We start from the raw sequence: 144179 nt of genomic DNA, 5'->3' as shown, positions 1-144179 counted from the left end.
AATTTGGTTAAAAAGTTTGTGATTTTTTTTAAGCGCAACAATAATATAAAAGTATGTAATAATGGGTATCATTTTAATCGTATTGACCCTCAGAATAAAGAACACACGTCATTTTTACCATAAATTGTACGGCGTGAAAACGAAACCTTCCAAAATTAGCAAAATTGCATTTTTCGTTTTAATTTCCCCACAAAAATAGTGTTTTTTGGTTGCGCCATACATTTTATGATATAATGAGTTATGTCATTACAAAGGACAACTGGTCGCGCAAAAAACAAGCCCTCATACTAGTCTGTGGATGAAAATATAAAAGAGTTATGATTTTTAGAAGGCGAGGAGGAAAAAATGAAAACGTAAAAATTTTATTGTCTGAGTCCTTAAGGCTAAAATGGGCTGAGTCCTTAAGGGGTTAAGGACTGAGCCCTTTTTTGCAATTCTGACCACTGTCACTTTATGCATTAAAAACTCTGGAATGCTTTTACCGATTATTGTGATTCAGAGATAGTTTTTTGTGACATATTCTACTTTAACATAGTGGTAAATTTTCGTCGTTACTTGCATCCTTTCTTGGTGAAAACCCCCAAAATTTCATGAAAATTTAGCATTTTGCTAACTTTGAAACTTTCTGCTTGTAAGGAAAATGGATATTGCAAATACATTATATATTGATTCACATATACATTATGCTACTTTATGTTGGCATCAGAAAGTTGACATGTTTTTACTTTTTTGAAGATATCAGAGGGCTTCAAAGTTCAGCATCAATTTTCAAAATTTTCACGGAAATTTTTAAATCTGAATTTTTCAGGGAATTTCTGTGAGAAATACCCCATAAATAACCCCATTATAGAAACTACACCCCTCAAAGTATTCAAAAGGACATTCAGAAAGTTTGTTAACCCTTTAGGTGTTTAACAAGAATATCAGAAAAAGTGGAGGAGAAAAATCAAAATCTGCATTTTTTTACACTAACATGTTCTTGTAGCCTCTTTTTTTCCTTTTTAAAAATGGGATTAGGTGAAAAAGCCCCCCAAAATTTGTAGCCCAATTTCTCTTGTGTATAGAAATACATCATAGATTGACAAAGTGTTCTGCGGGCTCACAACATGGCTCAAGAGGGAAAGAGCAACTGTGGGATTATTGAAAACAAATTTAGCTGTCATGGTTTTTGGTGGCCATGTTGCATTTAGGAAGCCCCCAGGGTGCCAGAACAGCAACATAACCCCCACATGGCATACTATTGTGGAAACTATACCCCTCAAAGAACGTAACAAGGCGTATAGTGAGCCTTAACACCTCAAAGGTGTTTGACGACTTTGCATTGAAGTTGGACGTGAAAATGGAAAATTTTTATTTTTAACACTAAAATGATGGGGTTACCCCAAATTCTTCTTTTTCACAAGGGGTAAAAGGAGAAAATGAACCACAAAATTTGAAGCACAATTTTTCCCGATTAAGAAAACGCCCCACATGTGGACGTTAACTGCTCTGCTGGCGCACTACAATGCTCAGAACAGAAGGAGCGCTATTGCAATTTTGGAGAGGGGATTTTGATGAAATTGAAGTCGGTGGGTCATGTGCATTTACGAACCTCCCATGGAGCCTTGTGACACCATTTTGGAAACTAGACCCCTCCAAGAACTTAACAAGGGTTACAGTGAGTACTTACACCTCACAGGTTTTTTGAACAGTGGGCCGTGAAAAGTGAAAAATTTGATTTTTAATACTGAATTGCTGGTATTAACCAAACTTTTTTTAGGTTCTGACATAAAATCTAAATAAATAAATCCCCGGAAAGTGACCACAATTGTGAAACTACAACTCTCAAGGAAGGTAACAAGGGCACAGTGAGTACTTATACCTCACAGGTTTTTTGAACAGTGGGCCGTAAATTGAAAATGTTGTTGTTTTTTTTTTTACACTAAAATGCTGGGGTTACCCAATTTGGGGTAATTGGAGAAATTGGGTTACAAATTTTGGAAGGCTTTTTTCCTGACTATGGAAACACATCCACATATAGGGTAACGCGCTGGGCGGGCGCACAACAAGGCTCAGAAGTCATAAAGGTCAGTTTGTATTTGTGGCCTATAGCATATCAGTAGCTGACGGTTACATACATTCAGAGGAAAATACAAAAATGAAAAACCCACATGTGACACCATTACAGAAAGTACCCACCCTGAGTAATGAGTATAGGGGTAAAGAGGACATTTTGAAAGCACAAGTGTTTCCTAAATTTAATTTTCCAGGAATAGATGAAGGGTAGCTTTTGAAAATTGCAATTTTCAACCTATACTCTGCTTCATCTTTCTGGGAACAACTAACATGTGACTCCGAATTGTCGCCTGGAAATACGACAGAGCTCAACAAGAATTCTTCACATTTGAGGCAGATGTTTGTTACGGACCTAACAGTTACATACATTCAGAGGAAAATACAAGAAAGGAACACCCACATGTGAGCCTATTACAAACAGTACACCCCCTAGGGAAGGTGTATAGAGTGAAGTGGAGATTTGGAACAGACGGGTGTTCCCTTCATTTATTTTCCAGGAATGGATGAAGAGTACTATGGGGGGGAAGAAAATTGCAATTTTAATACTGATATGCCAATTCCCAGAATGATGACCCAGAGTATAGCCGAAAGTAAAAAAGTATGCCCGCCCCAAACCCTATGCTCTGAATCATCACTCTGGGAATGTGATGTGTGTGGCCGTCCCTAACCTGTTCAGGTGGGGAGAAAGCGCTGCGCATTTGAGACTACTGCAAACCCCCAATGCTGTTGACCTTGTGTCCCATGATCCATTAATTTTGGGGGGGGGGGGGGGGGGGGGGGGGGGGGAGTTTTCAGGGGTATTAGGAAAGAGGTTCTGTTTTTTTATTTTTTTCGGTGACTGGTACATTTGACTACAATGTACCAGTCACGAGTACATTCTCTTCCAAATGACTTCAGCAGGCATCCTGGTCTGGTCCCCGACTGGCTAGTGGCGGGGACCGGAATTCCCATAGGCGCACCCATATGCCTTCAGTCCTTAAGGACTTTAAAACGGGGGCATATGGATACGCTCGCTGTTTTTCACCAGAGTACCCCTTTAAAGGGGAGTTATCCAGACTTTTCTCTGATCAGCCATAATATTAGATCAGAGGGTGTTCGACTCCCAGCACCCTCCACAACCAGCTTTTTGAAGGACCTGTGGTGCTCGTGTGAATGCCTGTGCAAGGAAGTGCAGCATTGCCCCATTTACTGGACAAAGCTGTCATACTAATAGCAGTGATGTAAAGTCAAGCACAAGAAAAAAAAATAGAGGCGCTGCAATAGTCACACTTGTAGGGGGACACAACCGAATATTGATCAATGTTTATAGTCTGGACAATTTATCCTACCTGAAAGATCTCCAGTGGCTGCTGAAGCTCCAAAGTAGTATCCACGGGGCAAGCGTACACCAGGTACATCCAGACAGTCCCTCCATTCCTGCTTTCCATCAATGTCAAGCATGATCTGTAATAGATGTAAATTGACAGGTGAGAGTTTAGCAAGAACTAAACATTAGATGAGCTGCTTTCCTTGAGGGTAAGCCAAATCTTTAAGAAGTTGAGCTAGTCTATATGCAGAATATCCATTAATTATTCCTGGTGGAACTAGGGTCCTGGATTACGGCTGGGATAACAGTACATAGCCAACACTGATATGAACAAAGACAATGAAAACTGCTTATACTGGATGAGGTAGGGATAGAGGACATATAAGTAATAAAGCATACTCTTACCGTGAGCCTGCGCTTTACATAGCGTATGACAAGGAAAGTATCATGGTTGAGATTTCTAACCATAGCTGTGCATCCCCCAAGCTCAGTAGGACGACCATCACGGCTGTGATCATATGTCAAAGATCCATTGCTCACCATTGCTGACACATATGGATATATACGCTGATTAAAGAGATGGAGAATAGGAAGATGAGATTTACAAAACCTTTAAAGAATACTACCCATCCATACTGATAGCGATCACCCAACTCCCGAATACATACAGAGGTGACAAACATACGGAGCACAGTTATTACCATTACATACAGAGGAGACGACTAATACTGAGCACAAAAAAGGATAAGTTGGCCAGCACATACTGATACCAAACTACTGCATAGATTCGGCATACAGGTGCACGCTGCGAGGCTAAATATACATAAACAGGAGGATACAGCAGCATAATAGCAGTGTTGGCTCCTGCACCTTATATGGTGCTGGATGTCTCAGATCTGTATCTTTGTGCTAGCAGTGTTCTGCTGTATTCTCCTGTTTATGTATATTCAGCCTAGCAGTGTGCACCTGTATGCCGGGTCCATGCAGTAGTTTGGTATCAGTGTGTGCTGGCCAACTTATCCTTGTTTGTGTTTTACATATGGGGGAGTGGCTACCTCCATGTTGGCTCCTGCACCCCACCCATCTTATAAGGTGCTGGATGTTCCAGACCTTACCAAGCCTGGTAACTGATTGCACAGAGGCACATTTACAGTCTAGGGTCCGTCCCAATGAGGTCACCTTATCGCGGTGGGATGGTCCAAACTATTTGGCCAAATGGTGAGCAAAGTACCTACATTTTTTCATTTTTTGCATTGTAGCAATATAGCATTTCATGTTTTATATGTATCTTTGTGCTAGCAGTGTGCATGGCAGAATCACATTTACAATATCGGCACTTTCGAGAAGGGGGCATGTTATACTGGGTGGACTCTCTCTACCTTAATCATTTGAATCTTATACTGAGCATAGTCATTAACATGACATATAAAGGAGGAGAAGACTAATACTCAGCAGAGTCATTCGCCTTAACATGTATACTAATCCTTATAGCAGGGGAAGTAGATCACAATTCTTTGGCCCTGGATGCTTTAGATCAGTGGTCTTCAACCTGCAGACCTCCAGATGTTGCAAAACTACAACTCCCAGCATGCCCGGACAGCCAACGACTGTCCGGGCATGCTGGGAGTTGTAGTTTTGCAACATCTGGAGGTCCGCAGGTTGAAGACTTCTGCTTTACATAGTCTGGGGTAAAGTATTACCCAGTCCAGCCTATTATTTAAAAAAAAAATTTTTTTGCTTAAACTAAATTGCCTTTTATTTCCCCCCTCCTCAAAAACATCCTCCAATCCTTCTTGTATACTAGATTTGGCTGCTTCTTGTGCTTTATTTTACAGTAACAATGAAGAACATATGGTTCTTATAGCTGATGAATACTTGACAACGTGTTTAGTTTAGGAGGCAGAGCTCATTCTAGATACGAAGCTCAAGAAGCCGAGGCTCTAAGACTGAAATTAATCCATGCAGAAGAGAAACAGAAGGGAAATGACTGCCTAAGACGGATTATTGCCCGCAGAACTCATTTACCAACTATATACTGTATATGCAAGATTCACTGCAAACTGTGCAGCTGATCAGCCAGAGGGCCAGGAGTCATTACTATCCACTGCACATATCTGCTTGGTGGTCAAGATCTAGTGCCAACCCGTGACAAAATGCTGTGTTAAAAGGGGTACTCCGGTGGAAACTTTTTTTTTTTTTTTTTTTTTTTAAATCAACTGATGCCTGAAAGCTAAACAGAATTGTAAATTAAAAAAATACTTAATCCTTCCAGTACTAATCAGCTGCTGTATACTACAGAGGAAAATCTTTTCTTTTTTTATTTCTTTTCTCTTAGGACCAAAAATGCTCTCTGCTGACACCTCTGTTCATGTCAGGAACTGTCCAGAGCAGAAGCAAATCCCCATAGCAAACCTCTCCTGCTCCGGACAGTTCCTGACATGGACAGAGGTGTCAGCAGAGAGCACTGTGGTTGTGACAGAGAAGAAATCCAAAAAGAAAATAACTTTCTCTGTAGTGTGCAGAGATAATGTGAAGTCACGTATGTATCACAAGAAAAACAATACAACAGATGACTAAGATATTAATATAGCAAGCACTGCATCCAGCTAGACAAAAATGGCAAATGCAATAATAGAGGCCCTTAATATACCTGATTCCCTGCGGAGTACCTTTTCTTCAGAGACGGCAATCCAGAAGCAGAGAAGAAAGCAGAAGCAACAATACAAACATTGCATCTTAGTAACAAAAATAGAAGAACAGAGACAGTACAGGCTGGACATGCCAGGAGGGGGGCAAAGGTTGGTTATTGTTCACCCACCAGTACTGGAGGAAGGTTCTATTCTGCTGGGTGGTTTATATACTCATGTTACATTATCACACTTAGGGGGAGATTTATCAAAACCTGTGCCGAGGAAAAGTTGCCCATAGTCACCAATCAGATCGCTTCTTTCATTTTTAACAAGGCCTCAGCAAAATGAAAGAAGCGATCTGATTGGTTGTTATGGGCAAGTGAGCAACTCCTTTTTTTTGTTAAATCTCCCCCTCATCTGCTGTATGTTTTTGCTGCATATTTTGTGCAGCTGATTTTGCAACCTACTGAAGTTAAAGGGGTTACTCTGGCACTAAGATATCTTATCCCAAAGAATAGGGGATAAGATGTCTGATCGTGGGGGTCCAGCCGCTGGGGACCCCCACAATCTAGCATGCAGCACCCACCTGTAAGGACTGTAGGAAGCGCTAAAGACTCCAAGTCTAATGCCTCCCGACCATGGGGACGGAGTATCATGTCCCCAGCGGCGGGACTCCCGCAATTAGACATCTTATCCCCTATCCTTTGGGATAAGATATCTTAGTGCCCAAGTACTCCGCTGCCCTAGCATTCGGAACACCCACTGTAATGTCACACCACGTGATGCCTCCTCACATAGACTTGCATTAAGGGGGGGGGGGGGGCGCGTGATGTCACAAAGGGAGTAGCCGTGGGGATAAGATGTCTAGGGGGTGGCGGAGTACCCCTTTAATGGGTAGCAAAATCAGCTGCACAAAATATGCAGCAAAAATACTAAACAGATCCTGTCCTTGTGAACATACCCTATTATACAATTGCAAGAAGACAGATGTTATAACTGCTCTATACTACATGGTATTTTATTAAACAGAGTTGTAAGTTTTTACTATAACGCTGTTGTGTTGGAAAGGATAAATAAACTGGATGTTGCCCCTCCCTTAGTGTGCCTTACCACAGACCCTACCCAGTCAATGCTTACAGAGCAAGTGTGGGCACACAACCTATATTCTATGTAGGAATCAAAAGGAAAAAGACCCAGTATTTTTTTTTCTTTTGATGATCGGCGCCCTTATGGTTGTTTAATGGGGTCACAGTGCAGTAGACTGTTTTATTCATGTGCCTATCCATAGCACAACTGAACAATGTTAGTAGACACCTGTGGCTAGATGGTTGGGTCACAATTGTTACAGACTACTACACAAGGGAGCAAACCCTTTTTTCTTTTGTCTCCTCTACTTATAGTCAAGGGGAATAGATCCAATCAGTTGCCATTTTATTTACACATTTCTCAGAGGAATAACAGATTGGTACAACACGGAGTTGTGAGAAGAGATGCCTTTTCTACAGCAGACTTAAAGGGTTACTCCACTCCCCAGCATCCGGAACCTTGAGTACCGAATGCTGTGTGCAGGCTTCCATATTCAAGCCCGCCCCCTCGTTACATCACGGCCTGCCCCCTCAATGAAAGTCTATGGGAAGGGGGCGCAACGGCCGTCACGCCCCTTCCCATAGACTTGCATTGAGGGGGCGGGATGTGACGCCACATGACGGGGCGTGATGTCACGAGGGGGCGGGTGTGAACACGGAAGCTCGTACACAGCGTTCGGAACTCAATGTTCCAGACGCTGGGGAGCGAAGTAACCCTTTAACATTAAAAGTGCTTAAAAGCTCTCTTTAAAGGGGATTTTACCAAGATTGAATCTAAAGGGGTACTCCACTGGCCAGCATTCGGAACATTGAGTTCCAAACGCTGTGCGCGCTGCGGGGGTCGGCCACGCACCCTTGTGCCATCAAGACCCTCAATGCAAGTCTATTGGAGGGGGCGTGGAGGCCGTCAATCCCCGTTCCATAGACTTGCATTAAGGGGGAATAGCGTGATGTCACAAGGGGGCGTGGCTAACCCCTGCAGCGCGCACACAGCGTTTGGAACCAAATGTTCCGAACACTGGCCAGTGGAGCACCCCTTTAAACATGGATTGAGCGGCAACTGAGCAATAAGCTGCCTTTGGCAGTCCCTTAGGGAGTGAATGGAAAGCCATTAGTAGGTGAGAATTTGAATCCTGGGATAACCCTTTACCATAAATTAATGAATATCCTACCAAGTAACCTCAGAAAAACCCATTTGAAATAGAGATGGTCACATGACATGATGTCCATGTGTACAAATGTTAGTTGTCAACATTACCTTAACAGCAATAAGATCAAGAGGAAACAAGATAGGAGAGGGGGGGGGGGGTTCATTAGTGCAGATTTTTTGTGTTGCGCAAAATGTCTCCCCTCATAATTGTGTGTAATTTATAGAAAGCCAGTGGAGAGAGCAAAAAAAAAAAGGGTGAAAAGCTTACACACATTCCTAAGCCAGCTGGTTGCTGGAGCACATTTGCACTAAAATAATTTTTGCTCAACTGATAAATTAAGCCCAACAACCAGCGCATCTGCTAACCTCGCCCCTGCAAGAGCACAAGAAAAAGGGCAAAACCAGCAGAGAACATGAAAATAGTGCAAAGGTAGATGTTAATTTCAATCAATGCACAAAATAAAAACACACCATGTATGCAATAAAGCAGTTGATAAATCCTGCGCTGTTTACCGATAACCCAACATTACAGTAAAGCTCAGGTATTTTAGAGTAACACTTACTTCATGCTGCTTCTCCTCATTCGGGTAGGTGTCCACAAATACTCCAAGACCTACAAAATTATCTTTACTTCCAAACACAGAACCTGGAATATCCGATCAGTGAAATCAAGTTAACAACAAATCACATAAAGAAACACAACTAAAAACAAAATAAGAGAGAAACCACTTGTGACCTGCTTGCATTCGATCCTTGGTGAACCAGAGGGCAAAGCCATCACCGTTTAGATTTTTCTTGCCCTGTCCATGGACTTTGAAATGAACCTGTAGCTCCCAATCCCGTAGGTAGCAGGGCTGGAAAGAGAAATTATGGTCTGTTATTTATTAAAGAGGATCTTCTACAGATCCCGAGTTACAGCCTGTATTAAAGTCTTTAGTTACATTCACTATTCTCCAGTCTTCAGGGATGAAATCTCCAAGTATTATTACAACTGTAGATTCACAACATTCTATTACTTTATGCTGAATAGAAGAGCATAGTCACCTTCACCATGTTACCCAGAAGCATCTTTTCTTTAACACGGGAGGCTATGTTCACATGGCGGAATGTCAGAAAAAAAAAGTCTGCATGCACATTCTGGTGCAGCAGATTCCCATTGATTTTAATGGGATTCTATTGAACTGTGCACACAATGGAATTTTCGCAGCATATGTTTCTGCAGTGTAAATCCTGATTCTGGTATCCGCAGAAACAATAGACACATCTATTCTTTCTGCAGAATCTGCTCAAAAAAAGCATTACAGTCTATGGGAACAGCGCATATCGAGCAGTCCTAGTGCCGACATGTTCTGTCGCCACCCGCTGTCTGTGGATGGACATTCCACTGTATGTACATAGCATACGGGGGACAAATACCATACGCCGGCTAAACCTGCAGATTTTGGCAGGACCAGTTGATCATCTGATTCGATTTGATGTGTTTTGGGGCCTTTCGAGACTCGCTCGATGGTAGTAGTTAGGACAGAGAAGGATCAGACAGTATAAAGGGGTTATCCAGGAAAAAACTTTTTTCATATATCAACTGGCTCCAGAAAGTTAAACAGATTTGTAAATTACTTCTATTAAAAAAATCTTAATCCTTTCAGTACATATGAGCTGCTGAAGTTGAATTGTTATTTTCTGTCTAAGTGCTCTCTGATGACACGTGTCGGGAACTGTCCAGAGTAGAAGCAAAGCTCCATAGCAAACCTCTTCTACTCTGTGCAGTTCCCGAGACAAGCAGAGATGTCAGCAGAGAGCACTGTTGCCAGACAGAAAACAACAACTCAACTTCAGCAGCTGATAATTATTGGCAGGATTAAGATTTTTTAATTTACACATCTGTTTAACTTTCTATAGCCATTTGATATAAAAAAAAATTAATAAAATAAAAAAGTTTTCCTGGAATACCCCTTTAAATCCACCATTCAGAAGAGGCTTACCCTCTTGCCCTTTTTCTCCACATTGAAAACACATGCATGTGTTAATGGGGCAAATGGGAGACAGCGATCTTAGGCTAGATTAATAATTTTCTGTTGCAATATACACTCTGGGATTTAACCCTTTACACCAGGTACAATTACTACAGGATAATCAAACCAAGAACGGCCCAGAAACAGTGAAGCAGAAGCTGTCTCTACTTACCATACGATTCCACACAGCTCCTTGTTTGCTTTGTAAGTCTGGGGTCAGGCGGACATATTGAGGAGTAACCAGCACATTGCCACTCAAGTCCCATAGTGATGAAGGTGAAGAGCCCACCCCTGAAAAAAAATATATATTTTGTTAGCACTTTTCAGCTGTTTATTTCCCTTTAACATCCAATACATTTTTTCTGGCTCCAAAAGATGAAGTTTCACAATTTAATAATTTCTTTACCATTTTTGGACATTTTATTCTGTACTCAGATCTGATTTTTACCCAGAGCCCCAAGTCACCTATAAACTCATCATTGTGGTGTCAATCGGCCTTGTTCATGGGCTACAGATACTTACAGCTCAGCCCTATTTAACCCCTTCACTAGAGATGAGTGAACTTACAGTAAATTCGATTCGTCACAAACTTCTTGGCTCGGCAGTTGCTGACTTTTCCTGCATAAATTAGTTCAGCTTTCCGGTGCTCCGGTGGGCTGGAAAAGGTGGATACAGTCCTAGGAAAGAGTCTCCTAGGACTGTATCCACCTTTTCCAGCCCACGGGAGCACCTGAAAGCTGAACTAATTTATGCAGGAAAAGTCATCAACTGCCGAGCCGAGAAGTTTGTGACGAATCAAATTTACTGTAAGTTCGCTCATCTCTAATCAGAAACATAACAATTTAATAGTTCGGACATTACGCACACGGCTATACCAAATATGTGTATTTTTTTGTTTGTACAGTGTTTTATTTACTTAAAACATTTTTTAATACACATTTTTTGCAACCTCTTAAAAGGAGAACATTCGCATTACAAACACAACTGCAATGTCATGATGAATTCAGCAATGTCCGCGCGATGAAAATACTTTATAGTGAGCTGGAAACCTTGTGCTCTCTAAAGTAAAACTGCCCCTGGTACCCCCCTAGGGCAGTGTTTCCCAACCAGGGTGCCTTCAGCTGTTGCACAACTACAACTCCCAGCATGCCCGGACAGCCATTGGCTGTCCGGGCATGCTGGGAGATGTAGTTTTGCAACAGCTGGAGACACCCTGGTTGGGAAACACTGCCCTAACATTTTAAAATAGGGAAAACAAAGTAAAAAGGGCTTGACAAATGTAATCCAGCTGGAAATTATTTGCAGCCATTTTGCAAAAGTGACAACATTTAAAAATAATCTGTCATCGAGAAATTGCATATGCAACTGCTTATAGAGCTTTGAATGCACTCAGGGTAAGGCTATAATCACATGTGGAAAATTTGCTAAACGTCTGCCTTAAACAAGAGCTAATAGACAGCAACGCCTGGAACATGCTGGCGCAAGGACACCTCGCAAATGCATCGTCTCCAGAGATGGCAATGGACTCCGCCAAAGTTGACATTTCCGAAACAACTACTGTAAAAATTTCGCAGTGCGTGTGGTCCATCAGAATCCCATCGAAAACAATGGGACTCTGCTGCAATGGAATTTTCAAGCGGAATTATTTCAAGAGTGGAAAAAAAGCTTTTCACCAGTGGTGAACAACTTATCCGCTATCTTAAGGATAGGGGATAAGTTGCAGATCGCGGGGGGTCCGACCGCTGGGGCCCCCTGCGATCTCCTGTACGGAGCCCAGACAGCCCGCGGGAAGGGGGCGTGTCGACCTCCGCACGAAGCGGCGGCCGACACGCCCCCTCAATACAACTCTATGGCAGAGCCGAAGCGCTGCCTTCGGCAATCTCCGGCTCTGCCATAGCGATGTATTGAGGGGGCGTGTCGGCCGCAGCTTCGTGCGGGGGTCAACACCCGCTATCTGGCCAGAGAGCCGGGGCCCCAGCGGTCGGACCCCCCGCAATCTCAAACTTATCCCCTATCCTTAGGATAGGGGATACGTTTTTCACCACTGGACGACCCCTTTAAAGATGCAACAACTCTCCCCACTTGCTTTGTCTTCCCTCTGACAACCCATTACCCAAACTTTTCACTGACATCTGCCATTGGGGGACATACTGGACATGCTTATACACATTACATGTTGGTCTCTGCTGCTGGAATCATCAACTTCAGCCAACATTAACAAATGTATAGCCACTTTTATAGGGTTCCACTTAATTACGATCCTTTTTTTTTTTTTTTACAGTACAATGGCAGTTTGTTATGTTTTGGGTAAAAATTTACCTCCGGTGTGACAGATCCTCTTACATCATTTTGACAAATGAGAATTTCAGGTATTTAAAGGAAACCTGTCAACACTTCCATGCGGTCAGTCATTGAGGTGGTCCCCGATGACTTCAGCCTACCCTCCGGCCCTGATTGATAGATCTTCCCTATATCCTAACAGGGACAGATCAATGAAGGCTGGTGGGGTGGGGAGAAGCCAATGGGACCCCTCAATGACTTGTGACTCAGGCAGCATGAAAGTAATTGCAGGTTCCCTTTAACCTATACATTATATCCAACAAAAAGTGGCTGGGTGTGTGGGTCAGTCCTTAGGACTAGTCTGTGCTCCCTGATAAGATTTGTACAGCTCAGCATTAGTTTGTGCCCCTGGCATCATTGGTATTGCAGAGCATTAGCTGGTGCCCCTTTGATAAATGAGGTACTCCACAATGATAGTGTGTACCCCCGACATCCTCTGCACTGATCGGTAATAGTGTGTACCCCCGACATCCTCTGCACTGATCGGTAATAGTGTGTACCCCCGACATCCTCTGCACTGATCGGTAATAGTGTGTACCCCCGACATCCTCTGCACTGATCGGTAATAGTGTGTACCCCCGACATCCTCTGCACTGATCGGTAATAGTGTGTACCCCCGACATCCTCTGCACTGATCGGTAATAGTGTGTACCCCCGACATCCTCTGCACTGATCGGTAATAGTGTGTACCCCCGACATCCTCTGCACTGATCGGTAATAGTGTGTACCCCCGACATCCTCTGCACTGATCGGTAATAGTGTGTACCCCCGACATCCTCTGCACTGATCGGTAATAGTGTGTACCCCCGACATCCTCTGCACTGATCGGTAATAGTGTGTACCCCCGACATCCTCTGCACTGATCGGTAATAGTGTGTACCCCCGACATCCTCTGCACTGATCGGTAATAGTGTGTACCCCCGACATCCTCTGCACTGATCGGTAATAGTGTGTACCCCCGACATCCTCTGCACTGATCGGTAATAGTGTGTACCCCCGACATCCTCTGCACTGATCGGTAATAGTGTGTACCCCCGACATCCTCTGCACTGATCGGTAATAGTGTGTACCCCCGACATCCTCTGCACTGATCGGTAATAGTGTGTACCCCCGACATCCTCTGCACTGATCGGTAATAGTGTGTACCCCCGACATCCTCTGCACTGATCGGTAATAGTGTGTACCCCCGACATCCTCTGCACTGATCGGTAATAGTGTGTACCCCCGACATCCTCTGCACTGATCGGTAATAGTGTGTACCCCCGACATCCTCTGCACTGATCGGTAATAGTGTGTACCCCCGACATCCTCTGCACTGATCGGTAATAGTGTGTACCCCCGACATCCTCTGCACTGATCGGTAATAGTGTGTACCCCGACATCCTCTGCTCGGTAAGTGTGTACCCCCGACATCCTCTGCTCGGTAATAGTGTGTACCCCCGACATCCTCTGCACTGATCGGTAATAGTGTGTACCCCCGACATCCTCTGCACTGATCGGTAATAGTGTGTACCCCCGACATCCTCTGCACTGATCGGTAAGTGTGTACCCCCGACATCCTCTGCTCGGTAAGTGTGTACCCCCGACATCCTCTGCTCGGTAATAGTGTGTACCCCCGACATCCTCTGCTCGGTAATAGTGTGTACCCCCGACATCCTCTGCTCGGTAATAGTGTGTACCCCCGACATCCTCTGCTCGGTAATAGTGTGTACCCCCGACATCCTCTGCTCGGTAATAGTGTGTACCCCCGACATCCTCTGCTCGGTAATAGTGTGTACCCCCGACATCCTCTGCTCGGTAATAGTGTGTACCCCCGACATCCTCTGCTCGGTTATAGTGTGTACCCCCGACATCCTCTGCTCGGTAATAGTGTGTACCCCAGACATCCTCTGCTCGGTAATAGTGTGTACCCCCGACATCCTCTGCTCGGTAATAGTGTGTACCCCCGACATCCTCTGCTCGGTAATAGTGTGTACCCCCGACATCCTCTGCTCGGTAATAGTGTGTACCCCCGACATCCTCTGCTCGGTAATAGTGTGTACCCCCGACATCCTCTGCTCGGTAATAGTGTGTACCCCCGACATCCTCTGCTCGGTAATAGTGTGTACCCCCGACATCCTCTGCTCGGTAATAGTGTGTACCCCCGACATCCTCTGCTCGGTAATAGTGTGTACCCCCGACATCCTCTGCTCGGTAATAGTGTGTACCCCCGACATCCTCTGCTCGGTAATAGTGTGTACCCCCGACATCCTCTGCTCGGTAATAGTGTGTACCCCCGACATCCTCTGCTCGGTAATAGTGTGTACCCCCGACATCCTCTGCTCGGTAATAGTGTGTACCCCCGACATCCTCTGCTCGGTAATAGTGTGTACCCCCGACATCCTCTGCTCGGTAATAGTGTGTACCCCCGACATCCTCTGCTCGGTAATAGTGTGTACCCCCGACATCCTCTGCTCGGTAATAGTGTGTACCCCCGACATCCTCTGCTCGGTAATAGTGTGTACCCCCGACATCCTCTGCTCGGTAAGTGTGTACCCCCGACATCCTCTGCTCGGTAATAGTGTGTACCCCCGACATCCTCTGCTCGGTAATAGTGTGTACCCCCGACATCCTCTGCTCGGTAATAGTGTGTACCCCCGACATCCTCTGCTCGGTAATAGTGTGTACCCCCGACATCCTCTGCTCGGTAATAGTGTGTACCCCCGACATCCTCTGCTCGGTAATAGTGTGTACCCCCGACATCCTCTGCTCGGTAATAGTGTGTACCCCCGACATCCTCTGCTCAGTAATAGTGTGTACCCCCGACATCCTCTGCTCAGTAATAGTGTGTACCCCCGACATCCTCTGCTCAGTAATAGTGTGTACCCCCGACATCCTCTGCTCAGTAATAGTGTGTACCCCCGACATCCTCTGCTCAGTAATAGTGTGTACCCCCGACATCCTCTGCTCAGTAATAGTGTGTACCCCCGACATCCTCTGCTCAGTAATAGTGTGTACCCCCGACATCCTCTGCTCGGTAATAGTGTGTACCCCCGACATCCTCTGCTCGGTAATAGTGTGTACCCCTGACATCCTCTGCTCGGTAATAGTGTGTACCCCTGACATCCTCTGATAAGTAAGTGTGTACCCCCGATATCCTCTGCTCAGTAATAGTGTGTACCCCCGATATCCTCTGCTCAGTAATAGTGTGTACCCCTGATATCCTCTGATCAGTAATAGTGTGTACCCCTGACATCCTCTGCTCAGTAATAGTGTGTACCCCCGATATCCTCTGCTCAGTAAGTGTGTACCCCCGACATCCTCTGCTCAGTGATAGTGTGTAACCCTGACATCCTCTGATCAGTAATAGTGTGTACCCCTGACATCCTCTGCTCAGTAATAGTGTGTACCCCCGACATCCTCTGCTCAGTAATAGTGTGTACCCCTGACATCCTCTGCTCAGTAATAGTGTGTACCCCTGACATCCTCTGATCAGTAAGTGTGTACCCCCGACATCCTCTGCTCAGTAATAGTGTGTACCCCTGACATCCTCTGCTCAGTAATAGTGTGTACCCCTGACATCCTCTGCTCAGTAATAGTGTGTACCCCTGACATCCTCTGATCAGTAATAGTGTGTACCCCCGACATCCTCTGCTCAGTAATAGTGTGTACCCCTGACATCCTCTGCTCAGTAATAGTGTGTACCCCTGACATCCTCTGCTCAGTAATAGTGTGTACCCCTGACATCCTCTGCTCAGTAATAGTGTGTACCCCTGACATCCTCTGCTCAGTAATAGTGTGTACCCCCGACATCCTCTGCTCAGTAATAGTGTGTACCCCCGACATCCTCTGCTCAGTAAGTGTGTACCCCTGACATCCTCTGCTCAGTAATAGTGTGTACCCCTGATATCCTCTGCTCAGTAATAGTGTGTACTTCTGACATCCCTTCAGTAAACCACATGACTGCTCACAACCCTTCCAGTCACATGTCCTCTCCCCTTCCTCACCAGCCGCACTTCCGCCCTTTCCCAATGATCGCCCTTATTGTTCCCTATGCCCTCTCTGTTCTGGTCGCCGTCCCCCGTGTTTCACTGTACAACTTACCCTGATAGGGCTTACTCAGTGAGTGCTCCCTCTTCAGATAGTCGTCCGTCTGGTCGGCAGTCACAACATACAACCACACGGCCAACAACGGGATGACAGCAGTCCACGAGACCCCCGACCGGCCACAAATCCCGACACTCCGTAAGCCCATTGACGCCATCTTACTACTCTCCGCTCTGACACTAAGCCAACCAATCAGAGCACAGGATGAATGGACGCCGACCAGACACTTCCACAACACTGCGCGTTGCCATTGGAAATCCGCTGGCCCAATGGGAGTAGAGATGGGCGGTGCATAGTAAATGCTGCGATATGATTGGTGGGTTGACTGTAACCCTGGTTGCCAGGGTTACATGTTGTAGCGCTATATGCTGTCAGACGGTCTCTTGGGGGTTAATAGAGAGCGCTCTGCTCCTGTGTGTATAGGACATTATGGGCAGACAGTGCTCTGCACTTATACTAAATCCTATGTTACCCTATAGCAGTGTTTTCCAAACAATGGGTCTCCAGCTGTTGCAAAACTACAACTCCCAGCATGCCCGGACAGCCGTAGGCTGTCTGGGCGTGCTGGGAGTTGTAGTTTTGCAACAGCTGGAGACACACTGTTTGGAAAACACGACGCTATAGACGTCATTATTTCTCTGGCAATACATTAACCCAATACTGCCCAACCTATGGCTCTTTGCAAAACTACCACCTCCAGCATGATGGGAGTTGTAGTCTTGCCACAGCTTGGGGAACACTGTCTTAACCCTGGAACAGACGATGTGAACAATTTTATTTCCTCTGCAGTTTTTATTATTTTTCAACATAAACTATATTATAAAAAATTTAATTGAGTTGTTATGGTCTTAAAAACACCAAATAAGTGTCTATTATTGTGTGTCATTACATTACTGTGATGTCTATATTTAATAAAGTTTACTTATTGTAAAAAAAAAAAGCGTGCGTTCTTTATAGATTTATTTTTTAACCATACTCTTTTAATTTACTGTTTTGTTTTTTGTCTTTTCTTCCATAGGAGGATTTTATTTTTGAACTGGTATATATCTATAATAGTGCACAGGATGTCAGGGGCGCGCACACTATCACAAATTCATATTTATTATTATTGTTTAACAATTGTGCAGCCCTTAGCACTATAGTATTGTGTCAGTATGTTTTTTTTGTTTGTTTGTTTTTTTTTGTTTCTAAATTCCCGCTCTAAATATCTGTTCTGAGGTGCCATTTTACCAGATCCCAGCAAATGTTATATGCACCCTCCGTGCTGGAGATTTTCTATGGTCTCCTTTGTAACTGTACCGAGCCTGAGACGCAGAACATTACAATGTAATGGCTATGGAACTCCTGCTAGGTACCATATTACAGAAGACCAGAGCAAGGCTCCTGCATGGAAAAAAAACTTGGGATTTGCGCTTGTTGGGTGCGTTCACAGTTCACACATACAGGATCTGCTGCCCCAGCAGTCGGACCCCCCAGGATCTGAAACTTATCCCTATCCTTATTCCCTATCCCGGCAGTCAGCGGCCAGGGGGCGTGTTCGACCACCGCATGACGCAGTAGTCGACAGGCGCTCTCAATGCATCTCTATGGGAAAGCCGGAGCGCTGTATTCGTCAGTCTCCTCCTAGAAATGTATTGAGGGGGAGTGTCGGCCGCCGTGTCATGCGGTGGTCGAAACATGCTATTTCGGCAAAGAGCCGATCGCCCCATACGGGAGATCGCCCGGGTCCAACCGCTGGGGGCCCCCACGATCTCCCATATGGGGCCATCGGCTCCATATGGGGGGTAAGTTTTCTTATCTCTGAGTACTCCTTTAAATCAAAACAAATAAATAAGTGAACACAGCTTCAAATCTGCAGCAGTTCCTGTAAGTGTAAATACAGCCTTAGGGCCCATGCACACTACGGAATTTCTTCTTTAGTATTTCGCTTGAAAATTCTGGTGCTGCAGAGTCCCATTGCTGTCAATGAGATTCTGCTGTACAATGCACCCTGAGGAATTTCAGCAACAGAGCTGAAATTAATCCGCCAAAAGAATAAACATGCTTATTCTTTAGGCAGAATTCTAAGCAGAATATATTAACGGCTATGGGGTCGGGCAATGTCCGCGTAGTGTGCATAGACCCTAAGGGTACATTCCCACATAGTGGATCTGCTGCAGATTTCATTGTAAACTAAATGATTGAAAATAGCTTCAAATCTGTGTGCATAGTGTGGTGGTCTGTAACCAAGACAATGAGCTGTCAACAAGGGAGGAAAGGAGCGGAAATATCAGAAGTATTAGGCACATTTGCTCAAGGATTGAATTTGCAAAAATATTTGTCCTACAAGTTTCAACGAGTATCAAAAAACGTATCCCCTATCCGTAGAATAAGACATGTACACAAGGGAAATTTTCGTTTTCCTTATATATTTTTTCGTTGGGGTACATTTTTCAGTTCGGTATTTTTTTTGGGTTTGATTTTTCGGATACATTCGGTATTCGGAGTGTCTATGCATTTTTCATTTAACTTAGTTTCGTTTCGTCACATTGTTTTTCTTTTTTGCCCTTTTGCCTGGGTACCACGAAGAAAAAAAAAGATGATGTAAGATGCTTTGATAACGTAATTCTTTTTTATTTAGAAACAGGGGACCATTATCGGGAGTGGGTACAGGAAAAGAAGGGAGCCGCAGAGATCGGAACATTGGAAGACAGGTAAGATAATGTGATTTTATGTGATTTATTGATACATAATTTAATGTTGAATAAATGAATGCTGCATGAATGATTGATGTGTTTGATTGACGAGTGATTTATGTATACCGTGTTATGTTAGTTATTTTTGTTATTTTTTTATGTAGATATTTATAGTAAAATATGATATTTTAATATATACTTATTGTTAATACATACATTTTTATGTAATGTGTATTTTTTTGAACATGTAAAATATGTCAGATACGTGTTTTACACTTGCGCTAACCTAGTGATTCCCAACCAGGGTGCATCCAGCTGTTGCAAAACTACAACTCACAGCATGCCCTGACAGCCAAAGGCTGTCCGGGCATGCTGGGAGTTGTAGTTTTGCAACAGCTGGAGGCACCCTGGTTTGTTGGGAAACACTGTGCTAACCTATCCCGATTTTTTTTCTTTTTAAAAATTTCCCTCTCCCTTTATTGAACTGGTTAGTAGGTTAATGAAATGCATAGTTAATTGCCGTGAGAATTTTTTTTATTCATAAAACCACAAACGTTCTAAAGGGCAATCATCAAATTATGTCTGTGGTTTTGTCAATAACAATTTCTGGCAATTAACTATGCATTTCATTAACCTATTAACCAGTTCAATAAAGGGAGAGGGAAATTTAAAAAAGAAAAAACAGAAATAGGTTAGCGCAGTGTTTCCCAACGTACCAGGGTGCCTCCAGCTTTTAAAAAGCTACAACTCCCAGCATGCCCGGACAGCCAATGTTTCGATCTCCGCGGCTCTCTTTCTTTCCGTGCACCCGCTCCTGCTTCTAAAAGAAAAAAAAAATTCTCACAATTTGGTAAGCATGTGCAATTCGTTTTGTTACGAATTCGGATTCATTCGGATGTAAATATTTCGTACATTCGGATCAATCCGAATGTACAAAATATGAACAATTCGGACAAAAATTAATTTCTTACAAAACGAATTGCAGATGTCTACGTAGAATAGAGGATAAGTGTCAGATAGCGGGGTGGGGGTATTGTGGTGGGGGGTGTGACTGACTGCTGGGTTTGTGCATGAAGCTGTGGCCTACATGCCCCGTCCATGCATCCCATTTCTTTTAAATACACTTCTGGCTTTGGCTCAAAAACTGCAGTGGCAGTATTCCAAAATATGCTAGAAAAAAACCTGTGTGGAAACCTAGCCTTAAAGGGGTACTCCGGTGCTTAGACGTCTTATCCCCTATCCAAAGGATAGAGGATAAGATGCCTGATCGCGGGGTCCCGCCGCTGGGGACCCCCGTGATCTTGCACGCCGCACCCCGTTAAAATCAGTCCCCATAGGCTTGCATTGAGGGGGCGGAGCGTGACGTCACATGGGGTGGAGCCGTGAAGTCACAATGCTCCGGCACCGTGATCGCCAGTAATCAGACCCGGAGTGAACAGGCTCCGGGGACTGATTTTACGGGGTGCGACGTGCAAGATCACAGGGGTCCCCAGCGGCGGGACCCCCACGATCAGGCATCTTATCCCGTATCCTTTGGATAGGGGATAAGATGTCTAAGCGTCAGAGTACCCCTTTAAGGAGGTATACAAGGTACTAGCCTTCATTGATAATATGTATATGGCCTGCTTTGCGCAGTATAGGGGGGACCTGGCATATCCTGCATCCTTTTCTCCTCCCCTATGACTGCCCACCTTACGCTCACATGGTTAAAGAGTCTATAAATATGGGCGGGCATATGAAAGCAGAGGGGATGGAGGAAGGGATGATGGGTATCCCATCTTCAATGCGCAAAGCCGGCCATTTACATATTAGCAATGGAGGCTAATACAGCATGTATCTACGTAACGGAGGTACAGATCTGGGTACATGATAGATCATTTTAATACAGTTTACACTATAACCCTGTGTATTGGGTTTAGTGCTGGTGAACCAGCTGTCAGTTTCCTTTTAAACAGAAGTCGCCGGAGCGCCTATTTAATGTAGGATTTAATGCCAGGCCTTGCTGGTTTTCAGGACTTTATTCCGAGAATCATGCCACAATATCACTATTCTATAGGGAGTAAACTGTATCCCATTAAATGATCCCTCCCAAGATAAAACCAACCATCCAAGTTCCAAATCTGCATCATCATCATAAATGCTCATTTGACTCAAACCAGTAGGCTTATAATATCATATTACCATAAATGAAACAATTTACATTGATTCCATCATTAGTCTTACTTAAAGGAGTAGTCTTGTGAAATATAAGTTATCCCCTATACAAAGCATAGGGGATAAGTTACAGATCGGGGGGGGGGGGGGGGGGGTCTGGAGATTCGAGCGCTGGGACCACATGCGAGCTCTTGCACGGGGCCCCAGCAGTTTGCCGGAAGCAGCCGTTCCGACCTCTGCTGGAAGCTGGGGCTGGCACACCCCCTCCATGAATCTCTATGGGGTACATGGAGGGGCATGTCAGACTGCACTCCGTGTGGGGGTCGGCATGCCCCCTTCTAGCAGGGCCCCTTTCAGGAGATTGCATGGTTTCCCAGCGCTCGGGCCCCCTGCGATCTATAACTTATCCCCTATCCTTTGAATAGGGGATAGGTTATAGATCACCAGACTACTCCTTTAATAACTTTTTGCTTTACGTTTCAAGAATTTAAATTTGATGACAACATTGAATTAGTAGAGGTCCACGTGATACAGAGCTTTAAGGGGTATTCTTATTATTAAAGATATCCCCTATCCTGTGGATAGGTGGTGGGTCGTTGGAGGTCTGACTCCTGGGATTCCCACTGATCCTGAAAACAAGTGTCATCTGAATGAGTGGAGCAGCAGTGTACATGTATATTGAGAGTACCCCACTAGACCCTTAGAGCATATTGACATCATAAAGGGGATTCCCTGCTCAGGCAGAAAGTAGAGTCGCTCTGTTGCTCATTTGTCAGCTTATCACTGGCCCTTTTACATGGGCTATTATCAGCCTATATCAAAAGGCCTTAAATCGTAAGCACCTTAGTTCACTATTATTATGTCTTCTATGAAATCCTTTTTCACCTATAGACCTATTTGGCACAACAGAGCCTTAACATAAATTGTCTTTCTTGGCTTTACTTTCATTGTTATCACTTTTGTGTATGCTAAATACATAATAAACAATAAAAAATTATCCACAGGTTGTCAGGGCATGATGGGAGTTGTAGTTTCGCAACAGCTGGTGATCCACAAGTTAAGCAGTGATGCCTAGTTCAACCACCCTAAGGCTATGTTCACACGACAGAAAGTCCACACAGAGAATCTTGGTGTGGATATTGTGGACACTGCGGGGCGCCAGCATAATCTGCCGGTGCTAGGACCGCACAGGAATGCACCGTCTCATAGATGGCTATGCATTCCATGCAGACTCCACACAAAGAATGAACGTGAATTCAACGGGACTCTGCTGCAGCGGAATCTCCGTCCAGACTTCCAATGTGGAATCCGCACAGAAATTCTGCCATGTGAACATGACCTAAGACAGAGGACCACAAAAAATCTCACTCCTGGGGAATCTTTACTCTTATTATGACATGAAAGATGCTTGAAGTAGAAATGGATTAAGCATTTTATATTATATTTTGGCAAGGATCTGTTGAGTGCTTTCACTGTACCCACGTACCCACTATACCCACGTCAAGCTTCTATGAACAGACTGAATTTGCAGACGTACTTTGTCATTTTCTTCAAAAGTCACTGCATTTGTAAATTCTGTCATCAAAGTGTTGCAGCCTATGCAGACATACACAAAAGTGAGCATTCCTGTGGAGAGTTATCGATATTCCTAGGACTATAACTTGTCCCATGAATGTGGATTCACATTTTAAAAACCCCTGACCAAGTTCCTAGGAATTCCAGAGCTCCATGATATACATGTTGGGAATCACTGGTCTACAGCGTTTGACCAAAATAAAATAGGCAAGGTTGCCATCGATTTTATAACATCTCAGGACCCGTCTCCCCCTTGCTGGTTGCACATGGTACATAGCTAAACATTCTCTTTACTGAGCAATTCCAGCGAAGTAGTAAATGAACAGGGCACAGGCGAACTCTTCAGTCTTCTTTATTCGAAACATGCAGTAGAAAATACATACAGTGCAGGAACGGGGTGGACTGTACAGACGGGGGGATGTTGATCGGGGCTACGGTGCCGTTTCGCAGTGTGCGCTTCAAATGGCCGTGAAACGGCACCGTAGCCCTGATCGACATCCCCCCGCCTGTACCATCCACCCCATTCCTGCACTGTATGTATTTTCTACTGCATGTTTGGAATAAAGAAGACTGAAGAGTTCGCCCGTGGTGAGTGCCCTGTTCATTTACTACTTTGTTGGAATTGCTTATTGGACTGCGTTACATACAGTGAGCACCACCTGGCGTAGGTCAGCTAGCAGAGGTATTGACATCCAGGCTAATCTAAGGTAGCAGTGCCGAGTTTTTCTCTTTCTACACATGAGTGATTCTCTTCACTGACTGACATGACTCCTTGATTAGTGTGGTGGTTCAGTAGAAGTGTGTACAGAGGGCATCTTCCTCTTCAACTTTAAAAATTAGGAACTGAAAGATGGTGTCCATAGTAAGACGCTCACCCTGCTTAACCCAGAATAAGCAGACAAGCACGTGACTATGGCATAAGAAAAAAATTTAAGTTAGCTGACAAATAATATCCTATTCTCTACACACACTTCATAATGATTTCATCTCATCCTCTTAAATAACACATTGTGCAGTGCCAATCCACATTGCTGGTGGTGCTCATCTACTCAACCAATTCAAGATGAGAAATTCTGATTGATTTGCAGCTCTGGGGCCCTATGTACAAATCAAAGGCAGGTCAATCTGGACTATCTTGCAGAAGTATTCAAGCTCCTACAAGCTCCTCGTTCCTTAGGTTTACAGATAACATTTACATAGACTATTCTAGATATTTTTTTTTTTATTGCAATACAATTGATTTGTCAGTTTTTTTAACATTAAAACTTGAAATAAAAAACAATGCTGCTCTTTTCGACCTCTGTTTAGTGTAAGCTTAGACAGATAAAAGATGCCATAAAAGACCTTACAGAGCCATATAGAATTTATGTTCTGCCATACAGGGTCTGATCTAAGTACTGTATGTGTGGTGTCCCAGAGCGGGGTTACCTTTTGCTACCATGAACACTGTTCAGTGGCTGTTACCTCAAAGGTCCCCAGCTCATTCTAAGGTCTATTTCTGTAAATGTATTGCTATGGAAATGTACTTTTCAATATAGATATGTGTGGTGGCCCAGTACATGAGTTGCTCTCCTGTACCCTTTCTGTCCTGTGTGGCGGACACTATTTCAGTGTCCCCTGAGTCCACTTTCATTATGTGTATCCTAAATTGTTAACAGTGTCCTATGTTATTTATTGATTTGTCTTTCTAATGTTCATATGCCTTTAAATGTTGTTGCCAAGTCCTATGTAACCAGGGAAGGTGTCAGTGACCAGGTGACTTGTGTGGTGACCTATAGGACCCCTCAAAATTGCTCCCTTATAAACCAAGGGAGGGGCTAGCTTAGGGAGTTCTTGCTGAGGTGCAGTACAGTCTAGACCTGAGAGTGGTGTCCAATCACCAAGTACCCCTTCAGGTGAACATCAAAGCCTGGTAAGCAACCACAGGGGTGAAGCCTAGTCAGTCATAGTCAAGTCAGTCAAGTCTGCTAAAGTCAGCGTGGGTCTGCATAATTCAGTCCAAGTCCACTACAAGTCCCAGTGAGCCCGCAAGTCTCCTTAAGTCACTAGTCATCTCCTTGGGCCTAACTGAGCTGTAAAGACTATACAAATCTGTCTGCCTCAGTAAAGCTGCCAGTGTTCCATAACTTTGCATCGGAGTGATTATTTTGTCATCCTACGAACAGGATACTGTCAGGATCCGGAGTGGTATGCGGGGATGACACAGGTAGTGGATACTCTATGTCTGTGAGGTGATGGCGTGGGCCGTACCAGGGGAACGGAATCTAAGGGGTTACTGGTTTTCACCAGAGCCCGCCGCAAGGCGGGATGGACTTGCTGCGGCAGGTAACCCCAGGTCGTTCCACCCAATAGCGACTCAACCTCACTGACTGCTGAGTCATGCGCGATACACAAGGACTAGGCAAAAGGCAAGGTCAGACATAGCAGAAGGTCAGGGCAGGTGGCAACGGTTCGTAGTCAAGGACAACGGCAAGGGTCTGGATACACAGGCAATGGACACACGGGAACGCTTTCACTGGCACTAGGCAACAAGATCCGGCAAGGACAGGAAGGGGAAGTGTGTTTGGGAGTGATTAGCACTGATTGGGCCAGGCACCAATTAGTGGTGCACTGGCCCTATAAATTTCAAAGAGCCGGCGTGCGCGCGCCCTAGAAAGCGGGGCCTTGCGCACCGGGACATGAAAGCAGGGGAACGGGGCAGGTGAGAGGACTGGGATGCAACCCGCGGGTGGCGCGTCCCGCCACGTGTATCGCATCCCCACCGGTGATAGTAGAGCAGCGCTCCCGGTCAGCGGTTCTGACCGGGGCGCTGCGAGCAGACAAGCGCCGCGAGCGCTCCGGGAGGGAGCAGGGACCCGTAGCGCTCGGCGTGACAGATACAGGTGTGCCTTATGCAAAAAAAAACTCCCCCCGTCTGAACTGTGTCTGTATTGCCAAAAATTTGCACGCCAATGCGAAAAGAAATTGCACCAGAAAGTGTATGGGACTTTGTCAGCAAAACTTATATGTTGAGAGGCACTTGTAAAATAGAGGGGAGGTGAAGAAAAGTTTATTGTCTGCCATTGTGAACCATGTAAAAATCGTGCAGCCCTGTGTACCTGAAAGGGTTAATCTGGTCCAGCGATTCCCACACGTGCGAGTGGTCGCAGCTCCGCCAACGTCAGTCCCCAGCGGTGACGCCTCTTCTATTCAGCAACGAGGAACCAAAAGAACCTCCCTGTGTGGCACAAGGGAAGATTTTCCTGACCGGACCCAAGCAGGAAGTTCCCTGGGCACAGCCATCTTGGAAGTTCTGGCTGCTGCGCTCATCTCCGGCTGTTGCTCACAAAGTCGGCCCTGCACTGCAATCTTTGCATAAATCACCGATAATCAATATAGAGTCTCCGGTACCCGATTCTGTTATCAGTATCCCAGTATTGCCCGCAAGTCTGGTTGTTAAGTCTCCTGTCACCGGGTACCTGCAAAATAGAGGGGAGTGTCTGCTGTTGTTACCCCCATCATCCAAACCGGAGCCGCTGCAGCACCTCATCAGCTCTCTTAACCCCTTAAGGACTAATGACGTTCTCATACGTCTTCACTTCAGAGTCCTTAAGGACTCATGACTTATGAGAACATCATGAGCTTTCCCGGCCCCCCGCAGCCAGCTGCAGCGGAGCCGGTGCCCGATGCCTGCTGAAATCGTTCAGCAGGCATCGTGGCATATCGCCCAGGGGGGTCATGATGACCCCCCATGTCCATGATCGCAGCACATCGCTGATCAATTCAGATCAGCGATGCGCTGCGATTCCGTTCCCCGCCGCTCGCCAGGCGGGGATCGGAGCTGGATGTCTGCTGATTTCATTCAGCAGACATCCCGGCAGTTTGCCGGAGGAGGTCCGGCGGACCTCCTATACCGGCGATCGCTGCAGGACGCCGGTAAGTATTAACCGGCGTTCTACAGCGGTTCCGGGTCATCAGGGTCACGTATGACCCTGTGACCCGGATAAAGATGATGAATGGTGGTGTCATATACACCACCAATCACCATCCATGCTGTACTGGGGGCTGGCATTGTGGCCACCCTCCTCAGTACAGTTGTGATTGGATGGCCAAAGTGGCCACACCAATCACAGTGTAATGGGAGGGGATGGTGGGGGCTAGGAGCATGTTGCTCCGTTCTGCCCGCCATTCCACTCAGATCTGGCGAGCAGGACAGAGCCCCGTGCTGCCACCATCCCCTCAGTGTGAAAAAAGTGCCCCTTGCCCCCTTTCTGTGGCCCCTTGGCACAGAAATCCCCCAGGGTTAGCTTTAGATTAGGTAGGGACAGGATAGGGTTAGGGTACCTCAGTGGGTGTCCCTGGGTCCGTAGCACCTTTAGCTGCGTGACCCCGGCCCTGCTGGGTCGCTGCGGTCTGCCGCCAGCCTTTTTTTTTGGCGCAGATCTTTTTATTTTTTTTCCTAAGCGTGTGTGCGGACCCTCTTAGTCATAAAAGAGCGGTCCGCCACCGTTTGTTAAAGCCCACCGCTGATCAGTCCCGTAGACCCGTAGTACTGCCAGCGCTTTTTGCGCGTTTTATTGCGTTTTTTTGCACCCATAGGCGGTCCGTGCCACCAGTAGCAGGCGTGTACTGTGTGGCCGGAGCTTACCTGTGTGTGCGGCGTGCCTCACCGCTGTCAGTGATTTATCACTGATCAGTGTTTTTTTTATTGGTGCAGGCACTTTTTCGGTTAACGCATTTTTTTTTGCATCCATAGGCGGTCCGTGCCACCAGTAGCAGGCGTGTACTGTGAGGACGGACCGTACCTGTGTGTGCAGCCTGTCCCACCGCTGTCGGTGATTTATCACTGATCAGCTTTTTTCTTTGGGTTCAGGTGGGTGCATTTTTTCGGGGTTAAGCGTTTTTTTATTTTATTTTTTGGGTTTTTTGTGTGGGGGTCTGTGTACAAGCCACCTGCCACTGTTCTGGGCTAAGTGGCCGGACCCCCCACTGACTTCTGCGCCCCCTGCTGCCACAAACGCTAATCAGTGCGCACACCACTGATTAGATAAACGCTTTTTTTTGGCGCAGGGCTTTTTTTGCGCTAGAAGTCCCCCTTTTTAAAAAAAGAAAGTCCCCTTTTTATTTTTTTTGGTTAGGGCGGGTTAGTTTAGTTAGGTTAGGTTAGGGAGGGTTAGGGCGGGTTAGGGAGGTAGTCTCGCACCACACCACACACAGCACATACACAAATAAAGTCCCCCCCCCACACACACACACACACACACACACACCCGTATCCCCATTAGTGTAGGGAAATGGCCCGCAGAGCGTTTTCGGCGGAGGAGGCATATGCCATAATTGCCTCCGACTCTGAAAGCGTCTCAGAGGATGAGGAAGACCCCACCTTCCTTATTTCCTCGTCCTCCTCATCAACTGGTTCTGATGATGAGCCACCAAGGTGGCGGAGACGCCGCCGTGCGGCGCCGCAAACCTCCTCTGTCCTTGACCCTGTGCCCCATGCTAGTATGAGTCCCCCTGGCGCTCATACTAGTGAAGCCCCCCAGCCAAGTTCACTGGTACCTCATACCGGAGAACTTGTCTGGACTCAGCCAGCGGACCACGAGCCCGTGATTCCTGAGTTTGTTGGCGACCCAGGAATCAAAATTAACATCGCCGGGTTCACTGAAAAATACTTTTTCGGTAATTTTTTCAGTGACGACTTTGTTAATTTGATGGTTACACAGACGAATCTGTACGCCCAACAGTTCGTCGCCGCTAACCCGGGCTCATTTTTAACTAGACCCGGCGGCTGGACTCCAGTCGATGCAGCCGAAATGAGGACCTTTTGGGGCCTCTTGCTGCATATGGGTATAGTTAAAAAAAAACAGTGTCAGGCAATATTGGAGTGGGGACGTCTTTTACCAGACACCCCTCTACAGTATGGCCATGGCACGTCCCCGGTTCGAGGCCATTCGGAGATGTTTGCATTATGCTGATAATGCGGCATGTCCCTCCCGAACTGATCCCGCGTATGACCGTCTGTATGAAATCAGGCTGGTCATCAATCACTTCGGGGCCAGATTTTGGGAGGCCTATGTCCCGGGGCGGGAGGTCTCTATTGATGAGTCTCTCATCAACTTCAAGGGGAGACTCAGCTTCCGGCAATATATCCCTACCAAGCGAGCGCGGTATGGCGTGAAGATATATAAACTTTGCGAGAGTACCTCCGGTTACACTTGCAAGTTTATAGTGTATAAGGGACGAGACTCTCGTTTTGAACTCCCAGAATGTCCCCCCACTCTGGGTGTTAGCGGGAAAATCGTTTGGGGCCTTTTGCACCCATTGCTAGATAAAGGTTACCACCTTTACGTGGATAACTTTTATACTAGTATTCCTCTCTTCACATCCCTCGCCGCCAGATCCACGGTCGCTTGTGGGACAATCCGGAGGAATCAAAGAGGCCTTCCGCCCCATCATTCCCTACATGCTCCTATCCCCGGGGTGAGTCCCGTGCCTTTTACCATGAAAGCCTGTTGTTGGTCCGGTATAAGGACAAGAGGGATGTCCTTATGCTCACCACAATTCATGGGAATGGCAGCACCCCTGTCCCTGTGCGAGGTACCGCGGGACCGGTCCTCAAGCCCGATTGTATTCTGGACTACAATCGGTATATGGGGGGAGTTGATCTTTCTGATCAAGTCCTCAAGCCATATAATGCCATGCGGAAAACATATGTATGGTATAAAAAGGTTGCGGTCTACATGGTACAGGTTGCCATGTACAACTCTTTTATACTGTACCAGAACGCTGGCAACACAGGGACATTCCTAGAGTTTCAAGAGGTAGTTCTAAAGGCCCTCATCTATGGTGACCGCCAAAGAGCGGGTCAGAGCACCTCTGGAACTTTAGGTCCCCGGATCGTCCCCGGCCAACACTTTCCAGGTGTGATCCCCAACACTGGAAGGTCGGGACGAATCCAGAAAAGATGCAGAGTGTGTCACAGGATGGGGAGACGGAGGGACACCATTCAGTTTGACACTTGCCCAGATAATCCGGGCCTCTGCATAGGCTGCTTCAGGGAGTATCACACTTCCATGGAGTACTAAATTTTCCATCCTTTGCCCTAAATTTCATTCCCCAGATTTCGGCTCCAATGTACCAGTCCAGGGTACATTGTCTTCCAAATTTTAAACCAAAACAGCCCCCCCCCCCAAAAAAAAAAAATCAAACCCAAAATCTCTTTCCCAACACCCCCAATATCTTTTTTTTCTTCCCCCTAAAAAATGGGTCATGGGACACAGAGTCAACAGCATTGGAGGTTTGCAGTTGCCTCAAATGCGCAACGCTTTCTCCCCACCTGAGCTGGTTGTGCATTTGAGGTAACAGAATAGGGATGGCCCCACACATCCCCTTCCCAGAATGATGATTCAGAGTATAGGGTTTGGGGCGGGCATCATTTTAACTTTTGGCTGTACTCTGGGTCATCATTCTGGGAAAACTAATTTGCATATCAGTATTAAAATAGCAATTTTCTTCCCCCCATAGTACACTTCATCCATTCCTGGAAAATAAATGAAGGGAACACCCGTCTGTTCCAAATCTTCACTTCACTCTATACACCTTCTCTAGGGGGTGTACTGTTTGTAATGTGTTCACATGTGGGTGTTCCTTTCTTGTATTTTTCTCTGAATGTATGTAACTGTTAGGTCCGTAACAAACATCCGCCTCAAATGCGAAGAGTTCTCGCTGAGCTCTGTCGTATTTCCAGGCGACAATTCAGAGTCACATGTTAGTATTTCCCTGAAAAATGAAGCAGAGCATCGGTTGAAAATTTCAATTTTCAAAAGCTACCCTTCATCCATTCCTGGAAAATAAATTTAGGAAACACCTGTAAGTTCAAAATGTCCTCTTTACCCCTATACCCATTCCTCAGGGTGGGTACTTTCTGTAATGGTGCCACATGTGGGTGTTTCATTTTTGTATTTTCCTCGGAATGTACCGTATTTTTCGCCGTATAAGACGCACTTTTTCTTCCCCAAAACTGGGGGGGAAAAGTCGGTGCGTCTTATACGGCGAATACACCCCTATCGCGGCGGTCCCTGCGGCCATCAACGGCCGGGACCCGCGGCTAATACAGGACATCACCGATCGCGGTGATGCCCTGTATTAACCCTTCAGACGCGGCGATCAAAGCTGACCGCCGCGTCTGAAGGGAAAGTGACACTAACCCGGCTGTTCGGGACCGCCGCGATTTCACCGCGGCGGTCCCGAATAGCCCGACTGAATAGCCGGGTTAGTGCTTACAGGACACCGGGAGGGACCTTACCTGCCTCCTCGGTGTCTTCTCCGTTCAGGCATCCCCTGTATGGCCGGTGCTCACCTTCCTCGCCATCACGTCGTCGCGTACGTGCGTCGGCGTGCGTAACGACGTGATGACGGCGACGGAGAGGGAGGATACCCGGCCGGCAGCAGAGACGTTCCGGAGCGACGGGGACGCGGCGACAGCAATGGAGCGACATCCAGGGCAGTGGTGACGGGTCCGGAGCGGCGGGGACACGTGAGTATTACCTCCTATGCAGTGGTCTTTAATCTGCGGACCTCCAGATGTTGCAGAACTACAACTCCCAGCATGCCCGGACAGCCAACTGCTGTCCGGGCATGCTGGGAGTTGTAGTTTTGCAACATCTGGAGGTCCGCAGGTTGAAGACCACTATTGGGTTCAAAATCTTAAATTTTTTAGATTTTGCACCTTAAAATAGGGTGCGTCTTATACGCCGGTGCGTCCTATAGGACGAAAAATACGGTATGTAACCGTCAGCTACTGATATGCCATAGGCCACAAATACAAAGTGACCTCTATGACTTCTGAGCCTTGTTGTGCGCCCGCCCAGCACGTTACCCCATATGTGGATGTATTTTTATAGTCAGGGGGAAAAGCCTTCCAAAATTTGTAACCCAATGCCTCATATTACCCCTTGTGAAAATATTAAAAATTGGGTAACCCCAGCATTTTAGTGTTAAAAAATCTAATTTTTCAATTTATGGCCCACTTTTCAAAAAACTTTCATGTTGTCACATGTGTTTTATTTTTTTTTTTTGCTGTTTTTGCACAATGGGGGCTTTATAAATGCACTTGACTCCCAACTTCAATTTCAACAAAATTTTCACTCCTTCTATTCTGAGCATTGCAGTGCGTCCACAGAGCAATTTACATCCACATATGGGGTATTTTTTTTTCAGACAAAATTGTTCTACAAATTTTGGGGGCCTTTTGCCCTATTACCCAATGTGAAAATGAAACATTTGGGGTAACACTATCAATATATTGAAAAAAAATCTAATTTTTCACTTTTACGGCCCACTGTTCAAAAAACCTGTGAGGTGTAAGTACTCACTGTAACACTGTTAAGTTCCCTGAGGGGTCTAGTTTCCAAAATGTAAAGCCATGTGTTTTTTTTTTTTTTTTGCTGTCCTGGCACCATAGGGGCTTCCTAAATGCAGCATGCCCCCAGAGCAAATTTTGCTTCCAAAAAGCCAAATGTGACTCCTTCTCTTCTGAGACCTGTAGTGCGCCAGCAGAGCACTTTTCACCCCCATATGGGGTGTTTTCTGAATCGGGAGAAATTGGGCTTCAAATTTTGGGGGGTATTTTCTGCTTTAACCCTTTGTAAAAATGTAAAATATTTGGGAAACCAAGCATTTTAGGTAAAAATTATTATTATAATTTTTTTTACATATGCAAAAGTCGTGAAACCCCTGTGGGGTATTAAGGTTCACTTTACCCCTTGTTACGTTTCCCAAGGGGTCTAGTTTCCAAAATGGTATGCCATGTGTTTTTTTTTTTGTTGTTGTCCTGGCACCATAGGGGTTTCCTAAATGCAGCATGCCCCCAGAGCAAATTTTGCTTCCAAAAAAACAAACATGACTCCTTCTCTTCTGAGACCTGTAGTGCGCCAGCAGAGCACTTTTCACCCCCATATGGGGTGTTTTCTGAATTGGGAGAAATTGGGCTTCAAATTTTGGGGGGTATTTTCTGCCTTAACCCTTTGTAAAAATGTAAAATTTTTGGGAAACCAAGCATTTTAGGTAAAAATTATTATTATTTTTTTTACATATGCAAAAGTCGTGAAATCCCTGTGGGGAATTAAGGTTCACTTTACCCCTTGTTACGTTCCCAGAGGGGTCTAGTTTCCAAAATGGTATGCCATGTGGGTTTTTTTTTTTTTTGCTGTCCTGGCACCATAGGGGCTTCCTAAATGTAGCATGCCCCCAGAGCAAATTTTGCTTCCAAAAAGCCAAATGTGACTCCTTCTCTTCTGAGACCTGTAGTGCGCCAGCAGAACACTTTTCACCCCCATATGGGGTGTTTTCTGAATCGGGAGAAATTGGGCTTCAAATTTTGGGGGGTATTTTCTGCTTTAACCCTTTGTAAAAATGTAAAATTTTTGGGAAACCAAGCATTTTAGGTAAAAATTATTATTATTATTTTTTTTACATATGCAAAAGTCGTGAATCCCCTGTGGGGTATTAAGGTTCACTTTACCCCTTGTTACGTTTCCCAAGGGGTCTAGTTTCCAAAATGGTATGCCATGTGTTTTTTTTTTTTTTTTTTTTTTTTTGCTGTCCTGGCACCATAGGGGTTTCCTAAATGCAGCATGCCCCCAGAGCAAATTTTACTTCCAAAAAGCCAAAATGACTCCTTCTCTTCTGAGACCTGTAGTGCGCCAGCAGAGCACTTTTCACCCCCATATGGGGTGTTTTCTAAATTGGGAGAAATTGGGCTTCAAATTTTGGGGGGTATTTTCTGCCTTAACCCTTTGTAAAAATGTAAAATTTTTGGGAAACCAAGCATTGTAGGTAAAAATTATTATTATTTTTTTTACATATACAAAAGTCGTGAAATCCCTGTGGGGAATTAAGGTTCACTTTACCCCTTGTTACATTCCCCAAGGGGTCTAGTTTCCAAAATGGTATGCCATGTGGGTTTTTTTTTTTTTTTTTTGCTGTCCTGGCACCATAGGGGCTTCCTAAATGCAGCATGCCCCCAGAGCAAATTTTGCTTCCAAAAAGCCAAATGTGACTCCTTCTCTTCTGAGACCTGTAGTGCGCCAGCACAGCACTTTTCACCCCCATATGGGGTGTTTTCTGAATCGGGAGAAATTGGGCTTCAAATTTTGGGGGGTATTTTCTGCTTTAACCCTTTGTAAAAATGTAAAATTTTTGGGAAACCAAGCATTTTAGGTAAAAATTATTATTATTTTTTTTTTTACATATGCAAAAGTCGTGAAACCCCTGTGGGGTATTAAGGTTCACTTTACCCCTTGTTACGTTTCCCAAGGGGTCTAGTTTCCAAAATGGTATGCCATGTGTTTTTTGGTTTTTTTTTTGCTGTCCTGGCACCATAGTCAGACTAAGGAGTAAAGATTTAACCATGCTTCTGGGGTGAGAACTTTCATTCCCAAGTAAATTGTTCCTATCAGTAGGCTTGACATATAAGTCAGTCTTCAACCTCTGATCCTCAACATACGTCCAGGTGTCAAGAAACTGTATCCCTGTCTCTGATGATACCATCATGAATTTAATATCACGGTCGATACCATTTAAAATTTTAAAATGCTCAGTCAATTCAGCAGGTGTGCCATTCCAAATAACAAAAACATAATCTATATAGCGCCACCATTTGAAAACCTTATCAAAATGGTGGGATATATAGATTTTGTTTACCTTAAGGTCCGCCATAGCCATATTTGAATATGTTAGCACCATATTTGAACCCATGGCAGTTCCTCTCTTTTGGATATAGAACTTGTCATCAAAAAGAAAATAATTGCGTGTTAAAATAATCTCGACCAGACCAAGTATGAAATTCCTAGCCTCCGGACTGTATGAAGAACTGTTCAACGCTTTTCTCACATTCTCCAGCCCCCTATTGTGATCTATGTAGGTGTAAAGGGAAACCACATCAAATGAAACCAACACAGACCCCATAGGTAACTGTATGTCCTTGATTTTTTTTTACATTTGTCCATCAGTTTCCCTAATATAGGAACTGGTTTCCACTGCATATTTCCTGAGTACCTTGTCCACAAAAATAGCAGAGGGGCTTAGAATTGAATTTCTTCCCGAGACTATAGGATGCCTGGGTGGTTTATCTAAACTCTTATGGATTTTGGGCAAGATGTAAATTAATGGTGTCTTAGGGTGACTAGGAAGTAAAAAATAATGTAAGTCATGATCAATTATGTCATAGGCATTATCTACAAGTGTCTTAAGTCTCTTGTGTACCATATGTACTGGGTCATTTTGTGTTTGTGTATATACATCAGGGTCATTCGCCTGTCTAAGAATCTAATTTACATAGTCAGCCTTGTCCATAATGACCAGTGCACCCCCTTAACCGTGGGTTTAATCACAATCTGGTCATTATGGACAAGGTCGTGCAAAGCCATTTTCTCTGCCACAGAAATGTTATGATGTTTGGCACACCCTTCAATTTTACCTTTTAATTTCTGTATCTCTTTTTCAACCAATGATATATACGTATCTAACTGTTGGGAGGCTAAATGGGGAACAAAGTCACTTTTGTTAAAGAGGCCCCAATCATTCAAACATAACTCATTTTTACCTAGAGTCCCATGTCTAGCCTGAGTACTTTCATTGGTTGATCCAGATACAGAAATATTATCAAACCACAGTTTAAGTTTAATGTTGCTGAAGAATTGTGCCAGATCAATCTACAACTGTAGCCAATCTGGTTCTACTGTAGGACAAAAAGACAGACCCCTATCCAACACTTTACATTCAAGAGGCTTCAAAACATAAGTAGAAATATTTACCACTAATTGCGATTGTCCTTGTTCATCGTCTTGCCTTCTTTGAGGCTGTGAGTCAGGCGCTTGTCCTCTGTATCTGTTGCGCCCGCCGCTTCTGATACTCCATCTCCTGTCTCCACATAATGTCAAGTATTATATTCCCAGTCTGTATCACCATCACTGTTTTCTGTTATATTGAAACTGCAACATCAGTAAAGAACAAGCTGTTATCCATAAATCCTGGCTTTTGAGGTATTTATTCCTGGGGCTTTGACACAGATAGTTGCTTTCTTTGAAGTAGTGGTTAGTGGGAATTGTCAGTTAACTACAGGGTTTTTACACTTCAACCACTAGACACTACAGTCCAAATCATCAGCCACACATACTAACTACAACCCCACTTATGGTGTCACAAATCTGACAACCTTGTGTCCAAATCAATTTCACAGCATTTCTGCAAGACTCGCAAAACACATGTTGGGTTTGCGGGTTCTGTTTGTATGGAATGGCTCTTAATAACTTGTTTTTTCCAATGTTCTGATGCATCCTGTGTTTGAGTTTCTCATCTGGCTCAGACTTTTGGTGCTTTATTTTTCTCAACCCTGTTGGTTGTCTCATTTTCACTTATCAGCAAACAGAACAAAATGAGCACAGGTGTAGCTAGATGCATGCAGACCAAGCTGACAGGGTGGGAACCAAATACGGGACCTGCAGCAATGCTGACACTGATAGAGTGAGGCAAATATCATGCATGGAGGAACAAAGAATGTCGCACTCACCGGTCCAGGATAAAACTTTGAGCATCGGCAGACGAAGTGTCCTCAGCACACGAAACGGATACCATCCCGTGGAGATGCACCCGCTATGCTGATCCGTACACCCGCTGACTAGGTTTCAATAAAGAAGTTTATCCTGGACCGGTGAGTGTGACATTATTTGTTCCTCCACGCATGTCATTTTCACTTATGCACTCCCAGCCTAGTTCGTACTCCTGATGTATTTTATATGATACTTCATTTGTGATACACACACAGCTTCCAACCCATATTCTGTCCTACTGTATAATGACCATTTCCATTAGATATGTTTTATTTTGTATCTAAACTTTGAATAAAGGTTATTTTTATAATGATTTTTCATTTATACATTAAAGGGGTACTCCAAAGGATAGGGGATAAGATGCCTGATCATGGGAGTCCCGCAGTTGGGGACGCCCGCGATCATGCACGTGGCACCCCGTTAGCAATCAGTCCCCGGAGCGTGTTTGCTCCGAGTCTGATTAAGGTCGACTGCAAGGCCGGTGGCATGTGACGTCCTGTCCCCGCCCCCGTGTGACATCACGCGCCACCCCTCAATGCAAGCCTACGGGAGGGGGTGTGATAGCAAGGATAAGATGTGTAAGCACCAGAGTACCCCTTTAATTTGTAGGTTAGTGTGAGAATGTATCCCCAGTGTCATATATGCTACATTAGTAAGAAATTAAAGGGAAACTGACAGATTAACCCCACTAATCTAAATATATATATATATATATATATATATGTATATATATAGATGGTTAGTGTGGTTGATTCTGAGTAAAAGATGTATTCCTTACCCCAATCCACTCAGCTATTCCTGAGATATAGCACAATCTTGCAATATGCAAATTAATTGTTGAGGAATTGGAGTAGGGACTCACCTTCCATCACTCCCCTGTTGCGCCGATATCGGTCTTCTGTCCTCCAGTCCTAGTCTCCTTCCTGTTTTTGTGTGCACGAATTGTCACATTGCGATCAGCGTATTGCCGGCCGCAGCAATGTCCCACCTCAGCCACTGAAAGGCTGATCGCATTGTCATGTAAGGAGCCTGAGCCCTGCCTTCTCCCTGTTGCCTGGGCCTGTTACATGACGGTGTGCTCAGCACATCATCGGCAGAGGCGGGACTTTGCTGCGGGTGGCGATACCCTGATTGCAGTGTGACAATCCATGCACACAGAAGCAGGAAGGAAACCTGGACTGGAGGACCAAAGACCGATATCGGAGCAATGATGGAGCATCGGAAGGTGAGTTAAGTTTTTATTATTTTTTTTTCTACCTTTTGCAGCCTGGGCACCACGGAATCATAACAATTCCCACTACGCTACTCCTTTACTGCTATGGAGTGAATACAGCCCTGGTAAGCATAATTATTCATTAGCCATGGGCTAAAAGCCGATGAAGCACCATTGTTGGGCCCTATGGGAATGTACTGGCAGCCTCTTTGGCTCACCAAGTGTTACAGGATGTAGCAACAGAGTGATTGGTGGATAATCTTTGCCCTCTTGGTACTGAGGTGTGGTGGTCTCCACCTTATCTCCCTATCATTAAACTATAAAGAAATGATCACTGAGGTGAGAGGTAGAGCGGGCAGAAGTTCTTCTTGGAACACAGGAAATATCCAGGATGCGGTTTGGAGCTTGTGCCAGCGACAGTTTACTTCTATTCTGCAACAAGACACAAGTCATGACATCAGCTCAATCTTGTGTCTACAGCTCATAATAAAGTCAAGCAATGCAGAAGAGGCCCGATAGATATCTTGTTGACAGAAATGATCTTGGTAATTAGGTAGGTTCATATAAGTATACACCAGTCAGACCGGTTCTCAGCATTACAGATTACTTAATAAAATGTAAATACAGTTTACATTAAGCAATATTGTAAATCAAAAGGAGTTGTGTCCTAAAGTCAACTCTTTTCCATATGTTGTTTCCATCTTTCCATATGTACCATTAAATGCCTTAAGATGTCATTGAGGTGTCTTCTACTGCTCAGGACCCCCCTTATAAGCAACAGAGCAGAGCCGCTAACAAACAAAAGCTCCAGTTTAGATGGGCTCTGATATGTATTACATTATTTCTTATTCATTTTACTAGTCATCATGTAATGCTACATTTCCCTTGTGGTCCTGGAGAGCCTGTGCTTGGGCCGACTTCATTCAAACATGGTGTGACATCATTTTGTAACAAATGTACTGTATCAGTGGGAAAACATGTTTTATATATCAGTGGGAAAACATTTTTATATTTGGTTCAGGTTGCTCTGAAAAAAACTAAAAAAAAGAAGAAAAAAAAGCTGTAGCTGTCTTTCCTAGAGCTTCTGGGCCCCACTAATCTTGGCTGCTTCCTGTTATTTGTTGTTCCCACAGGTACTCTCTCTTCTAAGCTTAACCCCTTAAGGACCCAGCCATTTTACACTTTAGGACCCGGCCATTTTTTGCACATCTGACCACTGTCACTTTAAACATTAATAACTCTGGAATGCTTTTAGTTATCATTCTGATTCCGAGATTGTTTTTTCGTGACATATTCTACTTTAACTTAGTGGTAAAAATTTTTGGTAACTTGCATCCTTTCTTGGTGAAAAATCCAAAAATTTGATGAAAAATTTGAAAATTTTGCATTTTTCTAACTTTGAAGCTCTCTGCTTGTAATGAAAATGGATATTCCAAATATTATTTTATTTTATTCACATATACAATATGTCTCCTTTATATTTGCATCATAAAGTTGACGAGTTTTTACTTTTGGAAGACACCAGAGGGCTTCAAAGTTCAGCAGCAATTTTCCAATTTTTCACAAAATTTCCAAAATCACAATTTTTCAGGGACCAGTTTAGGTCAGCATTTTAACCCTTTAGGTGTTTCACAGGAATAGCAGCAATGTGAAGGAGAAAATTCACAATCTTAATTTTTTACACTCGCATGTTCTTGTAGACCCAATTTTTGAATTTTTACAAGGGGTAAAAGGAGAAAATGTATACTTATATTTGTAGCCCAATTGTAGCCTCATATGTCTATGTAAAGTGTTCGGCGGGCGCAGAAGGGAAGGAGCTACAACGGGATTTTGGAGTGTACGTTTTTCTGAAATGGTTTTTGGGGGGGCATGTTGCATTTAGGAAGCCCCTATGGAACAGGAAAAAAAAACCACATGGCATACCATTTTGGAAACTAGACCCCTTGAGGAACGTAACAAGGAATAAAGTGACCCTTAATGCCCCACAGGTGTTTCACGACTTTTGCATATGTAAAAAAATGTTAAAAACATTTCAATAAAATGTGTGTTTCCCCCCAAATTTCACATTTTTGCAAGGGTTAATAGCAGACAATACCCCTCAAAATTTGTAACCCCATCTCTTCTGAGTATGGAGGTACCCCATAAGTTGACATGAAGTGCACTATGGGCGAACTACAATGCTCAGAAGAGAAGGAGTCATATTTGGCTTTTTGAGAGCAAATTTTGCTCGGGGGCATGTCACATTTAGGTAGCCCCTATGGTGCCAGGACAGCAAAAAATACCCACATGCCATACCATTTTGGAAACTAGACCCCTTGAGGAACGTAACAAGGAATAAAGTGAGCCTTAATACCCCACAGGGGTTTCACGACTTTTGCATACGTAAAAAAAAAAATTTTTTTTTTCACTAAAATGTTTGTTTCCCCCCCAAATTTCACATTTTTGCAAGGGTTAATAGCAGAAAATACCTCGCAAACTTTGTAGCCCCATCTCTTCCGAGTATGGAGGTACCCCATAAGTTGACTTGAAGCGCACTACGGGCGAACTACAATGCTCAGAAGAGAAGGAGTCATATTTGGCTTTTTGAGAGCAAATTTTGCTCGGGGGGCTTGTCGCATTTAGGAAGCCCCAATGGTGCCAGAACAGCAAAATAACCGCCACATGGCATACCATTTTGGTAACTAGACCCCTTGAGGAACGTAACAAGGGGTACAGTGAGCATTTACCCCCCACTGGTGTCTGTCAGATCTTTGGAACAGTGGGCTGTACAAAATTTTTCATTTGCGCAGCCCACTGTTCCAAAGATCTGTCAGACGCCAGTGGGGTGTAAATTCTCACTGCACCCCTTATTACATTCCGTGAGGGGTGTAGTTTCCGAAATGGGGTCACATGTGGGGTTTTTTTTTTTTTGCGTTTGTCTAAACCGCTGTAACAATCAGCCACCCCTGTGCAAATCACCTCAAATGTACATGGTGCACTCTCCCTTCTGAGCCTTGTTGTGCGCCCCCAGAGCACTTTGCGCCCACATATGGGGTATCTCCGTAGTCGGGAGAAGTTGCATTACAAATTTTGGGGGGCTTTTTTTTTCCCTTTTACCTCTTGTCAAAATGAAAAGTATAGGGCAACACCAGCATGTTAGTGTAAAAAATTTATTTTTTTACACTAACATGCTGGTGTAGACCCCAACTTCACCTTTTCATAAGGGGTGAAAGGAGAAAAAGTCCCCCAAAATTTGTAAGGCAATTTCTCCCGAGTACGGCGATACCCCATATGTGACCCTAAACTGTTGCCTTGAAATACGACAGGGCTCCGAAGTGAGAGCGCCATGCGCATTTGAGGCCTGAATTAGGGATTTGCATAGGGGTGGACATAGGAGTATTCTATGCCAGTGACTCCCAAACAGGGTGCCTCCAGCTGTTGCAAAACTCCCAGCATGCTTGGACAGTCAACGGCTGTCCGGCAATACTGGGAGTTGTTGTTTTGCAACAGCTGGAGGCTCCATTTTGAAAACAGTGGCGTACCAGACGTTTTTCATTTTTATTGGGGAGGAGAGGGGGGCTTTGTAGGGGTATGTGTATATGTAGTGTTTTTTACTTTTTATTTTATGTTAGTGTAGTGTAGTGTTTTTAGGGTACAGTCACACGGGCAGGGGGGGTTACAGCAAGTTTCCCGCTGCGAGTTTGAGCTGCCGCGCAAAATTTGCTGCATCGCAAACTTGCAGCCTGATACTCACTGTAAGCCCCTGCCCATGTGAATGTACCCTGTACATTCACAAGGGGGGACCTCCAGCTGTTGCAAAACTACAACTCCCAGCATGCACAGTCTATCAGTGCATGCTGGTAGTTATAGTTTTGCAACAGCTGGAGGCACACGGGTTGGGAAACACTGAGTTAGGAAACAGACAATGTTTCCCAACCAGTGTGCCTCCTGTTGTTGCAAAACCACAACTCCCAAACATTCTCAGGCATGCTGGGAGTAGTAGTTCTGCAACATCTTTAGAGCCAGATGTTGCCGAACTACAACTCCCAGCGTGCTTGGAGTTGTAGTTTGCAACATCTGGAGGACTACAGTTTGCAGACCACTAATACAGTGGTTCCCAATCTGTGCCCTTCCAGATGTTGCAAAACTACAACTCCCAGTATGCCAAAACTGTCCAGGCAAGCTGGGAGTTGTAGTTCTGCAACATCTGAAGGGCCAGATGTTACAGAAATACAACTCCCAGCATGCCTGGACAGTAAGGGCATGCTGAGAATGTGTAGTTTTGCAACATCTGGAAGGGCACAGTGGTCTCCAAACTGTGGACCTCCAGATGTTGCAAAACTGCAACTCCCAGCATGCCCAGATGCCAAGGGCTGTCTGGGCATGCTGGGAGTTGTAGTATACAGGGTCCCAATACAGCAATGCATGTCGCTTTACGGCGACGTGCATTGCTGTAAAGGGCCCGACCGCGGCTGAAGATCTACTCACCTGTCGCCGCCGCCATCTTACTCGCCGGGATCCGGGTCTTCAGGGACGAGGTAAGTACCGGGGCCGGTCCCCAGCACTCCCCCGTCCCCCGCCGCGTCCTCCGGTCTTCCTCCCGTCCTCTCCGGACTTCAAGGGGCCGGGCAGGACGGGAGGAAGTAACCGCCCCCCCCCCCCCTGCGATTGGTCGGTTAACTAACCGATAGATCGCAGGGTATAGGAGGAGGTGGCAGGCTTGCCACCTCGCTCCTATACTTTAGCATGGTCCTGGCTGTCTGTGACAGCCGGGATCATGCAAAATTACTGGGCAGTCGGGTCCCAGAGACCCGATCAGCCCGGTATCGCCGCAGATCGCAAGGGCGTTTGCCCTGGATCCCTGCTGAAGGATTTCAGCAGGGATCCGCTTCCGATCTCCGCCAGGTGAGCGGCGGAGACCAAAAAAAGACATGACGTATGCATACGTCATGGATCCTTAAGACCCAGGGTGTGATGACGTATGCATACGTCATGGGTCCTGAAGAGGTTAAAGGGGTTCTCCGGTGAAAACCTTTTTTCTTTTAAATCAACTGGTGGCAGAAAGTTAAACATATTTGTAAATTACTTCTATTAAAAAATTGTAATCCTTCCTGTACTTATTAGCTGCTGAATACTACAGAGGAAATTCTTTTCTTTTTGGAATGCTCTCTGATGACATCACAAGCACAGTTCTCTCTGCTGGCGTTATTATAATAATAATAATAATGCTTTATTTATTGTTGTCCTTAGTGGGATTTGAACCCAAGTCCCCAGCACTGCAAGGCAGCAGTGCTAACCACTGAGCCACCATGCTGCCCTTAGCACACATCTGCTATGCATCTGCTATGCATGGTTGCTTAAATGGAAAGAGATGTCAGCAGAGAGCATTGTGCTCGTGATGTCATCAGTGTTCCAAAAAGAAAGGAATTACCTCTGTAGCATTCAGCAGCTAATAAGTACTGGAAGGATTAAGATTTTTTAATAGAAGTAAATTACAAATGTGTTTAACTTTCTGCCACCAGTTGATTTAAAAGAAAAAAGGTTTTCACCGGAGTACCCCTTTAACCTGTTAAGGACCCAGGGCGTAAACTTACGCCCTGAGTCCCGGTCCTGCTATATAACGCGGGATCACACGGTGACCTCACATCATATCGCGGCGGGCCCGGCGTCATAGTGAAGCCGGGACCCGCTGCTAATACCGTGCGACACTGGTCATGGTGCCGCGCACTATTAACCCTTTAGCCGCGATAGCTGAGCTGAGCTGCGCGGCTAAAAACGAAAGTAAAAGTGCCCGGCTAGCTCAGGGAGCTGTTCGGGATCGCCGCGGTATAATCGCGGCATCCCAAACAGCTGTAGCACAGGAGGGGGTCTTCTTACCTTCTCCTGTGCTGTTCGATTGCCGAATGAATGCTTCAAGCCTGAGATCCAGACTTGAGCATTCAATCGCCGAAAACACTGATTGATCCATTCCTATGGAGATGCATCAATCAGTGTTAAAGATCAGTAAATGTAATGTTATAGCCCCCCCCCCTATAGGAGCTATAATATTGCATAAGAAAAGTGTAAAAAAAAACATTAACCCTTTCAATTATCCCTTCCCCTAATAAAAGTTTGAATCACCCGGCATTTCCAAGAATAAAAAAAAAACTGTGTAAATAAAAATAAACATATGTGGTATCGCCGCGTGCGGAAATGTCCGAATTATAAAAAATATACCACTTTTTAAAGCGCATGTTCAATGGCGTACGTGCAAAAAAATTCAAAAGTCCAAAATAGTGCATTTTTTATCACTTTTTATACCACAAAAAAGAGAACAAAAAGTGATCATAAAGTCTATTCAGAACAAAAATGGTACCGCTAAAAACTTCAGATCACGGCACAAAAAATGAGCCCTCATAGCGCCCTGAACACAGAAAAATAAAAAAGTTATAGGGCTCAGAAAATGACAATTTTAAAGTATAAATTTTCCTGCATGTATTCATGATTTTTTTCTGAAGTGATACAAAATCAAACCTATATAAGGAGGGTATCATTTTAACCGTATGGACCTACAGAATAAAGATAAGGTGTCATTTTTGCGAAAAAATTTACTGTGTAAAAACGGAAGCCCCCAAAACTTATACAATAGTGTTTTTTCATCAATTTTGTCGCACATTTTTTTCCCATTTCACCGTAGATTTTTGGGTAAAATGACTAATGTCATTACAAAGTAGAATTAGTGACGCAAAAAATAAGCCATCATATAGAATTTTAGGTGAAAATTTTAAAGAGTTATGATTTTTTAAAGTTAAGGAGGAAAAATTTTAAATGAAAAAACGGAAAAAGCCCGGTTCCTTAACCCCTTAAGGACACATGACGTTCTCATACGTCTCCATTTCCGAGTCCTTAAGGACACATGACGTATGAGAACGTCATGTGTTTTACCGGCCCCCCCGCAACCATCTGAAATCGTTCAGCAGGCATCGGGGCATATCGCCCAGGGGGGTAATTATGACCCCCCATGTCGGCGATGACCAAACTCGGTGTTTCACAACCAGTGTGCCTCCAGCTGTTGCAAAACTACAACTCCCAGCATGCACTGATAGACCGTACATGCTGGGAGTTGTAGTTTTGCAACAGCTGGATGTTCCCCCCCCCCCCCCCCCCAATGTGAATGTACAGGGTACACTCACATGGGCGGAGGATTACAGTAAGTATCCGGCTGCAAGTTTGAGGTGCTGCAAAATTTCTGCCGCAGCTCAAACTGCCAGCGAGAAACTACTGTGAACCCCCGTCCGTGCGACTGTACCCTAAAAACACTACACTACACTAACACACAATAAAATAAAAAGTAAAAAACACTACATATACACATACCCCTACACAGCCCCCTCCCCAATAAAAATGAAAAACGTCTGGTACGCCACTGTTTCCAAAACGGAGCCTCCAGCGGTTGCAAAACTACAACTCCCAGCATGCACTGATAGACCGTACATGCTGGGAGTTGTAGTTTTGCAACAGCTGGATGTCCCCCCCCCAATGTGAACCTACAGGGTACACTCACATGGGCGGAGGATTACAGTAAGTATCCGGCTGCAAGTTTGAGCTGCGTCAAATTTTCTGCCGCAGCTCAAACTGCCAGCGAGAAACTACTGTGAACCCCCGCCCGTGCGACTGTACCCTAAAAACACTACACTACACTAACACAAAATAAAATAAAAAGTAAAAAACACTACATATACACATACCCCTATACAACCCCCCTCCCCTCCCCAATAAAAATGAAAAACGTCTGGTACGCCACTGTTTCCAAAACGGAGCCTCCAGCTGTTGCAAAACAACTACTCCCAGTATTGCCAGATAGCCGTTGACTGTCTAGGCATGCTGGGAGTTTTACAACAGCTGGAGGCACCCTGTTTGGGAATCACTGGCGTAGAATACCCCTATGTCCACCCCTATGCAAGTCCCTAATTTAGGCCTCAAATGCGCATGGCGCTCTCACTTTGGAGCCCTGTCGTATTTCAAGGCAACAGTTTAGGGCCACATATGGGGTATCGCCGTACTCGGGAGAAATTGCCTAACAAATTTTGGGGGGTATTTTCTGCTATTACCCTTTTTAAAAATGTAAAATGTTTGGGAAAACAAGCGTTTTAGGTAAAAAAAATATATATTTTTTTACATATGCAAAAGTCGTGAAACACCTGTAGGGTATTAAGGTTCAAATTACCCCTTGTTACGTTCCCCGAGGGGTTTAGTTTCCAAAATGGTATGCCATGTGTTTTTTTTTTGCTGTCCTGGCACCATAGGGGCTTCCTAAATGCGGCATGCCCCCAGAGCAAAATTTGCTTTCAAAAAGCCAAATGTGACTCCTTCTCTTCTGAGACCTGTAGTGCGCCAGAAGAGCACTTTTCACCCCCATATGGGGTGTTTTCTGAATCGGGAGAAATTGGGCTTCAAATTTTGGGGGGTATTTTCTGCTATTACCCTTTTTAAAATTGTAAAAATTTTGGGAAACCAAGCATTTTAGGTAAAAAAAATATATATTTTTTTTACATATGCAAAAGTCGTGAAACACCTGTAGGGTATTATGGTTCACATTACCCCTTGTTACGTTCCCCGAGGGGTCTAGTTTCCAAAATGGTATGCCATGTGTTTTTTGTTTTTTTTGCTGTTCTGGCACCATAGGGGCTTCCTAAATGCGGCATGCCCCCAGAGCAAAATTTGCTTTCAAAAAGCCAAATGTGACTCCTTCTCTTCTGAGACCTGTAGTGCACCAGCAGAGCATTTTTCACCCCCATATGGGGTGTTTTCTGAATCGGGAGAAATTGGGCTTCAAATTTTGGGGGGTATTTTCCGCTATTACCCTTTTTAAAAATGTAAACATTTTGGGAAAACAAGCATTTTAGGTTAAAAAAAATTTTTTTTTTACATATGCAAAAGTCGTGAAACACCTGTAGGGCATTAAGGTTCACGTTACGCCTTGTTATGTTCCTCGAGGGGTCTAGTTTCCAAAATGGTATGCCATGTGTTTTTTTTTTGCTGTTCTGGCACCATAGGGGCTTCCTAAATGCGGCATACCCCCAGAGCAAAATTTGCTTTCAAAAAGCCAAATGTGACTCCTTCTCTTCTGAGACCTGTAGTGCGCCAGCAGAGCACTTTTCACCCCCATGCGAGGTGTTTTCTGTATCGGGAGAAATTGGGCTTCAAATTTTGGGGGGTATTTTCTGCTATTACCCTTTTTAAAAATGTAAAATTTTTGGGAAACCAAGCATTTTAGGTAAAAAATATATATATATTTTTTTACATATGCAAAAGTCGTGAATCACCTGTAGGGTTTTAAGGTTCACTTTACCCCTTGTTACGTTCCCTGAGGGGTCTAGTTTCCAAAATGGTATGCCATGTGTTTTTTTTTTTTTGCTGTCCTGGCACCATAGGGGCTTCCTAAATGCGGCATGCCCCCCAAAAACCATTTGTCGCTCCTTCCCTTCTGAGCCCTCTACTGCGCCCGCCGAACAATTAACATAGACATATGAGGTATGTGCTTACTCGAGAGAAATTGGGTTTCAAATACAAGTAAAAATTTTCTCCTTTTTACCCCTTGCAAAAATTCAAAAATTGGGTCTACAAGAACATGCGAGTGTAAAAAATGAAGATTTTTAATTTTCTCCTTCACTTTGCTGCTATTCCTGTAAAACACCTAAAGGGTTAATACACTTACTGAATGTCATTTTGAATACTTTGGGGGGTGTAGTTTTTATAATGGGGTCTTTTATGGGGTATTTCTAATATGAAGACCCTTCAAATCCACTTCAAAACTGAACTGGTCCATGAAAAATAGTGAGTTTGAAAATTTTGTGAAAAATTTCAAAATTGCTGCTGAACTTTGAAGCCCTCTGGTGTCTTCCAAAAGTAAAAACTCATAAATTTTATGATGCAAACATAAAGTAGACATATTGTATATGTGAACCCAAAAAAAAATTATTTGGAATATCCATTTTCCTTACAAGCAGAGAGCTTCAAAGTTAGAAAAATGCAAAATTTTCATTTTTTTCATCAAATTTTGGGATTTTTCACCAAGAAAGGATGCAAGTTACCATAAAATTTTACCACTAAGTTAAAGTAGAATATGTCACAAAAAAACAATCTCAGAATCACAATGATAACTAAAAGCATTCCAGAGTTATTAATGTTTAAAGTGACAGTGGTCAGAATTGCAAAAAACGCTCGGGTCCTTAAGGTGTAAAATGGCCTGGTCCTTAAGGGGTTAAAGGGTTAAGAAGGTAACTGCTGCAAACAGTAAATGGCAGAGGTGAGTGCCTGAGAGCAGCAGGAACCAGGAATGGTTCTGTGAGGTGGGGGATCAGGGCAGCTGAGTATGGTTCCTTTATTTTTTTTTTTATTTATTTTTTTTTTTAACAGCACCTGGAGTCAGTAAGAAAAAAGTATGTTTCACTGGAATACCCCTTAAGGGTAAGTTCACACGAGTGCACCCACTGAAGGACCCCTGCATGGTGGCTTTACATGTGCCTGCTCAGAGCGGCAATAAGTCGCTACGAGCAGACACACTGCGATGTGCGAGTCGTAGCCCGCATGCACAGTATACTCGCCCTTCGCAGCTGCTCTCTGCCTAGCTCATGGAGCAGGGGGAGCGGCCGCGACTCGCACATTGCTTCAGTGTGTCTGCTTGTAGTGGCGTATTGCCGCTCCGACAGGCACATGTAAAGCCACCATGCAGTGGTCCTTCAGTGGCGGATCTGCAGCGTATAATATGCTGTGGGTCCGCTTGTGTGAACGTACCCTAAGGGTAGGATCACACATAGCATATATGTGACGGATTTCATGTTGCCCCGATTTTCTGCATTGTGAAATACGCAGCGTATACCCTATGTGTGACCCTACCCTTAAAGATGGCATTAGAAGCATGACCACAGCTGTAACAGCCATAGCTACAATCTCTTTTGTTTATGGATTTCGTTGTGACTGGAGACGATGGCTGGTCAAGCCCGTGCACAGGTGTGGTTCATGGAGGTGGGAGCTGTTAAACTTCTTTCATTGTTGGTTGGAGCCATAGCAGCTTTTACAGGGCCTGCAGCCTCACGGGTGCCGGGCTCTATAGAGCACCCAGTGCATACACTGTACATATTATGCCCAGTAGCCCAATGACCGACACTTTGAACTCTATCTGCAACCTCAGGACGCAGATAGAGTTGAAATATACCCCAAAGCAGAAAGCCATGAGCTTCCCGCCCAGGTTTACACCTGTGGTCTATGAGATAGTGTGAGTGTGCTGATGATGTCCAATGCAGGCACCATGATGCAATAAATTCATTGTCCCCTCTGTGTTGGATCTCTGACATCATCAGCAGGCTTCCACTGAGAAGAAAGAAGAGGCCACTGGAGGAATGGGTCCTGAAAATGTGTAAAACTAGATGGTAATGTTAAGTTTATGTTCACAAATGCCAGAAGTCTAGCAAGTAAAATGGGGGAGCTTGAGGCCTTGATACTGGAGGAACACATTGATATAGTTGGGGTCACTGAGACATGGCTGGACTCCTCGCATGACTGGGCTGTCAATCTGGAGGGGTTTACACTGTTTCGCAAGGATAGTGTAAACAAGAAAGGTGGTGGAGTCTGTCTGTAAGTTAGAAGCGGTATGAAAGTCAGTGTGAACGATGCCATAGTGTGTGATGATTCTGAGGATGTGGAATCCCTGTGGGTAGAATTACAACAGAAGGGAAACACTGAGAAGATAATTTTTGGTGTAATCTATAGACCCCCCCCCCCCCCAACACCACTGAGGAGATAGACGGTCAGCTGCATACACAAATAGAGAGGGCTGCCCGGGTGGGTACAGTTGTAATAATGGGATATTTTAACTATCCAGATATTGATTGGGGTCTGGGTTTGGCTAAAACTACAAAGGGGAGACAATTTCAAAATGTATTGCAGGATAATTTTATGGCCCAGTTTGTGGAGGACCCAACAAGAAGTGATGCTCTGTTGCAGGGCTGGATTGGGACCAAAAATTGGCCTGGGCATTTTAGAATAAGCAGCCCATTGTTTTGTGGGAGTCCAAATGCTTGTGTGATGTTCCAGTATGGGATATGCATTTCACAGTCCTATCAGCTTGAGTCCTTGCACGTCCCCAGGGCTCATCTGCACTGTACCCCTATCTGTATAATTGTAAATTATGTGTAAAGGACCTTTGATATGGTCACATGGTTATTCGCCACATGATAATGGTTATCACATGTTAAAGTCACATGTTTTGTTACCCAGAGAGCACCAGGTGACCAGATGACCCTCAGCTAGCCTATGGGCTCCTTGCACAGTCCCCTTTATAAGGAAGGGAGGAGCTGCAATCGCTCTCTTTGATCAATCATTGCTCCTAGATCCTGAGGTCAAGTCCAGTCCAGACATCTCAGATCCAGTGTCCAGCACATCTGTAGGCCTCAAGCCTAAATTATAGCCACAAGTCAGTAAGTCAAGTCATCTCTGTCTGCTGTCACTATCTTCAGTCAAGTCAAGTCAATTATAGACAGGGTGGCTGTGCTAAAGTCTGTCAAAGTCACTGCAAGTCCCAGCAAGCTGCGAGGTCTCTTGTGTTACTGGTTACCTCTCTGGGATCCTGGCCTAGCTGTAAAGACTGTACCCTCTGTCTACCTCAGTAAAGCTACCGTTAACCCTAACCTAGCCTTATTTGCCCTGCCTAACTAGGACTAGCGGTGATACCGTTCATATGTCCCATGGCTACAACATCTGCCCCATACACCTCACTTCGCACCCCGACACCACACTTGGACCTCCACCAATCAACTAATTTCAAGTGACTCTATAGCTGTTGCAAAGCTAGAATTACCATCCGCTACAACCAGGAGTCAATTCAGTAAGAACCACTTGCAACCTCTGGAACACCACTTCAGGGAGCCCACGTATCTGCAGAGCGGCACCTCCTTCACTGCTATACACAGCGATCGCGCTGTAACAGCATTGCTGTGGAATCATTACACTTACACCGCAACCACCGATTTTTATCAGCAACCGTACTATCTACAGGTCAGTTTGTAACTTGTGTGTATAATACAGCGCTTACTATTCAATTATTTTTCAGTAATTTACAAATCTGTTTAACTTCCTGGCACCAGTTGATTAAAAAAATTTTTTTCCAGTGGAGTACCCCTTTAATCATGGCTACATGTAGCTCAAAACGCGCTGCTGTTTCACTATTTTTTCATGATTAATAATAATGTCCACCTTTTTCTATTTTTAATACATACAGATTAAACGTTTTATGTTTTAATTCTACAAGCAGTTTTCCTTGGAAGAGCTGGAGGCAACTTTCTTTTCCTTAGTTTTGATACACAATACATATATACATACACATCATACAATCATAACACATACATATGTATATATATATATATATATGTATATATATATTTATATGTATATACACACACACATCATACATACATAATACATAAATACAAACATCATACATACTAGATGCATACATACACACACATCATACATATATAATACATCATACGTAATATATACATACACACATCATACAAAATCTATGTATATAAAACTCAATGGCCCTCATTTACTAATGTCAACCAGACTCTTTTTGTCGGGTTGTGCGACTAAATTTGTGTCACATAGCCGATGCGACACAAATTTGGTCGCACAACCCGACAAAATATGTCATCACTCCGAGTGTTTTTTTAAACCCGTCAAAATGGGCGTGGTTATCACAAAAAGGGGCGTGTTCCCGATAAAAAAGAAAAACACTCGGAGTATGATGAAAAACTCACAGGAAAACCTGTGAATTTTTCTTCACCAAAACCCAACAGCTCTGAGCTGTCGGGAAATGACTCAAAACTGACTAAATCCTACCCCCATCATGGAACAGGGTCTGTTCCATGTTGGGGGTAGTAGTACAGGAGCTGAGGGATTGATCACTTCTGAGACCCGATCCGATCAAAAGTTATTAAGATGGGGAATATATATATATATATATATATATATATACCCCCCGCACAGCGCAATCATAAGCTCCCGGCAGCGCATGCAGATATATATATATGTATATATATATATATATATATATATATATGCCCCCCGCACAGCGCATCTATATACATATGCCTCAAGCTCTATCAATGACAAGTATTCTTTTAGCAGAGCATCAGGCAGCCGGCTTCCTGGCCCAATGCTCTGCTAATGCTCTGCATGTCAATCATAGCGCTTCAGAGGCATATGTATATAGATGCACTGTGGGGACCAGATAACGCTATATGTCTGGTCCCCACTTCGCATATATATACATATGCCTCAAGCGCTATCAATGACAAGTATTCTTTTAGCAGAGCATCGGGAAGCCGCTCTGCTAATAGAATGCTTGTCAATCAAAGCCACCGCTGCCCCATCGCCTCCCCCATCCCCGGTGATATAATTACCTGTTCCCGGGGTCCGCGCTACTTCTGGCTCCTGCGCTGTTGCTCTGCTGCGCAATGATGAGGGACGTCCCCAACGCGACGTCACCGTCAGTGCGCACAGTGACAGTGCAGGACGCCGCTGGAGCCAGAAGTAGCGCGGACCCCGGCAACAGGTAATTATAAAACCGGGGATGGGGGAGGCAATGGGGCAGCTGTGGGGGTTGGACTGTGGACTGTGGATTGTGGTCCCCACTTCCCTTCTATATACATATGCCTCTGAAGCGCTATGATTGACAAGCATTCTATTAGCAGAGCATCGGGCAGCGGCTTCCCGATACTCTGCTAAAAGTATACTTGTCATTGATAGCGCTTGAGGCTTATGTATATAGATGCGCCGGGAGCTTATGATTGCGCTTTGCGGGGGGCATATATATATATATATATATATATACACATGCGCTGCTGGGGGCATATGATTGCGCTGTGCGGGGGGCATATATATATACATGCGCTGCTGGGGGCATTTGATTGCGCTGTGAGGGGGCATATATATATATATACATGCACTGCTGGGGGCATATGATTGCGCTGTGCGGGGGGCATATCTACAATTTACCGTGCGACACAATTTTTTTCCCCGTGCGACACATTAGTAAATCAGGGAGAAAAATACACGGAGAAAATCAAGAAATACTCAGAGATAAACCCGACACTCTTAGTAAATGAGGGCTAAAGTGTGTGTGTGTATGTATGTGTGTATGTTCCAGCATCACATCCAAACGGCTAAAGATATTAACATGAAACTTGGCCACATGTTATTTATATGTCAACAACAAACATAGGATAGGTGATTTAACCCTTGCCCACCCCCATTTGCCCGGGTCGGGGTTGTGTCCATAGGAGTAAAGCGGAGCGGAGCATTGAGGAGGACACCAGCAGCACGTCATCTTCAGTGTTCCGACCTCCGGTCCCAAGACCTACTGCTATGGCTTATAGGCCATAGCAGTAGATCGTGACCCCGGTCACTGGAGAAGCGGTGGTCCGAACACTGGAGCAGTAAACAGGCATACAGCCTCCAGCCATACGCTGTATATGGCTCGAGGCTGTATGTCTGTGGGGGAACTATACTGCACCTAATGTGGGGAACTATACTGTACCTAATGTTGGGGAAACTATACTGCACCTAATGTTGGGGAAACTATACTGCACCTAATGTGGGGGAAACTATACTGCACCTAATGTGGGGGAACTGTACTCCCCCTAATGTGGGTAACTATACTGCACCTAATGTGGGGGAAACTATACTGCACCCAATGTAGGGGAACTGTACGTCACCTAATGTTGGGGAAACTATACTGCACCTAATGTGGGGGAAACTATACTGCACCTAATGTGGAGGAAACTATACTGCACCTAATGTGGGGGAACTGTACGGCACCTAATGTGGGGGAACTGTACTGCACCTAATGTGGGGGAACTGTACTGCACCTAATGTGGGGGAACTGTACTGTACCTAATGTGGGGAACTATACTGCACCTAATGTGGGGGAACTGTACTGCACCTAATGTGGGGGAACTGTACTGCACATAATGTGGGGGAACTATGCTGCACCTAATGTGGGGAACTATACTGCACCTAATGTAGGGGAACTATACTGCACCTAATGTGGGGAAACTGTATTGTACCTAATGTGGGGAACTATACGGTATCTAATGTGGGGGAAACTATACTGCACCTAATGTGGGGGAACTGTACTGCACCTAATGTGGGGGAACTGTACTGTACCTAATGTGGGTGAACTGTACTGCACCTAATGTGGGGGAACTGTACTGCACCTAATGTGGGGGAACTATACTGCACCTAATGTGGGGGACTGTACTTTACCTAATGTGGGGGAACTATACTGCACCTAATGTGGGGGAAACTATACTGCACCTAATGTGGGGGAACTGTACTGCACCTAATGTGGGGGAATGTACTGCACGTAATGTGGGGGAACTGTACTGCACCTAATGTGGGGGAACTGTACTGCACCTAATGTGGGGAACTGTACTGCACCTAATGTTGGGAACTGTACTGCACCTAATGTGGGGAACTATACTGCACCTAATGTGGGGAACTGTACCAACATAATGAAATGATATGTCTTCCAGGCAGCCTTAATCTGGCCTTGGTTATAATAGATCAACTATTATAAACATACATGCCTATAAGCAGATTACCTGTGCAGAGGAAGAGTGGTGCAGTTGCCCATAGCAACCAATCAGATCACTTCTTTCATTTCTCAAAAGGCAAGAAGCAATCTGATTGGTTGTTATGGGCAACTGCACCACTATTCCTCTACAGTCTTGCACTGGGCCCACCAATGTGTAAAAACGGCTCTGGTAGGGATTATAGCTACCTACCTGGCTACCTAGCTAGCTACTTACTTAACTACTTACCCAGCAAGCTTACAACCGACCCAGCTACCTATCTAGCCAGCCAACAACCCAATTAAATACCTACCTATGTCACACTCTGTATATCATGCTGTTTGCACATAATAAGTAAGTAAATGGCATTGCACTAAAACCCACAAATAGCCGCAACCCAGCTGTTGTGTCGTGTCAACTTTAGGCCCACCAAAATCTTCAGCACCAGGCCCATGATGCTCTTAATCTGGCCCTGGGGGTCAGCTATAGCATTTAAACATTACAAAGACCTTAATAAAATCTGTAAAAATGTAATAAAAACAGCAAAAATTCTAAATGATAGACTAGTGGCCAAAGAAAGCAAAACAAATCCCAAATATTTTTTTTAGATATATCAATGCAAAAAATTAAAAACAATAACAGAGCATGTCGGACCCCTTAATAATGATAATGGGGAGGTGTCACTGGTGATCAAGAGAAGGCAGAGCTACTGAATGGGTTCTTTGGTTCTGTATATACAAAGTGAGGGAGGAGCTGACACAGGCTGGGCCAGTGCTAGTAACAGTCTGGGCCAGTGCTAGTAAGTTCAGTCATTTCTGTACCCTTGTTCATGATATTTAGAGATTCTCTTGTGTCTGGTATTGTGTCGAGGGACTGGCGCAAGGCAAATGTGGTGCCAATCTTCGAAAAGGGCTCTAGGTCTTCCCCAGGTAATTATAGACCGGTAAGCTTTACGAGGATTGTGGGAAAATTTTTGAAGAACTCATAAGGGACTACATACAGGAATACTTAGGGGATAATAGTACACTGCTCAAAAAAATAAAGGGAACACTAAGATAGCACATCCTTGATCTGAATGAATGAACTTAATCACACAAAAATTATCAATGGAAATCAAATGTATCAACCCATGGAGGTCTGGATATAGAGTCACACTCAAAATCAAAGTGGAAGACCACACTACATGCTGATTCAACTTTATGTAATGTCCTTAAAACAAGTCACAATGAGGCTCAGTAGTGTGTGTGGCCTCCACGTGCCCATATGACCTCCCTACAATGCCTGGGCATGCTCCTGATGAGGTGGAGGATGGTCTCCTGAGGGATGTCCTCCCAGACCTGGACTAAAGCATCCGCCAACTCCTGGACAGTCTGTGGTGCAATGTGGCATTGGTGGATGGAGCGAGACATGATATCCTAGATGTGCTCAATCAGATTCAGGTCTGGGGAACGGGCGGGCCAGTCCATAGCATCAATGCCTCCTCTTGCAGGAACTGCTGACACACTCCAGCCGCATGAGGTCTAGCATTGTATTGCATTAGGAGGAACCCAGGGCCAATCGCACCAGCATATGGTCTCACAAGGGGTCTGAGGATCTCATCTTGGTACCTGATGGCAGTGAGGCTACCTCTGGCAAGAACATGGAGGGCTGTGCGGCCCCTGAAAGAAATGCCACCCTACTCCATTACTGACCCACCGCCAAACCGGTCATGCTGGAGGATGTAGCAGGCAGCAGAATGTTTTCCACGGCGTCTCCAGACTCTGTCACATGTGCTCAGTGTGAACCTGCTTTCATCTGAGAAGAGCACAGGGCGCCAGTGGCGAATTTGCCACTCTTGGTGTTCTCTGGCTAATGCCAAATGTCCTGCACGGTGTTGGGCTGTAAGCACAACCCCCACCTGTGGACGTCGGGCCCTCATACCACACTCATGGAGTTTGTTTCTGACCGTTTGAGTGGACACATGCACATTTGTGGCCTGCTGGAGGTCATTTTGCAGGGCTCTGGCAGTGCTCCTTCTGCTCTTACTTGCACAAAGGCGGAGGTAGCAGTCCTGCTTCTGGGTTGTTGCCCTCCTATGGCCTCCTCCACGTCTCCTGATGTAATGGCCTGTCTCCTGGTAGCGCCTCCATGCTCTGGACACTACACTGACAGACACAGCAAACCTTCTTGCCACAGCTCGCATTGATGTGCCATCCTGGATAAACTGCACTATCTGAGCCACTTTAGTGGGTTGTATACTCCGTCTCATGCTACCACTAGAGTGACAGCACCGCCAGCATTCAAAAGTGACCAAAACATCAGCCAGGAAGCATAGGAACTGAGAAGTGGTCTGTGGTCACCACCTGCAGAACCACTCCTTTTTTGGGCGGTGTCTTGCTAATTGCCTATAATTTCCACCTGTTGTCTGTTCCATTTGCACAACAGCATGTGAAATTGATTGTCAATCAGTGTTGCTTCCTGAGTGGACAGTGTGATTTCACAGAAGTGTGATTGACTTGGAGTTACATTGTGTTGTTTAAGTGTTCCCTTAATATTTTTTTTTAGCAGTGTATATTCATTAATTACCTTGTAGAGGGGTTGAATTGTAAAATAGCAACCTTTGCAGATGACACTAAACTCTGTAAAGTGGTCAACACAATAGAGGACAGTGCACTGTTACAACTGGATCTGGATAGGTTGGAGGTTTGGGCTGATAAGAGGCAGATGATGTTCAACACTGATAAATGTAAGGTAATGCACATGGGGAGGAAACATCCAGGCTGGGGTTATGTATTAAATGGGAGAACACTTGGGACGACTGACGTGGAAAAGGACTTGGGAGTCTTAGTTAACAGTAAATTTATCTGTAGTGACCAGTGTCGAGCAGCTGCTGCCAAGGCAAATAAAATCATGGGGGGCATCAATAGGGGCATAGATGCCCACACATAGAATACTGTGTACAGTACTGGGCACCAGTGTACAAGAAAGATATAGTGAACCTCTCCACTAAGCCGTCTGTTAGGGGATGATACACAGAGGTTCTGAGCTGTTTGATTTCAGCAGCTTACACAAATCCTGAATTACCTTGGACATAAAAGGTGTACCCTGGTCTGTAAGTATTTCCTTGGGTAGACCTGTTCCAGAAAAAATATGAAATAACTCAGGGGCAATACACTTTGATGAGGTATTTCGCAGGGGAACAGCTTCAGGGTACCTGGTGGCATAGTCAAGTACTACTAGAATATATTGATGGCCTGGGGCAGACTTTACCAACGGGCCTACCAGATCCATAGCTATCCTTTCAAATGGATCCTCAATTACTGGTAGGGGGCTCCTAAAATGGGACATAGGGGTGGTTAACTGACAAGTTGGACAGAACTTACAAAACTTAAAGATCTCCTGATAACAGCCTGGCCAATAAAACCTTTGCAGGACTCGCTCTTGCGTTTTTTTCTGCCCCCAAGTGGCCCCTAGCACATGACTGGGGGCCATATCAAGCACCCCTTTCCTATATGGTACTGGAATCAGCAGCTGTTCAATACAATAAATTAATATATACAGCAAAGTGAGGATACCTTTTCTCAGCACCCGTCTCCTGCAGAACCTCGTTTACACTGTTACACTTTCCCATGCATGTTTCAGGGTGAGGTCTCGTAACTGAGCAGTTCCGAAATCCTCCTGTGACACCTCTAGGTCAAGAACATTTTGCTCAGGAGTGGGAGGCTTATCCTCCTCTCCTGCCAACACTGTTAGGGGAAAATTATCAGGTACAACAGTGGTCACCCCTACTGCATCATCTTGGACATCCTCAGCTAGGGGAAGTGGGCTGAGAGACCGGGGATACAAGTCATTCTTAGAGTCATATTGAGGGGTTGACCAAAGTTCCCAAAATAATGGAAAATCACATCCCACAACAAAAGAATGTTTTAAGTCTCTCACTAACCCCACTTCTTTGTTTAGAGTCCCGCAGGCAGTTTTTACAGTCACTTTGGAAAGTGGGTAGTGTTTAGTGTCCCCATGTATACACACAACCCCCACCCACTTTTCTGGGGTAACCTGAGTCCAACAGTGCTACTACACTGACCCAATTTACCTGGAGTGAGCACTCTTGTGGGACTTGCTCCTGCAAGGAAGTAGCACTGCAGACAGGACTGAAAATCATGGAGAGGCGTCAGGTGACCCCCCACACTCCATTGGTTCCTCGTACTGAGGACAGTATGCTGCAATATGTCCCCCTTTCTGACACCTCCAGCAGCGCACCTCGGGTCTGCTGCCCAATGGGTCTTTATAGAGTGAGCGTACCTTTTCTGGGCCCACCAACCTCTCTACTCTGGGTGGATCACCCCGACGGGGTCTGGGACGGCTCTACTGTTCAGCTGCGGAGTGAGCCTTGGCGCTGGAACTCTGGACGCAATCCCCGTAGTGCCCCACGAACTGCTGTGGTCTGCTTCCAGGACCCAGATAAGGTTCTGTAGTAGTAAACCGCCCCATTAGTGCCATCAGCTGGTCCAGAGTTTTTGGGTCACCCTGGGCAGCGTTGAACATGCTGAGGAAGTCTAGTCATAAAGCGGTCCATGACAATATGGTTAACGATGGCAGACAGAATCAGAGTCTCTGGGTGTAGCCACTTGCGCACCAGATATAGCAGGTCAAATAGCTGGGAGGGTGGCGGCTCCTGCTTTTCAAAGCGCCAGTCATGGACTCTGCAAGCCCGCACCGCTTAAGGTGACTCCCAGCCGAACCATAATCTCAGCCTTGAAGAGGTCATAGTCCTTGACTTGCTCTGCGGTCAGATCAAAGTAGGCTTTCTGCGGTTCCCCAATCAAGCAAGATGCCAGAACCTCAGTCCATAGAGCCCCAGGAAGTTTCTCTCTTTCAGCAAGTCTCTCAAAAACAGCAAGATATGCCTCTACGTCATCATCCAGGGTCATCTTTTGCAAGGCTCCTTGCACCGCCTTTTTACTGGATTTAAATATTCATAAGCGTTGGTCACGTGAGCGCTCATGCCTACTGAGCTCTCACGTGACCGGCACTTATGTATATTTAACCCCTTAAGGGCCAGGGGTTTTTCCGTTTTTGCACTTTCCTTTTTTCCTCCTTACCTTAAAAAAATCATAACTCTTTCAATTTTGCACCTAAAAATCCATATGATGGCTTATTTTTTGCATTACCAATTCTACTTTGTAATGACATCAGTCATTTCCCCAAAAATCTATGGCGAAACGGAAAAAAAAATAATTGTGAGACAAAATTGAAAAAAACCCCCACCATTTTGTAACTTTTGGGGGCTTCTGTTTCTACGCAGTACATTTTTCGGTAAAAATGACACATTCTCTTTATTCTGTAGGTCCATACGGTTAACATGATACCCTACTTTTATAGGTTTGATTTTGTCGTACTTCTGAAAAAATCATAACTACATGCAGGAAAATGTATACGTTTAAAATTGTCATCTTCTGACCCCTATAACTTTTTTATTTTTCCGCATATGGGGCGGTATGAGGGCTAATTTTTTGCGCCGTGATCTGAAGATTTTATTGATCGGACTTGTTGAACCCTTTTTATTCATTTTTTCATGATATAAAAAGTGACCAAAAATACACTATTTGAATTTTTTTTTGCGCGCACGCCATTGACTGTGCAGTTTAATTAATTATATATTTTTATAATTCGGACATTTCCGCACGCGGCGATATCACATATGTTTATTTTTATTTACACAGTTTTTTTTTTTAAATGGGAAAAGGGGGGTTATTCAAACTTTTATTAGGGGAGGCGTTAAATGATCTTTATTCACTTTTTTTTTGCAATGTTATAGCTCCCATAGGGACCTATAACACTGCACACACTAATCTTTTACATTGATCAGTGGTTTCCCATAGGAAATTAGTGATCGATGATTCTGCCGCTTGACTGCTCATGCCTGGATCTCAGGCACTGAGCAGTCATTCGGCGATCGGACACCAAGAGGCAAGGTAGGAGACCCTCCTCGTGTCTAACAGCTGTTCGGGATGCCGCGATTTCGCCGCAGACATCCCGAACAGCCCCCTGAGATAACCGACAGTGATTTACTTTCACTTTAGAAGCGGCGTTCAACTTTGAACGCTGCGTCTAAAGGGTTAATAGCGCGCGGCACCGCGATCATTGCCGCGCGCTATTAGCCACGGGTCCCAGCCGTTGTTAGAGGCCATGTTGTGGCCCTGCGTTATAGAATGGGAAAGGACTCAGGATGTACCGATATGTCCTTGGTCCTTAAGGGGTTAAATCTAGCCATCAGGCATGCCTCAAAGTGCAAATCAGCGCTGGAAGAGGGGGACCTTTGGAGGATCTGGCTCCGGACTGCAGGTAGGTATAGCAGTCCGAGACCCCGCATCGGTCTTCTGTTCACCCGCACTATAACCCGGTGTATCAGGTTATAGTGCGGGTAAACAGGTGACCATTTTCCTTTAAAGGCCTCAAGAGGTCCAGTAAACCTCGGACCGGACTGTGGGAATGGCCTCCCACACTACAGCCGTTCCGGAAAAAGAGCCCATTTAACCTACTGTTACAGACTAAAAAATGCTCTTTTCCCCCACCGAGCTCCGGGATTTTAATGGCATATATTGCAGTTTCTTTGCTGCAACTTTGTGCGATATTATTGACTGAAGTGTAAAGGGAGTATTATTACTGTATGAGTAGAGGGACGCTATAAGCAGCACTTGCTGTGTGGAGCTTTTGGGGGCACAAAAGAGTTTACCATTAGGTGCGTTCACACTGGTGTATTTATTTTCAAACTTGTAGTGTATTTCCCGCTGCGAGTTTGAAAAGGGGCGGGGTGTCCGTGGGCTATCTGCAGCACATTTTCGGCAGCGCAATCTCCGCTGCGGAAAATCTGCCACAGACCCCCATTGAAATCAATGGGGTCTGCAGCGGATTTTAAACAGCAGAGATTCTGCTGCCGAAAATCTGCTGTGGGTAGCATGCGGAGTCCCCACCGCTTTTCAAACTTGAATCAGGAAATACGCTGCGAGTTTAAAAATAAAATAGGCCAGCATGAGCGTACCCTTACTGTGTACAACACAAAGTGATCCTTCTATTGAAAGAAAAGTGAGCACCTAAGATGTTTGCCCATCAGATTTTGCAGAGACGAGAGTAGTGGCTGGATCAAGTGCTCATGGCGGTCTGGGTTGGATGGGAAAGATAGGAAATTTGAACAACTACAACCAGAGAAGACGCCCCCCCCTGAGTGCCTCAAATGTAACTGCACTGTAATCACTTATACGGTAGGCAGAGCCTGTTTAGAGCTGGTATCTACCACTATATGGCTACTGTATCGGAGGATATTGGTCTGTGTATGGTGATTTTTATTAAGTGACAGAATTGTGGTATTATTCAGTCAATATTTGGTAGTAATATATGGTCATGATGTGGGGGTATTATGTGGCCTTTATATAATGTCATTTTGATAATGTTGGTCTTGGTTTTGTTTAGTAACAGTAAGGTGGTAATATGTATGGTGTTGGATATTTGCTCCTAGTGTATTCAAATCTCTTGGTAACATAATGATGGTATTATTTAGAACTTTACTATCGTACCTGGATCAGTGCAAGTTACTTGTGGGCCCAACAGCACTGATTTTTAAATTACAGCATATCCAATATGTTTGTGCTAGTGTGATTATTTAAGGGTTTGGGGTGCAGTCTTTTTAAGTTGTGCCTCTGGATGACATCACAAAACTGTGGCAGTTGAAATAATAATACATTTTTTTTAAAAAAGTTTTGGGGAGAGGAGAAGAAGAATTTGATTTTTACTAAACAAAAAAACAAAAACAAAAAAAAAGGCCCATGGACTTATCAAACTGTCACGATTCGGCTACAGGTAGTGGATCCTCTGTGTCAGCGAGGGATTGGCGTGGACCGTGCTAGTGGACCGGTTCTAAGAGGCTACTGGTGTTCACCAGAGCCCGCCGCAAAGCGGGATGGTCTTGCTGCGGCAGTAGCAACCAGGTCGTATCCACTAGCAACGGCTCAACCTCGCTGACTGCTGAGAAGGCGTGGGACAGAAGGACTAGGCAGAGGCAAGGTCAGACGTAGCAGAAGGTCGGGGCAGGCGGCAAGGTTCGTAGTCAAGATGGATAGCAGAAGTTCATTTAACACAGGTTTTGGACACACTAAACGCTTTCACTGGCACAAGGCAACAAGATCCGGCAAGGGAGTGCAGGGGCAGTGAGCAGATATAGTCTGGGAGCAGGTGGAAGCCAATTAAGCTAATTGGGCAAGGCACCAATCATTGGTGCACTGGCCCTTTAAGTCTCAGAGAGCTGGCGCGCGCGCGCCCTAGAGAGCGGAGCCGCGCGCGCCAGCACATGACAGCAGGAGACCGGGACGGGTAAGTGACCTGGGATGCGATTCGCGAGCGGGCGCGTCCCGCTGTGCGAATCGCATCCCCGACGGCCATGACAGTGCAGCGCTCCCGGTCAGCGGGACCGACCGGGGCGCTGCAGGGAGAGAGACGCCGTGAGCGCTCCGGGGAGGAGCGGGGACCCGGAGCGCTTGGCGTAACAGTACCCCCCCCCCCCTTAGGTCTCCCCTTTTCTTTGTCCGGTAACTGCCTCCCCTGGGATGAGGACACCGGGAAAGGATGAAGGGTTTCCTCAACGGCAGGCAGTACAGCAGGAGTGGGAATGGGGAGGGAGGGCAGAGGGCGAAGCCTACCACGGGGCAGTGTGTCACCAGGACGGGGGCCATGAGGAGCACTGAGGCTTGCCTGACGGGACTGGGAGGGGGGGAGAGGTACTTCCTATGGCAGGCAGAGTCCCAGTTCTTGATCTCCCCGGTGGTCCAATCAAGGGTGGGAGAATGAAGCCGGAGCCATGGCAGACCGAGGAGGACCTCAGAGGTACAGTTGGGGAGGACGAAGAGCTCAATCACTTCGCGATGGGGTCCAATACACATCAGGAGGGGTTCTGTGCGGTAACGCCCGGGCAATCCAATCTGACTCCGTTGACCGCGGAAATGTAGAGCGGCTTGACGAGACGGGTCACCGGGATGCGGAATTTATTCACCAGAGAATCCAGAATAAAATTCCCAGAGGCACCAGAGTCCAAGCAGGCCACGGCTGAGAGGGAGGAGTTGGCTGAAGGAGAAATCCGCACGGGCACCATGAGACGTGGAGAAGCAGACTTAGAACCAAGAGACGCCACACCCACGTGAGCTGGGTGCGTGCGTGCATTTCCCAGACGTGGAGGACGAATAGGGCAATCCACCAGGAAATGCTCGGTACTGGCACAGTACAGACAAAGATTTTCTTCCCTACGGCGATTCCTCTCTTCCTGGGTCAGGCGAGACCGATCCACTTGCATGGCCTCCTCGGCGGGAGGCCCAGGCGTAGGTTGCAACGGAGACTGTGGGAGAGGTGCCCAGAGATCTAAGTCTTTTTCCTGGCGGAGCTCTTGATGTCTCTCAGAAAAGCGCATGTCAATGCGGGTGGCCAAATCGATAAGTTCATGCAGGTTGGCAGGAATCTCTCGTGCGGCCAGCACATCCTTGATGCGACTGGATAGGCCTTTTTTAAAGGTCGCGCAGAGAGCCTCATTATTCCATGATAATTCAGAAGCAAGAGTACGAAATTGGATGGCGTACTCGCCCACTGAAGAATTACCCTGGACCAGGTTCAGCAGGGCAGTCTCGGCAGAAGAAGCTCGGGCTGGTTCCTCGAAGACACTCCGGACTTCAGCGAAGAAGGACTGGACTGTGGCAGGATCATTGCGGTCCCAGAGCGGTGTGGCCCAAGACAAGGCCTTTCCTGAAAGAAGGCTTACTACGAACGCCACCTTAGACCGTTCTGTAGGAAACAAGTCCGACAACATCTCCATATGCAGGGAACACTGAGACAGAAATCCACAGCAGAGTCTAGAGTCCCCATCAAATTTGTCCGGCAGGGACAAGCGGAGGCTAGGAGCGGCCACTCGCTGCGGAGGGGTGCAGGAGCTGGCGGAGGAGATGGTTGCTGCTGTACCAGAGGCAGAAGTTGCTGTAACATGGCGGTCAACTGCGACAGCTGCTGTCCTTGTTGGGCAATCTGCTGCGATTGCTGAGCGACCACCGTGGGAAGGTCAGCGAGACTTGGCAGCGGCACCTCAGCGGGATCCATGGCCGGATCTACTGTCACGATTCGGCTACAGGTAGTGGATCCTCTGTGTCAGCGAGGGATTGGCGTGGACCGTGCTAGTGGACCGGTTCTAAGAGGCTACTGGTGTTCACCAGAGCCCGCCGCAAAGCGGGATGGTCTTGCTGCGGCAGTAGCAACCAGGTCGTATCCACTAGCAACGGCTCAACCTCGCTGACTGCTGAGAAGGCGTGGGACAGAAGGACTAGGCAGAGGCAAGGTCAGACGTAGCAGAAGGTCGGGGCAGGCGGCAAGGTTCGTAGTCAAGATGGATAGCAGAAGTTCAGGTAACACAGGCTTTGGACACACTAAACGCTTTCACTGGCACAAGGCAACAAGATCCGGCAAGGGAGTGCAGGGGCAGTGAGCAGATATAGTCTGGGAGCAGGTGGAAGCCAATTAAGCTAATTGGGCCAGGCACCAATCATTGGTGCACTGGCCCTTTAAGTCTCAGAGAGCTGGCGCGTGCGCGCCCTAGAGAGCGGAGCCGCGCGCGCCAGCACATGACAGCAGGAGACCGGGACGGGTAAGTGACCTGGGATGCGATTCGCGAGCGGGCGCGTCCCGCTGTGCGAATCGCATCCCCGACGGCCATGACAGTGCAGCGCTCCCGGTCAGCGGGACCGACCGGGGCGCTGCAGGGAGAGAGACGCCGTGAGCGCTCCGGGGAGGAGCGGGGACTCGGAGCGCTAGGCGTAACACAAACATACTGGGAAATGTTCTAAATCAAGTATACTGCTTGTAGACAGTAGATACTCAAAAATGCACCTACTGTATTTTTGTAGTGACCACACAAAGTTTTGGCAGTAGCTGTTGCTTTGCTGAAATGATCTTCTAGTGCCAGGTAGGTGGCTCCTTCTGATGGAATAGATTCTCCATTCTATGACTAACTGTATTAATTATTGAAGAAGAAGCATCAGAGCGGAATGGTTTTGGGTTCCATTACAAATAGCTTATCCTGATTAACTCTTGTTATAACAGAAGATATATTGGAGTGATTTGGTATAGCATATGATTCTACTGTCTGCATAAAGCCATAATAAAGCTCTCATACATGGGCACTGGGCCTCTACGGTTCATATCCGACATAGATAAAATCATGGCATACCCTATAAGATGCTATACACAAAAAGTCATTCTCCCTAAAAGCTTTACTTAACCTCTATCCCACAGTTAAACTATAACATATTCTAATGGATATTCTAGTGATATGAGAAATTGAAGGGGTACAACAGCATTTAAAAACATTTCTGAACTCTGGGACTCCCCAATGCCCCCCCAATCTCCAGACCCAAACCTCCCTCATTGCATGTGCGAGCGGTGGTGTACTCATGTGCTCCACACATACTCTATGGGAGCACTGGAGACACACAGAGAAAGCATGGAATGTATAGAGGACATGCTGACCACGGGCTCCATACAGCCAGAAGATTTGTTCTGGACCATTTTGGAGACCCCCCTGATATCACTTATTCTCTCTTATATGTGGATATGTTTTTAAAAGGTGGAGTACTCCTTTAATCCATAATTATGGATATTCCCATGATCTCAAGATGATAAGTCTCTCATCAGAACAGAGCAGCAGTCACACATGCACACAACTGCTCAATTTATTCTTTATGGCACCTGCTGGAGATAGGGGAGTACCGCACTTAGCTATAAAGTCAATCGGCATGCCGCAGGTACATTGCTGTGTCCCAGTGATCTGGTGAATATAATCCCGCTAGTAAGGGACCCATGACTATTTTTACTCAGGAGTAGTGATGAGCGGTATAGGCCATATTCAAATTCGTGATTTTTCGCGAATATTCGTCCTATATTCGCGAATTCTCATATCCGTTCACTTTTTTTTTCATGTGAAATTCGTAATATAATTAGCAAAATGCGCATGCGCGATGATATCTTTCAACTAACCTCTGACAACTGTATTTGCATCCTTCTCATTGGCCTACAAGCTAAAAGAAGGGAGGGATCAGTGTCCTCTGGAAGTGCCGATATTTACATAATGTTCGCATAAAATTTGCATTCGCATATTCGCCTTCTTTGGACCACAAGCTGGAAGCAGGGAGGGATGATCATTGTGATGTGTACTGTAAAAACATTTTTAATGAATATTCGTCATAACGAATATAATTTGCGATATTCAAAATATTTGCGAAATCGCGAAGTGCCGATATTTGCGGAAAAAAAATCGCTACCCGAATATTCACGCTCAACACTACTCAGGAGCCACATTAGCCTCTCATTATTGATCACCAGTCACATGCCAATTTGACTCTTGTGACTTTCTTTTTTTCTTTCCATATGTCAGTGAACATGTTATACAATAGTCACCTGGTATGGCTATGTTCACATGATATATTTCGCCTATTCACTGCACATTTAGAAAGGGATTGGATTTGCACTTTGATACGCTACAGATCGTTCCCATTCACTGAGAGTGTTTAGGCTACCTATGTGACTACCTGACACAGTTTTCCCATTGAGTCTGTTTTGAAAGTGACCTGTTTTTTTATTATTTATTTTTTTGCAATGTGGATTTCTCATCTGTATTAGAAAAGATCTGTGCTGTGTGAACTACGTCACAGATTCCCATTAAAGTCAATTGGATGTAGACTCATAAGGAACCTGTCACCAGGTTTACCCTATGTAACTGGTGGAAATACATTATTTTGGGTTATATAAGGCTTCTTACCAGGTCTGGGAGTCTGCAATACTGCAGAAAATTAGTTTTAAAAATGTCCTGGACCGTGTGCTAATGAGCCTAAAGTAGTCACTGGGGTGCACCATTTCCAAGCAGTCATGGCATCTCAGGCTGTAATCTCTTCTACTGAGGTATGATTGACAGCCCAGGCACAGCAGACATTACCACTCTTCACTGAAATCTCACACGGGCCCAAAAGCCACTTCATGACCAGGGAGTTTGCGGCTTCTGGGCGTGTTGGAGATTTCAGTGATGATTGGTGATGTCGACCATGTCTGGCTTGTCACCTATACCTGAGAAGGTGTGATTACAGCCCAAACTGCAGTGACTACTTAGCAATGCCTCATGCCCCAATGGCTACAGAGACTCATTAGCATACGGTGCAGGACACATTTAACACTCATTTTCTGTAGAAGGGCATCCAGACCTGGTAAGAAACCTTATTTTTCCCCATATAGGCCAAATTTATCGATAAGCCTGAAACCCTAATTGTCTGGTTTTTCCCATAACAACCAATCACAGCTCAACTTTCATATCTTAATGAGCTCTTATAAAGTGAAAGCTGAGCTGTGATTGGTTGCTGTGGACAAAACCAGATAATTAGGGTTTCAGGTTGAAATATGGGCCATAATGTGTTGCCACCAGCTATTAATGCTAAAAATTGATGACAGGTTCCCTTGATCTATATATCTATAAAACTCAGTGTGTGTATGTATGTATGTATGTTCTGGTATAACTTCCAAATGACTGGAGATACACATGTTACTTAAATTAACTCACTCGGCTTCCGGTTCCGGCGCAGGTGATGGCGGCAGCATAGTGAGGAGGCTCCCGCTCCCCCACACCTTCCCCTGCTAATTGACCCGCACGTACCGGACAAAAGAGACGCCGCTGCTCCCCCCGAGCCTCGGAAAGTGCCCTGCAATGGACCGCTACCTGCAAAGGTCCGGTCCGCAACCGCCAGTAGCTCAGTCTCAGCACCAGACCTCACAGCGCGGCGATCCTAACATGGCCGCCGCTCCTGAACCAGGGTGCGCGGCCGAGAGGCACACTAGCACAGCGGCGGCATCGGGTGCAGTCGAAACTGACCTCCTTTGGATAGGGGATAAGATGTCTAGGGGCAGAGTACCCCTTTAAGTGAAGCTGAGTACTGTGTTTCATCACTGGAAGATGGCGATGCCGCTTTGAGGAGACGTATGCAAACTGCCGAATGTGAACTTGCCAGGGTGAGCGAAAAATTGGAGGACCTAGAAAATAGGTCACGGAGAAATAATTTATGCATTGTGGGAGTGAAGGAGTCGGTGACCTCAGTGGATTTACAAAACTTCTGTGAATGGGATGTACCTAAGGCCCTGGGACTATCTCAACCATGCAGAGTGGAGAGGGCCCACCGCATTGGATCAGCAGCAGAATCCTCTTCGGGGCCAGCGGCGCTGGCACACCGGCCTAGACAAGTCATCCTGCGTTTACTAGACTTTAATTATAAAGTTGACATCTTGAGGGCATACCGGCACAAGTCTCAGCCGTTGATAGTTGGTATGGTATGCGATTACAAATTTTTGAAGACTTTTCGGTGGAGGTGGCGAAACGTCGCAGAGCCTTTAGTTCCGTCTGCACCTCCCTTTACAATGCCAATTGCCGCTTTCAGCTGCAGTACCCGGCGCTCCTCACAGTGTTCCACGCTGATGGGTCTATATCAACTTATAAGACCCTGAAAGCAGCTGCTGCAGCCCTGGATCGTATCGTGACGCCCACTACCTCCCGTCGATCGAGAAGAACGACCAGCCGCTCCCGCTCAACTCATGAAGATGGACGTTCCAGATCGGCCATTAGAGATGCCCTCAGATCACCAACTCCACTGGACCGCCGCAGACGACATCGTTCACCCAGGAGTCAGAGGGACAACAATAGACGACGATCTCCAGACTGACTTCTTCTCTTTCCACAGCCATGGAAATCGGACCTCCAGGACTGTTTCCGGCACCCAGACGGATCGTCTCAGGTTTATGCTTTTTAACTGTTTCCTTTTTCCTCCTCTTTTAGTATTCTTGACCAAGACGGGGTTATTCCTGTGTTGGAAGTCATGTCATAACTTCCACCAAAAGTTTGTTCCAACATTATGCTACCAGTATGGGGACGAACTGCTTTATTATTACTGGGGATGGGGGGTGGGGCGGGGCATTGCTTGGAGTGCTGTTTCGTGGGGACTTATGCTCTCCCTGTCACCTGAAAAAAGGGAGTCACACACCCAATATATTCGAGTCCTCAGTTCTACCAGGACTCGATCGGGGACGGTTTGTTTTTTTTTAATGTTTTTTTTATGCTACAGTGTTTTTTCTATTATTTAAGGTTAATTACATGTATTGTCTTGAGGGATTGTGATTCTACTGTGTCACGTGCGGTATTCTCCCTATATTTGACATGCAAAGTTATTTCTCATCTTCATGATGACCCATTGCTGCTGCATCGCCACTCTTATCTTATCCTAGCTGGTACACCCCCACTTAATTTTCTAGTATGGTAAATTTTATTACCTGGAATGTGAAGGGCCTGCGCTCACCTCAAAAGCGCAGACTCCTGCTTCGCTACTTAAAAAAGTCCCACCCGGATATAGTCCTGTTACAAGAAACCCACTTGTCCTTTGAAGATTTTTTCAGAATGCAGCAGCAGTGGGTTGGTCAAGTGTTTGGCTCATCAGCCTTAGAGGGGAAGGCAGGTGTCATTACCTTGATACATCGGGCTTTTCAATTCACACTGTTATCCCATGAGACAGATACAGAGGGCAGGTGGTCTCACCTTCAAATTGAACACTTGGGGGAAATCTTGAGCATTTATAACATGCTCCCAATGGGGACAATAGCTCATTCTTCACGACTCTGACTGACATTGTTCAGACATGAGGGGACGCCGGGGAAAATTATGGGGGGTGATTTCATCTCAGTGCCTTACCCAAATGTAGATCGGAAGGGATTGACTCAGGTACACAGACCCATTAGATCCACTGACCGTGTGATCCCCCCCCCTGTTGGAACGCCTTGACTTACAGGACGCCTGGAGGGTCTCTCATCCAGATGGGAGGGAATTCACCCATTTCTCTCCTGCTCACCAGTATTGGTCCCGTATCGATCTGTTTTTAGTCAGCGCTGGGACAAACGCACGGGTAGAGTCTGTGAGCATTGGAGACCTGATCATATCTGACCACTCCCCGGTTCTTCTGTCCCTGACATCCACATGTCCCAGGGGCACAGACATCATATGGCATTTTCCCTCTTCCCTTACCAAGGATGAATCCTTTGTAGAATTGTTAAGGGGTTGGTGGCTGGAATTAGATAACGATAACTCCTCACATTGGGATGATCCCTTACTATATTGGGAGACAAGCAAAGTGGTCATTAGGGGTAAATTACTGTCCCACCTAAAATCACTTAAAGCCACGACATGAGCTGGTAGAACCCTTCACCAGACATACTCTGCCTTTCTTGATGCACCCTCTGATGCAAATAGAGAAGCTTGGAAGTCGGCCAGGACTCACTATGAATTGTGGTTGGACAGGCGGGAAAGGCTAACTCGCTCATATCTAGAAGTTGACCTTTTTTCGTCAGGGGAACAAGGCGGGTCGCTTGCTGGCAACCAAATCATATTCCCAAACTAAAGGACGCAGAAGGTAGGGTACACACTGATCCACATGCCATTAACCGCACCCTAGCCACATACTTCGCTGACCTTTACCAGGACTCCTCAGCAAATGCCCCTACGGAAGCAGAGTTCCTGAGAGATATCCCCTTGCCACACCTGTCAGCGGAACAGTTGGAATCCCTAAACGCCCCGGTGACAGAGGTGGAAATCCTAACAGCAATACGTAACCTACATAAATGGTAAAGCTCCAGGACCGGATGGGTACTGGGGCGAATATTATAAGGCTCTCCTGCGCCAGTTATCTCCAGTTTTACGTGACGTTTTTTCCACTTACTTGTCAACGGGCAGGGTGTCTGCAGAATCGTCTATGGCCTATATCAAAGTTCTACCCAAACCAGGTAAAGATGCTAGTGACCCCGGGTCTTATAGACCTATATCCCTGATAAATCAAGACATCAAATTATTGTCCAAAATACTGGCTGATAGACTTTCCAACTTCATGCCCAGCCTAGTGGGGATTTACCAAGTGGGTTTTATCCGGAACCATTCTGCTACTATGAACATTCGCACGGTGATGTCAGTATTGGACAGGTTACAGCACCAGCCCTCCCCGGTTGACCAACCAGCTCTTCTCGCTCTAGATGCCGAGAAGGCGTTGATAACGTCAGGTGGGACTGGTTAGGGATGGTGCTGGATCGTTTTGGTATCACTGGCCCATTTCGTGATTACATCTCAGGGACATAAAGGAAGCCCATGGCGAGAGTGCACACGCCTGGTATACTTTCAGCACCTTTTGCACTTCACAAGGGCACTAGGCAGGGGTGTCCACTCTCGCCACTATTATTCGACCTAGCTATTGAGCCACTAGCTCGATATCTAATAACCTCCACACTATACGAAGGTATTTGCATTGGATCTCACACGATTAAACTAACAATGTTTGCAGATGATATCTTGCTGTTTGTGAATGATCCGGAACACTCATTGGAGAGGGTTTTGAATTTTCTGGCCTTCTTCGGGAGTTTCTCGGGTTATAAAACCTACATTCACAAATCAGAACTGCTTCCATTGGGTCCTGCCCCTCCAAGATGGCTACCTTTAATAACTAATTTGGGAATTAAAATAGCTTCATCATCACTCACATACTTGGGCATCAGAGTGGGCAAAACCCCTGAGACTCTTTATAAACTAAACTACCCCCACCCCCCTCCCGTTAAATAAAATACTTGCGGAACTGAGAAAATGGATGAATCTACCCCTTACATTTATGGGCAGCTGCAACTTGCTCAAGATGGTGAGCTTTTCTAGACTCCTTTATCCCCTTCAAACTCTACCCCTTCTACTACGCCATTCAGATGTCACTATGTTAAATTCTGCTTTTACTAAATTTATTTGGGCAGGCAAACACCCCCATATAGCGCTGCAAAAACTCATGCTAGGCAAACTGGAGGGTGGTCTCAATTTCCCAAATCTGAGAGGTTATAACCTGGCATGTTTATTTAGGTTCGTATCTGATTGGATCCACGGGTCCTCCTTCCATGTTAACATTGACGTTGAGGGGGAATTGGCTCATCCTTGGAAGCTGTCAGCACTGCTGCATACTCCATATGCCGACTTGCCTCCAGTGGTCAAACGGTCGGCATTATTAAAAGATACGGTGATTGCATGGAAGGAGACTTGCAAGTTGTTCCGTCTCCCATTCCGGATGTCGAAACATTTCCCACTCCTGGGCCATCCTCATATTCCAGCGGGTATCCCCCGGGCACCTTGCGTCTTTGGTCAGAAAAGGGATTAAGCAAAGCGGGCGACCTCATGGACTACACAACGAAAACTTGCTTGTCACCTCAAGAACTCTTAGAAAGGTTCCCCCTGCCATCCACACACCTGTTCTCCCTCAACCAAATTCATTCCTTTTGTAAATCAAGGTTATGCATCCTTACAAATGAAGTTCCAATAAACGCTATAGACACACTAATTGGCAGTAACCCCAGCAAACTTTCCATTTCCTCCATATATCCAACATTTAAAAAAGTCCTTCTGAAAGTTGACCCTGACACCCTCTTTTCTTCCTGGCACAAATGGATTCCGGATGAGGATATTTAGGAGTGTATTTTACAGGGATGGCACAAAGTGCGTAAATGTGTTATCAACGAAAGGTGGAGAGAAACTTACTTTAAACTGGCCCATAGGGAACTGTATGGTTTTAATATACCTCCCACTCCAAATTTCCCCAACAGAATCACAGCCTGCCCGAAGTGCATGACGCCTCATAAGGATACATGGCACGGAGTCTGGACTTGCTCATTTACGCAGACTTACTGGTGCATGGTACTCGATTATATTGCTGATACATGGCATATCACTCTTCCCTTCACACCATGCTCCCTCCTGTTCCACCAATTCCGACCGCCGGAGGGAGAGCCGCATTCCCTCCCAAAAATTCCCCAATTAGTCCACATTGTTTTGCTGGTTGGGCTGCGATGTCTATTTGCCTCCTGGCTATCCTCATCGGCCCCCACACATCATATGTTGATTTCCCAATTGAAACTGTACTGCACCATTGACAGGTTAGATACAGAGCACCACAAAACGACGCGCACACAAAAGTTCTTTGACAAATGGGAACGATTTATTGTGACTACTTATTCAGCGACGGAAATAGGGGAGATGGTGAGACCGTTCAGCAACATGGTACTGCATGGGAGCTTTGGGGGATACTTTGGGGGCTTTGCGTCTTCCGGACTGAACATCTCGGGACCAGAATGTGCAGTAGTGGGCTAATCACACATAATGCTTCACCTTTGTCACCAGGAAGTTATTTTCTTTGAACTTGCATGTCACAATGGGATTCTTGCACCCTCAAATACGGATAGAACGGTTCTTCAATGTATGATTGTACAGCAGATGTTCGGTATGATGTATTATACTCTCCGCTTATGACTTTTTGATCACATCCCGACTGAGTTTATTGTTATGTATTGTTTATTTTGAAAATAAATAAAACTTGTTTTAAAAAAAAAAAATTTACTTAACCTATGGGAAATCTTCTGGTCCTGTTACTCTGGGGCTGAAGAGATTGCCCAGAGACTTTTAGGCTATGTTCACACGTTGGAATATCCGCACAGAAAATCTGCAAACTTTGGACACGGCATAACATGCTGGTGTTAGGACCGCACGCGAATGTGCTGTCTTATAGAAGGCAATGCAATCCGTGTGGGGTCCGCAGAAAGAGTGGACAGGTTCATCCTTTCTGCGGACACCGAAATCAGAAATTCTGCCGTGTGCACAGTGCAGCAGAATTAATTGAATATAGTGGTACTATGCTGATGCGGAATGCCACACAGAAATTCTGAGGTGTGAATATAGCCTTAAACATCCTTCTGACCGTTCAGCAGACAGGTGCAAAGAATAGCGTGGGGGATGGGATATGAGATCGGGATATGAAGGCAGGATATCAGAACAGGGTAGGAGGATGAGATGAGTTTGGGATGTGAGGACTGGGTATGAGGACTGGATAGGAGGTCGAGGTATGAAGACAGTGTAGGATTATAGGGTAGAAGGACTGGATAGGAGGTCGAGGTATGAGGACGGTGTAGGATCACAGGGTAGAAGGATTGGATAGGAGGTTGGGATATAAACCAGGGTATGAGGATGAGGTATGAAGTCAGGATATGAGGATGGGATATAAACAAGGGTAGGAGGATGAGGTATCAGAACAGGGTAGGAGGATGGGATATGAGGACCAGGTATGAGGACTGGATAGGAGGTCAAGGTATGAGGACAGTGTAGGATTACAGGGTAGGAGGACTGGATAGGAGGTCAAGGTATGAGGACAGTGTAGGATTACAGGGTAGGAGGTCAAGGTATGAGGACAGTGTAGGATTACAGGGTAGGAGGACTGGTTAGGAGGTCGGCATATAAACCAGGGTATGAGGACGGTGTAGGATTACAAGGTAGGAGGACTGGATAGGAGGGCGGGATATAAACCAGGGTAGGAGGACGAGGTATCAGAACAGGGTAGGAGGATGGGATATGAGGACCGGGTATAAGGACTGGATAGGAGGTTGAGGTATGAGGACAGTGTAGGATTACAGGGTAGGAGGACTGGTTAGGAGGTCGGCATATAAACCAGGGTATGAGGACAGTGTAGGATTACAAGGTAGGAGGACTGGATAGGAGGGCGGGATATAAACCAGGGTATGAGGACAAGGTATCTGAACAGGGTAGGAGGATGGGATATGAGTTTGGGATATGAGGACCGGGTATGAGGACTGGATAGGAGGACGAGGTATGAGGACAGTGTAGGATCACAGGGTAGAAGGACTGGATAGGAGGACGGGATATAAACCGGGTATGAGGACGGTGTAATATTACAGGGTAGAAGGACTGGATAGGAGGGCGGGATATAAACCAGGGTATGAGGACAAGGTATCTGAACAGGGTAGGAGGATGGGATATGAGTTTGGGATATGAGGACCGGGTATGAGGACTGGATAGGAGGTCGAGGTATGAGGACAGTGTAGGATCACAGGGTAGAAGGACTGGATAGGAGGTCGGCATATAAACCAGGGTATGAGGACAGTGTAGGATTACAGGGTAGGAGGACTGGTTAGGAGGTCGGCATATAAACCAGGGTATGAGGACGGTGTAGGATTACAAGGTAGGAGGACTGGATAGGAGGACGGGATATAAACCGGGGTATGAGGACGGTGTAGGATTACAAGGTAGGAGGACTGGATAGGAGGACAGGATATAAACCGGGGTATGAGGACGGTGTAGGATTACAAGGTAGGAGGACTGGATAGGAGGACGGGATATAAACCAGGGTATGAGGACAAGGTATCAGAACAGGGTAGGAGAATGGGATATGAGTTTGGGATAGGAGGACCGGGTATGAGGACTGGATAGGAGGTCGAGGTATGAGGACAGTGTAGGATCACAGGGTAGAAGGACTGGATAGGAGGTCGGGATATAAACCAGGGTATGAGGACGGTGTAGGATTACAAGGTAGGAGGACGGGATATAAACCAGGGTATGAGGACGGTGTAGGATTACAAGGTAGGAGGACGGGATATAAACCAGGGTATGAGGACAAGGTATCAGAACAGGGTAGGAGGATGGGATATGAGTTTGGGATATGAGGACCGGGTATGAGGACTGGATAGGAGGACGAGGTATGAGGATCGTGTAGGATCACAGGGTAGAAGGACTGGATAGGAGTTCGGGATATAAACCAGGGTATGACGAGGACGAGGTATGAAGTCAGGATATGAGGATGGGATATAAACCAGGGTATGAGGACGAGGTATGAAGTCAGGATATGAGGATGGGATATGGGGACGTAAGCGTTGTAGTTTTTCCTCTCCCATAAGGTTTAGGTAGAAAGACTTGGCAACGCTAGTGCAAAATATACATCAAACGTTACAGCAGTGTTTTGCAAGCAGTGCGCCTCCAGCTGTTGCAAAGACTAAAACTTCCAGCACGCTGCTTGGGAAACACTGGGTTACAGTGTGAAGATACCCAAAGATCAATAACTACTGACTTTCAGCAATAATTAAAAAAAAAAGATACATGATACGAGTCATCCGTAAGCCTATAATGACAATAACACTTGATCCCTGATAACGCAGCCATGACCCGGATGACCCGCTGCTCTGCTTCCTATCTCTCACTAGGACACATGATTGCAGACTCTGGGCGGGAGCGGGAGGTGTACAGGCGGGATCTGTCACTTATCCCAGGAGCGCGCTGTCAAAGAAGTAAAGGGGCGTGCCTCGGTCAGACAACAATTTCCGCACACGCCTATAAAGGGGAGTGGCCACGTGGTCAATACAAAGCCGCAAGAAGGGAGCTTTTACTCATCATGGGCGTGGCATATGCAGATAACAGTCGTGTTCATTGGCTACCACAATTGTGGGCGTGGCGTATAGTTGCGCGGGGCGTGGCTAGAATGTCGCACAGCACGGCTGTGGTGTCCGGACAGTCACTCGCGCTATGGCCGGCCTGGCTGTCTCTATAGCCGGCTTGCTGACGTTCCTTTTCCTGCCGGAGGTGTGCGCCTTACAGAACGGCTCTTCCCAGCCCCAGGAGCTGCCGCTGATCTTGGGCTTTAGGCTGGAGGGCACTGACCGGGATTCGGAGCTGTCGGAGGCCGGGGAGCTGGAGGTGAGGGAGGGCAGTCGGCTTCATCTCCGCTTCTATGGACTGTACATGCGGCCCGATAGCGATCACCTGATCGCCTTCACCGAGGCATCCGTAGGCTCCGGGCAGGACAACCAGAGCTGCCTGCACGAAACCCGGGATCTGGTGCGGGACCCTGCCGGGCTCAATGTGACTGACGAGGCCGATGGCACTACGGCCCTGCTCAGTCTGCAGGTCCTGACGCTGCGGAAGAGAGAGAGCTCCCGGCTCTACGTTCTGTGTACCCGCCGGGGCCCCGGCTTGCCTTGGACTTTCCACCCAGGACCGGACGGGCGGCTGCGGGTCTTGGAGGAGCACAAGCCGTTCCTGCCCGTGTGGCTGCAGGGGATCATCATCGTGGTGCTGCTCGCCCTGTCCGGCATCTTCAGCGGCCTCAACCTGGGGCTGATGGCTCTGGACCCCATGGAGCTGCGGGTGGTGCAGCGCTGCGGGTCCGAGCGGGAGAGGAGGTACGCGGCCAAGATCGAGCCGGTGCGCCGGAAAGGAAACTACCTGCTGTGCTCCCTCCTGCTCGGGAACGTGCTGGTCAACACCACGCTGACCACCCTGCTGGACGAGCTCATCGGCTCCGGCCTCTGGGCTGTGGCCGCCTCCACCATGGGCATCGTGGTGCTGGGAGAGATCTTACCCCAGTCCCTGTGCTCCCGGCACGGCCTGGCTGTGGGCGCCAACACGCTGTGGCTCACCCGCATCTTCATGGTGCTCACCTTCCCGCTGGCCTATCCGGTCAGCCGCCTGCTGGACTGCGTCCTCGGCCAGGAGATCGGGACCGTGTACAACCGGGAGAAGCTGCTGGAGATGCTCAAGGTAAGGACTGCTGGGACCTGTAGTTCTTCTGTGTCTCCTGGATAGGGGTTAGCTTCTCGGTGTAGTGATGTGAACTACAACTCCCAGCATGCCCTTGTAGCCTTCAGATTCTAGTATATTATGATGAACTACAACTTCGAGAGTTGTAGTTTCACAACAGCTGGCAAGACACTGCTTAGAAACAAATAGTGTAGTACAGTGTCTCTCAACCAGGGTGCCTCCAGCTGTTGCAAAACTACAACTCCCAGCATGCCCTTGTAAATCAAAGGCTGTCAGGGCATGCTGAGAGTTGTAGTTTCACAACAGCTACCAAGACACTGCTTAGAGACCAATAGTGTAGTACAGTGTTTCTCAACCAGGGTACCTCCAGCTGTTGCAAAACTACAACTCCCAGCATGCCCTGACAGCCTTCTGATTTTAGTATATTATGAAGCACTACAACTTCTAGCACCTGCGGCTGTCCAGGCATACTGGGAGTTGTAGTTTTGCAACAGCTGGAGGCACCCTGGTTGAGAGACACTGTACTACACTATTTGTTTCTAAGCAGTGTCTTGCCAACTGTTGTGAAACTACAACTCCCAGCATGCCCTGACAGCCTTCTGATTTTAGTATATTATGAAGCTCTACAACTTCTAGCACCTGCGGCTGTCAGGGCATGCTGAGAGTTGTAGTTTCACAACAGCTGGCAAGACACTGCTTAGAAACAAATAGTGTAGTACAGTGTCTCTCAACCAGGGTACCTCCAGCTGTTGCAAAACTACAACTCCCAGCATGCCCTTGTAAATCAAATGCTGTCAGGGCATTCTTGAGACTTGTAGTTTTACAACAGCTACCAAGACACTGCTTAGAGACCAATAGTGTAGTAGAGTGTTTCCCAACCAGGGTGCCTCCAGCTGTTGCAAAACTACAACTCCCAGCATGTCCGGACAGCCTTCGGCTGTCCGGGCATGCTGGGAGTTGTAGTTTTGCAACAGCTGGAGGCACCCTGGTTGGGTGTCATTGCTCTAAACTCACTGACAACAACCAAAACACTACTCACCCGTCCAATGTCCACTTACAAGTCCTGGAGATTATCTCTGATAACGCTCCTCTCAATTAACTTTATACAAAACTAACGTTATTATTAGGCCGTTGTGGAAATGACTAGAGATGAGCGAACTTACAGTAAATTCGATTCGTCACGAACTTCTCGGCTCGGCAGTTGATGACTTTTCCTGCATAAATTAGTTCAGCTTTCAGGTGCTCCGGTGGGCTGGAAAAGGTGGATACAGTCCTAGGAGACTCTTTCCTAGGACTGTATCCACCTTTTCCAGTCCACCGGAGCACCTGAAAGCTGAACTCATTTATGCAGGATAAGTCATCAACTGCCGAGCCGAGAAGTTCGTGACGAATTGAATTTACTGTAAGTTCGCTCATCTCTAGAAATGAGCCCCAATTCGATCCCTGATCTTAGAAGTAGTTACTACAGTAATGGTCTCCAACCACATAGCCTCCAGCTGTGACACTACAACTCCCAGAATGCCCGGTCCACTTCATTACACTGTAATGGAAAGGCTGTCAGAGCACGATGGGAGTTATAGTGTCACAATTCAGGTTGGAGGACACCGCCGTTCACCGATCTCGGAAGTAGTTACTACACTAGAGCTCTCCAACAAGTGTCCCTCAACACAGACAGGACGCACCATGGTGGTCTCCAATCAGAAGGTTGTCAGGGCATGCTGAGAGTTGTAGTTTCACAACACAGGATGGAGGCCATCACAGTGCACTGATCTAAGGGTACGAACACATTTAGTCTCTGACCCTGTTAATCGTATCTATTGGCATCCCGCCAAAAACAGGATGCTGAGGTACACTTAACGGGGGCAGCAGACCCCAATTACTTTTATGGTCGAATGGCGTCGCCTAGTGACTGCTTACAAGACGTAGGCGCTATTTCAAAAGTGTGGCGGAGGCTCGTGATGTCACAGCCATGCCCCCTCAATGCAAGTCTATGGGAGGGGGCATGATGGCCGTCACGCCCCCTCCCATAGACTTGCATTGAGGGGGCGTGGCCGTGACGTCAAAAGCCTCCGCCGCTGCACCCGAAGCTCTAAACGAACGCTGGGTGCAGCACAGAGGTCACGGTGGTCCCCAGTGGCGGGACCCCCGCAATCAGACATCTTATCCCCATATAAGATGTCTAGGGGTGGAGTACCCCTTTAAAATAGCGGAAACATCCCGAACTGAGGCTGTCCGGACATCCTGGGAGTTGTAGTTTTGCAACAGCTGGAGGCACCCTGGTTGGAAAACACTGGTGTAGTAACTACTTATGAGATCAGTTGACTGCAGTCATCTTCAACATGTGTTGTAGAACTATTAATCCCAGCATGCCCTGACAGCCTTCTGATTTATACTGTACGGCGGTGATGCAACACTGGTTGGAGACCACTAGTGTAGTGACTTCTGAGATCAGTGGACTGTGGGGGTCTCTCAGAAGTAGTTGCTATACTAGTGGTCACCAAGCTTTGTCTCTCCATTATGTGTGAAACCATAACTCCCAGCATGCCTTGATAGCTTTCCAGTTATAGTGTACTCCGGTGGTGTAGGCAGGTCATGCTGGGAGTTGTAGTTTCTTAAAGTAGACTGGAGACGAACTCAGTACACTATAATCAGAAGGCTGTCAGAGCATGCTGGGAGTTATAGTTTTACTAAGACTGAAGAGACACGGCTTGGAGATAATTAGTGTAGTAACTACTTCTTGGGTTATGAAAACACTAAGTTCCTGCCCCCCGTTAATCATATTTGACGGCGTCCCACCAAAATTGAGTTGCTCACTTATACTGTTAACGGGAGCAGTGGACCCAATGAGTCACCCCTAGTGAATCAGTTCGGGACGATTCCACTATTTTAAAGGGGTACTCCGCCCCTAGACATCGTATCCCCTATTTAAAGGATGGGGGATAAGATGTCTGATTGCGGGGGTCCCGCCTCTGTGCAGAGCTTCGGGTGCAGCGGCGTAGGCTCGTGACGTCACGGCCATGCCCCCTCAATGCAAGTCTATGGGAGGGGGCGTGACGGCAGTCACGCCCCCTCCCATAGACTTGCATTGAGGGGGCATGGCCGTGACGTCACCATTGGGGCACAACCGGTACGTCACCAGCCTCCACCCCGCATCGCCAGTCATCCGGCATGGAGCGAAGTTTGGGACCCCTATGGATAGGGGATAAGATGTCTAGGGGCGGAGTACCCCTTTAATAGAACTCATGACTGGGGCTGTTGTGCTTTTGAAATAGCGCCTACGTCCTGTAAGCAGTCACTAGGCGATGCCATTCGACCATAAAGTAATTGGGGTCTGCTGCTCCCGTTAAGTGTACCTCAGCATCCTGTTTTTGGCGGGATGCCGACGGATACGATTAACAGGGTCAGAAACGAAATGTGTTCGTACCCTTAGATGAGTGCACTGTGATGGCCTCCATTCTGTGTTGTGAAACTACAACTCTCAGCATGCCCTGACAACCTTCTGATAGGACGTACCATGGTGGTCTCCAGTCTGTGTTGAGGGACACTGGTTGGAGAGCTCCAGTGTAGTAACACTAATGGACATTGGACAGGTGAGTAGTGTTTTGGTTGTCGGCAGTGAGTTTAGAGCAATTACTCACAACCAGGGTGCCTCCAGCTGTTGCAAAACTACAACTCCCAGCATGCCCAGACAGCCGAAGGCTGTCTGGGCATACTGGGAGTTGTAGTTTTGCAACAGCTGGAGGCACCTTGGTTGGGAAACACTGGTTTAGAGACTGGAGCCATTACTAACATGAGAGAGAGAGAAGCCAACTGAACCAACCAATTTTGGGTTTATAGTGGCCGCCAGACTCTCCCCAGACAGATCAGGTGTGTTGAATTTCAATGGCCTATTTTATTTTATTTTATTTTTTTTTGTCTGGCAGCGCACATTTGCGCCCAGCCAAGTCTGACTGTGGCTATTATAAGAGAGGCGCCACTTATCTCTAAGGCCTTGGTCTCAAAATTGTGGACCTCCAGCTGTTTCAAAAAAAATTCTCCCTGAATTCTTGGACGGGTCATATACACTGCTCAAAAAAAATAAAGGGAACACTAAGATAACACATCCTAGATCTGAATGAATGAACTAATCGTATAAAATACTTTCGTCTTTACATAGTAGAATGTGCTGACAACAAAATCACACAAAAATTATCAATGGAAATCAAATGTATCAACCCATGGAGGTCTGGATATGGAGTCACACTCAAAATCTAAGTGGAAAACCCCACTACAGGCTGATCCAACTTTCATGTAATGTCCCTTTCACACTAAAGTTTCACCATTAAAAGACCCGTTATAAACTTCCATTAGAAAAGCCTTAAAAACGGATGTTACAAAATCCCATTAAAGTCTATGGGACTTTTTGATTATCCGTTGTGACCCGTTATGACGGAAGTTGTGACGGGAGAAATAACCGCACATGCACAAATTTTTCTTACGTCACAAGAAACGGGTAAATTAGCGGCCGTTATTTTTAACATTGAAGTCCATGGCAAACGGATGAACCTCTATATCATCCGTTTGCACCTGGTTATTACTTCTGAGCATGCTCAGAAGAGGTGACATCAGCAGACTCCTGCAGTGCTGAAGGACTACTACTACTCCCATCATGGAACAGACTTGTTTCCATGATGGGAGTAGTAATTCCCCGGCTGTCGGAGTCTGCCGGTGGCTGGGGAGGCTACATTGGTGTTTGCACTACAACTCCCATCATGGAACAGACTCTGTTTCATGATGGGGGTTGTATTACAGGAGCTGAGGAATTGATCGCACTGGGTCTCACTTCTGAGACCTGATGCGATAAGAAGTTATTAAACGGGAGTGGGCGGTATGCTGCGCTCCCCTGCAATGTACAATGTATTTTCTTTCATTTTTAAATTCCCCGCCGGGAGCCCTGAATGGCCGGTACGGAGGAGCCATTCAGGGCTCCTGGTGGGGTTTTTAAACTTCATTGTGCCTTACTGTATAATCACTTTCCCCCTTAAGTATATTCATTTTAAAAATGAAAGTAAATACATTGCAGGGGAGCGGAGCATGCCACCTTCTCCCCTGTTTAATAACTTCTAATCGCATGCGATCATTCCCTGAGCCCCTATACTACATCTCCCATCATGGAACAGAGTCACAAATGACTGACACGGAGAAAAGAGAGAACACTAATGGCTGTGACTCAGGGAGAAGGGACACTAATAACTAACTGATCCTATGGCATCATGTAACGTTACATAAGGTGTGGCATCCTGGCTTCTAAGGCTATGTTTACACAATGGAATTTCTGTGCTGAATTCTGCACAGATGTTCTGCAGCAGCAGAGTCCCATTGATTTCAGTGAGATTCTGCTGTACTGTTCACATGGCAGAACTTTCGCTCAAGAAACATCTTCCGGCATCTACAGAAAGAATAGTCATTTCTATCCTTTCTGCCATCTTTGAGACAGCGCATCTCCAATCGGTCCTAGCGTTGGTGAAATGTCCGCACGGAAGTGTTTCGTTTGACAATCCACCATGTGAACATAGCCTAACTTTTTTTTTTTTTTTGTATTTTTTTATTTTGCTTTTGCTGTCTCCAAGATTTATAACAAATTTGTTAAGCCGTGCTCTAAGACAGTTGTAACCAAGGGCAACGTGGCAAAGTAAAGGAACATTTGGGATTAGTGTCTGTGTATTTTTATGTAGAGAGATGGATATCAAACAGAACATTTTCAGAAACGCTTGTATTTTGGAAACCATTTTTAATTGACGTCATCTGTCTGGTTGCAGCTCCCCGACCTGTACACTTTTAGTCGGTTTTCTGCAATAGATAACATATTTTCATGATGGTGTCAGCAGTTTCCATGAGGAGCTTCAGGGGTGACAACAATGACTCCTCTGTATGATCACAACTTACAACCAACCATTGCACCCGAATTGTGGCGTCTTGTCGATCTGTACACGGCGCTTCCTTTATTACATGGGACACAATCATTACTAATGTTGTATGAATGGCAGGACAGGATACTCCAGCACTTTAACACCTTAAAGGCCATCTGCAGCCGAAAACAATTTATCCCCTATCCTCAGGATAGGGGATAAGTGTTTGATCACGGGGGGTCCGATCGATGGGACCCCGCGATCTCCTGCATGGGGCTGCGGCTCTGCCGTGCAGGAAGCATGCCATTACACCTCCTCCATGTAGTTCTATGGGAGAGGCGCGGAGGCAGCGTTCATGCCTCCCCTCCTCTCCCATAGAACTGTATGGGGAGGGGGGTGTAACCGTCGACCTCTCTAGGTTGACATTATGCGCTCTCACTTGGTGCTCATGCGGGGGCCCTGTTCAGGAGATTGCCGGGGGGGGGGGGGGGTGTCTTGATGACACAGCCAATTTATTAGGGGTGAGGCTTCTAAATTGTTTTTAAAACAAAAAAAAATGTTTTTACACTTTGTCTTACACTTTTTAAGTCCCCATACAGGACTATTATATGCAAACACATGCTGCTTTGGTCAGTTCCTAAAATGGACAGAGATGTCAGCAGAGAGCACTGTGCTCGTGATGTCAGCAGAGAGCACTGTGTTCCAAAAAGAAAAGAATTTCCTCTGTAGTATTCAGCAGCTAATAATTACTGGAAGGATTAAGATTTTTTTAATTGAAGTCACTTACAAATCTGTTTAACTTTCTGGCACCAGTTGAGATATATATAATCTATCTCATCTCCATTTATTGGACTAATGATCGACCAATATCGTTTTTTTAGGGCCGATACGATAATCTGTGGAGGTTAAGGCCGATAGCCGATAACTTATACCAATATTCCGGTATAAGTTATCGGCTATTTCAGCACAACCCCAACCCCCCGCACCGCCCCGGCCAGAGACCACCGCCACTGCCCCATTGCCTCCCCCATCCCCGGTTTTATAATTATCTGTTCCCGGGGTCCGCGCTACTTCTGGCTCCGGCGGCGTCCTGAGCTGTCACTGTGCGCACTGAAGGTGATGTTGCGTTGAGGACGTCACTCGTCATTGCGCAGCGCACAGCGTAACGCAGGACGCAGCAGGAGCCTGAAGTAGCGCGGACAACGGGAACAGGGAATTATAAAACCGGGGATAGGGGAGGCTATGGGGCAGCGGCGGCGGTCTCTGGCCGGGGCGGTGGGGCATTATCGGATTATCGGCAAGGTAATTGCCGATAACGTCCAAAATCGTGAATATCGGCCAAACCGATAATTGGTCGATCCCTAGATTGGTCCCCCTCGTATTATATGTGGGGGTGCCGATTGGTTACAACAGACATTGTTTAATATTAGCCCATCTCATTGCGCACTGTTATTTTGCTATCGAAAATGGAGCTTGCCCATAATAAATTTGGCGCGCCCATTGCTAGCTGTCTACCTATCACCTGTGTGCTCTTGCGTTTATTTTTATTTTTTGACATTTAGTTGTTCTATTATTCTCGTTAACATATTGGTTATTATTAGCTCATCTCAGCTGTCTTTTTGGCAGCGCCCCCTTCTATTCGGCATGGAGACAATCCGGTTATCTGTTCTCTGCACGGTTATCGCTCTGCCCTTTCGTATTGTGATGACTGATACAAGCAAAACGTGCTATAAAAAAAACTTTGATAAGCCGTGCGCAGTATGGCGGAGCATTGTACACATGCCTGACTGTGCAGCGCTCATAGTGTCTCCTCTGGTCGTGACAGATGCTATTGCTGCACGGTCTCTCTATGGCAGAACTGATGCACCCGCTTCTTTAGTTATGCAGGAATCTGCCCTTCATTGTAGGAAAGGATTAACGTGCAAGGTGATGTACGAGCAGAGGAGATTGGCAGCGTTTCAGCCATTGAGAGTAAATTTATGATCAAAGTCATGCAAAAATCTTGCAGGGCTTTTATTATTTTGTCTCTAGTTCTGACCCTCTTTTCAGTGGTCTCCAAACTGTGGACCTCCAGCTGTTGCAAAACTACAACTCCCAGCATGCCCGGACAGCCAATGGCTGTCCGGGCATGCTGGGGGTTGTAGTTTTGCAACAGCTGGAGGAACACTGGAGATCACTGCTCTATTTTATCAATCAGACTGCAATCAAGCTTTATGAATCAGGTGGCTCAGGATGAACATTGCAGCTACACAGGTAAAGACAGAATTTCAATGGCAAGTTGAGTAATTTTCTAAAAACAAGTATTACTTCTGGTTGCAGGTTACAGAACCCTATAGCGGCCTGGTCCGGGAAGAGATGAACATCATCCAGGGGGCCCTAGAGCTGCGAACCAAAACGGTGGCGGATGTGATGACCAGGGTGGAGGACTGCTTTATGCTGCGCAACGACGCCATTTTAGACTTTAACACCATGTCCAGTATCATGGAGAGCGGCTACACCCGTATCCCGGTGTACGAGAACGAGCTGTCCAACATTGTGGACATCCTGTACATCAAGGACCTGGCCTTTGTGGATCCTGACGACTGCACCCCCCTGAGCACCATCACGCGGTTCTACAGTCACCCGGTCCATTTTGTGTTCAGTGACACCAAGCTGGACGCTGTGCTGGAGGAGTTCAAGAAGGGTAGGAATCTGCTGAAAAGTAAACTGAACGGGGGAGATTTATCAAAACCTGTGTAGAGGAAGAGTGGTGCAGTTGCCCATAGCAACCAATCAGATTGCTTCTTTTTTTATAGGCCTCTTTAAAAATGAAAGCAGCAAGCTGGTTGCTATGGGCAACTGGGCAACTTTTCTTCAATGTGTATCTTTCTGAAGTTAAAGGCTATGGACACCTTTTGACTAAGTTTATTTATATATATTTTTTTTAATGTATGTTTAGTTAGGCTACCTCTGGTAGGAGGCTCTGGAGATTCCGTTTAGGGCCTAAAAACAGACCCAGATGGTCCACTGTATGACTGATACCAACTGACTTTAATGGGGTCCATCGGGTCAGGTCCCCGACTGGTGAAAAAAACCTAAAACTGCTTGCTACATATTTCGAATGGAGCCTCCAACATAGACGTGAAAACAGCCGTAGTAATTATTTTGAGTTAAAACATTGCAGGAATACTGCCATAGGTTCTCCTCTCTGCCTACACAACCGGTTTGATCTCCCCCGTGCAGACTATGGGTCCTGTCCCCTCTTTGTACAACCTATTCTTGGGCCCTGCTGCTATCCTTAAATGGGTACTCGGTGTTTGGAAGAAACTGTTCTGAACGTTGGCGCCGGCAGCTCGTAACGTCATAGCCCTGCCCCCCTCACGTCACGCCCCGCCCCCTCAATGCAAGTCGATGGGAGGGGGCGTGACGGCTGTCACGCCCCCTCCCATAGACTTGCATTGAGGGGGCGGGGCGTGATGGCATGAGAGGTTGGGGCTATGACGTCACGAGCTCCCGGCTCCAGCGTTCGGAACAGTTCCAAACGCTGAGCAGCGGAGTACCCCTTTAACATTGAGAGAATGGAGGGGCAGTGCAGGACGACATATGAGAGCAGCAGCACAGTTCCATGTGTGAAGAGGTTGCACAGGCTCTGCACGATAAGAAGCTGTCATCAGTTTCATTGTTCCAGAACCATAAGTCATTGGGGTGGTCCCCTGCCCCACAAGCCTTAAAGGGGTTGCCCAGTGGAATTTTGTAACTTTCTTTTATCACCAGGCTGTCTGAAAAAAACACTTTTACGCACTTTCCTCAGCTCCCTCGTTGCTCTAGTAAGTAGGCGTCTTCTCCACAGCTGGTCGCTCTGCTTTCCCTCAAGCTGCAGAGCATAGCGTCTACACCCGGGGTAACTGACAATACCGCACACCAACCACTGGCCGGGGTGGGATACCGCAGTGGCCTGTGATTGGTGGAGCAGCGCTGTGGCGTCATGTCTACAGCTCCAGCTGGCTCCTGTGAAGCAGAGACCGGCTGGAGATGGGGCGTCCTGACCCCAAAGCTACGAGGGAGTAGAAAAGGGGGAGCTAAAGTGTTTTTTTTTTTTTTTCCTTTTTTAAGGCAGCCTGTGGACAAATCAAATCACAAAATTCAACTGGACAACCCCTTTATTGGTGGATCTCTGCTGTACTGAAACAGGGAGAGATCAAGGCTGGTGGTGTGGGGAGAAGCCACTGAGCACAACCCTTCCGCCAATGACTTATGTTTCAGGCAGCATGAAAGTGATGACAGGGTCTTTATTTAAAAGCATGTATGGTTAAAGAAAACTTCTAAAATATCAGAATAGTTTCAGAAGCTTTTATTACTGTGTAATTTGGCTGTTAGGCCCCACCTCACTTTTCTCTAGTTATCACAGCTGTACTGTATATACTGCTATCAATGGGGTAGGTGATAAATATTAATTGTTTAACCCTCTAGATGCTGCTTTCAAGAGCAACCGGGTTTCGGTCCTGTCATGATATAGGGCCTGGAGTCTTAGACGCAGGGACCACATGGGGGCCGCCTCCTAACCCCGGATGTTAGGGTTAACCTGTTGCTAAGGTACTTCAGGTATCTGGGCAGAATAAAGTTAGATGGTGATTGGTTAGTATCCCTTTGGCGGGAAGTTTCTATGTTTTATAAATATACCTTCTTCTTGTGAAGGGGTGTCAAGCACAGAAGAGGACCCCCACCCTCCCTTCCCTTAGTTTATGCTATTCTGTCACGGTCCTATAAAATAAAATGGGTGTCACGCAGCCTTGCTGGGCGGACAGTAATTTTGAGCTGGATAGTATTAAACTATTTACTTATAATGGTTTGCATTTATATATTATGCGTTTAAAGTTATTTATTATTGGATTATTTAAGAGTAAATAAATAGGACTGTGGCCTTTTCAATCCACTAAGGCTGCTGTCACACTATAAAAATTCATCCGTTACAAACAGACGTCAGAAAAGCCCTGTTAAACGGCCGTTAAGCAATCCCATTCAAGTCTATGGGATTTTATTACCCGTTATGACCCGTTATAGTCTGTCATGAATAACGGCCGTTAGTTGTGACGGGAGAAATAACGGCACATGCAATAATTTTTCTTCCGTCCCAAGAAACGGGTAAATTAACGCCCATTATTTTTAACATTGAAGTCTATGGCAAACGGATGAGCATTTATGTCATCCATTTGCACCTGGTTTATAATATCCGTTATTACTTCTGAGCATGCTCAGAAGAGGGGACATCAGCAGACTCCTGCAGTGCTGAGGGACTACTACTACTCCCGTCATGGAATAGACTTGTTTCCATGATGGGAGTAGTAGTTCCACGGCTGCGCAAGTCTGCTGGTGGCTGGGGGGGGGCTTCATTGTTTGTACTACTACTCCCATCATGGAACAGAGTCTGTTACATGATGGGGGTTGTAGTACAGTGGCTGAGGGATTGATTGCACCGGGTCTCAGAAGGTCTCAGGGGAGCGGGCGGCAAGCTCACAACCCTGCGTTGTAACAGTGTGTTGTACTTTCATTTTTGAATCCCCCGCGGGGAGCCCTGAATGGCCGGTACTGAGGAGCCAATCAGGACTCTCAGCGGGAGATTTAAAAATGAACATTGTGAGTAGCAGGGGGCCATATCTATATTAAAAGCGCTTTGGGGGGCAAGATATATAGCACTGCAGGGGGGGAGGACAGACATATAGCCTATATAATATGCCCCCTGCAGCGCATATATATATATATATCCCCTGCCGACGCATTAATAAATATACTCCCTGCCGGCGCAAGTACAATGTATCCCCGCCAGCGCATGTATATGTACCTTTGCAGCATCTATATACATATGTCACCGCTGCGCTATGAATGAAAAGCATTCTAGTAGTAGCCGGCCGATGCTGATATAAATACTTTTCATTCATAGCGCAGCGCCGACACATGCATATAGAAGCACTGTGGGGGGGGGATAACGCTATGTGTCTGCACCCCCCCAGCGCTTCTATATACATATACCCCTGCAGCGCTATGAATAAAAACTATTGCTATTAGCAGCGCATAGTGCCAGCAGACATTAATTAATGCGCCGGCGGGGGTATAAATTTATTAATGCGCTGCAGGGGGCATATTATAAATGCGCTGGGGGGCTAGATATATAGGCTATATGTCTTCCCCCCCCCCCCCCCCCCCCTGCAGTGCTATATATCTTTCCCCCCAAAGCGCTTTTAATATAGATATGGCCCCCTGCTACTCCCAATGTTCATTTTTAAATCTCCCACTGAGAGCCTGAATGGCTCCTGGGTACTGATCATTCAGGGGGGGGAATTCAAAAATGAAAGTTAAAACACACGATACATCGGAGGGTTGCGGAGCATGCCACCCGTTCCCCTGCTTAATACCTTCGGATTGCATCGGGTGTCAGAAGTGAGACCCGGTGCGATCAATCCCTCAGCCCCTGTACTACAACCCCCATCATGGAACAGAGTCTGTTCCATGATGGGAGTAGTAGTAGTCCCGGCGGTGGGAGTCTGTAGGCAGAGGTGTTACAGCCATACATGAGGGATGTTGTAACGGGTCTTAACGGATGAATATTTATTCAGCCATTAGCACCTGTTATTTCATCCTTTTTATTATACATACATTTTCACACAGAAAATGGACATTTAATAACGGATGAATGCTCATAGTCTGAAAGCAGCCTAATTAGTCTGGCCTCATTATTTATTTTATTATTTTCCGGGGTTGGGAGTAGAGATGAGCGAACCTACAGTAAATTTGATTTGTCACAAACTTCTCGGCTCGGCAGTTGATGACTTTTCCTGCATAAATTAGTTCAGCTTTCAGGTGCTCCCGTGGGCTGGAAAAGGTGGATACAGTCCTAGGAGACTCTTTCCTAGGACTGTATCCACCTTTTCCAGCCCACCGGAGCACCTGAAAGCTGAACTAATTTATGCAGGAAAAGTCATCAACTGCCGAGCCAATAAGTTTGTGACGAATTGAATTTACTGTAAGTTCGCTCATCTCTAGTTGGGAGGCTAGGCTCCCATGTTTTGAAACCAGGGGCCTTTAGAAGATCTCTGTGACCATCATGTTCCATCTCCTGTTACAGCCTGACAGAAAAGACAGTGCAAAGGAGTTCAAAAGCATTGCAGTGTACTGTACGTGTAATTGAATGACAAACCCCCTAAAAAAAATTTTATTAAAATATATATATATATATATATATATATATATATATATATATATATATATATATATAATGAAAATATAAAGAAAAAAAAATCTATATAATAACTATAATAATATTTGGGGGGGGGGGGGGTGTAAGGAGCCTTTACATACAGTTATAGGGGTCAGAATATGGCAAAAAGTAATGCAACATATGTATTATTGATAGAAAATAAAAAAATTGGTGTTGTAAGCATACTGGCACACACATCCCTAAAAACCTGATATCTCTAGCCCTCCCATAGACAATGAGGGGAGCGTGTGCTGACCCACCTTACCAATATGGAGTGAATAGGGAATACATTTTTGGGGCTGGAATTTCTCTTTAAAATGTGTTTTATCACATTAAATTTTGCAGTTTTATTTTTCCCCCCCAAAATAATTCTTCCTTTTCTTCTACAGTACATCACACAGTAAAATAAAAGATGCCATTAAAAACCACTATTAGGGTGGGTTCACACCACGATTTTGCTATACGGTTTCGGCATACGGTTCCATAAAAATAAATAAAAAATGTATGCAACCGTACAGAAAACCGTGCCCATAGACTTCCCATTCAAAACCGTATGCACCATAATGTATACGGTTGTCTCAGATTTTCAAACCATACGGTTAAAAAAAAAAATTATTAAAAATTAATTCCGTACAGAGAACTGTAGCCTACCACTGTTTTTGGTCCGGGTGAAAAACCGTATTAAACCGTATACGTTTTTTTAAAACATGGGAGTCATTTGGAACCGTACAGAATCGTATGTGCGTACGGTTCCATCCGGTTTGCACCATATGGTTTTTGGCTTTGCACATTTTTTTTTTCTTGGAATTTCAATCAAACAAGTGAAACTTTATTCATAATGGAGTGAAAAGTTAAAAACTTATGCGCTTTTTTAATTATAAAATGGATGCAACTGGACATAATTTTTCAACCGTATACAGATAAAAATGTGTACACACAGTTTAGTCAGGTTTTGAGGAATCCGTTTTTTTTTTTTAAATCAATAACCTAATACAGGAACTGTATTCCAAAAACATGGTGTGAACCCAGCCTTAGTCTAGAAAATAAATAATTTAAATAATAATTTTAATTTAAATAATTTTTAATAATTTAAAAATAAAAGCCCTTTGCATGGGAAGAGGTTAAATTCCCCAAAGCGTTCTCTCTCTTCTAGCACATCTGGGGATTCAATGGCTTTGGATATACTGAATGAGATGGTATACTCCAAGTCAGTGATTCTTTTTCCAGGGTCCGTATAATTCATCCTAACATCTGTCAGCTCTGTATGTTATATAAGACTTACACAAAGGCAAGACGGATGCAGTAATAATACATTGTACGGGTTTCGTTTGATGCAAGAGACTTAACCTTGTGAACGCACATCCACCCCTTACCCACCCTTCAAGGTCCAAAAGTCATGTCTCCCTGTATCCATGAAGGGCACTGCAGAGATGTGCCAGCCCGGCGATTACCCTTCATTGCGTAATTACCTGCTTGGCACTCACAGCCTGGTTTATTCCATATACACTGCGCTCATTGTGTAGCTGGGAATATTGCACAATTGTCATTGTAATTATCGGTGTATTAAGTTCTCATAATAACTAGATATTGCAAGATGTTGATGGGAAAATTTTTACGTACCTGTATGTGGGGGTTTGTGCCATCCACCAACTGGTGACGAGGGTGTGGGCCGTGGTCTGCGGGCACATAGAAGACTTGGGTGGTCCGTGTTTACGTTGGCAGCTGGGTTGAGCCAAGGTATTTTGATGTTACTGTGCCATTACATCAGTGTGTTGCTTGTTTTACAAATACTTACAGTGGTCCCTCAAGTTACAATATTAAAGGGTACCTTTCATCAAAAAAACTTTGGATATAATATAGATTAATTTATGCAGAATAACTTTCCAATAATATGTTATTAAAAAATATGCTTCTTTCTATTTAATTTTCCACTTTGAAAAAAATGACCACTAGGTGTCTCCCTACCAGTCTATAAAAAAAAAATAGGACTGGTAGGGAGACACCTAGTGGTCATTGTACGTTGAGATCATAGCTCTATGGAAACCTGGTAATTGGTTCTGAAGCCACCAAATTATCATCCAAAAATAGGAAAAAGTGAGGATTAAAGAAAAATAAGTACATAGCTAATATAGATAAAGCAAATCCTTACATATAAAGGTAAGAAAGATCTGCTGGGAGCTGTAAATCACTGTCTATGTAAATCACTGTCTATTTATCAAGCGGGGAGCCTCCAGCTGTTGCAAAACTACAACTCCCAGCATGCCCGGACAGCCTTTGGCTGTCCGGGCATGCTGGGAGTTGTAGTTTTGCAACAGCTGGAGGCACCCTGCTTGGGAAACACTGGTCTTTGTAGAGGACAGGAGCTTATTCTGGGTACAGTACACGCAATCTCCCAAAAAAGAACCATGGAGTCGCCCTCATTTGGTGTCCAAAGGTAACACTGGCACAGGTAAAGTGTACAGAACAGGTAATACCTCCCTGTACTGTAGGGGGCACTACCAGACATCAGTCAGTGCATACGCTTCAGTAATACAGAGGTTTTACCAGTAAATTGCCAATTCTGATTGGTCAGTTCTTCCGGCCATTGACAAGTTTCACAGATCTGGACTGTCTGTACATTGTATGTTGAGTCTGGTTTCAACTTACAATTGTCTTTTCTGGACCATTGTATGTTGAAACTATTGTATGTTGAGGCCATTGTAAATTGAGGGATCACTGTATTTTGTTTTCTTTCTATTTATTCTCTGAAGGAAAGTCCCACTTGGCCATTGTGCAGAAGGTGAACAGTGAAGGAGAAGGAGACCCGTTCTATGAAGTGATGGGGCTGGTTACCCTGGAAGATGTCATTGAAGAAATCATCAAATCAGAGATTCTGGATGAGTCTGATCTTTATAGTAAGTGCTTACCTGCCAACTGTGAGGGGTCTTTTACTTTTTTGGTAGTGGCATGTTTACACTGCAAAATCCACACCAAATCTGCAAATTATCCACACGATTTGGTGTGGATTTTTGTGCTGAAATACTGTGGATTTTAAATTATTATTATTTTTTTATCTGCCAAAGTTAGATGTGAATTATAACGTGAAAAATATGATTTATGATACGAATATATATGTACCGTATATACTCGAGTATAAGCCAACCCGAATATAAGCTGAGGCCCCTAATTTTACCCCCAAAAAACAGGAAAAGTTATTGACTCGACTATAAACCTAGGGTGGGAAATAAATCATCCCCCCATGTAATCATCCAGACCCTCATCATCCCCCCCCCCCCTTCATCATCACCCCCTGTCAAGCCCTTCATCAGTGGTCTTCAACCTGCGGACCTCCAGATGTTGCAAAACTACAACTCCCAGCATGCCCGGACAGCCATTGATTGTCGAGGCATGCTGGGAGTTGTAGTTTTGAAACCTCTGGAGGTCCGCAGGTTGAAGACCACTGCGGCCTTTGTCATCATCCAGCGCGCGCCCCCCCCCCCCTTTTTGTTTTGTACTCTCCTCCCCTCCGCGGGACGTTAGGGGGAGCTGGTCCGGGCCATCTATGCTGTAGGGACCGTCCGGTGGGGATGGTTAGTCGTTGTGGGCTGTCCATCTTCACCGGGTGGGCCTCTTCTTCGCGCTTCGGCCCTGACCCCGGAGTAGTGACGTTGCCTTGACGACGACGCACAGGGACGTTGCGCATGAACGTCCCTGTGCGTCGTCGTCAAGGCAACGTCACTACTCCGGGCCGCAGTGGTCATCACTGACAAAGGCCGCAGTGGTCTTCAACCTGCGGACCTCCAGAGGTTTCAAAACTACAACACCCAGCATGCCCGGACAGCCAATGGCTGTCTGGGCTTGCTGGGAGTTGTAGTTTTGCAACATCTGGAGGTCCGCAGGTTAAAGACCACTAAAAGGGATTGACAGGCAGAGAGTTCACTCGAGTATAAGCTGAGGGGGGCATTTTCAGCACGAAAAATCGTGCTGAAAAACTCTGCTTATACTAGAGTATATACGGTTTACTACTTTGCATCAATGTATCCGGTAGGGTTTTTCTAGAGCTCCTGAATAGAGGTTCCTTAGTGCTTCTTCTGAATTAAACAGAATTGCACTTGTGTGACACTGCTCTATTCACAAGGGGCACTCGGAAAATGCCATTCTTAAAGGGGTACTCCACTGCCTTAGTGTTCGGAACATTTTGTTGTGAACGCTTGGACCGTGACATCGTGGCTGCGCCCTTTGTGATGTCACGCCACGCCCGCTCAATGCAAGTCTATAGGACTCCATAGACATTTAGGGGGAGTGGCTTGACGTCTCGAGGGGCGTGGCCATGACGTCACGACCCCCGATGCCCACTCCAAGAGTTCTAAATGAACGCAGGATGCTGCACAGAGATTGCGGGGGTCCCAGCGGCAGAACCCCAGCGATCAGACAGCTTATCCCTTATCCTTTGGAAAGGGGATAAGATGTGTAAGGGCGGAGTACCCCTTTAAAGATTGTTGTCCCAGCAGTCAGATCCCTAGTGATCCTATCCTGTGAAAAGGTTAGAAATGATTGTAGTGAGAAACCCCTTTTTATTTGCCAAATGCTGATCATTCATCATGAGGCTACATTAGTGGTGGTCTGGTCACTGGAGCAGAGTGGCCCCTCTACACTATACCTAATAATGTAGCTTAGCCCCCCCCATGATCTGGGTGATGACCCTGGTGTGAGCTGTGGGGTGCTCATGTAAATTGTCACTCATTTCCAGAAATCAATGACAAGAGGTTGACATAAGGCCTCCTAGACCTGCATGTGTTTTTTCTTGTTCAAGAGAGAGTTATTTTAAGGTTTCATTGAAAGGGCGTTAATTTTGTGGGCAATAGTGACTAAAGCAGAATGGAATTAGTCGCCTGTGAGTCGCATATTATGGAAGGGGAGGAAATCGTCTGTTTTCTGGGTAGTGGAGCAGACACTGTAAGGTAACATGATTCTTCTTTTATTAAAGTTCATAATGACATAGCAGATTTATGAAATGGACAAGTCTCTTCTGTGTTTTTACTACATACAGTAGAGCTCATTGTCTGGCTCCAGGTTGTGACAATTCTGGTTATATTGTAGTTGGTGCTGACTACTCTCCCTTAACCCCTTAAGGACGCAGGGTTTTTCTGTTTTTTGCATTTTCATTTTTTCCTCATCACCTTCTGAAACCCTTTCCCTCAAAACCCTCATAACCCTTTCAATTTTGCACATAAAATTCCATATGATGGCTTATTTTTTTGTGCCACCAATTCTACTTTGCAGTGACATTAGTCATTTTACCAAAAAATCCACGGCGAAACGGGAAAAAAATTCATTGTGCGACAAAATTGAAGAAAAAATGTCATTTTGTAAATTTTGAGGGCTTCTGTTTCTACACAGTACATTTTTCGGTAAAAATGACACCTTATCTTTATTCTGTAGGTCCATACGGTTAAAATGATACCCTACTTATATAGGTTTGATTTTGTCGTACTGAGGAAAAAATCATAACTATATGCAGGAAAATGTATACGTTAAAAATTCTCATCTTCTGACCCCTATAACTTTTTTTTTATTTTTCCGCGTACGGGCCAGTATGAGGGCTAATTTTTTGCACTGTGTTTTGAAGTTTTTATTGTGTATTTGTGTATTGATCGCTTTTTATAAATTTTTTCATGATATAAAAAGTGACCAAAAATACGCTATGTTGGATTTTGGAATTTTTTTGCGCGTACGCCATTGACCATGCGGTTTAATTAACAATATATTTTTATAGTTCAGACATTTCCGTACGCGGCGATACCACATATGTTTATTTTTATTTACACAGTGTTTTTTATTTTTTTTATTTTTTTTTAATGGGAAAAGGGGGGTGCTCAAACTTTTATTAGGGAAGGGGTTAAATGACCTTTGTTAACATTTTTAGTTTTTCACTTTTTTATAGGGGGCTATAACACTACACATACTGATCTTTTACCCTGATCCCTGCAAAGCCATAGCTTTGCATGGATCAGCATTCTAGGGGCTCGAATGCTCAAGCCTGTAGCTCAGGCTTGGAGCAATCAAACGCCGATCGGACATGACTAAGGTAAGGGGACCTCCGCTCGCGTCCTAGCTGATCGGGACATCGCGATTTAGTCGCGGGACGGCGCCGATAGCCAGGGGGAGAGAAGCTGCGGCAGCAGGGCTCCCGACCCCAGGAAAGGCAGGGGGGAGAGAAGCGGGCAGCGACGGCCTCTCTCCCCCCCTGCCTTTCCTGGGGGCTTCTGCGGGGTCAGAAACAGTGTATCGGGGTATACACATTCACACACGCGCACCCTCATTTTACCAAGGATATTTGGGTAAAAAACTTTTTTTACCCAAATATCCTTGGTAAAATGAAGGTGCGTGTTATAGGCCGGTGCATGGTATACCCTGATAAATACGGTAATTTCATTTGGCTGAAGTTCTCCTTTAAAGAGTACCTGCCACTATCTCCATTGCTATATATTATGCTGCTGGTATGTTGCCCTCTTCATTACCTGCCACCCGCAGATTTTCCTTTTTCATAATCCTCTTTCAAAGCTTGCTCCCTGCAGGCTACCGAGGTGCGTCATGCAGCGTGCACAGCGCTCGCTCCCGTTTGTCTGATTGACAGGCAGGTCGCTGAGCTGTGATTGTCAGTGTCCAGGCTGCACCATGAGATTTAGGACTCATGCATGAGTCTGAACTCTGAGAGACTTGTGGCCGGGACATGTAGGGAGACCCCTAGTGGTCAGTCTTTAAAAGTTAAAATAAACATAATTTTTTTTTTAATGACATGGTATTAGAAAGTTCTTACTAATACATGAATTAACAACATATAAAAAGTTTTTGTGATGACAGGTACTCTTTAAAGGAGAACGCTAGTGGAGTATAACTTAAGTTATACATTGCAGGGGGTCTGACCAGTGGAACCCCCCGTGATCTCCTGTACGGGGCTGCGACATAGAGATACATGGAGGAGGTGTGTCTTCCGCGGACTGCTGCGTACCCATACAGGAGATCACGTGGGGTCCCAGCTGTCAGACACCCTGCGATCTATAACTTTTATAAGGGATCAGTTATATTCCACTACAGTTCTCCTATAAGGGACATCTGTCTCTTAATACATATGCGGTATCGGTGGCTGTCCATAATAGGAGCTGGTATAGATTTTAGCAACAGTTAACAACAATTGGTTGCTTAAAATGATAGCAAATCCGCCAGGCTGTAGAAGGCCCATGCCCCTTACACTGAGCTCTGTCTATTCTTAAAAACAATTGTCAGTATAAATCATCAGACCTATTGTCGGGCCAAGGCTTCCGGCTGTAATACGGGCCCAAAAATACAGCTGTATTAGGCTGTGAACCCCACCTAAAAAGGGAGGGGAAACCTTTTTCATGTAAAACCTTTTTCCACCACAGTAGGGATGTGAAGTCTTTCAAGAGTGAAATTGTTGGCGCTTCCGCTTTAGTAGTAAGGATTTGCTGGCAGGGGTTTAGTCCGGGGTTATCTCTTTGCTTGTATGGAAGATCTGATGATCTCACTGCGGTTTATTCACTCCAGTGTTCTTTGTACTATCACTTTGGGTATTTTATTTGCTCAGGCTTTCTGAGGCCAAAACAAGTGATTACACAAGATGAAGTGACAAGCTCCTATGTAAATACCCCAGTAAATTGCCTGCAATGAGTAATAAAGGCCATAATCACAGCAACAAGCAAACCATTCACAGGGCATAGACGTTAGATGTTATCAGGCTTGTCTGTCTTTAGTAATCACACCTGTCGGTGTGCAACAGCCTGGCATTATGACATGCTCAGGGTTTAAAGGGGAATTCTGGCTTTATACATCTTATCCCCTATCGAATAGACAGGGGATAAGATGTATGATCACAGGGGTCTCACCACTGGGACCCCCGCGATCTCAGTGCAGCCCCCGGCATTCTATGCCAGGCACTGCCACCGAGAAGTGATGTCACACCATGCCCCCTCCATTCATGCCTATAGAAGGGGGCATGACGGCCATCATAGACATGAATGGAGGGGGCATGGTGTGACGTCACGAGGGGGCGCGTCTGGCACAGAATGTCAGGGCCTGCACCAAGATCGCTGTGATCATATATCTTATCCTTTTGGATAGGGGATAAGATGTATAAAGCTGGAAAACCCCTCTTAGAATGGCACCATTTGTAGTAAATTTGGGTAAAATTGGGTACTATAATAAATAGTAACCGTAGGGAAGGGCATTATGAGCCTAATATAAGGGGGGGGGTGGAGTAATGAAAAACTGTGTAGAGTGGAAGTGGTGCAGTTACTCATAGCAACCAATCAGATTGAGTCTTGTATTTTTAAAAAGCTGCTACCCTCCTTCCCTCCCCACTGGGGAAGACTCTCTACAATATTACATAATATTATCCCTGTTTCATCAAATAATTGTGCATCATGCATTGAGAGAGGTGGTGTTTTCTGGCATTCCACAATCCCAGTCTTGTCCACCAGACAGATAATGAAGTGTGATCCCTCACTCCACAGAACACGTTTCCTCGCTCCAGAGTCCAGCGGAGGCGGTTTTACACCATTCCATCCATAGCCGGGCATTGTGCTTGGTGATGTAAGGCTTGTGTGAAACCCATGCTATGAATCTCCTTACAGGGGACAGTTTTTTGTGCAGATTTTATGGTCACAATGAGGCTTGATCGCTGCAGTTTTTGTGTATTATTTTTATACTTTGCACCTCAGCACTTGGTGACCATGTTCTCTGTGGTCTGAGCTTTCATGGCTTGGTTGCTGTGGTTCCTAAAATGTTCTGCTGGTGCCAGAGCAGCCATAGGGAGCCTAAGCCGCCTGCTCTGACTTTGCTCTATTTACCAGATTGATCCTTTTTATAAAAAAAGCTATTCAGGTACTAGACATCCATTAGGGAATTGCTCACAATGCAGTACCCGAAAGGCATATTATTTTATAGGTGAATCATTGAGATGATGGTTACCTTGTATATAGTTGGCCGAACACCTAAAATAACTGCAAGCTGAACGCCTGGCTGAGTATGCTTTTGTTATGAATCAAGAGAGGAGGGGTAAGCCACTGCCATACACCTCTGGTGGCAGCTTATCTTCAAAAAGAACAAAATTGGGTAGCCCAAGTTCAACAGGGGATCCTTCTTACCCCAGCATCTGTCGTCGGGGAGAATCCAGAGGTCCCATACCCATTTTGTGGTCCTTTGGAACATTAAAGCAATGACCAGGTTGGTTAGTACAGGCGACTACACCCCTTTTCTTATAGTAGTTTTGATCAGTTTCCCCATTATATCCTATACCATGTACAGATCAGCGCCTGAGATTATTTATGCTGTGAGATCCCCTTTTTCCCTGTGTTGGCCCATGAATACAAATATATATTATTTTTATTTGATTTTTTTTTTCAAAGTGGGTCAATAGTAGAGAATAACTATATAAGTTGGGTATGATTTTAATCATATTGTCCCACAGAACAAAGAGAATATGACATTTTTACCATAAAGTGCAATGCGTAAAAACAACAAATAATAATAATTTGTTGTTAAAATTGGTCACGCAAAAAACAAGCCCTAATATGAGATGGAAAAATAGGTGTTATGGCTCTAAGAAGGCAAGGAGTTAAAAACCACACACAAAAAAAATTGACTTTGGCACTTCGGTCTTACTTTAAGGGCAGACATCATGTGACTGCCGCAGCCAATCAGTGGTCACGCTCCTTACAACTAGCATCACCATTCTGTAATGGGAGCCATGATGCCACAAGTAGGGATCGTGACCGCTGGTTAGCTGCATCCATTAGAATCCTTTCTGTAGCCTGTATCTTTGTCACTTTAGAAGGCTGTATTCTTCAGTTACTATTTTTGCCTTATTTATGTTCTTTTTTTCTTTTTATTAATAATTTAACCTCTTCCCACCAGCTGACAATCGCAGTAAGAAACGAGTTGGTCGTCGCCAGGACAAGAAAGATTTTTCAGTTTTCAAAGATTCAGACCATGAACTGAGAGTTAAAATCTCCCCTCAGCTGCTCCTTGCTGCCCACCGGTTCTTGTCCACAGGTAAAGAATAAAGATATGTACATTATATCCAGTAATCCAGACTGTCTGATAATCTGGCATACATTAAAGTCAATGGGCTCCATCTGTGTGGGCCCCAAAAGAAAAACACCAAGAGAGGAAAAAAGACAGACGGAACGGCGCCTCGTGTATTACCCTTGGTGATATGGGAAATGTATTATGGTGGATAACCCACCGCTCTTATGGTTGGGTGCTCACCAGAAGAAATAGAAGAATGCGCATATCGCCCCACAATGGGTTACTCACTGGTGTCCAAGTGGCTGCTGTGCCGGAGGTTGCAGGAAACAAGAGGACCCTAGTCCTGGAGAAGACTTCTATGAACAGCAACGGAAAAAAGACCTATGGAATCCTGGCGCTGCCATCTTAGTTTCCAGTGGGGACAAAGGCCAAATTACTACAGGTTTAGATGAACACAGTAGTCTTTATTACGTATAAAAACAAAAAACAGTGATGACGCGTTTCGAGGGGAAACCCCTCTTCCTCAGATGAGGAAGAGGGGTATCCCCTCGAAATGCATCATCACTGTTTTTTGTTTTTATATGTAATAAAGACTACGGTGTTCATCTAAACCTGTAGTAATTTGGCCTTTGTCCCCACTGGAAACTAAGTTGGCAGCGCCTGGATTCCATAGGTCTTTTTTCCGTTCCTGTTCATAGACGGCCCCAAAAGAAGCCTTCAACGTAGATGTGAACGGGGACTTAGCGTCTTCTGTCCTGTTTGGATTTTGACACATTAAAATAGTATCTGTTAAAGATAGTAGCACAGTTCTAAAAAGAACCTTGGGGCATGTTCACATAACCAAAATCCATAGTGAGTTGAAAGTGGTATCACATTTAATTTCCACATACAAATAAATGGGGTTTTGCATGAAAACCAATCTCCAATTGACTTTAGTGGAAAAGTCAACACCACAATGAAAAATCTGCATGACTTTAAAGGAGTTATCCAGGAATTTTTTTTTTTTAAATATATATATATATATATATATATATATATATCTCAACTGGCCCCCGAAAATTTAACAGATTTGAAAATTACTTCTATTAAAAATTCTTAATCCTTTCAGTACTTATGAGCTTCTGAAGCTAAGGTTGTTATTTTCTGTCTAAGTGCTCTCTGATGACATGTGTCTCGGAAACTGCCTAGTTTAGAAGAGGTTTGCTATGGGGATTTGCTTCTAAACTGGGCGTTTCCCGAGACACGTGTCATCAGAGAGCACTTAGACAGAAAAGAACAACCTTAGCTTCAGAAGCTCATAAGTACTGAAAGGATTAAGATTTTTTAATAGAAGTAATTTACAAATCTGTTTAACTTTCTGAAGCCAGTTGATATATAAAAAAAAAGTTTTTTTCCCGGATAACCCCTTTTAAAAAAAGCAGCACAGATTTTTTTGTTTTATTTTTTTAGTGTGGAGTTAAAAAGTGGCACTTTTGCATGTTTTAACATGCAACCTTTGGAAAGCGTAACTCTAAACGTGGTCCGACAGCAGGATAACTTTTTAAATCTCCCGGCAATTTCATAGCTCAAGGCTTTCTTGAGACTAAAGCAATTAGGATACGGCTTTGATAAAGACCCCTGCAAGTCTATGGGGACTTCCGGCAAATCTAACTCCTAATCACTGTAGTCTCCGGCTACGAATTTGCCAGAGATTTAAGCGGATATCCTGCTGCTAGAGCATGACCGGAGTTACACTTTAAAATCCGCATCACAATCTGCATAGATTTTAAATGCAGAATTTTCCACCTCCTTAATTTATAGTGTAAACAAGACTTTAGGATTCGTTCCTATGTTCACGATGAATAAAGGTTTGGGCATGATGGTCTGCAAATGTTCTACATCCAGTGAAAGTTGCTTGTGGTACTTTATACCCCATTGACACACAGTTTTTTTTTTTGTTTGTTTGTTTGACTTTTCGATCTGCGAAGATTGAACCTGTTCATTCTTCTTACGGATTATCCCCACTAAAAGTGTCTAATCCTCACGAGAATCCATCACCACATCCTCAGCAGAACCCTTCAGGTCTACCATAGTTAACCTGTAAACACATGTCAGATGGGCCATACAACGCATTTGGCGCACATGAACAATACCATTAGATAGCCTCATCACTAAATCTCTTTTGTTCTTTCAGAGGTATCCTTGTTTGCTCCTTCCTTGGTGTCAGAGAAGACTCTTCTGCGGCTCCTAAAGTATCCGGATGTGGTGCAAGAGTTGCATTTTGATGACGATGACAAAAAGTCAACTGAGCATTACCTGTATCAGCGCAACAAGATAGCCGACTACTTTATCCTGATCTTACAGGTGTGAGCGTGTACTGAATCAACTAAGCGGTGACTATTGGATAGCACTTCTAGTAGGGCTTCTGGATAGTTAAAGGGTAACATCTCGTGCATACAATTTTACTCAAATTCGTTTGCGTGTACATTGTGGGAAGTCTCTGTTTAACTCGTGTCCAAGGGATAAGTCAGTAGGATTAATGGATAAGGTAAAGAATTCCCGGCACTCGCTGGATATTTGGCAAATATAACGTGTTTAATTCACACGGTATGGATAACAACTCACAAGTATGACGCGTTTCGGCCAATGCCATTGGCCGAAACGCGTCATACTTGTGAGTTGTTATAGATACTGTGTGAATTAAACACGTTATATTTGCAAAATATCCAGCGAGTGCCGGGAATTCTTTACCTTATCAGTATCCTGTTGTCCACGAACACCGCCAAATCCCCGAGTGCCGACCTTTTTGCTTTGCTTCAGTAGGATTAATGGAAACCCCATTTTTTAGCAGCGATCCCCTTTATAAAGGGGTATTCCAGATCAATTATTTAAAAAATTTTTTTTTAACACTTCTCGGATGGCAGGTAAAAATAAAAGCCTGTGTAGAGGGAGGGTGGTGCTGTTGCCCATAGCAACCAATCAGATTGCTGCTGTCATTTTTAAAAAGGCCTGTGAAAAATGAAAGAAGCGATCTGATTGGTTGTTATGGGCAACTGTTCCACTCCAGGTTTTGATAAATCTCCCCCATATTTTTTTCCCCCCCACTTCCTGTTTTTTAGAGAAGTGTTTCACAGTAGACACATGTAGGAACTTGTAGTGTAGAGATGACCTTAGGTCACTGTATAGGGAGAGGGTGAGGGACTTTTTTTTTTTTTTTTTCTTGTGTACTTTTTACGTAAGCAGATGCAGCATTTCCACAGGAAATTTGCTTCAGACCGATTTAAAGTCAGTGGATAGCAACAAAATCCCTTGCAGATTTTCTGCAGAAGATTATGTACATGTGAACTTATCCTCAAGGTATATTCCTAATACAGTGGTCCCTCAACATACGATGGTAATTCGTTCCAAACGAGCCATCGTTTGTCAAATCTATCGTATGTTGAGGGATCCGTGCAATGTAAAGTATAGGAAGCTGTACTCACCTGTCCCTGCCGCTCGAGAAGGTGTCCCCGCCGCTCCCGATGGTGATCCCGGGCCTCCGCTGGGCTCTCCGCTGTCTTCTCCGGTCCTCTTCTGTCTTCCGCAAGGCCTTACTGGGCCTGCGTAGCGACGTCATTCCTATTGGATGACGTGCGCAGCAGCGTATTGACGTCATCGGAGAGGGCCGAGAAGACACCGGAAGACCAGCTCTGGACCCAGAGGGCACCCCGGAGCATCGTGGAGGGGTAAGTAATACTTACCGCACCACACGGGGAACATTAAGCTGCTATCCGGCAGCAGCTTAAGCATTTGGCGCTGCCGAATAGCACTTAATGCGATGGCCCCGACATAAAAAAGCATCGTATGTCGATGCTGATATCGACATGCGATGGCCTCTGAGAGGCCATCGTATGTCGATTTCATCATATGTCGGGGCCATCGTAGGTCGGGGGTTTACTGTACGCCATTAATACATAATGGTGTGCATTCACTTATTGGGAGGGGAGCCTATGGGAGCAATGGGAAGAGCTGTGCAATCTGAAGACCATACAAAATTCATGTAATTTTGGTTCTTTGGCAGAATCTCACCAACCAAAGTACTGCCAATTCCTTCCACCAACTCCCCCCTTCTGGTTATTTGATAAATGTCTTACTTTTGTTTCCTTCCTTCTTCTTCAGGGGAAAGTTGAAGTCGAGGCTGGAAAGGAGAACATGAAATTTGAGTCTGGGGCTTTCTCGTACTATGGCGTCATGGCCATGAGTGCTCCATCAGCCAGTGGTGAGTACATGCTTTTCCTCTAGTTCCATGCGTTAATCTCCTCTCCAGACATCTCCACCTCTTAATGTGGCCATTACATTATTCTTTTGTTTCCTTCTCATATTCCCATCTTTCTTTTCTTACATCCATTCCCCCAGCTCCGGCCCGTCCTTCCATTAAAAGGGGGTCTCTGTTTACAAGGTTGGCAGGTAAAAGAGCCTGCATGTGTATGCGTAGCGTGTGCGCCCACCATTTGCACGGCTTATACAGAGCAGAAGGGAAGAATAAATAAATAAAGAAAAACGTGAAAACAAACTCTCTGGTTTTGCCCATAATGACCAATTACAACTCAGCTTTCATCTTACCAGAGCACAACAACATATGAAAGCTGAGTTGTAATTGGCTGGTCTGGGCAAACCAGGGAGTTTTTGTTTTTATTTATTCCCCCCAGTGTGTCTTGGAGTGACTTTACACTGTATAACACTATCCAGCTGCATGGTATTAGCTCACCCATTTCTTTGCATTTATCTTACCAAGGAGATTAACCATGGGAGTCTTGCATGGAGTTCCTGCAGGTTGTTTTTCTGCTCATATTAGGGAAAGTTTTATTCTACAGTTTGGGAGATCCTGCCAAGAGTTATCTGAGGAACATCTTCCCTGTACACGTGTACTCCAGCATGGGCTCTCTAAACAGCCTGTGGCTGCACAGCCCTATACCCAGCAAGCTGCGATGCCCTGTGTGTCCTGACACCTTCATATCATAATCAGCAGTAACTTTCTCAGCAATTTGTACTGCAGTAGATCCTCGGTGGGATTGGACCAGGCGGGCTAGCCTTCACTTCCCAAGTGAATCACTCTACCTTAGCCACCATGACCTTGTCTCTGGTTATCTGGTTCACCAGTTGTCCTTTCTTGCCCCACGTTTGGTAGGTACTTACCACTGTATATCAGGAACATCCCACAAAACCTACCGTTACTGAGATGCTCCGACCCAGTCTTGCAGCCATCATAATTTTGCCCTTCTAAGGGTACGTTCACTCTACGGAATTAAGCGGTGTGAACTTAATGTTAGTGTGAATGGGTCTCTGCGAGGCCCGTTCACACTGCGGAATTTCAGCGGCAGGAAATTCCGCCACTGAAACTGTTCTGCGCAAAGAAAGAACATGTTCATTCTTTGCGCGGATTCCACAAGCACTGCATAGCCATCAATGGCAACGGCTCAGTGCCCCGCGTCCCTAGTGCCGAAGTATATTCGGCGGCCGCCAGACGGAATCTCCGCTGGCTGAATTCAGCGAGCGGAGATTCCACAGTGTGAACGCACCCTAAGACTTGTGTAAATTCTTTCACTCACTCATTTGTGCAGCTTTAACGCATCAAATTCAAGAACTGAGGTTTACTTGCTGCCAATATTTCCCATCCCTGACGGGCGCCATTGTCACAAGATAATCCATGTTGTTCACACTATTTGGTTTTAATGTTACAGCTGTCGGGTGTAGGACGCAGTCATGATGAATCCATGTGCGGGCAGTATATGCTGAGAATATAGGGGGAGATTTATTAAAATCTGTGCAAAGGAAAAGTTATTCATGGCAACCAATGAGATCACTTCATTTTTCAGAGGCCTTTTGAAAAAACTAAAGAAACAATTTAGTTTGTCGCTATGAGAAACAGGTAGACTTTCCTCTGAACAAGTTTTGATCCCCTCCATTATTTTCTTGAATGCAGTGAGTCCCTTCTCTTTAAGAGCTTAAAGGGGGTGTCCAGGTAGCCTAAACGGTACTGCCTGTTTTGCACCTACTTCTGCGCCCTGTCTAAGAACTTTGTGCTCTAAGATGAGTTGGGTGCCAGTCATGATCATTGCATATGGAGACAAAGCCATGCCCACACCAGATGATCTGGAACCTGCCCACTCTTGTCTCATACGGTATACTTCCCAGACTGGGCAGATGCGGACACTGGGGAGCAGAACAGAGAGTACCTTTTCTGCTCCCTATTCCCTATAAAAAAGCTGGATGGTCTCATGTAGCAGATGACTGTTCTGCCTATGTAATAATAACAGTGCTTATAGGCTCTGTATGTGGTGGATTACTAATATTGCCTCACCCCAGTGCAAAATATGGTGTTCTTCTGGCTATCAAGTTATATAGAGATTGAGGATGAAAGGCTGAGGATACCATTTTGTTTTATTCTTGGTTTGTGCTTATTAAGTAACATAGTAACATAGTTCATAAGGTTGAAAAAATACCAGAGTCCATAAAGTTCAACCTATATCCCTAATAAGTCCCTATTGAGTTGAGTTGATCCAGAGGAAGGCAAAAAAAAACTCATACTAGAGGTAAAAATTCCATCCCGACTCCAAATATGGCATCAGAATAAATCCCTGGATCAACCTTCTGTCCCTATAAATCTAGTATACATAACTAGCGATGTTGTTGTTCTCTAAAAATGCATCCAGCCCCTTTTTGAACTCTATTACAGAGTTCCCCATGACCACCTCCTCCGGGAGAGAATTCCAGTCTTACTGCTCTTACAGTAAAGAACCCCCGTCTGTGCTGGTGTAGAAACCTTCTTTCCTCTAGACGTAGAGGATCCCCCCTTGTTATTGATACAATCCTGGGTATAAATAGATCATGGGAGAGATCTCTGTACTGTCCCCTGATATATTTATACATAGTTATTAGGTCTCCCCTAAGCCTTCTTATTTCTAAACTAAATAACCCTAATTCTGATAATCTTTCTGGGTACTGTAGTCCTCCCATTCCCCGTATTACTCTGGTTGCCCGTCTTTGAACCCTTTCCAGCTCCACTATATCTTTCTTGTACACTGGTTCCCAGTACTGTACACAGTATTCTATGTGTGGTCTGACTAGTGATTTGTACAGCGGTAGAATTATTTCCTTGTCGTGGGCATCTATGCCCCTATTGATGCCCCCCATGATTTTATTTGCCTTGGTAGCAGCTGCCCGACACTGGTCACTACAGCTAAATTTACTGTTAACTAAGACCCCTAGGTCCTTTTCCACGGCAGTCGTCCCAAGTGTTCTCCCATTTAATACATAATCCCAGCCCGGATTTTTCTTCCCCATGTGCATTACCTTACATTTATCAGTGTTGAACCTCATCTGCCACTTCCCAGCCCAAACCTCCAACCTATCCAGATCCATTTGTAACAGTGCACTGTCCTCTATTGTGTTTACTGCTTTACAGAGTTTAGTGTCATCTGCAAAGATTGCTACTGTACTATTCAACCCCTCTGCAAGGTCATTAATGAATATATTAAATAGGACAGGACCCAAGATGGACCCCTGTGGTATTCCACTAGTAACAGTCACCCAATCAGAAGGTTAAGGTTGAAAATATAATTTTTTTTTTTTTTTTTTTTACGATAGGTTTTTCTCGAAAAAACATATTTTTTTTTAATTTCCCTTCTACAGTCTGTTAGTTTTCACATAGTGTTACTTGTTGGTTCAGTCTCCAGCTCTTATCTCTCCTCTCCTGAACAAACTGCTAAGCTGATTTATGGCCAGAGTAAAATTGACCTTTGTTGTTTTCATAAATAGGCTGTGTGTGGTGTTTTTTTTTTTTATTTTATTTTTTTTCCCCTTGCACCATTATAAGTATAAAACAAAATTCACCCAAAGACATACATAGCCATTTTAATGCAATGTTTTTTTGGCATTGTGGCTTTCTGTAAGTTACATTTATATTTGTTTGAATTCGGATAGATCTATTATAGTGTCAGTCTGTTTCCTTTCCCTTATAAATAAATACAAAAATCCCTGGAAGAAACTTGCGTATTCAATTGTATTTTTTAAAAGTTTGGCATTCTGACAGTTTCCAGATTTAGCGTGTGCCTCCCTTCTCTGTATACAAATAGTAAGAATAAGCCAGTACTTACGCTATATGCTTTCAATGATATTGTCTACTTTCAAAGATATGGGACAGGACCACCCATGGTCTGTGCTGTACGCTACGTACAAAGTTACAACATGGAAATGCTTACTGCTCATGTTCATGTTAAAGGGTACCTTTCATCCAAAAAACTTTTGATATATTATAGATTAATGTATGCACAATAACTTTCCAATTGCATATCATAAAAAAATATGCTTCTTTCTATTTAATATTTCACTTTGAAAAAATGACCACTAGGGGTCTCCCTACTAGTCCTGGCCACAAGCCCTTTTTTTTTTTTTTTTTATAGATTTCAGAGTCATGCTGAAGTCCTAAATCTCAGACTGCAGCCGGGACACAGACAAGCTCAGCACTGCTCCCTGCCTGTCAGTCAGACAGGCAGGAGCCAGCACTGTGCTCATAGCACAGCAGGGCTTTCACTTGACTCTGCCTTACTGCATGCCCTCATTCATTTTACTATCTGAGCTCCGATTTTCTTCTCTCTGCACATGCAGTTGTAAACAGAGGGAAGATTCAGAGCTTCCAGTTGAACTTGTATGTGTCCCGGCTGCAGTCTGAGACTTGGGACTCCAGCATGAGTCTAAAATCTATAAAAAGGGCTTTCGGTCAGGACTGGTTGGGAGACCTCTAGTGGTCATGTGGAAGATTAAATAGAAAGAAGCATTTTTATTTATTTATTTTTAAATAACATGCAAATTGCAAAGTTATTCTGCATACATTAATCTGTAATATAGCAAAAGGTTTTTTTTATTTTTAATGAAAGGTACCCTTTAAGGCTATGTTCACAAAGCGGAATGTCTGCCTGGAATATGTCCAGGCGGAAATTCTGCTGACAACGGACACTGGCAGAACATGCTGCCGCTAGCACTGCTCGGAAATGTGCCATCTCCATAGACTGCGAATGTCGGAATCAGGATTTCCATGGCAGAAACATCTGCTGAGAAAATTCCGCCTTGTGCCCAGTGCAACAGGATCCCATTGAAATTAATGAGACTCTGCTGCAGGGGAATTTCCCAGTAGAATATTCCAGTGAAATTCTGCTTAAAAATTCCTCCATGTGAACATGGCCCAAAGGGGTTCCTGAAAATCTGCTGAGAATAGCTGACTTGAAAGTCTCTGTAGACCACATTTTTATGTATTTTATGGCTCAAAAAAGTAGTATTATGATTTTAGTAATATTTTAATTATTTATATATTTTTTGTGCTTTTTAATATTTTTAAATTTTTTTTTTTTTTTTAAGGCATTTTTTTCAGCCATGACATACATATCTTAGGCCATTGTTTTTTTTTATTTGGGTCTTCTTTAGGGCTGTTTGCAATCATATTTTGCCATGTACCTGGGATAAATAAGGGTCTGATGCTTAATTTTTTGGCCTTAAGTTACAAATGCTAAAACTATTATGTGAGGGAATTAAGGGATGGGAAAAAAAGAAAGATTTCTAGGAGAATCACTGATCAATTTAACTTCCCCAAAAAGCAGAGGGCTCCCAGTTAAAGGGGTATTCCAGGAAAAAAAAATGTTTTAATATATCAACTGGCTCCAGAAAGTTAAACAGATTTGTAAATTACTTCTATTAAAAAATATTAATCCTTTCAGTACTTATGAGCTTCTGAAGTAAAGGTTGTTCTTTTCTGTCTAAGTGCTCTCTGATGACTCCTGTCTCGGGAACCGCCCAGTTTAAAAGAGGTTTGCTATGGGGATTTGCTTCTAAACTGGGCGGTTCCTGAGACAGGAGTCATCAGAGAGGACTAAGACAGAAAAGAACAACCTTAACTTCAGAAGCTCATAAGTACTGAAAGGATTAATATTTTTTAATAGAAGTAATTTACAAATCTGTTTAACTTTCTGGAGCCAGTTGATATATATATATTTATATATTTATATAATATTATATATATATTATAAATATTTATATAATAAATATATATATATATATATTTATATAATATATATATATATATATATATATATATAATATATATATAATGTGTATGTATATGTATATATGTGTTTTTTCCTGGATAACCCCTTTAAACAAAGATGTTGCATTTAAACAGATTTCCTTACTAAAGGGTAGAGGTGAGTGAATTTTACATTGAGATTTGCCAAATGTAATGAACGGACCATCGAATAGTTTATTCTCTAAAACAGTGTTTCCCAATTAGGGTGCCTCCAGTTGTTGCAAAACTACAACACCCAGCATGCCCGGACAGCCATTGGCTGATCTGGGCATGCTTGGAGTTGTAGTTTTGCAACTGCTGGAGGCACCCTGGTTGGGAACACTGCTCTAAAAAGTAGAGGAAAGTCAGGTATGACACAGCTGTATTAGGTTGTAATTTCTCTTCCCTCCCTCACAGACATGCAGAGCTATGAAGTTGTTCTGCTCCCTAAATATTACAAAGAGAATATGGAGCATTTAAAAAAAAAAGCTGATTCTGACCTGAAATTCAAAGTTTCAGCCCTATTCTTCTACCCATAGAAAGGGTTTAAAATCCTCTATATCGCCCTTGGTGGTAAAAGGGTTAAAAATAACTGATACTGGCTTAAAAGGGGTACTCCGGTGAAAAACGTTTTATTTTTATTTTATTTTTTTTAAATTTTAAATCCTCTGATACCAGAAGGTTAAACATATTTCTAAATTACTTTTATTAAAAAAATCTTAAAGGGGTACTCCGCCCCTAGACATCTTATCCCCTATCCAAAGGAGGGGATAAGATGTCAGATCGCCGCGGTCCCGCTGCTGGGGAGCCCTGGGATCCCCGCTGCGGCACCGCGCTATCATTACAGCACAGAGCGAGTTCGCTCTGCACGTAATGACGGGCAATACAGGGGCCGGAGCATCGTTATGTCACGGCTCCGCCCCTCGTGACGTCACAGCCCGCCCCTTTCAATACAAGTCTATGGGAGGGGGCACGGCGGTCGTCACGCCCCCTCCCATAGACTTGCATTAAGGGGACGGGCTGTGATATCACGAGGGGCGGAGCCATGACATCACGCTGCTCCGTCCCCCGTATCACCCGTCATTACGCACAGAGCGAACTCTCTCTGTGCTATAATGACAGCGGGGTGCCGCAGCGGGGATCCTGGGGCTCCCCAGCAGCGGGACCGTGGCGATCTGACATCTTATCTGTCTAGGGGCAGCTGTCTAGGGGCAGAGTACCCCTTTAATCCTTCCAGTACTTATTAGCGGCTGTATGCTCCAGATGAAGTTCTTTTCTTTTTGAATTTTATTTTCTGTGAGACTACAGTGCTCTCTGCTGACACCTCTGTCCGTGTCAGGAACTGTCCAGAGCAGGAAAAAATCCTCATATGCTGCTATGGACAGAGGTGTCAGCAGAGAGCACTGTGGTCGTGACAGAAAAGAAAATCCCAAAAGAAAATAACTTCCTCTGTAGTATACAGCTGCTAATAAGTACTGGAAGGATTAAGAATTTTTAAAGGGTTAGTCCAGTGGTGAAAAACTTATCCCCTATCCTAAGGATAGGGGATAAGTTTGAGATCGCTGGGGGTCCGACCGCTGGGGCCCCCTGCGATCTCTCTGTACGGGGCCCCGGCTCTCCGGACAGATAGCGGGTGTCGACCCCTGCACGAGGCGGCGGCCGACACGCCCCCTCAATACATCTCAATGGCAGAGCCAGAGATTGCCGAAGGCAGCGCTTCAGCTCTGCCATAGAGTTGTATTGAGGGGGCGTGTCGGCCGCCGCTTCGTGCGGAGGTCGACACGCCCCCTTCCCGCGGGCTGTCGGGGCTCCGTACAGGAGAGTCACCATTGGACTACTCCTTTAATAGAAGGCATTTACAAATCTGTTTAACTTTCTGGCACCAGTTGAATTAAAACATTTTTTTTCCGATGGAGTACCCCTTTTAAGCATGTTCCATAAAGTGTTTGCACTGATGAAACGCTGCAGATGTTTTCCAGAGTACCCCTTTAAATTAAAAAGGGAATATGTATGCCTCTCTTACTCTATGTATAACAATGTTCTTGTCCATCTATGACAGAGCTCCGCTCCCCATCTCATATGGGCAGTCTGAACAGGTCTACATCCCTAAGCCACGAACGCTCGGACTCCATCTCTTCCACCATCAGCGGCAGTAACACCCAGCTCAGCGTTCAGGTGCAGTACACAGCGGACTTTAGTGTGCGAGCCCTTAGTGACCTGCAGTATGTGAAGGTAAGTCTGTGCCCGTACTTGCTAGTTGCTTGGTTCATTCTTTTTATTAGGGTGCGTCCCCACCTGGTGTATACGCAGCGTATTTCACACTGCGCAAAATTTACGGCAGCAGCGGGAAATAAACAGCGTATCCCTCGCTCACTATACACAAGGCTTTCCGGCGGCAGCCCTATGCGTGTAGTGAGTGTTGGAGGCGGGGCCGTGTGACGGCATGACTATGACGTGCGGCTCCGCCTCCAACGCTCACTACACGCATAGGGCTGCCGCCGGAAAGCCTTGTGTGTATAGTGAGCGAGGGATACGCTGTGTATTTCCCGCTGCTGCCGTAAATTTTGCGCAGCATAATATACGTTGCGTACCGTATTTTTCGTCCTATAGGACGCAGCGGCGTATAAGACTCACCCAATTTATAGGTGCAAAATCTAAAAAAATAAAGATTTTGAACACAATAGTGGTCGTTGGCTGTCCGGGCATGCTGGGAGTTGTAGTTTTGCAACATCTGGAGGTCTGCAGATTGAAGACCACTGCATAGGAGGTAATACTCACGTGTCCCAGCCGCTCCGGACCCGTCACCGCTGCCCTGGATGTCGCTCCATCGCTGTCGCCGTGTCCCCGTCGCTCTGGAACGTCTGCTGCCGGCCGGTTATCCTCGCTCTCCGGCGCCGTTGTTACGCACACCGACGCACGTACGTGACGACGTGATGACGAGGAAGGAGAGCGCCGGCCATACAGGGGATCCCTGAACAGAGAAGACACCGAGGAGGCAGGTAAGGTCCCTCCCGGTGTCCTGTAAGCACTAACCCGGCTATTCAGTTGGGCTGTTCGGGACCGCTACGGTGAAATCGCGGCGGTCCCGCACAGCCCAACTGAACAGCCGGGGTAGTGTCACTTTCCCTTCAGACGCGGCGGTCAGCTTTGATCGCCGCGTCTGAAGGGTTAATACAGGGCATCACCGCGATCAGTGATGTCCTGTATTAGCCGCGGGTCCCGGCCGTTGATGGCCGCAGGGACCGCCGCGATAGGGGTGTATTCGCCATATAAGACGCACCGACTTTTCCCCCCCAGTGCGTCTTATACAGTGAAAAATACAGTATACGTCAGGTGGGAACGCAAACTTAAAGTTTTTCAAATAAAAATATACTGTAAAAGTATAGGCATACATAGAAAGCATTACGATAGATAAACAAGAAGTACGTGCTGGTTACTAACACGAAGTGCAGTGACACGTCTGGAAATGCTTCTGTATTTACATGGGTTCAGAACAGATCAGACCTCCATGTTTAGACTTAGCACACACAGATGTAGTGTGCCGAGCAGCCAAACCACACACGATTTACTGCGGATTTCTGCGGTTTTGCAAAGCAGTTATTGGCCATATGGTTTTCAACATCATTCTCAATTGAAAAAAAGGCAAAAACCTCACCCACTGCAAAACTACGGCTATCCTAAATCTCATGCAGATTGCCGTTTTTTTTTTTTTTTTTTTACAATAGTAAACCTAAAGTGCTCCATGTGAGCCCGGCCTGACTGTGTATGTGTGTATATATATATATATATATATATATATATATATATATATATATATATATATAATTAGTAAAAAGAAAAAGTTGCAGCACAGCTCTAGTTAACAAGGTACGGGTGCCAGCGTCTAGACCTGATCAGGGTTCTTGATAGACAAAAATTCCAATGACGCAGCACTCCAAAAAAAAAAAAAAAAAAGGTGCATTTATTCACACATGTCTCAATACAGCAACGTTTCTGCTCCTATGGAGCCATTTTCAAGCCTAGTGATACATACAGCCAGAAAGGTATTTATACCCAAACAAAGTGCAAAGTGCTATTAAATTTAATAGCACTTTGCACTTTGTTTGGGTATAAATACCTTTCTGGCTGTATGTATCACTAGGCTTGAAAATGGCTCCATAGGAGCAGAAACGTTGCTGTATTGAGACATGTGTGAATAAATGCACCTTTTTTTTTTGGAGTGCTGCGTCATTGGAATTTTTATTTATATATATATATATATATATATATATATATATATATATATATATATATATATATATATATATATATATATTATAATATATTTAAAAAATTATAGGTAAAATTGACAATCATGTTAATGTACTACCATACATCTGATAATTTTAGGCCATCCGTTACAATGACAGAAGGGAAAAAATCATGTTGTGAATGCGGCCTTATTGTTACTTTTAGTTCTCCAGATTTTCTCGCTCACTTTGTAACGTGAACTTCCTGCACCTGCTTAGGGCTCAGAGCTCTGTCACTGCAAGTACGAAGAGGCATTACCCTTGGCGCAGTGTCCTCTGTGTACTTTTACAAGCTGACAGCTTACGTCTGGTGCCAACACAGTTTCCTAATTGCTGCTCCTTTCTTTGAAAATGGCCTCATAAATGTTAATAGGTCTTGTGGATTTTAACATTTAACCCCTTAACGACAATGGACGTAAATGTACGCGCACCATGACGTACATTTACGCGCCGACATGATCGCGAGCACCGGAGCAGTGCTCGCGTCATGCCCGGCAGGTTCCGGCTGATATCAGCAGCCAGGGACCCGCCGGTAATGGCGGACATCCGCGATTGCGCAGATGTCCGCCATTAACCCCTCCGATGCCGTGATCAATACAGATCGCGGCATTGCGGTAGTTTGAATGGACGATCGGATCGCCCGCAGCGCTGCCGCGGGGATCCGATCATCCAGCATGGCAGCCGGAGGTCCCCCTCACCTGGCTCCGGCCGTCTCCCGGGGTCTTCTGCTCTGGTCTGAGATCGAGCAGAAGATCACCAATAATACTGTGCAGTGCTGTGTCCTATACATAGCACTGCACAGTATTAGCAATCAACTGATTGCAATGAATAGTCCCGTATGGGGGCATAAAAAGTGTAAAAAAAAAAAAAAAAAAAAAAAAAAAAAAAAAAAAAAAAAAAAAAAATTTAAAATAAAAATGTGAAAAATCACTCCCTCAATAAAAAGTAAAACGTCCGTTTTTCCCCATTTTACCCCCAAAAAAGCATAAAAATAATAATTAATACACATATTTGGTATCGCCGCGTGCGTAAAAGTATGAAATATTAAAATATATTGTTAATTATCCCGTACGGTGAACGGCGTAAACGTAAAAAATAAAAAATTGCAGCTTTTTTGTCCCATTTTATAAAAATAAAAATAAAAATGTGTAAAAAATGAATACAAAGTAAAACCTAAGCAAAAGTGGTACTTATAAAAACTACAGATCACGACGCAAAAAATGAGCTTTCATATCGCCCCATATACGGAAAAATGAGAAAGTTATAGGTGGTCAAAATAGGGCAATTTCAAACATGCTAATTTTGTTAAAATGGTTTGAGATTTTTTTTAAGCGGTACAATTGTAGAAAAGCATTTAATCATGGGTATCATTTTAATCGTATTGACCCACAGAATAAAGAAAACATGTCATTTTTACTGGAAAGTGTACAGCGTGAAAACAAAACCTTCCAAAAGTTGCTAAATTGCGGTTTTCTTTTCAATTTTCCCACATAAATAATATTTGTTTGGTTGCGCCATACATTTTATGGTAAAATAAGTGATGTAATTATAAAGTAAAATTGGTGACGCAAAAAAACAAGCCCTCATATGGGTCTGTGGATGAAAATATAAGAAAGTTATGATTTTTAGAAGGCGAGGAGGAAAAAACGAAAATGCATCTGGTCCTTAAGGCCAAAATGGGCTTGGTCCTTGAGGGGCTAAGGGGTACTCCGGAGGAATTATTATTATTATTATTTTTTTTTTAATCAACTGATGACAGAAAGTTAAACAGATTTGTCAATTACCGGTAATTCGATTTTAAAATCTTAATCCTTCCAGTACTTATCAGCTGCTGTATGTTAAAATTGTGTTGTTGTTTTCAATCTTGCCACAGAGCTCTCTGCTGCCACACCTGTCTGTGTCAGGAACTGTCCAGAGCAGGAGACGTTTGCTATAAGGATTTGTTTCTGCTCTGTTCCTGACACTGACAGGTGTCAGCAGAGAGTACTGTGTTCAGACTGGAAAGAACTACACAACTTCCTATGGAACATACAGCAGCTGATATGTGCTGGAAGGATTAAGATTTTTAAATAGAAGTAATTTACAAATATGTATAACTTTCTGAAACCAGTTGATTTGAAATCCCCCCCCCCCCCCCTCACCGGAGTACCCCCTTAATGCTGCCATGTATGCTATTGAACAAGACATAAGGAAACTACAACCACACAAACACAAATTTAACTCATAAAGAAATTTCAGCCATCCAAGAATTGCAGGATAACATCAATATCACAATCTGATTGGCAGAAAAATATGTGAAAGGAATAGACAATAGACAAGTTGGGGATCATCAGACATATGAACTTTTATCTAAGGGTCCCAACCCAGAATTTATGACATAATAAAAAGTAAATGCTGTAGCCTTTGCTACATTGACTGTAACAATAATCATCATTATCAGTGCGCAAGTAAAAATAGTATCTCTTATCTGCTATATTGACTTTTCAATCATTATTAGTATTATACTACAAAGACTGCACCTTATTAGATTTTTAATACCATTAGGATCACTACCTTTTTATGACACACACATATATTCACAGTAATTGACAGCAGTCTCAAGGGCCCTGCGGCTACATCTGCCATTATATCTTGTATATATTTCTATAATAATTTATTAAATTTTTTATTTTAACTAGGGTCGAGCATATACTGTATGTATATATTTTTAGCCATTTATCTACATCATATCAATTTCTACCCCTATTATTATTTTTTATTTATCTACTTATCTTTCTATTTAATTATTCATATATTTATTCAATTTAATCCAATAATTTTATACCGAGACAACTGTTCATTATTTATCGATACATTTATTTGTATTTCACCTCTGCCACTCAATATACACATGAAAAAACAATAGGAAAACCGGAACTGTAAAAAATTACTTGAAGTCAAAGATAGATGCTCTGCTCCTCAGGTTCTGACTCCAAACCATGTGTCTCAAAATCCAAATAGTAGAAGCGGCACTCCAGGGTTGCAAAGAAAAAAGGGACTTTATTCACCCATCAAGGCGCAAAAATGCTCATTGTGAAGCTGAAACGTTGCATTTTTGCACCTTGATGGGTGAATAAAGTCACTTCTTTCTTTGCCGCTTCTACTATTTGGATTTCAATATACACATGTCAGTCGTTTAATACCATTACCTGGTATAACCCGGAAGAAAGTAATAGTTGCATATTTTCTCTTGTGTAATGCAGTCCTTATCAGTGAATATTCTCCTCTAAGGGTTAATTATTCACATGGGACTAGGGATGAGTGAAGTTACAGTGATTCGATTTGTCACGAACTTCTCTGCTCGGCGTTTGCTGACTTTATCCTGCATAAATGAGTTCAGCTTTCAGGTGCTCTGGTGGAGGGGACTCTCTCCTAGGACTGTATCCACCTTTTCCAGCCACTGGAGCACCTGAAAGCTGAACTAGATTATGCAGGATAATAGGGATGTCCCGATACAATTTTTTTTTAAGACAGAGTACGAGTACCTATAGTGCCGATACCAAGTACGAGTACTTATATTTTAAAGGGAATCTGACAGCAGGGTGACCCGGTTTCTGGCGCTGCTTACCGTATGATATGTGGGTCCTTGTTGTGTACAATGGAGGCAGCTGCTGTAGTATGAGCCAAGATCTATCTCTTCTCCATTGGACAGGGAATTTGCATTGGCGGTGAGACCTATGACCACATGGTGAGCAGCGGTAGAAACCGGGTCACCTGCACTATCTACCTATTAATTCAAGTTAGTGCAGGTGACTCTGCTGTAAGATTGCCTTTAATGGTAGGTAGTATCCCCATGCAGACATTAGCAGCAGCCCCCCGGCAGTCACTAGTAGCAGCCCCCCCCCCCTTTGTAGACATTAGTAGCAGCCCCCCCTGTAGACTACATCCCCCCCCTTTATGACAGTGGGCCCACATTTAAACAGCAGTAGGGCCCCCCTTTAGGCAGTAGCAGCAGGGCCCCCCTTTAGGCAGCGGCAGGCCCCCCCCCCTGTAGACAGCAGCCCCCCCCCCTTTGTAGACATTAGTAGCAGCCCCACTCCTTGCAGACAGCTCACCTATGGCTGTCCTCTATCGGGTGCTGCCGCTCCACTGTCCCGTCCTCCCGATGGCGTCCTATGGAGGAGCATGTGACGTATACGTCACTCTGCTTCCTCCGTAGCGTTACGCTGGGCACAGGGGAGGAGGCGGAGTGACGTGTGTGTCACATGCTCCTCCATGGAACACCATGATGCGGACGGGAGGATGGGAGAACGGGTCAGCAGAGTGGCACATGGTATCGGGGACATTAAACGAGTCCACCGATACCATGCAAATGGCTAGTATCGGCCCCGGTACGAGTATCGGTATCGGGACTACCCTACAGGCTAAAGTCAGCAACTGCCGAGCCGCAAAGTTTGACGAATCGAATTACTGTAACTTCGCTCATCTCTACATGGGACAAAAAAGCTGCAGCTTTTACCTTGTGCAGGTAAACTTATTTACAGCTGAATAAAGTAGCAGGCATGTGGAATTTATAATATATCTCTCTCTCTCTCTCTCTCTCTCTCTCTCTCTCTCTCTCTCTCTCTCTCTATATATATATATCTATATATATATATATATATATATATATATATATATATATATAACATGAAATGCTATATTGCTACAGTGCAAAAAATGAAAAAATGTTGGTGCTTTGATCACCATTTGGCCAACTAGTTTGGACCATCCCACCGCGATAAGGTGACCTCATTGGGACGGACCCAACGCGGTGAATGTACCTCTGTGCAATCAGTTACCAGGCTTGGTAAGGTCTGGAACATCCAGCACCTTATAAGATGGGGGGGGGGGGGGGTGCAGGAGCCAACATGGAGGTAGCTACTCCCCCATATGTATAACACAAACAAGGATAAGTTGGCCAGCACACACTGATACCAAACTACTGTATGGACCCGGCATACAGGTGCACACTGCTAGGCTAAATATACATAAACAGGAGAATACAGCAGAACACTGCTAGCACAAAGATACAGATCAAACATCAAATGCTATATTGCTACAATGAAAAAAAACGAGGTTCTTTGCTCACTATTTGGCCAAATGGTTTGGAACATCCCACTCCAATAAGGTGACCTCATTGGGACGGACCCTACACTGTGAATGTGCCTCTGTGCAATCAGTTACCAGGCTTGTAAGGTCTGGAACATCCAGCAGTGTGCCTCTGCATTCTCCTGTTTATGTATATTTAGCCTAGCAGTGTGCACTTGTATGCCAGGTCCATGCAGTAGTTTGGTATCAGTATGTGCTGGCCAACTTATCCTTGTTTGTGATATATATTATAGATTTATTATTTTATAAAAAAAATTGACCTGTGGTGCAGATTGTAAAATTTCTGTTGCTTTCACACAGATTTGCTGCAAAACAGAAATATCCCACCGTGTATAAGTTTTACCCCAAGAGTATGTTTACTTGGTGTAAAAAGTCAGACTTAAAAATAAATGTATACATAAATACATACCATGTGTGGCATAACTTTCTGGTTAAAATTTAAAAGGGATCTCCCGTGGAAAAAAATGTTTTTTCAAATCAACTGCTGCAAGAAATTTAAACAGTTTGGTAAATCACTTCTATTTAAAAATCTTAACCCTTCCAGTACTTATCAGCTGCTGTATACTACAGAGAAATTTGTGAAGTTCTTTTCAGTCTGACAACAGTGCTCTCTGCTGACACCTATGTCTGTATCAGGACCTGTCCAGAGCAGGAGAGGTTTTCTATTTTTCTGTTTTATACAGCAGCTAATAAGTACTGAAAGGATCAAGATTTTTTAATAGAAGTAATTTACAAATCTGTTTAACTTTCAGGCACCAGTTGATTTGAGAACATTTGTTTTCCACTTGTTTCCACCGGAGTTCCCCTTTTAGTGGAACATGGTTTGTAGGTGGAAGTATTGTATGTGTTTGGGTGCAGACTACATATCTACCTCTACATGAATAAACTGTGTTTAAGAAACAATACTTATGGAAGAGAATAACTTCTTGTGATGCAATTTACCTAGAATTTTTAGGGAATGTGCCTTCATTTAAAATTGGAGGAACATGGAATTGTTGGCCCTGTTGACCCTTATTTTCTAAGAGTGGAGTGTAGTTTTCTGTCAGTTTTTTTTTTTTATTTTTCCAAGGTATTTTACTAATATTTTTCTACGTTTTCACTTTTTCCTACCTTTTATTATTATTTTTTTTTAATCCTTCTTTATAAACTTAATTTTATTTTGGCAAGGAAATTGTTGGAGAGGCTCCTATCTACCTGGCAGCCTAGGACCCGAGCAACCCAAATAACTCCTATACCCACGGTGTCAGACAATAGGCAAAATATAGTAATGAAATTGGGGCTCAAGGTCGTGACTATTGGAATAAATAGTTTATTATAGTAAATGACTGATATAAATATGTTTGTGCTCTGTAACTCACAGGGCCCTTGTGGGTCAACAGGGACACAGGATAATTAATTTATAATACAATTAATAGTATGGCAAAAAAAAAATTGTCAATAAAAACCTTTTAGTAAAATAGGTTAAAAGTAAAAATGGAAAAGGGATGTTAAAAAGTGTCCACACATCTGTAGTAGGCCGTCTCACAATTGAACAGCGGTAATGGTGGGCTTCGGTACTACAGACTGCAGCGCTTCTCTTACATACACAATTGTATAAAATCGTAACTTCTATGTATGTCCTGGTCGCAGGTTGAGTCCCGGCTCTCTGTGCAGAGTGCGCACTGCTAGAGACTCGACCGTCTCAGGTCCGCAGCAGCAATGGTGGGCTCAATTCCTGTGGACTGTAGCGGTTCTCCTGTAGGTAACAGTTAGAAAGACCGGCAGCATCCTCATGGCGGGATAGCACGCACTGTCATATGCTGGTTGACAGGTGTAGTAGAAATCCAATGCGGCGCTGTATCCTATATTGCGGAGCTTGATATAGTGGCACTTAGGTTTATGGCTCGACGTGTTTCAGGTCCCCCATAGGACCTTTATTCAGGAGCTAGACATAATGGTTTAAGAGTCAATTGGTGGACTATATACCGTACATACTCGAGTATAAGCAGAGTTTTTCAGCACGATTTTTCGTGCTGAAAACGCCCCCCCCTCGGCTTATACTCGAGTGAACTCTCCACCTGTCAATCCCTTCTCGGTGGTCTTCAACCTGCAGACCTCCAGAAGTTGCAAAACTACAACTCGCAGCATGCCCGGACAGCCATCGGCATGCTGGGAGTTGTAGTTTTGAAACCTCTGGAGGTCCGCAGGTTGAAGACCACTCTGGCCTTTGTCATCATCCAGACCCCCTCCTTTAGTTTTCTACTCACCTCCCCTCGGTGGGAAGGAAGGGTGAGATGGTCCGGGCCATCAATGCTGCAGGGACCGTCCGGTGGGGAGGATCAGTCGTTCCGGGCTGTCCATTTTCACCGGGCCTGCCCTGGACTAGTGACGCTGCCTTGATGACGACGCACAGGGACGCGCATGAACGTCCCTGTGCGTCGTCAAGGCAACGTCACTAGTCCGGGGCAGGCCCGGAACGTGGAGAAGCCCGGAACAACTAACCCTCCCCACCGGACGGTCCCTGCAGCATAGATGGCCCGGACCAGCTCACCCTTCCTTCCCACTGAGGGGAGATAAGTAGAAAACTAAAGGGGGGTCTGGATGAGGACGAAGGCCGCAGTGGTCTTCAACCTGCGGACCTCCAGAGGTTTCAAAACTACAACTCCCAGCATGCCCGGACAGCCGATGGCTGTCCAGGCATGCTGGGAGTTGTAGTTTTGCAACTTCTGCAGGTCGGCAGGTTGAAGACCACTGATGAAGGGATTGACAGGCGGTGATGATGACGGGGGTCTGGATGATGACATGGGGGGGGATGATGTATTTCCCACCCTAGGCTTATAGTTGAGTCAATAACTATTCCTGGGTTTTTGGGGTGAAATTAGGGGCCTCTGCTTATATTTGGGTTGGCTTATACTCGAGTATATACGGTAATCGAATACTCCTCCCCTTTTGTAGAGGACGTTACATCCAATTAAGAAAACTTTAAAATGTTAAAAAATGGGGAGAAAGTACTTGCTGTATGTAGGCTCAATTGGTTACTGGGACTGATTTGTTTAATAGTTAAGATGCTTGTAAAATTATCCGCATTTCTTTTTTTTACAAGCATCTTAACTATTAAACAAATCAGTCCTAGTTACCCATTGAGCCTACATACAGCAAGTACTTTCTCCACATTTTTTATATTTCCCATTTTTCTTAATTGGGTGTAATGTCCTCTACAAAAGGGGAGGAGTATAAGATATATGTATATATATATATGTATATATATATATGTATATATATATGTATATATATATGTATATGTGTGTGAATTCGGGTAGAAAAACAGACATTGTGCACATCTACAATCTTGTATAATGATCTGATTGCTTCTCAGCATAATATCAAAAACTAACAGGTTGTTAGTATACATTTTTGATCAAAAAGTACAAGCCCACTCGCCACGTCAAGGCCACCTATCCAGAGTGGGTCCCTAACGTCCCTAGCATAAAATGGCGCAGCACCGGGCAGCGACCATAGACTGGTTTGAGTGGCATTGGGGCCGCTCTGCCGGTGGGTCGTTCCCCCCCTGTGGGCATTGGCGTCGCGGCGGTGGTGGTCGCCGCCCGGTGCTGCGCCATTTTATGCTAGGGACGTTGGGGACCCACTCTGGATAGGTGGCCTTGACGTGGCGAGTGGGCTTGTACTTTTTGATCAAAAATGTATACTAACAACCTGTTAGTTTTTGATATTATGCTGAGAAGCAATCAGATCATTATACAAGATTGTAGATGTGCACCATGTCTGTTTTTCTACCCGAATTCATATATATATATTCCACCAATTGACTCTTAAACATTGTTTAGCTGCTGAAGAAAGGTCCTATGGGGGACCTAAAACACGTCCAGCCATAAACCTACATCAAGCTCCGCAATATGACAGTGCACGCTATCCCGCCACGAGGATGCTGCCAGTCTCATGGTTACCTACAGGAGAACCGCTGCACTCCACAGGAATTGAGCCCACCATCGCCGCTGCGAACCTGAGACGGCCAAGTCTCTAGCAGCGCACACTCTGCACAGAGAGCCGGGACTCAACCTGCGACCAGGACGTACATAGAAGTTATGAATTATACAATTGTATACAAGAGAAGCGCTGCAGTCTGTAGTGCTGAAGCCCACTATTACCGCTGTTCAATTGTGAGACAGCAGAGTCTCTAACAGCGTGTTCTCTGCACAGAGAACCGGGAGAAACTATTACTGCACAGTTAATATCTAACAAGCGCTGTATCCTATACATCCTCCAATTGGGCAATTACTCAAGTTAGAGAATTTTCACCTGGATTTAAACGATATGTGGAACTAAAAACTGTTTGCGAGACCTTTTATCGTACATCTTTACTGCTTTATATTCCATCCAGGCTGAACCTACTACAGATGTGTGGACACTTTAACATCACTTTTCCATTTTTACTTTTAACCTATTTACTAAAGTTTTTTTTGCCATACTATTAATTGTGTCGTGGTATTATATATTAATTATCCTGTGTCCCTGTTGACCCAAAAGGGCCCTGTGAGTCAAAGAGCACAAACATATTTACCGTATATCATTGATTTACTATAATAAACTATTCCAATATTCACGACATTGAGCCCCAATTTCTTTACTTAATTTGATTTTACCTTTTTATATTTCATTTACAACAGCCATTAACTCATCACATTATTACTACCATCGATATCTTCTCACATTATAGAAAAATTATAACCCCCCCCACAATTCTCAAATTTGGTTCCAGTGCCCTGTCCGACCCGTACCACCCATATTCATACATACTCCCCATATCAATAAAAACCTCTTCTTCCTTCCCCCTCTTCTTTCCCTAATTTGCCAGAAAAAGGAAAGAGAGAGAGAGAGAGAGAGAGAGAGAGAAAAAAACACCCCACTCTCTCCCTCCATTTCTCTCATCCTTAGCCCCTGCCTTGCCATTGTCCGTCACCTCCTTTCATTTTACGACCATCCTCTTTCTCCTATTCCTAGCTGCTTAATTTTTCCACTTTATACCATGGTTTGTTTCTCTTGATTTAGCGCACTCCTCTTGCCAGAAAGGAATGTTTCCCCTCCGTGCTACATCCTTCCTGACTCTCTCGTGATCAACTGATCATAAGTTTATCGCACATCTCCAGGATCAACAAGCTCGAGGAGAAACTAATACTTATTCGATCCATCTTATTTTACATATTATTATGCAACTTTCTCCATTTTCTGAAAAGAGGCCAGTCTTCATTCATCTCTTCATTAAATGAAGTGGGGGTCCCACAAACCCACAACATACATTCCAATGATGGGAGAGAGATTAAAAGGAGAGAAGAAAGAGGGAGAGAGAAAAAAAGATTTCCTTCTTTCCGCTAAATAATTTTATAATAACTAGAATATTTGATTTTTTTTTTCTCTCCTTTCCCTCCTATTCATAATTCCCATTTTACAGTTTCTATATTCCCCTATAATCTGTCATTAGAGCACCTCCCCTTACAAAACAGCATTTACCTGCCAACCCCTCCCTCCACCGTTTCCCAAAAGACCTCACCCCGCGGCAGAAGGAGGGGGGGGGGGGGGGGAGAAACACTCCTATCTAAGATTTTTTTACTTAACATAATCTCTCTCCGTCTACCTTTTTAATCCATTTATCCCAGATTGCATGGAATTTTGACAAACACCCGGCTTTAACTGCCCATCCAAACTCGAGATTCAATATTTTACATACTGCAGCATTAAATTCATCCGTATTTGGGACTTCTTTGGACATCCATTTTCTCGCCACTAAAAGTCTGGATACAAATTGCACTTTCCCCCTTAAAGGAGAACTCCGGTATGGGTGGGAAAAAACAACTTATCCCCTATCCTAAGCATAGGGGATAAGTGTTAGAACTCGGGGGGTCCGACAGCTGGGGCCCCCTCGATTCTCCTGTACGGGGACCCGGCTCGCTCCTGCTCAATGCAGGAGCCGAGCGTTTTCGACCACAGCCTAAGCTTTGGCCAACACGCCCCCTCCATTCACTTCTATGGCAGGGCCGGAGTGCTGCCTACGGCAATCTCCGGCCCTGCGATAGAAGTGAATGGAGGGGGCGTGTCGGCCGCAGCTTCGGCTGTGGTCGAAAACGCTCGGCTCCTGCATTGAGCAGGAGCGAGCCGGGTCCCCGTACAGGAGAATCGTGGGGGGCCTCAGTTGTCGGACCCCCCGAGATCTAACACATATCCCCTATGCTTAGGATAGGGGAGAAGTTGTTTTTTCCCACCCATACCGGAGTTCTCCTTTAAGACCTTGTCCATCCATCTTCCTTCTGATCTCCCTCCTCCTATTAACCAGGTTATTAATTTATCTCCTCCTTCTAACTCTAGCCTTTTCTCCGTCATCCTTATTACCGCCAACCAGAATTTCTTAGAGCATCTCCCACCATCCTTTATTTTTTTTCTGTCCCTGCCTATTGCCCATCTATCCCTAACCCCCTCCCTGCCTTTTACAATTTTTTTTTACTATATTAAAAATGCCTTTTTGTCTGCCTGGTAGTGTGCTCACTACCAGGCAGACTTCCCCAGCAGGGAAGTTCACCTACACAGGGTGCCTCCAGCTGTTTCACCACTACAACTCCAAGCTTGCCCTGACATCTATTGGCTGTCAGGGCATGCTTGGAGTTGTAGTGGTGAAACAGCTGAAGGCACCCTGTGTTGAAAACAATGTTAGGTGCTACCGCGTTCCCTCCTCCCCCCCCCCCCCCTTCCCCCTGTTGAAAACCCGAACTCCGCTATCCCCCAACCCCTGTGTTAAAAACCCCAAACCCCGCTATCTCCCCTCCCCCGTATTATAAACCCCAAACCCCGGTCTCCCAAAGACATACCCTAGAGTCCTGCAGAGTCCTGAGGCAGCAGAAGCGGCGTGTAAATGCTGGGAGGCGGGGCTGGCTTGTGAGGCCAGGGAGCCAATGCGCTTTCAGCACTCGCTCCCGCCTGTCTGATTGACGGGCAGGGAGCGAGCGCACCCTGAATGAATTCGGACCCATTGCCCAGCCGGCATCTGTCCGAATCATGCGTGATGTCTCACCAGCCTGCAGCCGGCCACTAGGAGGGAGACCCCTAGTGGACGGTTTTCAAACGTAAATTACAACATATTTTAATAAAAAAAAAATAAAAAATTATGAAAATATTTTAGAGATATGTTGTAGTACATATGTACTACAACATATGACAAAAAAAGTTGATGACTGCCCATTTAAGCATTGGACAATCAAAATACATATGAAAGAACCCCACTCCTTCACTATCACATTTTGGACACTTGTGTTTTTTTTCTTTTATCTATTTGTGCCATAAATTGCGGCGTATAATATAACCTATGTGTTATAAAAAATGATGTAATCCTGTGTGATCCATTTCTAATGATATTAGGAGTCTCCACCCAGATTTCCCTCCATTCCTTCCCTGTTACTTGTCCTATATCCTTTTCCCATTACTTCATACTTAAGTGCCTCAACCCTTGATTTTTAGCCTCTAACATTATTTTGTACATTTTTAGAGATTTTTTTATTTTTTATTAGTGCCTTCACTTAAAACCCTTATTATCGAACACTTGTGAATTATTAATTCCTCTTTCTTATCTTCCCTTTAATTGTGTATATCTAAATAACAAAATCACATTTGGAATGTTATACTGTGCACTCAGATCCTCAAATGATCTCTCCTACCTTAAAAAAAAATTGTGCAACATACTTTATATTTATCCCCAAACCTCCACTCTTGTGCCTCCATATCTTTAAATTTCATATTATTAAATAATCTTGTGCATTCTAATGAACCTTCCACCTTCATAGCTTTTTTTCATTTGTGCCCAAACTCTGCCCCCACCATCTCTGCTATGGGCTCCTTACTATTCAACTTTGATTCTAGAAACGCTCCCGTATCCTCACATACATCCTTTTTTCTCTTTATCATAATCACCAAGGAATCGGTCTCCTTCCATTTCTTTACGTATCTAAATTGCGCTGCTATATAATACAACCTGAAATCTGGTATAGCTAGTCCTCAGTTCCTTAGATAGATAACCTAGTTTCATTCTTGTTTTTTTTTGCCTTTCCAGACAAGTTCTCTTTCCATGACTTCAATTTCTTTAAAGATTCGTTCACCCAACCATACCGGACTATTAGACAAGGTGAACAAAATCTGTGACAATACTATAATCTTTAATAAACTGATCCTATCTGCCATACTAATTGACAGGCCTAGCCAAATTTTAATTTTTGTCAAAGTAGGCCAGACATTTAGTTCCGGATATTTTTTAACATCCCGTCCGACAGTTATCCTCAAATACTTAAATGTTTCTCCCTCTCCTATTATCTACAATTTCTTGTGGGATATTTGTCTATCCAATGGTGTTAATACAGTTTTATTCCAATTTATGCTTAATCCTGATTTTTCTCCAAACTCCTCTATTTCTTCTATAATACTCTCTAATGCCTGTTGCATATTCCGAATATATAGCAAGATTTCATCTGCAAAAAGTGATATTCTGTCCCCTGACACCCAAACCCCTCCATATTTCTTATTGCCAATGGTTCAACATAAAGGGAAAAGATGTGGGGGGACAGGGGACAGCCCTGTTTGGCTCCTCTTATCTGAAATCCCTCTGACTGAACCCAATTCACCAAGACCACTGCCCTTGGGGAACCATACTATATTCGCATCCACTTCATGAACCCTTCTCCAAACCCATATGACAGTCCAAAGGAGGGGCCACTCCACCCTGTCGAAGGCCTTTACTGCATCCACGATGAAGCGGTTTCCCCACCTTCCACCTACAGGTTCCCGAACAATCTCCTTACATTATCCGCCGCTGTTTTATCATTCATAAACCCACATTGATCACTCTATATTAATAGAGGCATTACTTTTGCCAATCTCACTGCCAAGATCTTTGCCAATATCTTCATATCTGTATTTAGCAGCGAGTTTGGCCTATACGCGTCTTGTTCATATTCATCCTCCCTGCTTCAGAATCAACGTGATCATTGCCTTCCTCATTGAGGGGGCAAGGTTCTACTCCTAGAAATATCTCTAAATAGTTTCATTAGTCTGGGAACCAAGAATACTACCATATTTTTTGTACATTTCTTATGGTAGCCCGTCTGGGCCCGGTGCTCTTAATCTAGGTGCTTCTTTAACCACCTTCCACACCTCACTTTCTAGGATTTCACCATCTAGCATCTCTACTGCTGCCTTAGTTAGTTTTAGTCATTCACATTTATCCAGATATCTTTGCATTTCGTCTTGTTCTATTATTAATTGGGAGGTATATAAGTTTTTATAAAAATCTGAAAAGACCTCAGTAATGTCCTCCTGTTGTCTTACTATGCATCCTTCTTCGTCCTTAAAGGGGTTCTCCGGCGCTAAGACATCTTATCCCCTATCCAAAGGATAGGGGATAAGATGCCTGATCGCGAGGGTCCCTGCCGCAGGGGATCCCCGTGATCTTCCATGCCGCACCCCGTTAGAATCAGCCCCCGGAGCGTGCTCGCTCCGGGTCTGATTACTGGCGATCACGGGGACGGAGCATTGTGACGTCACGGCTCTGCCCCGTCCCCTCAATGAAAGCCTACGGAGGGGGCGTGAAAGCTGTCACCCCCCCTCCCATAGGCTTGCATTGAGGGGGCAGAGCCGTAACGTCACTATGCTTCGCCCCCGTGATCGCCAGTAATCAGACCCAGAGCGAGCACGCACCGGGGGCTGATTCTAACGGGGTGCGGCGGGACCCACGCGATCAGGCATCTTATCCCCTATCCTTTGGATAGGGGATAAGATCTCTTAGCGTCTGAGTACCCCTTTAACAGCTACTATCATCGTTTTATCTTTCACTTCTTTTGTCAGCTTGGCTAACTATCTTCCCTGCATTCCTCCTTCTAAATACCTTTTCTGCTTAGACTAAAACATCACCTTTTTAGCCTTTGCTGCCTTTTTTCTTTCTTTCTTACACATGCTCTTAGCTGTGGGGTTTCCTCAGCTCAAATTCACCATATTTTCTGTAGAAACCTTAGCAAATGTGTTGGGATATTTTGAAAATGTCAGGACCACTCCCTTTTCATCGATCATGCCCCATTTTCCTGTGGCCATGCCCCTTTTACCAGGTTTTCTGAGTAAAATGCAGAGTTAGTCGGGCTTTTGTATTTTTTTGGTGAAAATTCTGGCGCAGGTACAATTTGTGGGGCAATGTGCCAAATTCTGGCGCACAACCTGACAAAATAGGTCGGGTTTACAATAGTAAGTCAGGGACATTGTGTTGACCCACTCCCCGGCCAGCCATTCCTTCCGATTTTTATTTTCTTCACTTTAGCAACAATATATAACAGTCACCCAAACATCTAGGGCAGTTCCAGTTATCATTGGTACATGAAAAATAATTGGAAAAGACTGTGCTTCAATTAGATATAAAAACGTTTTATAAAAAAATAAAAATAAAAAGTTGCATAAAGAGATGATAATATTTATCGTCCTTTCACAGGGCCCTTGTGGGACTATATACAATATAACAGTATAAATATTAAATATGAAATAGGAACACTACTGTAGACATATAGATAGCATGGTTTGCATAGTTATAGCATCCAACATTTGATAATCCTGAAATCTAAACAACAGATTAGCAGTCCTAAATCTTTAGAATCTGGACATTATATGCTCGAGTCCGTTTGTATAATAAAGTCTATGGCAATGCAAGACTCTGCACCTGTGAAAACAGAAGGGTATTTACCAGCCACACTGATGCTTTGGTGATCGCTCCGTCACTGGTTGGTTGATTCCAATGTGAATGCGAGTGCCGGCAAGAAATTTGCAATAGCGAGGTCAGCGGAAACTGAAGGAGAAGCGCTGGCAGGCGCTGTTGCGGCTGGTCTGACAGCTACATACCCGCAGGTGTCCGAACCTCGTGGAGCTTGGCGTCTGACGTCAGACAGTGGGCTGGAAAAGTGGAGGCTGCTGTTGTTCACAATGGATTACAGACTGCTAGTTTTCAAAGGTAAATGATACAAATAGCAGACATGAGTCTTTTCCAATGCATCTTAACGCGTTTCAGGGTACATGTAATCAATATTTCGACCCCTTCCTCAGGCAGTATGCCTTTAATCTGCAGCATATCTACTATTTATAGGTGCACGGCTTCTGATAATAATAAACCATTATATAAAATCTGGCATGGATTCTTCAAGACTCATGGTTTGTGTCCTGGTCATTATCTGGTTTTAGTTCACACCTGATAGAACATATCTTATCTATAGAATCCGATATTTCTATAACACACACACATCTGAACTAAAATTTACATTTATATGAAAATGATAATAAAACAGGCAAGCAAGGAATAGTCGGCACTACCAAACAACTCCTCTTTAGATCAAGCGGGGATCTACAGTATTAGCAACTGCTGCAGGTCCCCAGTGGTGCTCAGCCGGACAAGGCAGTAAGTCCATGTATGCAGAGTGTGTAGAAAGGAATCGGCGGCAACTCACCGGAATGATGCAAAGAAACAGTCTTTTATTTTCGCTTTAGAGGATACAAATCCAATGGGAGGGAAAGACTCACCACTATTGTAGTCTGTCTTTTTTTTATTTTTTGTTTTGTGAATGGGTTGCAGGTAAAGTCTCATGCTCATGGTTAAAGGGGTTATTCAGGAAAAAAAACTTTATTTTTTTTATATATCAACTGGCTCCAGAAAGTTAAACAGATTTGTAAATTACTTCTATTAAAAATCTTAATCCTTTCAGTGCTTATGAGCTGCTGAAGTTGAGTTGTTCTTTTCTGTCTAAATGCTCTCTGACACCTGTCTCGGGAACTGTCCAGAGTAGAAGCAAATCCCCATAGCAAACCTCTTCTACTCTGTGCAGTTTTGGAGACAAGCAGAGATGTCAGCAGAGAGCACTGTTGCCAGACAGAAAAAAACAACTCCACTTCAGCAGCTGATAATTATTGGAAGGATTAATATATAAGTAATTTACAAATCTGTTTAACTTTCTGGAGCCAGTTGAGATATATAAAAATAAGTTTTTTCCTGGAATACCCCTTTAAAGAGGGCATATGACAACACATGTAGTGAGCCACCGTACAAAGTAGGGCTGCACGACATATCGCAATGGAATCATGATTTTTGCAAAAAAAGTAATATGGCCCCCTATGAAAATCTGCGGCCCTGCACCATATCACACATGCAGAGTCTGGGGCTGGTCCACTGCTGTAATTCAAATGCTATGCTAGTGTTTCCCAACAAGGGTTGAAAAACTACAACTCCCAGCATGCCTGGATAGCCAAAGTCATATTAGGAGTTGTAGTTTTGTAACAGCTGGAGAAGATGTGATGAGGGGGATCTGACATTGGGTTATTGACATGAAATGGGGGGGGGGGGGGGGAGTGAAATGTGCAATGAACATGAAATGGGGGGGGGGGGTAGACGTAAAATAGAAATGAAATGGGCAAGATTGGACATGAAATTTGGGTATTTCACCATATTTTTTTACATCGCAAATGTATATCGAAATCACAGTATTTACCCCCCCCCTAATCGCAATCGCACATTTTCCCCAAATCGTGCAGCCCTAGTACAAAGCTTCATCAGGTGCCATATAGGCAGAGATTTTTCTGAGACCTAGAGGTATAGGGAAGGCCCTGTACACTTGTATGAGTTGTGTATTACATTATGGAGGCTTGAGACCTACCTCCTTTTACACCAGTGTTTCCCAACCAGGGTACCTCCAGCTGTGGCAAAACTACAACTCCCACCATTCCCGGACAGCCTTTGGCTGTCCGGGCATGGTGGGAGTTGTAGTTGGCCACAGCTGGAGGCACCCTGGTTGGGAAACACTGCTTTACACTGATCAGTGTGGCTGGCCAACCAGTCATTCCTGTACAGAAAGCCTGAAAACAACTTTCATTGATCTCAATTAAGAACCTGCCGGTCAAGAGTTCTTTGTATGTCGGGTTAATTTCCATTACAGTTTCAGCAATTGCTTCAGGTCATCTGTGGCTACATGTTATTCACAGGTTAGGTTAAAGGGGTTATCCAGGGAAAAACTTTTTATATATATATATATATACACATACACATACACATACACATACACATATATATATATATATATATATATCTCTCAACTGAATCCAGAAAGTTAAACAGATTTTTAAATTACTTCTACTAAAAAAAATCTTAATCCTTTCAGTACTTATGAGCTGCTGAAGTTGGGTTGTTCTTTTCTGTCTAAGTGCTCTCTGATGACACGTGTCTCGGGAACTGTCCAGAGTAGAAGCAAATACCCATAGCAAACCTCTTCTACTCTGTGCTGTTCCCGAGACGAGCAGAGATGTCAGCAGAGAGCACTGTTGCCAGACAGAAAATAACTCCACTTCAGCAGCTGATAATTATTGGAAGGATAAAGATTTTTTAATAGAAGTAATTTACAAATCTGTTTTAAAGGAGATGTCCGGCGCAGACTTTTTCGATTCCGTCCTCCCCGGGCTGCAAAAAAAAGACAAAACAAACTTTCACTTACCTCCATATGTTCTCCCGGAGCTCCACAACAGCTGATCGGTCGGCCGGGCTGTCTACTTCCTTTAGCCCGGTACGTCACAAGGTGCTTAAAGGAAATCTGTCATCAGAATCACCCGCACTAAACCTGTTACACAGACTTGTAGTGCGGGTGATCCTGATTAAAACGCTTCTTACCTGGTTAACAATGGTTCAGCGCTTCTTAAGATATCTATATTTTTAGTTTTCTGTTATTCCCTGGCTTGGGACTCAGTGGGAGGTGTTATCATCTGGGACTCGGCCACACGTCTTTCTAGCTGGGCGCATCTACCGCCCGGCTCATGAATATTCATGACCTTATCCTCGCGGCCCTCCCCACCAGACCTAGAAAAAGGAGTTAGACTACGAGGATAAGTTCATGAATATTCATGAGCCGGGCGGCAGCTCCGCCCAGCTAGAATGACGTGTGGCCGAGTCCCAAATGATAACACCTCCCACTGAGTCCCAAGCCAGGGAATAACAGAAAACTAAAAATATAGATATCTTAAGAAGCGCTGAACCATTTTTAACCAAGTAAGAAGCGTTTTAATCAGGATCCCCCGCACTACAAGTCTGTGTAACAGGTTTAGTGCGGGTGATTCTGATGACAGATTTCCTTTAAGCCTATCACCGGCCGCAGCAATGTCCCGCCTCGGCCGGTGATAGGCTGAAGCGCCGTGTGACGTATCGGGCTAAAGGAAGTAGGAAGTAAACAGCCCGGCCAACTGATCAGCTGTTGTGGAGCTCTGGGAGAACATATGGAGGTAAGTGAAAGTTTGTTTTGTCTTTTTTTGCAGCCTGGGCAGGATGGAATAGAAAGTCTGTGCCGGACATCTCCTTTAAAACAGATTTGTAAATTACTTCTATTAAAAAAATCTTTATCCTTCCAATAATTATCAGCTGCTGAAGTGGAGTTCTTTTCTGTCTGGCAACAGTGCTCTCTGCTGACATCTCTGTCATACCCCTTTAAATGACGTTCTAATCATAGCTCATATTATGCCTGAATAGGTCAGTGGCTGGATAGATAGGAGCCATACTGGTTATATTTGTTACCCCTGATCCGTGAAAGTGATAATAGCGTCTTGTTTTGCTTACAGATCTCCAGGGAACAGTATCAAGGTGCCCTGTTGTCTTCTCGTATGGATAGTAGTCCGCAGTCTCCTGAAGGAGGAAACCACAAACCCGACAGCACCATGTCAGAACGCAGCGAGGTTATGGTGGACGAAACTACCAGTCTTCTGAACCAAAGGAACTCTCAGCACAGCTTACAGCATAATGCGGTCTGACAGCACAATATACACTGACAGAGTGCCGCCGCTCAGCCAGTACGTCAGCCGTATAGACGAACCATTTGCGTCATCTTACTGGACACAACGTGGCAATACACTGCATGCAAAGCTTTATCTTCCAAGGGTCAAAAAAAAAGAAGAGACAGCTGGGAAGCCCGGCGTCTGCGGAGCCGCACTCTTCACGTCTGGCGGGAGAGAGTATTGCAGGTCCTGCTCACCCGAGCGTATAATACTAAATCTCTCCAGATCTTCTGCAGGGAAATATTATTATTATTAAAAAGCAAATGTTTCGGAGACTACAGTTTTACTAAAGAGACCACAAGGCTACCAAAGGGGATCTGGCAGAGGACTGCTCTGCAATAATTCGGGAATAGCTTGCTGCTGGGTTAAGCATATCAACTCAGGGAAGGATTTCTACATGTGCACTGGAGACCCCTGACTCTAAATAGGGGATGGATGGATGGATGGATTTTCATTCTGCGAGGGAAATGGGTGGCATTCAGTCTTCCTTTTTTTTGTGTGGGCTTAATACCCACCAGTTGCCCGTTTTTCTGCCACCTGTCCGTTATCACAGAAATGGGCAACCGATGATCTTGACTTTACGGAGTGGAGCTCCTGCCAAGTAACCTGGGTAGTGGATTTTAGAATTCCTCTGACAGGAAGCGGTCGTCTTTCCCAGGACTCCGTATTATACAAGGATAGACCTGCAATAATACAGGAATAAGCAGTCTAACGGTATTGGTAAAAAATAATTGTTCATGCCACATGGTCTTGTTCATACCGTCAGTGTTTTTGGGCAAGCTTTTTTTTTTTATTATTATTATTATTTTTTTTTAAATGCCCGGGATCTGGGTTATGCTTACACGGTACATAATCTGGCAGTAAAGAAAGCCTTTTTATTTTTGCCAGTGTTGTATAAGGGAATCTGCTTTACTGGCCAATGTATATGATTTGTTCCTGCGTATATTTACATTGCTGATGTAAGCAGGGGGGGTATGGATGGTGCTCGTACTTGTAGCAGAAACCGTTCATATGCGCCTTTTATAAGTTTACAACATACCCTCTTACACTGTACCGTATAGTTCAGTGTTTCCCAACCGGTGTGCCTCCAGCTGTTGCCAAACTTCAACTCCCAGCACTCCCGGACAGCCGTTGGCTGTCCGGGAGTGCTGGGAGTTGAAGTTTGGCAACAGCTGGAGGCACACTGGTATAGTTAAAGATTAGCGTACCCATTAGTGCTGCCGCACCATATCACTAAGGCTGGGTTCCTTCTACGTTTTCCCCCATACGGGAGCGCATACGGCAGGGGAGAGCTAAAAACTTGCGCCCCCGTATGCCTATGCGCTCCCGTATGTAATTAATTTCAATGAGCCGACCGCAGTGAAAGGTTCGGTCCGGTCGGCTCATTTTTGCCCCGTATGCGCTTTTCCCCCGCACCTAAAACCGTGGTCGACCACGGTTTCAGATCTGGTTGTAAAAGCGCATACGGGGCAAAAATGAGCAGACCGTCCCGAACGTTTCACTGCGGTCGGCTCATTGAAATGAATTACATACGGGAGCGCATAGGCATACGGGGGCGCAAGTTTTTAGCTCTCCCCTACCGTATGCGCTCCCGTATGGGGGAAAACATAGAAGGAACCCAGCCTTAGGGTACGTCCACACGCGCGGATTTTTTAGCAGGTTTTCCGCTGCATATTTGAAAGTGGGCGGGCTCTTCTTGGCTGTCCGCAGCCGATTATCCACGGCGGAATGCACACTGCGGAAAATCCACCGCAAGCCCCATTGAAGTCAGTAGGGACTGTGGCGGATTTTCCGCAGCGTAAATTCCGCAGCGGAAAATCTGCTGCGGACAGCCGAGAAGAGCCTGCCCACTTTCAAATACGCAGCGGAAAACCCGCTAAAAAATCCGCGCGTGTGAACGCACCCTTAGATTGGTAATTGCTAGTTGAACCTGTATTAATACAAGCCTGATGCCTCTTCTGAGATACGGTGCCAATGATAGCGTACACAGTATATATTCTTGTATCGGTAAACCGTGTTGGCTGCCAACCATCCCAAAATATAACTGCAACCATCCCAAAATATAACTGCAACCATCCCAAAATAAATGTAAATTGCTTATACTGGGTCTATCCCCTTTGTTAACTTTACATAGCGGTTAGGTAAGACATTCAGGAAAAAACTGATTGGTTTGTGAGCCAAATTTTTTAACGTTTAACCCATTTTAGGCTGACCAGACTAGACCAATTATCTCCCCCAATCCCTCATATGTATGCGCGCTCAGTTCAGCCAAGCATGCATGTGTTCTCAATGGAGAGCGATATCTCCTAGAGGCAGTTGAAATCCAACATTCCCGATCCATCTCTGCCCTAGTATCTTCTATCTGGGTAGAGTTAATAGGTACAACCATGTACATTACATGGTAATCTGGAGTATGGATCACAAAGTGTTGATCTTGTCTGTGTATAGGACACATTGCAGACATTATATGACCATATAGTCCATTTATTTTAATGCTACTTTAGGGGGGGGGGGGGGGAAGTGCGTCAGTTGTAGTGTGTTAGAGAAGAGACGTATGGGACTTCATACCACATTAAACACATTGCATAACCTGTTTTTACCTGGGTTTTCTTGCTAGAGTAGATGTTCAGCTTGCTTCAGGCAAATTCTAAATCTGATTAAGAGGCTCAAACCGGTATAGACTAAGAATACGGAATCAAGCAAGAAGGTAAATAGGTGAACTGTATCCGGTCCGGTGCCTCATTGTCAAAATATCTCTAGTTCCATAGCACATTTTATTAGAGCCGTGTTTCCCAACCAAAATGCCTCTAGCGGCTGCAGAACTATAACTCCCAGCATGTTGAGAGTTGTAGTTTTGCAACTGCTGGAGGCACACTAGTTGGGAAAAACTGTCATTAGAGGGAGAGATGAAGTGTATAGCACTTAAGAAAAAAAAAAAAAGACTGTGGGTGAAGGCCATTACTGCAGGAGGGGGTTGTGCAACTTTTACATAAAGGGATTGTCTAAGTTTATAGAAAAACATGGTTACTTTTTTCCACTTTTTTGTCTTTTGGATTGTATCCGGTATGGCTACTCAGCTTTATTAATGTGAAAGAGTCTAAGCTGCAATACCAGACACAACCAAGGGACAGATGTGGCGCTGTTTCTGGCAGACATGGCCATGTTTTTCTAATCTGGACAATGCCTTAAATGGGCACTGTCAGATTTAAAAAAAAACATTTTAATGTACATCTTGGCAAAACATTAACCTTTCTAATATACTTCATAATAAAATTGTATTTCCTTTTTATAGAAATAATGGCTTATAAAATCATGGCTTTGTCCAAGCTGAAGAATAGGCATGGACAAAGTCCAGTAAGTGTGGGTGGGCTAGCACTTCTCTGTGCTCTCTCCTGTCTGATAACACTCCTCTGTGCTCTCCCCTGTCTGATAGCACTTCTCTGTGCTCTCTCCTGTCTGATAACACTCCTCTGTGCTCTCTCCTGTCTGATAGCATTCCTCTGTGCTTTCTCCTGTCTGATAGTACTCCTCTGTGCTCTCTCCTGTCTGATAGCATTCCTCTGTGCTCTCTCCTGTCTGATAGCATTCCTCTGTGCTCTCTCCTGTCTGATAGCACTCCTGTGTTCTCTCCTGTCTGATAGGACTCCTCTGTGCTCTCTCCTGTCTGATAGCACTCATCTGTGCTCTCTCCTGTCTGATAGCACTCATCTGTGCTCTCTTCTGTCTGATAGCATTCATCTGTGCTCTCTCCTGTCTGATAGGACTCCTCTGTGCTCTCTCCTGTCTCATAGCATTCCTCTGCGCTCTCTCCTGTCTGATAGGACTCCTCTGTGCTCTCTCCTGTCTTATAGCACTCCTCTTTGCTCTCTCCTTTCTGATAGCGCTCCTCTGTGCTCTCTCCTGTCTGATAGGACTCCTCTGTGCTCTCTCCTGTCTGATAGGACTCCTCTGTGCTCTCTCCTGTCTGATAGGACTCCTCTGTGCTCTCTCCTGTCTGATAGCACTCCTCTGTGTTCTCTCCTGTCTGATAGGACTCATCTGTGCTCTCTCCTGTCTGATAGGCCTCCTCTGTGCTCTCTCCTCTCTAATGGTACAGGAGAGAGCACAGAGGAGTGCTAGCCCACCCTTATTAACTGGCCTTTGTTCATGCCTGTGCTTCAGCTTGGACCAGTGTTTCCCAACCAGTGTGCCTCCAGATGTTGCAAAACTACAACTCCCAGCATGCCTGGACAGCCTTTGGCTGTCCAGGCATTCTGTGAGTTGTAGTTTTGCAACACCTGGAGGCACCCTGGTTGGGAAACACTGGTTTGGACAAAGCCATTATTTTTATAAAAAGGAAATAACATTTTCTTATGAAGTATATCAGAAAGTTTTATGGTTTGCCAAGTTGTACAACATATGAAAGTATTTGAATCTGACAGTGCCCATTTAAATTGGCCATTAAAGTATATGTTATCTAGTGATCAGAGTAGGTCTTTTGATGTGTGTGTGTGAGCAATGCATTAAGCCAGCAGTGAATGCTGGGAGATTTCAGCTCCATAGGATGCAAAATTGTGACTGCAGTACTACAATCCAAGCTATAACTCTGCACTGGAATAATGCATTGAATTTTAAAAGTTGCATAGAAAAATGAATCCTGTAAGCTGTCATTCAATATCTATAGGGGATCCTATACAATGCGGATCTACATGGTGCCGTCACCTATACCAAAGCGTTCCACAAGGATGGATCTTGTTTAAAGTCATGGTTGTTAATGCAAAAAACATTAGTTTCACGTATATATTATATTAAAGTTCATTGTTGCACTCGTCAAGCGTAGACAGCGATCTTGACAGATGAAAGACTATTGCTATGCGGTGATCACTTTGTATTCTAGCTTTTACAGATATGACTTAGGACTCTCCCGGTTTAAGTGAGGAATAGTTAGGTTTGAAAATTGCTTACGTGACAATGCAGCAGTATAAATGTTGACAAGTATGAAGAGGTATTTTATTTTTTTATTTCAATAGTTTTTTGGGGATATATATATATATATATATATATATATATATATATATATATATATATATATATATATATATATATATATATATATAATTTTATTTAATAATATAAAAATATAATATATATTTCTCCCAAATTACTTATAAATCAAAACCTGTTCAGAGGAAAAGGGGTGCAATTGCCCATAGCAACCAGTCAGATCGCTTCTTTCAGTTTTTAAAGAGGTCTGTGAAAAATATCAGACGCAATCTGGTTGCTATAGACATGTGGTCAACTTTTTCTCTGCTCAAGTTTTCATAAATCTTCCCCATGGTGTTTAAAAAGAACAAACAAAATAGACATAGCCTAAAAGTAAGGTCTGCTCATGCACACTACAGAATCCTATGGATCTCAGTGGAATTCCTCTGCACTATATAAACTGTTTTCTGGAGCGGAACTTTCTATGCAGCTCAGGATTCCAGCATGTTCATTCTTTTGTGGAATCAGCACGGAACCGCGTTGCAGTCAATGGGACAGCCATGGATTCCGCTGGAGGCTGCTGCGAGCAGAATTCTGCTCAGAGTAATTAAGAACAGCCTTTTGGTAGTGTGTATGGACCCTTATTGACCAACCAGATGTTACCAGTTGGGGAAAGGGGGTGTCATACACGGAGACTCTCTATTCAAAGCTTAGTGTCACAGTCTAGGGTCACGCCCCCAACTGGTAACACCCAGTTGACTATTTAGTCATACATCTTGAGGAATGGCACAATACAGAGCTATAAGAAAATATCTTCTAGAATAGTTTTTTTCAGGGGGAATACAAAGATGTACTTGATTGGTTGCTGTGGGCCACAGACTAAATACATGAGGCCCCATGTGTTTCTAGAAATGCGCACAAGCCATATGTTTCACGCAAGATCCTTCGCTGCAGCAGATCTTCTTGCTCAGGGACTGGAAACTAAGCAGAATTTCACAGTTAAAGGGGAACTATTTTCTTGTTGCGGCAGCAGGATGGGCGTCCAAACTCCCAGCAACTGCGCAGCGAGCGGACTACGGAATAGAGCCCCATAGACTTGCATGGGATTTTCGGTTATTACGTAGACGGCTCACTTTAGCAGCGAGCTGCAGGGTGTCTGGGAGGTTAAACGCGTATCCCGCCATGTGCAACAACATTGTTGTCACCCTTCAAAAATCTGTTCCTGTTTACGGAGTTCCAGAAGAAGGGAAGTCGTTCTTATTTTCATGTGTGTATGTTTTTGTTTTGCTACCCTTAGGAGGGGTGGTGGGTTTAAAAAGTGTGTACGATTTATGATGATTGTAAATATCTAAATTGTTTAATTATTAAAGAGTTTATTATTTAATAGTGCGGATGTTGAGACACATTTTGTACTTGTGGTGTATTGCGCAGCGTATATTGCGGTGTATAACCTCTGTTCAGCTGGTACCTATGTTGTAATAGTCTCCGGCCTGTGGCTTTTCAGCAAAACTTCACCTCCCTGTACACCAGCATTGGGCTCCAAACTATGGAGACCCCTGTAAGGAATAGAGTTAAAACAAAATGTTAAAGAATTGCGCAACAAATTGCCTCATTCACACCTGATAGAAAAACAGGCCTTGTTTCTTATAGCAACCAATCGCTGTGCAGCTTTCATGTTTACAGGGCAGGTTCAGAAATGAAAGCTGAGCTGTGGTTGCTAAGGGCAACAAGGCAAATAGGACTGAATGTCGTTAATGGTTTATACTACGTTGGGTCAAATTATTGTAATGGGGGAGATTGATTAAAAGTTGTGCAGAGGAACAGTGAAGCAGTTGCCCGTAGAAACCAAAAAGGCCCCTGAAAATGAAAGCTGAAATTTTATTGGTTGCTAGGGGCAACTGCTCCTCTACACAAGGTTTGATAAATCTCCCGCAATGGGTGTGCGGTGTTATACAACATTAATACTGTGCTATGGGTATCCTCCATATTACTGCCGGGACACTGTGTAACCCAGCCTTGGCTGCCAGCTGACTAGCTGTTCTTTACATACAGGCATGCTCAACTCAGCTGAGCATGCATGGGTTTTCGAAAGGGCGAGAGGGAGTTTATCTGTTCAGTAGAGAGGCCCTTAAATACACATTTGTTGGCACTATCATTCAACTTCTAATGTGTGTGAGCTTCTTAAAGGGGTATTCCGGGAATTTTTTTTTTTTTTATTTGACTATGCTACAGGGGCTGTAAAGTTAGTGTAGTTCATAATAAAGCGTCTGTACCTGTGTGTGACGGTTTTCTCACAATTCTTCGTGATTTTCACCCCATTTTTTTTTTTTACCAGCATACAAAATGACTGTTGTCTCAGATTTTTCCCAGCTTGCAATGCGGCCAAGACCTGACTCACTAGTCAGCTGATGACAGGGAGCCTGTCTGCTTCAATGGGTGGAGAGAGCAATCTGCAACTAATGCAACAGCTGTTGGCACCCTGATTGAAAACCACAGGTCTTTTGAATGGATGCAGCTTATTTATGTTTCAATGAGTGGGGTGGCTGATGTGTGGGAGGGAGGAAAATGGAATTGTGGGATTTGTAGTAAAAAAAAAAGAGAGAAAACTAAAACTGTAAATACCAGTTCACAAAAAGCTAGCCACAGTGTTATGGTAATCTCACAACATAGCCATTTAGCCCCAATACAAGCGCAGATCCTTCCTAAGCATGTCCATTACTGCCTGCCAGGTACGTACTAAAATCACCTTATGGTGGATAACTCCTTTAAGCACATGTTCTCCCAGCAGAGTGTCTGCCTTACAATTTTTTGGGGTGGACTGTGGTACAAAATGCAGGCACTAGGACTGCTCAAAAATGTGCCATCCCCATAGAAGGCAATGCATTTCTGATCAGATTCTGCAATGTCAATTCTTTCTGTGAAAGCCGGAATCTGAATTTCCGTGGCAGATGTTCCCGACGTGGAAATTCCACAGCAAAATCCCATTAAAAACAATAGGACTCTTCGCTGGATTCTGCTTGGAAATTCCGCTGTGTGAATGGGGCCTTACGCAACACAGGGTCCTGAGATGTGATGGCTCCAATACAGAAGCTTGACAGTTTACAATACTGTACAAACGGTGTAGTCAGACTCCCTGAAATACTCTGGGTAAAGACTTGTTAAAGGGGTACTCCGGTGGAAAACTAGCTGCTGAATACTACAGAGGAAATTCTTTTCTTTTTGGAACACAGAGCTCTCTGCTGACATCATGACCACAGTGCTCTCTGTTGACATCTCTGTTCATTTTAAGAACTGTCCAGAGTAGGAGAAAATCCCCATAGCAAACATATGCTGCTATGGACAGAGATGTCAGCAGAGAGCACTGTGGTCATGATGTCAGCAGAGAGCTCTGTGTTCCAAAAAGAAAAGAATTTCCTCTGTAGTATTCAGCAGCTAATAAGTACTGAAAGGATTAAGATTTTTTTTTTATAGAAGTAATTTACAAATCTGTTTAACTTTCTGGCACCAGTTGATAAAAAAAAAAAAAAAAAAAAAGTTTTCCACCGGAGTACCCCTTTAAGTCTAGGGCAGTGGTCTCCAAACCATGGACCTCGAAATGTTGCAAAACGACAACTCCCAGCATGTCTAGACAGCCTTTGTTTTGACGACTTTAAAGCAGTTTGCTGTCACCTTCCTAAGGCTAGGTCCACACTGTGCTACCACCTCATTAGATGTATCAGTCGGCATCCTGTCGAAAACAAGATGTCGACCTAAACTGTAATGAAGAGCAGTGGAAGCTGCC

General features: G+C 44.7%; 2 protein-coding genes across 3 annotated transcripts in view; one reads left to right on the top strand and one right to left on the bottom strand.

Moving 5' to 3' along the window:
• Positions 1–16981, bottom strand: part of LMAN2L (lectin, mannose binding 2 like) — a 20377-nt gene extending 3396 nt beyond the window's left edge. Inside the window, exons 1-7 of one of the 2 annotated variants that reach the window (XM_056571345.1) lie at positions 16662–16981; positions 10411–10529; positions 8963–9080; positions 8790–8872; positions 6012–6035; positions 3767–3928; positions 3384–3498 (exon numbers count right to left, since the gene is read on the bottom strand). In XM_056571345.1, the coding sequence (XP_056427320.1) occupies positions 3384–3498; positions 3767–3928; positions 6012–6035; positions 8790–8872; positions 8963–9080; positions 10411–10529; positions 16662–16821 (781 nt within the window). In that variant the 5' untranslated portion in view covers positions 16822–16981. The remainder of the gene's footprint in view (positions 1–3383; positions 3499–3766; positions 3929–6011; positions 6036–8789; positions 8873–8962; positions 9081–10410; positions 10530–16661) is intronic. The other variant, XM_056571346.1, reaches the window with a different exon arrangement.
• A 59826-nt stretch (positions 16982–76807) lies between these two features.
• Positions 76808–136575, top strand: CNNM4 (cyclin and CBS domain divalent metal cation transport mediator 4). The gene is made up of 8 exons (XM_056571343.1): positions 76808–77938; positions 86146–86509; positions 93808–93951; positions 100970–101107; positions 103257–103426; positions 105221–105320; positions 113215–113387; positions 135224–136575. Exons 1-8 carry the CDS (start codon positions 76925–76927, stop codon positions 135410–135412), a joined length of 2292 nt encoding a protein of 763 aa, XP_056427318.1. The 5' UTR covers positions 76808–76924; the 3' UTR covers positions 135413–136575.
• Positions 136576–144179: the final 7604 nt, after the last annotated feature.

The sequence above is a fragment of the Hyla sarda genome, chromosome 4, assembly GCF_029499605.1.
Source record: "Hyla sarda isolate aHylSar1 chromosome 4, aHylSar1.hap1, whole genome shotgun sequence".
Taxonomy (NCBI): domain Eukaryota; kingdom Metazoa; phylum Chordata; class Amphibia; order Anura; family Hylidae; genus Hyla; species Hyla sarda.
Note: the sequence above shows the minus strand (reverse complement) of the source record. Positions and strands in the feature narration are given on the sequence as shown.

What these genes read in the sequence shown, in the direction of transcription:
- CNNM4 (XM_056571343.1), top strand. Translation starts at nt 76,925, where the DNA reads ATGGCCGGCCTGGCTGTCTCTATAGCCGGCTTGCTGACGTTCCTTTTC. An exon ending in AGCTGCTGGAGATGCTCAAG is followed by an intron (nt 77,939 to 86,145) that starts GTAAGGACTGCT and finishes TTCTGGTTGCAG; the next exon opens with GTTACAGAACCCTATAGCGG. An exon ending in ACTTTATCCTGATCTTACAG is followed by an intron (nt 103,427 to 105,220) that starts GTGTGAGCGTGT and finishes CTTCTTCTTCAG; the next exon opens with GGGAAAGTTGAAGTCGAGGC.